At 41.4% G+C, this 141674-nt stretch overlaps 1 protein-coding gene and 7 long non-coding RNA genes across 12 annotated transcripts in view; 7 read left to right on the top strand and 1 right to left on the bottom strand.

Moving 5' to 3' along the window:
- LOC120536545 (zinc finger protein 345-like) overlaps nt 1-1438 on the top strand; it is a 28433-nt gene extending 26995 nt beyond the window's left edge. For all 4 annotated transcript variants that reach the window (XM_039764935.1, XM_039764931.1, XM_039764932.1 and 1 more), the window contains one exon: nt 1-1438. This exon is cut by the window's left edge. The gene's annotated coding sequence lies outside the window, so the exon portion shown is untranslated.
- A 3931-nt stretch (nt 1439-5369) lies between these two features.
- LOC120536548 lies at nt 5370-13413 on the top strand. Its single transcript, XR_005635140.1, has 3 exons — nt 5370-5728; nt 8995-9154; nt 13229-13413. It is a non-coding gene; the product is annotated as an uncharacterized LOC120536548 (long non-coding RNA).
- Nucleotides 13414-24307: 10894 nt separating this feature from the next.
- Nucleotides 24308-25900, bottom strand: LOC120536185. Its single transcript, XR_005635057.1, has 4 exons — nt 25789-25900; nt 25428-25639; nt 24911-25104; nt 24308-24374 (listed from the first exon to the last, which is right to left on the bottom strand). It is a non-coding gene; the product is annotated as an uncharacterized LOC120536185 (long non-coding RNA).
- Nucleotides 25901-27007: 1107 nt separating this feature from the next.
- Nucleotides 27008-40579, top strand: LOC120536549. Its single transcript, XR_005635141.1, has 4 exons — nt 27008-27070; nt 27595-27985; nt 31512-31668; nt 39824-40579. It is a non-coding gene; the product is annotated as an uncharacterized LOC120536549 (long non-coding RNA).
- An 8702-nt stretch (nt 40580-49281) lies between these two features.
- LOC120536550 lies at nt 49282-62882 on the top strand. 2 transcript variants are annotated; one of them, XR_005635143.1, is made up of 4 exons: nt 49282-49387; nt 51087-51264; nt 58317-58457; nt 59432-62882. It is a non-coding gene; the product is annotated as an uncharacterized LOC120536550 (long non-coding RNA). The 2 variants fall into 2 exon arrangements; XR_005635142.1 differs by having other exon boundaries at nt 49283-49387; nt 59429-62882.
- A 7860-nt stretch (nt 62883-70742) lies between these two features.
- On the top strand, nt 70743-74469 carry LOC120536551. Its single transcript, XR_005635144.1, has 2 exons — nt 70743-70817; nt 72983-74469. It is a non-coding gene; the product is annotated as an uncharacterized LOC120536551 (long non-coding RNA).
- Nucleotides 74470-76812: 2343 nt separating this feature from the next.
- On the top strand, nt 76813-88681 carry LOC120536552. Its single transcript, XR_005635145.1, has 4 exons — nt 76813-77027; nt 77527-77736; nt 85041-85181; nt 88341-88681. It is a non-coding gene; the product is annotated as an uncharacterized LOC120536552 (long non-coding RNA).
- Nucleotides 88682-110483: 21802 nt separating this feature from the next.
- On the top strand, nt 110484-113897 carry LOC120536554. Its single transcript, XR_005635147.1, has 2 exons — nt 110484-110885; nt 113604-113897. It is a non-coding gene; the product is annotated as an uncharacterized LOC120536554 (long non-coding RNA).
- The last annotated feature ends 27777 nt before the right edge of the window (nt 113898-141674 follow it).

Raw genomic sequence — 141674 nt, forward strand, 5'->3', positions numbered from 1 at the left:
GTTCTTAACTAAATACCGACTTCTGGGTCGGATTACAGATATACGACAACAAAGGTGGAATAGTTGAGACTTTCTGGAATTATAGAGGAAGTGATGTCACTCTTCATCTTCTGGTTCCTGGTCATGTCTATGGACAAAAAGGGAGAAGAACTCAGTGATTGCGCCCTCTCCTGGTCAGGAGTATCTATGACATTTTCAGCAGAGCCCTTCAAGTACCATAATTGCGCATGCCTGACACAGTTACGTCATGTAATGCTTATCTGTTGGTGTGTTCTGAGGTTTACTCAGGTAAGCAAGAAATGAATTTGAAGGTAAGGCAGCTTAAGTCACTGATCCTGGCACAGCAGATTTGCAGCACACCCCATGGAAGTGGTTGACTTTAACACAACTTCCACAGGCAAACATTAGATGTTCATGCAAACAGTGCCTAAAGATAAAGGTGTTTGCCTGGTCAGGTTTGTGGAAAAAGTGACCAGTTTCCATGGGGTATACTTACTTTTTCACATGACTTCTATATTGATTAGCACATGATAATAAGAATTCCACTGTAGTTGGACAATAAGGAGCCTACAAGCCTATAATGCTGTGAGCAGTCAGGGATGAAGGAGCAATAGAGGGCATCCCAGAAGAGGGGCAAAAAATTAATCTGTCCTGACAGGGAGTCCAAAAGAGGACAAAGTCCTTGCAATAACTTTTCCAGGTGGTATATAATGAGGGGAGGAAGACAGGGAATCTAGGTGAAGGGACCTCACAGTCCCCCTCACATTAAATAACTCTTTATATTAATGCCCCCTGTAGTTCTATTACCTGACCCTTTAGTTATGAATGGTACAAGAGGCTTTGTGAATTCTTCCTTCAGATACTGTAATACAAAAAAACTGAGAGTGATGGACTTCTCTAATTATACTTCTAACAAACATCAAGCACAAGAAATTATTTCAGAAAAAGAAGGCAAACGTTTCAAGGTAAGGTACAACTCAATTACTGTCCACGTTGAGAGAGCATGGAAAATGCTAATAAAAGAAAAATTGAGCGAGATGGCAGTCAAAGGGGCTTCTTCAAAGTATGGAATCAAGGTATGCATCCTTCTACTTGTATGAAAGAGACGTTTGTCTTTTTAATAAATTTGCAAACCTTTCTGAAAACGTTTTCATTTTATCATGATGGGTTATTAAGTGTAGATTGCTGGTCAAAAATGGCAGATTTATCCATTTTAAATTACATCTTCCTCTCAACAGAGGGCGCAGAAAGTGAAGGGGTCGGGTTACTTTCTGAATCCAATGTTTAAAAACAATTCTTTTTTATCATACATTCGATTTACACGTCTCATGAGGTTTAACTACCGCCAGGTGGCAGCAGTGCACGAGCGTCTTCTGGTGCACAAGCGCACTTGCAATTCTTCCCGTTAGTCACCGATAGATAGATAACTAGAAATGAAAGGCACTATATAATAGATAGATAGATAGATAGATAGATAGATAGATAGATAGATAGATAGATAGATAGATAGATAGATAGACAGATAGATAGATAGATTCCAGCTTTATGTTTTTAAATGGAATTGTAATGCAGACCACTCACTACCTTAGAGGGCTAGTCCTTAAGAAAAAAGGGATCAATGCACACAGCAAGCGCAATTTTCCTGATTTTAAAAGGACTTTCGTTGCACACACTCACGCAGGCTCAATACAGGTTTTCTTGATCTCTTCGTGTCTTTACTAGATTTTAAAGATTTCTGTTTCGTCCACATATTAGGAGCCTTTTCAAAGCCGAATGAACCAACTCCATGTGCAAAAAAACCCTTTACGGAACAAAATTCTTTGTCAAGCAGTGACTCTGTGGAGAAGTACGTGTCGTTCCGGTATTTTAAATGTATTTCCTTCTCCTTTTTAGTTAGGCATACTAGACATTTTATTTTTTGTAATACAGAGCTGCATGAACCGTGGCTTCTATTGTGCACTCAGAGAAGATTAGACGCCTCCGAAAATAAAGAAGAGCCTTTCACTAAAACTGCTGTGTGGGATTTTTCTAGAAATGTTCAAGCTGAAAAAAAAAAAAAAAAACATTATGATTTCGTTTACTTTTCTTTTTCTCCCCCGGAGCACTTCAAGAACTTTTTTAATTTTCTGTCCTTGGAACTTTCGTATTTGATTGCCGACTATCTTTGTACCCCACCCAAGGTAAAACGATCTTTTTGTATCTGTTCGTACACTTAATTATTTAAGCTTTATTCATAGCCTTGGTTATTCATTCTTAAATTCCGGCAGAAATTAATCAATGCTTTTATGTGACGCTTGCATTGACGTTTTCACAGTCCCGACGCCCACATCTGGTGGCTTTTGATAAGGCAATATATTCAACGGGAATTCCAGCTGCGGTGTGTAGCGGGTACAAAACTGGCCCAAATACATAAATAATTATAGCGGTTAGCATTTTTACAATTATACACTTAAAATTAACAGCACTTTAGTGCTTTTTTATGTCCTTCTCAGAGTCATTGCTTGTCAAAGAACCATTTAATTCAGGTAAGAGCTCTTTGCATATGAAGCTGGCACGTTGGACTTTTGAAGAGGACGGTGGTGAGGAATGGAGAGATCTTTAATGTCTAGTAGGCCATCTTATTAGATACAACAGATCAAGAAAACCTGTCTGAGCCCACTGGAATTTCAAAATCTGTTATCATCTGTTCATGGCTAGTTATAGAACCTGTTACAAATCTAAATAAATGAACGGTTCTTTCTGGAACTTTCCTGTGGAGGCTTAATTTGAAAAAAATAAATAAATAAAACATGGCTCCCATGTGTCATCACTCAGAATAACGTCCTCAGCACCTTTATTTTTTAAGGTGTGGTGTAGTAGACCGTAGGATTTTAGGGACTTTTAAAACTCAACTTGATGCCCATCAGTCTATTCAACCAGCTTATCCAAGGCAATATCAAATATCATGAGACACTAGTTTATGACTATGCCTGTTATGGATCTTAACAAATAAAAGGTTCTTAATGGAACAGAACATGGATTGTCATTTTGGTAATCAAAAATGATTGACCTGTGGCATCTCTGAGGAGCCACTTTGATGATGGTGTCCAGCAAGGGTCAGTGCTTTTTAATAAATATTAACAATATTGACAACATAATCAATAAGCTGGCTACTCTTGCAGATGACACCAAACAGAATGAAAGATCAAATAGTGAAGATTCAGCAAAATTGTTACAGACGGTCTTGGACAAGAACACGGGCTGGGCAGATTTGTGGGTAATGAAATTTAATGTAAGTGTAGTAAATGGAAAGAAATGTCAGATCTGAATACAAAAGGTCTGAAACTGGAAAGTCCACCTTATGAGAAGGATCTGAAAGTCATAGTGGGCTCTCCTCTACCTACATCAAGACAGTGGACAGAAGCAATGAAGAAGGCTAGTAGGATGTCAGGTTGTGCAGCTCCCCAAATGAGTAGGGTGATCCTGACAATATTTTCTAATGGTTTTTTGACTGCCATATTTATTACAGTGCATGGATATCAGGGTATGCTTAAATTAGTTACTACAAAGTTATACCGTAGACCTAAAAATATTGCCACCATCTTTTTTACAGTAAAATTCTGGCAACCACAGCTGCTAGTACTTTACCGTAAGTGCAGCATTATTTTTTTTACAGGGCACAAATGGTTCCCCTATGCCACCACTCTGGCACCTTGATTGTTAAAAGTGCAGACTGATTAGAGGAGTGAGAGGTCTGAGCTATGAGGAGAAATGGAGTCTTTTCAGTTTAAGCAAACAGGCATTAAGAAGTGACATGACAGAAGTGAATAAAATAAAAGAAGGGAATGAGTGCAGTTGAATCCTGTCACTTTAAAATGAATTCTGCAACAAGAACAAGGGGACACATACCGGTGGAAACTTGTTAAGGGCAGATTTTTCACAATGGTTAGAAGATACACGTGGCATAAGTGACCAAGTAGTGGTGGACGGCAGGACTTTACGGATCTTCAAATGTCAACGTGATGTTATTTTGGACAATCAAAGATGGACCAGCTTGTTGGGCTGAATGGCCTGTAATCATCATAGTTGTTCTAATGTTCAAATACTGAGATGCTTTCTTTACAGCCTGTTATGATAAGAACATGCAGGTTAATCAGCCCAGCAAGGCTTGTCAATGCTGTTCATCTTAATTACCCAAATGGACATCAAGTCGAAGTGTAGCACAGTGGTAGTGCAGTAAAGAAACTTTGGTTCGTGTCCCAGCAGTTTCCTGTTTATGGATTCTGCATGTTCTCCCCATGTCTGTGTGGATGGCAGGTAGGTTAGATGTACTGGCAGTGCTAAATTGCCCCCTGATGTGTTTCTACATGTGTGTTCACCCTGTGATGGCCTGGCACCCTGTCTAGGGGTTGTTCCTGCCTTGTTCCCAGATGATTGCTTGGGTAGGTACCAGAAGGACAATGCCTTGGATAAGTCAATCAATCAGTCCTATATCCTAACACAGGGTCACGGGGGTCTACTGGAGCCAATCAGCACAGGGCACAAGGCAGAAACAAATCCTGGGAGGGCACCAGCCCATCGAAGGGCACACACACACACCAAGCATGCTCCAAGGACAATTTAGGATCGCCAACGCACCTAACCTGCATGTTTTGGACTGTGGGAGGAAATCCACGCAGACACGGGGAGAACATGCAAACTCCCACTACCACTGCGCTGCCCCCTTGGATAAGTGGGTGGAGAAAATGATTGGAGTGGGGTGGGACAGCACTTACATGTCATATAAATTAAAGTCATGGATCAGAACACACACACACACACTCACGCATATACAAACACATCAGGTGTCAATTTAACAATGCCAGTTCGTCCTGTCTGCATGGCTTTGGACTGCGGGTAGAAACCATAGCACCCGGTGGAAACCAACGTGGATACGGATAGAACATGCAAACTCCTCTCACAGAGAACAACCAGATTGCGAATGCCCGTCTCCTAATGGCGAGACAGCAGCGCCGAACCGATTAAAAACTGAAACGGGAAGGAGGCCGGGACAGAGCAAATGATTAAAAACAGCTTTCTTTACAACTAAGACCCAAACAGGTTAAAGGGGGATTTTGAAAGAAGGCTTGCGAAACCTTCCCCACCCACACACAGAAACTATGCTGATTCATTTCTCTTTTCGATTTTTTTAAATGCCACATTTGCTTGCTGTGACACCTTTAAATTTTCACATTAATGTTACCTTAAAATAACTCGAGTGTTGTAAGCGTTTCTTTTTTTAAAGCGCTTCTCAAACAAGAAAAACAATCCATTTGCTCGTCTTCCTGTTGATACCTGTCACTACAGGTAAATTCGTTTTGCCTTGCAGGTGCATTTTCTTTCTTTCTTTCTTTCTTTCTTTCTTTCTTTCTTTCTTTCTTTCTGGATGGATGACACTCATATTGCAACGGTCAGACGGGCGGGACCGGATGTCCCCAGGTTTGCATTTTTCAAATTTCAGTTAAGATTCGCGCTATACAAGCCCGGGAAGAAGAGGGCACATTCAAAGGACAGAATGAAAAACACCCGAGTGCCGAAGATAATATTTGCGTCCAAAGACCCTTCTCAAAGATAACGTCTGGTCTTGTTGGTCTTTGGTGGATCGCATAGACGCAGACCGCAACAGTGAGATAGACGATCAGACATTCTGTCCGCGTAACAACACGACGACAGTGGGCAAAACGCGAAAGGTGCACGTATCTCATGAAAAGTACGTATTTGTTATTTTCCTGTAACTCCTAACAGAGAGAAGGTGCTTCTAAAAAAAATCACTGGGGTGTTTACTTTGTTTACCTAATTTTACTTAAAATGATCATGTGTCCTGGTATTATTATCATATTGTTCTGCGTTTCTAGTTATTTTGTTGTACGTATTTCAGATTTCACAATGTTTAAATCAATAGTCTTGTATCACCTTTTAAATGAGTATGTCCATGTTTCCAGCTTAAAATAAACTTCATGTGTGGAGTTTGTATGTTCTCCTCATGTCCGTGTGGGTTATTCGCGCAGTTAGGTGGACTGAATTTGCCCCTCATGTGTATGCTTACCATGTTATGGGCTGGTGCTTTGCTTATTGTCCCTGCATGCCTTGTGCCCGATGGCGGATGAGATAAACCCCTGTAACCCTCTGCGTTTCAGACATAGACGGGTGACTGGATAAGCAAGTGTTATGTACACGACTTTCCTTATAGTTGCATAAAATATGAAAATTTCCATAAAGAGTTCCTTGTGTTAACATCAGGTCGTTCCAAAGAATTCCCGGCGCCCAGCGGCAAAGCCGGCAATCCATAAAAAGTACATTTTACACAATTTTGTAAACCATTACACAGTCTTACATAATATATATACTATATACACACACACATATATATATATATATATATATATATATATATATATATATATATATATATATATATATATATATATATATATATATATATATATATATATATACGGTGGCGCTGCTGCCTCGCAGTTAGGAGATCCGGGTTCGCTTCCCGGGTCCTCCCTGCGTGGAGTTTGCATGTTCTCCCCGTGTTTGCGTGGGTTTCCTCCCACAGTCCAAAGACATGCAGGTTAGGCGGATTGGCAATTCTAAATTGGCCCGGGTGTGTTTGTGTGTGTCCTGCGGTGGGTTGGCACCCTGCCCAGGATTGGTTCCTGCCTTGTGCCCTGTGCTGGCTGGGATTGGCTCCGGCAGACCCCTGTATTCGGATATATCGGGTTAGAAACTGGATGAATATATATGCATATTCCCTTGTGTCGATAAAGGGCAGATGATGACTATTTGAATGTTAGTTACTGCCAATGCACCTTGATACCGTAAAATAACCTTGATGTGCTGACTTTGAGATGACTTTTTCCTTTTTTAACTAAAGTCATTAAAGTTTTGATTAATAATTTCAACCCAATTAAAATAATAATGTAAATTACACACAAAATGTTTCTAGTATGATGCACTTAATTCAGATATCAAAATTAAATGAATTATACCCAAAATATTTATTTATTTAAGATTAACATAAAACAGGTGAACAATTACAAAAGCGGATTATCCATCCATCCATTGTCCAACCCGCTGTATCCTAACTACAGGGTCACGGGGGTCTACTGGAGCCAATCCCAGCCAACACAGGGCGCAAGGCAGGAAACAAACCCCCGGGCGAAAACGGATTATGCATCTGTTTAAAAGACAATAATCTGACGGGTTAAATCATTTTAACGTCGCTGAATTTGGTTAAAGTGACATTTAAGCAATATGTGATCATTTTCAGTTAAATTATTTTAAATTCGATGTACAAAGTATAAATCTCCGGCGAGTTTACTTTCGAGTGGACGGCCGTCGCGCTTCTCAAGATGCGGAGTGGCGCTTTGACTTCGTTAATTAAAGAAACGTGCCTGGGCTGTTGGAAGTGCGCCCCCTGCAGTCTTGATGTCTTTGTATTCGCATCAACACGATATTATTTCATTCTGGGATGCGTTCTTTGTGCTTTGAAGAAAAAAATAAAATAAAATAAAATAAAAAATAATCAGGACACGAACGGAATAAGAGAGAAAGAAAACCAGGACTAAGTCGATGTTAGCGAGAGTACTTTTAACTCAGGACTCATTGGCATTTTACAAATCCATTATCTCTTCACAGTTATTTAATGTATGGGCCCAGTTACAAATCTAAATAAACTAAATGATCCTTCTGGACCCTTCACGTGGATGGGTATTTTAGGGAAACAAAAGCGGTTCCCCTGCGGCAGCACTCTGAAGAACCGCTCTGGCACCTTCATTTCTAGGAGTCTACAGATGGGGGCCGTTTTGGCTTTACAGGATAAAGGCCTGCTTTATAAAGAGGCATTTTTCAGCTTTAGTTGTGGCTAAAAGGTGCTATATACAGTAAACTTACAGTAAGTGATTTAAGATAAGAAGTTATTTCAGTAAGAAGACTGAGGTTTTTAGGTAGTAACTCACTAAACATGGTGCCGGAGAGTGGCGACGTTTTGAATATTGATTACCACGTGCAAAGAAATTCAGTGGATTCTGTACAGTGAAAAAAACGACTGTGAATTGACTTAGTAAATTATTGGCTAATTGCATTGCTTTCGTATTCTTTTACTGTATCTTATAACTAAATATTACAACAAAGTGCATTACAGGGGCTTCACAGTAAACTGGGCCACGACATAAATGTGATGAAGCAGTTCACTGTTGTTGAACTGCAGGAATTTCGTGAATTTTGACATTAACTGTAATCGTAATGCAATTCAGTAGACAATAATTTAAAGCAAATTTACTAATACAAAACGGTTGCCCACCGTTTTGAGTCGCTGATTCACTTGTCTTCGAGATGTGGAAAAACTCTGAAAATGTCTGCTGGTTTCTGGTCATTCATTGTCCACTAGGTGGCACACAAGCTGCAGATAAATGACGTTTACATTCTCCAGCTTAATTCAATTCAGGGTGACGGAGATGCAACAGTAAGTAGTCCCTGGACCAGTGCCTGTCCATCACAAGGCCCACTCACACAGTTTGGGTTTGCCAGTTAGCCTAGTGTGTATAGGTCTTTGGAAATGTCTGAGGAAAACCCATGTAGAAATGAAATAAACATGCAGACTCCACGCAGACAACACCTCGATGTGGGATTAAAACCAGATCTGTGAGGTGATGGTGCTAGTCAGATAGTCAGACCAATTTATTCCAGCGCAGGTTTTAAGGGGGGTTATGTTGGAAGCACTGGGCACATGACAGCGATCATTTCTTCATCACCAGTTGACTGCAGATCTCCCTCAGACACGCAGCCATAACCCACTTTCTCCACCTTTCTGTCTGGGGTTTCCCTCCTGGTGCTCCAGTTTTCCTCACAAACACCCAAAGATGTGCAAGTCAGGTGAGCTGCTGACTCCAAATTGTCCTTTTTGTGGGTGAAAGAGTAGTTAAGCAATCTGTTAAATTAATTCTGTTTTGCTTCTCTTTGGAAAAGCAGAGGGCTTCACATTTTGTGACTAGAAACTCATCAACATGCGTGACAGAACATCATCTAAAAGGCCGCCTGCAGCCTTGAAGCGAAGGAACAGCATCGACGGACACTGGGTCTGCTTCAAGTGCCCACACAACCAGCCGTTGGTTACGCCAGCATCTGCACAGTAAGTTTTAGTCCTGTTGGCGGGGTGGCAGTTGGGTTTCTCTTCTTCAGTATGCAGATGGCTTTGGACATCGTCATCTTATAAATAAACAATTGGCATGCCTGTGATCAGCCATAGTAGGAGTGACCTCCTCACTAACACTCATGTAGTGTGTTGTACGCTCTTAAAAATGATGGTTCTTTAATGGGTTGTGTGGTTACCTTAAGCACCAGTCATTCTGGATGGGTTCTTTGCATATGAAGTTGGTTCTTTGTACTTTGAAAAACTTTCTAATATGTAGAAAAAAATGTAAACCTTTAATGTATGGTGGGCTACCTAGCAGGACCCTAACAGGTTAAGAAAACTTGAACTTAGCCTGTGCTCTTGTATGCTGTGAGAGTCTTTTTAAAACCACAAGCCATTTGGTATTTCACAAATCTGTTACCATCTACTGCGGTGGGCTGACACCCTGCCCGGGTTTATTCCTGCCTTGTGCCCTGTGCTGGCTGGGATTGGCTCCAGCAGACCCCCATGACCCTGTAGTTAGGATACAGCAAGTTGGGAAATGACTGACTGTTACCAGCTAGCCACTGTTATTGACTGCATGGAGTCTGCTATAAATGTAAATATGGCGGAACCTTGGTTCACGAGTATAATTCGTTCCGGAAACGTGCTCACAGTCCAAAGCACTAGTATATCAAAGTGAATTTCCCCATAAGAAATAATGGAAACTCAGATGATTCATTCCACAACCTAAAACTATTCATATAAAATGTTTAATACAAAATATAAGGTAAAAATTCATAAAACAAATTAACCTGCACTTTACCTTTGAAAAGAATCATGGCTGGTGTGAGCGAGTTTCTAAACTCTTTTGGAATTCCACCCAACGGGACGACATGCGGAATATCGTCCCGAAGCAACCGCAGGCTGCCAAGCGCTGTAGCAGTTCGCCGTAAAAGCGAATCCGAAAAAGATTGTGGTCATGCTATAAGTGCCTGCCGTTAATGAGTGATACAAGGAAAATTATAAATGCAGGGCACACAAAGTGTTACTTGGCCACCAATCTGGCCCCGACCTTGCCTGACTGCTGTGTCTGTGTGTGAGTAGAGTGGCAGATCCCACTGCAATAAATAACAGTGCTATTCCTGTTTCAAGCTAAATAAAGCTGGCGTCGTTAAAGTACTGAGTGTTTTGGGGTGCAAGACAGACACTCAACACATTACAACACACACAGACGTAGTCACAAAGCTATAGTAGACAGTATACACTCGTACAGATGTTGACTATATGAGTGAGGCACGCCGACTGAGCCCGAGAATGGGAAACGATTACCCACAATCCCACAGCAAGAGAGAGAGAAAAACCATCGGCTCAGTTGTGATCATGTGACTCTCGGCAGACAAGGCGTATACACACTACTCGTATTGCAAGACCTCGCTCATTTATCAAGTCAAAATTTATTACAAATTTTAGCTCGTCTTGAAAAGTTACTCACAATCCAAGGTTCCACTGTAATTCAAATCTCTTTCTGGAACTTTCTTGTGGATGGGTCTTTTGGAAACCTAAAATAGTTCCCCTATAGCATCTCTCTGAAGGACTCCGGCACTTTGATTTTTAAGAGTGATAGATCAAGGAATTCATGGAGCATCATTAACAGTATGGATCAATACAAGGTTAGCAGAATTATAATGCAATATCTAGTTTATCAAAAGAGCTGCACCACATAAGAAGACCACAAACTGGCACACACCAGGAGGACTTTAGAAGTCTACCAGAAACATTTATAATCATCAGGTATCAAGAGAAGCGGCACCTATAGTGAAAAAGCGTAGAGTGGGCTACATAGGCATTTCAGACCCCCAAACCCCAGACAGACTCGTGGTGACACAAGTCTCAGGCTCAATACTCTTATAATAATTTAACTCTTTTGTTTTCTTTTCCTCTGGTGGATTTTGATGAATCCTGTAAGTGTGGTGTTTCCTTTTGAGTTTTTGATCTGATTCGTGGATATTCTAGTGGGTTTCGATTTGGGACTCCTTTGCTTGATTTCCCTGTCAGGCAAGTATTTTTATTTTTTGATTATTTTTCACTTTTATGAACATTTTCTGTATTTTTCCCACCTTGTATATAAGTACTGCATTGCCTTTTTCTATTCAATCCAGGGTTTGATGGTAATCCTTTCCCCTTGTTGGGCATTTTGAGTGTATTATGGGACTTTGCTGAAAACATTTTTTGAACTTTGATAGTGAAGTGCATTTTGACTCTGAGTAGGCTGGCGCCAGCCCCTCAACCTTTTGGTGTCGACTGGTGGGCTTCTGGCCTCCTTCCCTGGGTGGAGATCATTTACAACACCAGGGAATACTCCTGGGTCAGGAAAAACTTCTACTAAACAGGGGAGCCTCTTGTCAGGAGCTCCACCTGGTGGCACCCAAGTACCCCAAATGGGGCACCCACTAGGACTAAACTTCCCATTCTGCCCTTTGAGTGTACAGAGGGATGCTGCCACCATCCATAGGGGATGTAGACATAGCCTAGAGAGGCACCCTCTCACAGTTTGAATATATTGGCCTCTCAACATGGTAAGGGAACAACATTCAGCGTGGCCTGGACATCCATCCATTCATGAGGGCCTCTCAGCTGGGTAAGCTAACTTCCATACCAGTCAGGTTTCAAATCCATCCCTGCCTTCCATCATAAGTGACAGACAAGGTAAGTGGAGGGCATCTACATTTTAAGCTCAGCTGCAGAATGAACCTAAAAAGAAGGATGGAAAAAATAGAAAAGGGGGCACTGAGAAAGTCTTAGGATGGCTTGATGGCACAGTGGTAGAGCTGTTGCCTTTCAGCTGCATGTCTTAGGCTCTCCGTGCATGTTCTCTCAATGTCCAGGCGGGTTTCCTCCCACAGTCCAACAAATGTGCAGGTGAAATAAATTGGCATTGGTACCTTGGCCCCTGATTTGTGTGCTTTTGTATTCGCTGCGTGATTGACTGGCACCCTGTCCAGGGGTGTTCCTGCTTTATGCCCAGTGCTTGTAGAAATAGCCTTCAGTTTCCCTGCAACCCTGCTCGGGATAAGTGGACCTGAAAATGGATGAATGGTCAACCCATGAGGTGTGTGCTCCCTGCCTTTCCGTTACGTCCATGCTATGGGACACCAACAGACTTCAGAGTGCGTGGATTGGTAGCATGACATCCTCCACACTGACCCGCAATACGGGACTCCTCAGGGATGTGCACTGAGATCTCTACTATGACTGTGTGTCCATGCACAGCAACAGCTCCAGATGTGCTGATGACAACACCGCCATGGGCCTGATCACCAACAATAATGAAACGACTTTCAGAGGAAAGGTGTACCTGCTGATTCAGTGGTGGTAGGACAGGAATCTGACCCTCAGTGTCAATAAAAGAATGGAGCCAGTCAGAGACTTGAGGGAGAGGGCAGACCACACTTCTATCTGTAACAGAGGGGATGCTTAGGAGAGGGTGAACAGCTTTAAATTTCTTGGAGTGACCATCATGGACAAACTGAGGTGCGCACAACATATTTCGGCTCTTATTCAAGATTGTTACTTGCACCTTTACTTTAAACATTTGAGGGAAGCTACATTTCTTCATTCTCATGAAATTCTAGAGGTAAACGCGTCCATCCTCACATGGCTCCATCAATCACATCTTGGTATGGCACCTGCTTGGCTCACTGCGGAGGGTGGTAAGGGGGGCACAGAATATTACTGTCACTCAGCCTCCTTCTGCTTGGGACATATGACACATGCCAGTGTAACCTGCTATGTACAAATTCTCTGTGTGTCTTTTGTTGGTATTGTAATATTGTTGTCTGTTCTGAGCAGATAAGCAAATATGAATTTTGTTGTCCTGAATACTCATGACAGTAAACCTAAACTGGAATTGACATGATTAGCCCGTGACAAAGTTTTGAGATGATCCAGTTCTTTGACCGGAGTGTAGATGAACCAAATGAGGGGGGCACTTGGACACAGTAATCTACAAGAATTTAATGAGTGGTATTAAGTTAAGTTTCATTATTTTCTCTCTCTGATCTTTTAATTTCGATGTTGTTTACTTTACAGAGTGATATCAGGCTATGGCATCCCTTCAGGACTTGTCTGCACCACTGAAGATGCATTATGGGTCCATCAAAAAATATGATGGCACCATCCTTGGTACTGAAAATACAAAGAATGCAGAGAGAAAGTGAATAGGAAAAAAAAGTGTAATTGCACATCAACAGAGTCATTAAAGAATTCACACAGAAGGCCATGTCTGCAGATGACTGATTCCAGAAATCATGGAAACTAAAGGGAGATTCATTAAAGTCCTAACTGAGGTCTCTTCAGATTACATGGGAATATTTAGCTGTGGTAAAGAGCAGCATTGTTTCGGTCATAGAAATTGTGGAGGGGCCTTCCCAGAATTCATCTTTATGTGTGCTGACTTCTCTAACATTTTAGTTAACTTACCTAACTAATAATATTGGCCCCTCGTTTGCTAATGACTAGTGAAACACACAGGTTCTTGTGACTTTCACTTTGAAAATAATCAACCAAAAACTGAAATGCTGGTGCCTGCTTTGTCGACTTGTAACTGATTATATATATACCAGTAACGGCACACTGGACGATAACGCACAGTGAATCCACCTGACTTGAGCATTCCTAGTTTTCCTAGTTTCTCCACTCTAGCCGCCCGCTTCTTCTCTTCTTTCTTCTCTGTCTTTTCGCATTAAAACTGATTAAGTCAGTGTTTGTGTTGCAATTACTTAGTACGTTTTTCTTAATTTTTCACTTAAGCTGGCTCTTCAGTTTGCCTCAAGAATGATTTAAGATATGAAGAGGTAGGGGAAGTGACGGCGAAGATGGTAGGGATGAGAACGGCACCCGTATGCATGCGCTGCCCTGCTGGCCACTGCCAAGAGTTGATTCTACAATAATCTATACTAATAAAAGGCAAAGCCCTCACTGACTGACTGACTGACTCATTCACTAACTCTCCAACTTCCCGTTTAGGCAGAAGGCTGAAATTTCGCAGGCTCATTCCTTACAGCTTACTTACAAAAGTTAGGCAGGTTTCATTTCGTAATTCTATGTGTAACGGTCATAACTGGAACCTACTATCGACCATATGTACAGCCATAGCCTGCAGCTCGGTCGCTATTTGAGGCGGAGTTGCGTCCCTCATCGTCACGCCTCCCACGTAATCACGTGAACTGACTGTGAACACAATACGCAGAGAACAAGGAAGAGCTCCAAAGAGTGCTGAAGAAAAAATGCATTACACAATTGAGAAGGCATCAAAAGAATATCAAGCGAGTGACACATACAAGCATATTCATAAGTGCAGCTACTGCGGAAACATATATATATATATATATATATATATATATATATATATATATATATATATATATATATATATATATATATATATATATATATATATATATATACTCAGCAAAAAGAAACGTCCTCTGACTTTCAACTGTTTTTACTTTCAGTAAACTTAATGTAATGTAAATATTTGTATGAACACTCAAAGAGTCAACACCATAAGACATAAACTCAAAATGTCTCACAATGTGTCCCTGAATGAAGGGAGGCTCAAAATCAAAAGTACCAGTCAGTATGTGGTGTGGCCACCAGCTGCTTGAAGTACTGCAGTGCATCTCCTCCTCATGGACTGGACCAGATTTGTCAGTTCTTGCTGTGAGATGTTACCCCACTCTTTCACCAAGGCACCTGCAAGTTTCTGGACATTTCTGGGGGAATGGCCCTAGCCCTCACCCTGCGATCCAACAGGTCCCAGATGTGCTCAATTCCTTCGACGATAAACACGAATCCGTCCATCACCCCTGGTGAGACAAAACCGTGACTCATCAGTGAAGAGCACTTTTGCCACTCCTGTCTGGTCCAGCGAAGGTGGGTTTGTGCCCATAGGCGGCGTTGTTGCTGGTGATGTCTGGTAAGGACCTGCCTTACAACAGGCCTACAAGCCCTCAGTCCAGCCTCTCTCAGCCTATTGCGGACAGTCTGAGCATTGATGGAGGGATAGTGTGTTCCTGGTGTGACTCGGGCAGTTGTTGTGGCCATCCTGTACCTGTCACGCAGGTGTGATATTCGGAGGTACCGATCCTGTGCAGGTGTTGTTACACGTGGTCTTCCACTGCGAGGATGATCAGCTGTCCTTCCTGTCTCCCTGTAGCGCTGTCTTAGGCGTCTCACAGTGCGGACATGGCAATTTATTCAGCAGTCCTCATGCCTCCCTGCAGCAGGCCTAATGCACGTTCACGCAGATGAGCAGGGACCCTGGGCATCTTTCACAGTCGGTAGACAAGTCTCTTTAGTGTCCTGCGTTTTTACAACTGTGACCTTACATGTCTACTTTCTGTAAGCTGTTAAGGTCTTAACGACCATTCCACAGGTGCATGTTAATTAATTGATTATGGTTAATTGAACATGCATGGAAAACATTGTTTAAACCTTTTACAATGAAGATCTGTAAAGTTATTTGGGTTTTTAAAACATTATTGTTGAAATACACAGTCCTGAAAAAGGGACGTTTCTTTTTTTGCTGAGTATATATATATACTAGCAAAATACCAGCAGCATGCAAGTACTGCCTTAAAATTTTTATTAAGAAGAAAATTTAACCTTTTTAAACTGAGGGAAAATATACCAATAATTATTTGTTAAGGATCTCTTTGTATGCCACGTTGTCAGTTCGGCCCTCTGGTTGTAATTTGACCAAGCTATGCGCTGAGCTTACTCTGAGCATGTAACGTACAGTTGGCCATGTGAACAGTAATCTTGTTTCAAATCTCACAGCTTGGATTGCTGCTCTCATAATCGGTTTGAGTTTCATGGTTTGTTTCAATGACGACAGTATTTGTAGGACTCGTGTTGAAGTGACATTCGGCATCTGTCAAGCGTTGTAAGTACACAATCGGTTTCATCGATAACTTCACATCCAGCTTTTGAGAGTTTAAACATTCATAAACATCAAAGTGTCCACTACTGAAATCGTCACCTGTCAATCTAAGATGTTTAAGAGGCATTGGCGGTTGTCGAAAGGTGTAAAATATTTGGCCATTTTGGTGCACTTGAAAGCGACAACCGAACAATTCAGCGGCAGCCATCAACTCACATGCAGATCCATAGGTGAAGGGCTTAAGCATTTCACTCTTCTAGTGCTCCTGTGTAGTTTAATTATCTCCTGTACCGTCATCAGTCCACACCTTGAACCTGTCCCAGTCATTCAATACATAAGACACAATGGATATCAAGAGTGAGCCTGATATGGCCGTGCAATATGTAACAAAGAGAATGGAAAAGGTAGGTGGTATCTCCGGGCATGGAAACCACTCGGTAAGTAATAGTTCTTTGATCGATGGTGATCACCTCGATAGACATGTTAATGGGGGTACGGTTGGAATGATAAAGGAAATGGGTACCTGAACAATGTAAAGTAAGTCTAAAATACCTACACAATAACTATAATTGTAATAAACAAACAATAAAACAGCGAAGAAGCCGTGGATTAAACAAAAAGGCTGTAGTTATCAGTAGGGAGACGTGAATCCCGTGGCAAAGCAAGGAAGGGAATGTAGAGACCAGAGTGACGGACGGTCTTATATAGGCAGGCAGCCAACAACGTGGGAGGCGTTAGGATGGGGGACCCAACCCCACCTCACACGGTGACCAAGGTGCAGGCTATGGACATATATATGTACGTAAGTAGGATTCAGTTAGCGTTGGGAACCCGTGTACCAAATTTCTTGAAGATGGGCCCATAAGTAACAAAGACTGTTGAAAAGTTCAATATGGCGGCCGACAGTGGCATCATACCACGGAAATAAGTACGTGCATTGGTTTCAGTTAGTGCAGGGAAGCCGCCTACCAAATTTCGAGAAGATGGGGCCATAAATAAGAAAGTTCAACATGGCGGACTTTGTTGACCATTATGACCGTTACGCGTAGAATTTCAAAATGAAACCTGCTTAATTGTTGTAAGTAAGCTGTAAGGAATGAGCCTTCCAAATTTCAGCCTTCTACCTAAACGGGAAGTTGGAGAATTAGTGACTTTGGAAAGTTCAATATGGCGGCCGACAGTGGTGTCATACCAACGAAATAAGTACGGACATCGGTTTCCATTAAAAGTTCAATATGGCGGCCGACAGTGGCATCATACCACCGAAATAAGCACCAAATTTCAGCCTTCTACCTACACGGGAAGTTGGAGAATTAGTGACGTTGGAAAGTTCAATATGCCAGCTGACAGTGGCGTCATACCACCGAAATAAGTACGTACATTGGTTTCGGTTAGCGTAGGGAAGCTGCTTACCAAATTTCGTGAAGATGGGGCCATGAATAAGAAAGTTCAATATGGCGGACGTTGTTGACCGTTATTACCGTTACGCATAGAATTTCGAAATGAAACCTGCTTAACTTTTGTAAGTAAGCTGTAAGGAATGGGCCTGTCAAATTTAAGCCTTCTACCTACACGGGAAGTTGGAGAATTAGTGACGTTTGTAAAATTCAATATGGCGGCCGACAGTGGCGTCATAGCACCGAAATAAGTACGTACATCGGTTTTAGTTAGCGCAGGGAAGCCACCTACCAAATTTCGTGAAGATGGGGTCAGCCTTCTACCTACACGGGAAGTTTGAAAATTGGTGACGTTGGAAAGTTCAATATGGCGGCCGACAGTGGCGTCCTACCATCGAAATAAGTAAGTACATCGGTTTCGGTTAGCGCAGGGAAGCCACCTACCAAATTTCGTGAAGATGGGGCCATAAATAAGAAAGTTGAACATGGCGGACGTTGTCGACTGTTATCAACCGTTATGACCGTTACGTGTAGAATTTCGAAATGAAACCTGCTTATCTTTTGTAAGTAAGCTGTAAGGAATAAGCCTGCCAAATTTCAGCCTTCTACCTACATGGGAAGTTGGAGAATTAGTGATGAGTCAGTGAGTGAGTGAGTGAGTGAGTGAGTGAGTGAGTGAGTGAGTGAGGGCTTTGCCTTTTATTATTATAGATATATATATATATATATATATATATATATATATATATATATATATATATATATATATATATATATATATATATATATATATATGTATGTATGTATGTGTATATATATATGTTGACATGTGTATATGCACTCACCTAAAGGATTATTAGGACCACCTGTTCAATTTCTCATTAATGCAATTATCTAATCAACCAATCACATGGCAGTTGCTTCAATGCATTTAGGGGTGTGGTCCTGGTCAAGACAATCTCCTGAACTCCAAACTGAATGTCAGAATGGCAAAGAAAGGTGATTTAAGCAATTTTGACCGTGGCATGGTTGTTGGTGCCAGACGGGCCGGTCTGAGTATTTCACAATCTGCTCAGTTACTGGGATTTTCACGCACAACCATTTCTAGGGTTTACAAAGACTGGTGTGAAAAGGGAAGAACATCCAGTATGCGGCAGTCCTATAGGCGAAAATGCCTTGTTGATGCTACAGGTCAGAGGAGAATGAATGGGCCAACTGATTCAAGCTGATAGAAGAGCAACTTTGACTGAAATAACCACTCGTTACAACCGAGGTATGCAGCAAAGCATTTGTGAAGCCACAACACGCACAACCTTGAGGCGGATGGGCTACAACAGCAGAAGACCCCACCAGGTACCACTCATCTCCACTACAAATAGGAAAAAGAGGCTACAATTTGCACGAGCTCACCAAAATCGGACAGTTGAAGACTGGAAAAATGTTGCCTGGTCTGATGAGTCTCGATTTCTGTTGAGACATTCAAATGGTAGAGTCAGAATTTGGCGTAAACACAATGAGAACATGGATCCATCATGCCTTGTTACCACTGTGCAGGCTGGTGGTGGTGGTGTAATGGTGTGGGGGATGTTTTCTTGGCACACTTTAGGCCCCTTAGTGCCAATTGGGCATCGGCTACCTGAGCATTGTTTCTGACCATGTCCATCCCTTCATGACCACCATGTACCCATCCTCTGATGGCTACTTCCGGCAGGATAATGCACCATGTCACAAAGCTTGAATCATTTCAAATTGGTTTCTTGAACATGACAATGAGTTCACTGTACTAAAATGGCCCCCACAGTCACCAGATCTCAACCCAATAGAGCATCTTTGGGATGTGGTGGAACGGAGCTTCGTGCCCTGGATGTGCATCCCACAAATCTCCATCAACTGCAAGATGCTATCCTATCAATATGGGCCAACATTTCTAAAGAATGCTTTCAGCACCTTGTTGAATCAATGCCACATAGAATTAAGGCAGTTCTGAAGGCGAAAGGGGGTCAAACACCGGATTAGTATGGTGGTCCTAATAATCCTTTAGGTGAGTGTATATATGTATATATATGTAGATGTGTATATGTATATATATATGTATATATGTATGTATATATATATGTGAGTATATGTAGATATGTATGTATATGTATATATGTATATGTATATATATGTTTATATGTGTGTGTGTATATATATATATATATATATATATATATATATATATATATAAATATATATGACAGCAACACATAACAGTGACAAATCAATTACATTGACAATCATGTTACGTTATTTTTAAAATGTTTCCTTTTATTTTTCATAACTTCTTTAACACACTACTTCTCTGCTGCGAAGTGCGGGTATTTTGCTAGTATAAAATAAAAATAAAAAGAGTAATAAAAATCATCACCCCGAAAGCAGATAGTAGACGTCATGTAGTATATGTGTACCATATTTCAGGTCAATAGTTCAAACGGTTGGCGAGCTACAGGTGATTTAAAATCCTAGACAGACAAACGAACAGCCACGGTAACGTATTATAGAAGAAGATAATGGTGCTGGTGCCATTTTCATTTCATGCTCCTTCTTAAGATACTTTTGCTTATACTTTAGCAGACACTGCCACCCTTGCTTCAGAGGATATGGCAGCTCTTCTGTTCTGTCCATACGACTTTCTCCTTGAAACAAGAAAACTATAGTCCAATAAAATGCTGATTTCGTGAGATGTTTCATGGCAGATGAAACAGAAGCAAATGAAAGTTTGAAAGGAGAAGAAGAAAAGTCAAAATGAAATATTCTAACTTGCTCAACATAGGTGTGTGCACTCTTAAGAACTGTGGTTCTTTAATGCCACTATATAGCTCTTTACTGCAGGACATAGGTTGGGTTGCATGTGCTGATACAGGGTGGACATGACAGATTAAGTAAACCTAAGCCTGAGCCTGTGATATTGTATGCGGTAAGAGTCCATTTAAAAATCTGGATCCACTGGTAAGCATCTCTTCATTGTAATTTATGAAGTCTGTTCTGGATCTTAATAAATATTCACCTTGTACTTTCACGTGTATTGGCCAAAAATGGTTCCCTTATGGCATTACCCTAAAAAACTTCAGTCCAGCTAATTCAGACTAGGACAGGTGGATTAATTAATTTTGTTCAGGACCCCATACTCCAGGCGGCACATTGGCGCAGTGGTAACACTGCTGCCTCGCACTAAGCAAACCTAGGTTCGCTTCCTGGGTCCTCCTTGCATGGAGTTTGCATGTTCTCCCTGTGTCTGCATGGGTTTCCTCCCACAGTCTAAAGACATGCAGGTGAGGTGGATTGGCGATCCAAAATTGTCCCTGGTGTGTGTGTGCATGTGTGCCCTGTGGTGGGCTGGCGCCCTGCCCGGGATTTGTTCCTGCCTTGTGCCCTGCGCTGGCTAGGATTGGCTCCAGCAGACCCCCGTGACCCTGTGTTAGGATATAACGGGCTGGATAATGACTGACTGACTGACCCCATACTCCAGGAGTTAGTAATCGGTAATTAATCTGTGTTTCAGAAAGTAATTTTAAAACCGTGTTTTACTATTCAAGATTAAGGTCTTCTCCTGGCTGATGTCTCCTGTTTGCCCCCTAGCATTTAGAGGTAGCGCTACAGAGCATCTCGTATATCAAATCCGTCTAATTGTATCTGGCTGCAGGTCGCAGGCTCGGCCTTCCATGCCCCCAGCCTTCCACGCCCCCAGCCTTCCACACCACGACCCCAGCATTCACATCCGTCCTCTGTCACATTGCTTTCATTGAAAAACTAGTAACGCTGATTTACCCTGTAACCCTGTAAGACGATATGACTATACCTTCCTTCAATCACGAGGCAAGAGTCCGAGTTTCTCTTTATGGTATTACTGTCGTATTTGCTTTTAGAGACAAAAAAACAGTTTTATAATTTATGAGTCAGCATTTGATATAATTAAAAGAAAGAGTGGGACATAACATATTTTTAGATTAAGGAAACACCATACTAAATATGAATGTGGTTGCTCTAACTGCTATTATAGTGAATTCTATCGTTCAAAATATTTGAAATTATTTTTACAGTACTTGTGTACTAAATGGCATGTCTGACATTATTTCTGGAACCTTGTTGAATAAAGAAAAATTTCATTAATAACATTAATTTATTATGTTACAAAATAAATGATGATCAATAACACAGCATAACAATCAACAGGCATGAAAATGAAGGTCTAAACTTTCAAGTTCTCAGTAAAAGAAACTAACTTATTAAACTTTCAAACATTTACCAGGTTTTTAATTTTAATGCAGAATTTTTCTCCCTGGGACCCTAACATTTAAGTATGTACTTATCAAAAGAAGTGAAGCAAATCTCTTAAATTGCTTAATGGATATTATATTGTTTGTTTTTCTAAAGGAATGTAAAAATTAGCATTATTGAAAGATGCACTTCCATAAACTGTCTTTTTTATTTATTTTGGAACTGAAGTAACAGATTTTAAACTTAACTTTAAACATGTTTTGTTGGGTAGATGCAATAATTACAAATCAGTTTTTTAGTTATTTTAAATCCTTTAATGTATTAGGAATGTGTCATTTGTCACATACCCCAACTTACTCTCCAAACGGAGATGTACTTTTTTGTAAATAAGATTACTGTTATTAGGTCATCGGTCTCACTGCCTGATCAGCTGTCTTTGACCACTTTGAGCCTGCGTGTGTCATCGTTTCTGTTGTCTGATTTGGTGCAACGCCTGAATCCTACAAATTGCCCTCTGGACAGCAGTGGCCCCTCTCGATTAGTTCAGGGTTTTTTGATTCTGTCAGACCAAGTATTGTTACCTTAATAAATGGTAGCTTGATTTCTGGTTGTGTTCCTGCTGCCTTGAAACAGGCTGTGGTGCAGAAATGTATTAAAAAAACAAAATAAGGACCCTCTAATGTGTGAAATTTCAAGCCAATTTCTAAACTGCCTTTTTATCTAAAGTCTTATTAAAAGTTGTCCTAACTCAAACATTACTGGATGAAAATAGTATTCTGGAAAAATTCCAATCCAGATACAGATATTCTTACAGCAGTGAAAGAGCCTTGTTAAAGGTTAACAGTGACCTCCTCTTCTGAACTACTAATGCTGGTGATTCTGCCATTCTTGTACTGCTAGATCTTACCTCAGATTTTGATATTGTGGATCTTACGATTCTTATATCTTGCCTTGAACAATATGTAGGCATCCAAGGTAATGCCCTGAAATGGTTTAAATCTATTTTTTGGGTGAGTTCTCATCCTCTGTAGCTCCTCTTACTTGTGCTGTTCCATCCTTGCACCAGTTCTCTTTTTGATATGCATGTTACCTTTAGGCTCCATTGTTAACAAGTATGGCTTCTCTGTGCTGATGATACTCAAATATATTTGCCACTAAAATCAAAGCAAGAAAATATAGACCCTGCCATGTGTGCTTGAATGATATTAAAACCTGGATGGCAATGCATCTTCTTAAACTAAATGATAATAAAACTGTGATCATGGTGTCCATAACTTAAGAAAGTTTGAGTGTCTCTGACGTTGTTGCTCTTGGACCCCTTGCCATATACGTATCATAAAGCTTCAGTTAGGAGCCCAGGCGTGATCTTCGACAGCTCATTCAAACTCGACAAACAGATAAATTGTGAGACTAAATGAAGCTTTTCCAGCTGAGACTTTAAGGTAAAGGCTTTTCTTTCTTTCAGTGATCTTGAAAAGGCCATCCAAGCTTTTCTAACATCTCATTTAGACTATTGCAGTTGTTTGTATGTAGATGTTGGTCAGGCCCTGTTACGACACCTACAACTATTCCACAACTTTGCTGTTTGCTTATTGAAGGCTCTTGTAAGTGTGGCCATATTTCACCACTACTGACCTCGCTTAATTGGCTTCTGGTCCGTTTCAGAGTTAATTTTAAAATTTATTTCTTGTTTTCAAATGTTTGAGTGGATCAGCCCCATCTTGCCTCTCAGAACTTCTTCACTTGTATGTGCCAACAAGAGCCCTGCGGTCAACTAGCCTGATGCTCTTAGTTGTGCCGAGGTCGAGGCTGAAGTAAAGGAGGAATCGGGTGTTTGCTGTGGCTGCTCCTTTTCTCTGGAATGGCTCCCCTTATTATGTTAGGTCTGCTCCAGCACAGGCCATTTTTAAGTCATCATTAAAGTCTTATTTCTTCTTGTTGCCATTTGACCCTGCAAGAGGTTGACATTGTGTGTATATGTTGGGTCACATACATTCATGATTAGAAATATGTATGGATGTGTATTTTGAGTTTATCTTTTATGTAATTGTTGGTTTTGCTTGCAGTTTTGTGATCTGTACATACAGTATATTTGAACTCCTTCTTTACCCTTTCTCGTATAGCACTTCAGTTCAGATTTGGCTGCTGTTGTAAATGTGGTTTATTAATAAATATTGCCTTGCCCTGCTTTATAAAACATTATTTTAATACATAACACTCAGAAGTGCAGATCTGAGACAATAAACTGTAAAGAGGAAGTTGGTTTGCAACATTTATTACAAAAAAGTCAAAGAATATACAAAATAAAGAACAAGAATTGTAGGTTGTAACTGAACAATGAGGGACATGTATGTTTGTTACATTTTCTCACAAAACAGTCATTTTCCTTTTTCTCTCATGTTGTCCAAAAACAAATGCATGTCTTCCATATGTGAAAAAAAGGATGATGAAGGGTCTAAAGACATATTCCCTCTCGTCCTCTTCTGGAAACTCAGATAGCAAATTTCTGAAGGGCCACCTCAATGTCGTCTTTGTCCATTGACAGTAATGAAGGGAGTGAGACTCGTCCCCTGAACACAGAAATGTTCACCACACACCACTTCTCTGCCTCTGTGAGATGCTGGAGGATTCTGTGTTGCTGTAATATGTTTAATTAAAAAGAAAGAAAGAAAGAAAGAAAGAAAGAAAGAAAATTCATTAAATGGTCATTATAAAACTATATAAGACTTTTCCTCCACATTTACAAGGAATGTACGGAAAGTAAAAAAATAATGTACAGTACATTTAATTTGTTATACATTATTAACATTGCTGCTTTTGACCGCATATTCTACAAGTCTTCAATGTTTCTTACTATACACTATTATTAACACAGCACACAATGCATTTCAAATGTTTTAAGGCCGTTAAGAGTTGTACTAGCACTCCATTTTGTCAGAAGATATAAAACAGGCTTTTAGTCTCTTGTTTTAAAATGTTCTATATAAATAAATGTTGTTGTTGTTGTTGTTTTGGGCTTTGACTCCTACTGCTTAACAATTAACAGTCAGCATCTGAGACAAGCATGAAGTCTTTTTATACATTTTATTCACTAAACCATAGGCATTGTAAGACAGCATCAAGAAAATGTGATTCATCTTTCTTATGGAAGTTTATAAAATGAGGTGTCTGTACCTGCTCATCTGTGCCCTGTGCTGGATGTTGGAGAAGGGAGGCTGACGTTTCTTCTTAAAAGTAAAGACCTGAAACCCGCAGAACGCAGCGCTATGGAACAGAATAGCAAGACTTTTTTTTTTTTCGTTTCAGATGTAGTGTCAAGTCTTTACTCATCTTCTGTCTTCTCATTAATGGCTCAATAAAGTCTAAACCTGAAAACAGAGAAAATAATATGTACCTAAGGAAATGTGAAGAAAGAACCAAAGGAATAAGCAGAATAAATGACCCTGTCCTGGCTGTCCATTATTTCTGTACCTTCTAATTTTTTGTTTGGTTCTTGGCCTTCATTTAGAAAGGCGTTTGCTCGCTCAGTCCGATGTGAGCAGTTACTTCAGTGATTTCAAAAAGAAGCACTAAGTTTATAATGGTAAGCATTTTGACTATTTGTCTTTGATTTACATTATGGCTAAGTATATTTGCCACATTGCTGCAGAACTAAATTAAAGTTATTAAAGGAAATTTAAATGTCATTTACCCCCTGGGGCTGGAGTTCTCAGGTAACATTCTACACCAGCACTTCCTCAAAGCTGGCCTGTCATTCCGAAGAGGACTGAGCAGAGTCACGTTGTTGAAAGGAGTTTAAGGTTACAAAAATATTTATGCAAACCATCATAAACATTCATTTAAAATATCTGGATTTTGAAAGGTAGGCGTTTCTGGAACTTCAAAACCACTAAGGACAGTATGCTGAAATAAAAAAAAATACAAATATAATGAAATAAAATAAACATAACACAAATTATAGAAGGTGACAAAAATGGGAACCAACAACCAGATATAATCCTCCCTCCGCAAATACTACAATGAAAGAAGAGAGGACTAAAGTTGAGACACACCTCGTTAAAACTGAAGGGGCACTCGAGGATGAAATACACAGACACCATTAAATGGTCCTTTGGAAACCTGGACACAACATTAAATACAGACATACACAAAAAAGACAGTTACAATATGAAATGGTCATCCCATCAACATGGAAATTCCACAGTCGTGGCTATTCATCTGACTAAAGGCCCTAATAGAAGGAGTAAAAAAATAATCAAAGACAAATATTAAATATCGACATACAGTAAACTGTTGACAATGACTTATAAACAAAAACAACAATGGAATTGGCCACTTGGGACAAACCCTGTGCTGCATCTATAAACAGTAAAGCCTGCCAAACAACGGAAAATGCAGGATTAGCTCAGCTTTTAAACTCTATTTTAAAAAGTTCCACTTCAGAAATCTAAACGTCAGTATTGTTTGACAATGTGGCCTTCATGACTGTAAAGACGAGGGAGCAGGATGTTGTAGTCTCTTTGTTTTTTTACAAAAAGGGCACTTGGATTCACTTTGATATTTAATCAATGTAATCAAAGTTGTTTTTATATTCTCTGCCTTTATGGAGAAATGTGACTGTGGAAATCAAGACAAAAACAATATGGAATACTAATTTGGTGCTATCATGCTTGTATAAATAGTTAATTACAGAAAAATCAAGTTAAATAAGATATTTAACAAACGTTAATGATGATAATAAACATAAATACCTTTCATATTGTACACTAACACTGCAGACTATCTACATAACATCTCATAAATAAGTGAAAAGGTTAATATTGATGAAATAACATGGCAAATATTAAAAAGAAATAATACAAGAGGTAAAAAATAATTAAAACGATATGCTTAAAAACAGGATATGTCAGTAATGATGATAAACAGAGAACACTTGGATTCGCTATACAGTATATAATTGTACATCTCATTAGTTTAATTTAATGGATCTTGTGCCATTGTTCTGTGTCAGAAAACGTTTTCAGTTCCTTTTCCTTTTTGAATTGGAGAAACTGTACAGCAGCTCTTCTCCTTCTCTTTCTACGGACTGTGGGCGGACTGAGGAAGGCAGGAGGCGTGAGAAGCCCGGGACGTGGAGGGCCAAGTCTTCGACCTGCAACCTGACCCTTCTCAATACGTCGCTAAGTAACACTCACTGCTACATTACAAAGAATGTGCGTTCGAGCAACAAAAGCCTAAGGTAAAGTTTGGCAGAGGATCTTCAGAAACGAAGTTCAACTACGCGTCTTGATCAGTTCACACCTTTACACCAACGTCTGAGAAAGCAAAGCTTTGGTAAGGACAGTAATAATGTTAATAAGTGCCTGCCCAGATTCACTTCCCGGGTCCTCTCTGCGTGAAGTTTGCATGTTCTCCCCATGTCTGTGTGGGTTTCCTCCGGGTGCTCTGGTTTCCTCCCACAGTCTAAAGACATGCAGGTGAGGTGCATTGGTGATTCTAAATTGTCCCTAGTGTTTGCTTGGTGTGTGTGTGCCCTGCGGTTGGCTGGCACTCTGCCCGGGATTTGTTCCTGCCTTAAAATTTGTGATGGTCAATTCTGTTACCTCATCAAACCACACTTGCTTCAAAACAGTCCCCAGTCTGATGTTACTCGATTATGTTGACCTCAAATTGGATAAAAAGTGTCTAACAAACGAGGAAATGTGAAGTAAGTGGAAAACGCTTGATGTCCACCACACTGATGATGATGAACTGAATCAGCTACAGACCCTCAGTATTTTGCAGACAATGTTTTTGCCCAACTGAGTGGCAATGTCTTCATCCACATGTTGACCTGTGTGTTTCTTATCTTATTATAGAACAAAGAAGATCCTAATCCAGAAAAATGGTTCTCACACAGCTTGACCTGCACGTGAAATCTTTTTCAATGGAGTCACTCATCAGCAGGATGAAGCGAGCATTCAGCATGGATGGAAAGTGGATCTCATTTCAGTCTCAATCTACAAAAGCCCCTGGGTAATTCCTTCAGTGATTTCTGCTTTATCTTCCCACTTCATGAGGAAGTCGGTTCAAACCTGACCCTTCTCAATACGTCGCTAAGTAACACTCACTGCTGCATTACAAAGAATGTGCGTTCGAGCAACAAAAGCCTAAGGTAAAGTTTGGCAGAGGATCTTCAGAAACGAAGTTCAACTACGCGTCTTGATCAGTACACACCTTTACACCAACGTCTGAGAAAGCAAAGCTTTGGTAAGGACAGTAATAATGTTAATAAGTGCCTGCGGATAATGTGTGGAAAAATAAAAGGAGCTGACAAGGACGTTTTTTTTAAATAATCAAAAAATAATAATAATTATGATAATGACACACTTTGGTAGTGTAGGGAGACGGAGGGCAGTTGTAATTTGTTTACATTTCTTTCTGTTCCACGAAACTCTTTAATGCAAGTGGATTCAACATGTAAGACTGACTGCCTGCAGGCGTCTTCAATTAAATGGCACAGATTTTCTTTTCTTTTCTTTTACTCTCTCTCTCTCTTTTTTTTTAATTTCCGTATCACAAATGAAGGGTTTAGCCTCAAAGACATGGTGTAGAAGGTTACAATTCACCCCGTAGTCAGGGGTAGTTGTAACGTTAACGCTGGTTTAAACATGACATTATACATTATGTCAACACCGTTAATGCTATTCAAAGCTTTTTCATTCCAAATTTGTATTCAATGAATTTGCTTTGTCTTCAATGGCACTTTATGGTTCTTTTCTGGGTTGTGTGGTTCCAATGCTTGACCACAAACTGTTGCATTTTGGGACGAAACTTGAGTAGAAGGTGTATAGAGGGAAAAAAAAAAGGCTATACTGTACCTACATATCTGTTACCATCACCATATGGAGCTCGTTATGGATCGGAATAAATTAAAGGTTCTTTCTGAAACCTTAATTTAAAATAAATAAATACCTTGTTAGATTGTATTCCATGCTCTTCTTCAAGGACCATCTGGACCTGAGTTTCAGTAAGTATTGCTGATTATTTTTTCTTCCTACTTGTCACTGATTTTTTTTTCTTGGTATAGATTTTGTTTGAGTTATATCTCAAATAATAATAATAATAATAATAATAATAATAATAATAATAATAATAATAATAATGTTCATTTATATAGCACCTGGGCGGCACAGTGGCGCAGTGGTAGCGCTGCTGCCTCGCAGTAAACAGACCCAGATTCACTTCCCGGGTCCTCTCTGCGTGAAGTTTGCATGTTCTCCCCATGTCTGTGTGGGTTTCCTCCGGGTGCTCTGGTTTCCTCCCACAGTCTAAAGACATGCAGGTGAGGTGCATTGGTGATTCTAAATTGTCCCTAGTGTTTGCTTGGTGTGTGTGTGCCCTGCGGTTGGCTGGCACTCTGCCCGGGATTTGTTCCTGCCTTGCACTCTGTGCTCCAGCAGACCCCCATGACCCTCTGTTAAGATATAGCGGGTTGGAGAATTACTGACTGACTGACTTGTATAGCACCTTTCAAATGCTGGTAGATTAAGACCAAGATCACGGTTCTAGCCATGTGGATCAGCTTTTCCTGGGATTTAGAAGTGGTCTTCAGGGTCAGCTGGAAAAGCGGCCTGGGGGGTAAAAGCTGGATCAGTACAATCTAAAAGGTCTCTCCCAGTTCCTCAAATATGTCTGGATTATAAGGCCAGATTCCACTGTGCAGGAATCCACCCTGGGTGTCAGCTTCACAAACCCTTGAATATCTTAGATTGCCATAGTCGTTCCCTAATTTCTTTTTCATGCTGTGTTCACCATCTTATCGAGTGGACCATATACACCTCTGTCAAGGGGCAGAAGGTTGTGTTTCCAATGCTGGGGGAATGTTAACATCACAACTCCATAAAATATTGTTACCACCATCCTGGAGTGTAGTGGCCATGAATAAGCAGCTAACAGCAACAACATTAGCACTTGCAGTTTCCATAAAAGATATTTAAAAAAACTGCGGTGGGCTGGCACCCTGCCCGGGGTTTGTTTCCTTCCTTGTGCCCTGTGTAGGCTGGGATTGGCTCCAGCAGACCCCCGTGACCCTGTAGTTAGGATATAGCGGGTTGGATAATGAATGGATGGATATTTAAAAAGATACATAACCTCAAAATTCTTTTATTCCTTATAATTCTGTGTGAGGTTTCTACTGGATGCTCCTTCCTCACATGTGAAATAAGGGCTGAACTGAGCACTTCCTCAAAGAATTTACTGTAAAAAATCCCAGCTCACTCTGCTGACATTGGTGCTACCTGAAATTCATGCTTATCTGGTTGTAAGCTTTAGATTAAGAGCAGATCAAGGTTCTAGCCCTGATAGTCTTTAAGTAATCATGTGAAAGACAGGCAGATTATAGCGCTTTTTTATATGGTGGAAGGACCTGACTGGGATGGAAGGCGGATCCTTGTTGTGACCTCCAGGGGGCACCACCGTGACCCCAAACCCCAGACACAACAACACCAGGACAGTTCTGGGTGCAAACAAATATTTTTTTTATTTACAAATACCTTTTTCAAAGTCCTCACCACACTCTTCATTCCACAGTAGATCATTCTACTCCTTTAGGTGAGCTTCACCTTCTGCCTCCCAACTCTGACTCAACTGAAGTAGGTTGGATGGCTTCCTTTTATTATGTTGGACCTGGGACTACTTCCAGTGTCAGGGCATAGCCTTATGGAAGTGGAAGTCCCCCAGATAACAGGAAGCCCTTTTCCCTACAGCACCCTCTGGCAGCTCCCAAGGACCCCAACAGGGTTGTCCCTCAAGTCAACTCACACTAACACCTGACAAGTCTTTATGCAACCATAGGGTAATGATCGATGACCAGTTGTCCTCCAGTGACCACATTACAACTGTCTCTTGTTCATTCAGATTCACTCTGTATGGCGTGTGCAAGATCAGACCCTCTCTGACAAAGTATGCAGCACAACTTCTAGTTCAGGTATTGGTCCTATCATGTCTGCATCACTGGTACTGTAAGTCTCTACTAGCAGAAGAAGAGTACCTGCATGTACTGCCAAGCCACAGCAGATTATTCAAAATTGTTCAGCTAGCTGAGACGGCACATGTCACTTCTTCTTCCAGGTCACTCCAATAGTTCCCTGTAGCAGAAGGGATGAAGGTCAAATCTTTGGGTTAATCGAAGGTTCAGCACCTCTGTACATGGAGGTACTTGCAAAATCCTCTGCTCCTTCTCGCTCACTCTGGTCTGCTGATGTATGGGGTGTGATGGTGCCACCTCTACAAATCATCAAATCCCAATCCACAGTCTTTTCATGTGTATCTCCTAGATGGTGGAATGAGCTGCCTGCCCCCATTCCAACTGTTGACTCCTTCAGTGTGCTGCTTGAAGGCTCTCTGGTTCAATGACTATCAGCGTAACTGATAATGAGTCTGATGTGAGGTTCTTGGTAGCTACGATTAAGAGTGACAAGTCTTATGTTGTTTTGTTTGTCTTAAAACTCTTAAAATTTGTGATGGTCAATTCTGTTACCTCATCAAACCACACTTGCTTCAAAACAGTCCCCAGTCTGATGTTACTCGATTATGTTGACCTCAAATTGGATAAAAAGTGTCTAACAAACGAGGAAATGTGAAGTAAGTGGAAAACGCTTGATGTCCACCACACTGATGATGATGAACTGAATCAGCTACAGACCCTCAGTATTTTGCAGACAATGTTTTTGCCCAACTGAGTGGCAATGTCTTCATCCACATGTTGACCTGTGTGTTTCTTATCTTATTATAGAACAAAGAAGATCCTAATCCAGAAAAATGGTTCTCACACAGCTTGACCTGCACGTGAAATCTTTTTCAATGGAGTCACTCATCAGCAGGATGAAGCGAGCATTCAGCATGGATGGAAAGTGGATCTCATTTCAGTCTCAATCTACAAAAGCCCCTGGGTAATTCCTTCAGTGATTTCTGCTTTATCTTCCCACTTCATGAGGAAGTCGGTTCAAACTTGTAAACATACAGTATGTTCTTAATGAGATGGGCAAGCGAAGTAGCGGCCACACGAGTGGCTTTTGTGATTCAGTTTAGCTTAATTCATGGCAGGTGTGAATGCTAGGGTTTGCTGTTTCCCATTTAAACCCTACAGACGCTCAGGACACAGGGTAAAAGCACTGAGAAGTATTTTTACTTCTTTTCTTCTCAAAAACAGTGGCCTAAGCATTGTGATGATGCCGGTCCCCTACAGACTACCTCTTCCCACATGGGAATCTGTTGAACCAGCACCGTCGATAGTTATGACCAAGATGAGCTGACAAATGAGGACAAATCTTATTGATGCCAGGGGATGGTGCAAAATGCTCAGATGCTTTTATTAAAAAAAAAAAATCCAAAACAAAAGTAAAACCAAAAATGTCCATTGTCAGTCAGCCAGTCAGTCAGTCATTGTCCAACCACTCCATATCCTAACTACAGGGTCACGGGGGTCTGCTGGAGCCAATCCTAGACAGCACAGGGTGCAAGGCAGGAAACAAACTCTGGGCATGGTGCCAGCCTACCACAGAAAGTCCAATGTGCAGTGTTAAAAAAAATCTATAAATATTCCATAAAAATCAGGTGTAAAGTGGGGGATAAAAAAACACAATCAATAAATCCAATAAAACTAGAGGTTGAAATGCAGTCTCTCTTGAACCGAATCCAGCCCACCACCTTCTGTCTCCCCGGCTCACCCATCACAAGTGTTGTTGGCGGAGCCTCTGCAGCACGAACTCCGTCTTGGCTGACCGTCCGAGGTCGGCTCTCCTCCCATCTTCCTTCGCACTCACGCAGTCGCTCCTCTGATCCATTGGGGGGGTCTTATGTCTCACTCGCCCCACTCTACAAGCTTAGTCAGTGGGGTGCATCAGCCCCTAGAGCGTCTCAGCCTGTGCTTCCTTCTGGAGCCCCAATTCGTGCTGCCTTCTCCAAAAAGGTGGCCAGATTGTCTCCCTCTGACTGCCCTTCACCATCTCTTAACCTTCATCATCCGTCCCGTTCTATCCCTCTCTTTCTTTTACATCTTTTATATCTCCCCTTGTGCCAGCCCGTATATACACACTCACATCTCCGTGGGCTCAGCAGTTTAATCACACGCCGCAGGAAGCCAATGAAGCAATTGAGAGCGATTGCACCCTCACGTACAGGTGCGACTCACCCCAATTACCCCATTAACTCCCTGCGGCTGTGCAATCGCGCCCACGGAGAGTGACACGGCTCTATGGATTTAAAACCTGGCCATGTTTTGTTGTAGCCGTGGACCTGCTATACCATAAGCACCACAGCCACAATAAACAGGCAAGTATAAGTACAATACACAAATCTTCTTTCTCTCTCTATTTCCTCCTCCACATCTCCCAGCCAGCTTTGTCCACCTCCACCCAACTCTGACTCGCTTGCTGGGTTTTCAGCAGTCCTTTATGTAGTTCTTGACCCGGAAGTGCTTCTGCCCTACCGTCCATGTGACTTGTCCGCACTTCTGGGTCAAACAGAGAATTAAAGTTCTGTAATCAGCCTGGAAGTACTTTGGGGCTTCTGTCCTCGTGACTTCCTAGTACGACTCCACAAGTCCTTCCACAGCACCCCCTGGTGGCACCGACAGCACCCAACAGGGCTGAGATAGTGAACTCCAAGTCCATGGATGCCCTGTGGGAATTGGGGGCACCGCTAAACTCCAGGGGAGTTGCCATCTAGTGTCTTGGGGGAGGTAGTGTTATCCTTCCATTCTCAGGGCATCCTGGCCGGGGTGAGCGGCCGGCCGTCCCTTACACAGGATATATTGTGCTCCTCTCAGAATTCATGTTGATCAGGTGTCAAGCGTGATGGGCTGTAACAGGCAGTGTGGCGCATTGGTTAAGGCTTTGGACCTCAAACCCTGAGGTTGTGGGTTCAGATCCTGACACAGAGTGACCCTGAGCAAGTCCCTTCACCTTCCTGTGCTCCAATTAGAAAGAAAAAAGAAATGTAACCAACTGTATCTCTCAAATGTTGTAAGTCACTTTGGATAAAGGCATCCGATAAATAGATATAACATGCCTGTTACCAGAAAATACAACTTTCCTAACTTAAAACTTGAGATTGCAGATCTGGATGAACTCTCTTTTAGCTCTACTGGCCATAGTTTGAGTCCAATCCCAGTTATCTCATGAAGGATGAGCATTGAAAGAAGGCAGTCAACCTGAGAAAAGTCCTGAGCAGGGACAACTGGATTTACTCAAGGGAAGAGCGGGTGTTTTAAAGACAACCTGCTTTGAGAGAAGAGAGTCCCCTCACAGTCAGAGGCCAGGTTGTTTGATCTGGAAGAAGACATCTTTAGCTACACTGGGCGATATCGGACGCTCTGTTGTGCTCAGGTCCTTGTGGAAGATGAGTAGCTGAGATTTCAGGGTCACCCTGAGTGAATTCATCAGCAGATACAACCACAACTACCTCACTGCTCCAACATACTGGGCTCTGCTCCTCAGTTGGTCACTGCATACACATCTTTTGAATGCAACGATTTTGTTATGCAGCTCAAGTTTTCTTGAATCATCCCAAGTTTGGTGAAATTCAAAATTGATCTAATATGAGTGAGTGTGCCTGTGTCGGTAAGTGTGTCCTACTGTGGAGTAGCTGAGGACTCAGATGGGCATTCAAACAAGATGTTGACCACACCGTATGTATAAAACCAACACAAAACTGAAGTGAAGTTCTTAAACAACTCACCCAATGTCCAGAGTAGTCGATACCCATCAGAAAGACAGACTGATGCTCCTTGGTGAAATTTAAAGAGGAGAAACAAAGTCAAGAAGAAGAACTAGCATCAATCTACAAATCTGAATTCACCGAGCTTCTCTAAGTAGAGCTAGAATTCAATAGCTGCTAGGAAGTGTGACAAATTGACTCCAGACAGTCACAAAGGTTAGGGGGCAGCCACCCGTATAATATGACCCTGGCTGCAAAAGGTTTGAAAAAGTGAGTTGTTTGCAAGACAGAGTCCAAAACAGAACTGATTAAGTGGAGGTAAGATGGCGGTTTTAAAGGCTAGAAGAGGAAATGATATCATTCATGCTGGAATCGGAAGTGATGTCTTCGTCGGTGGAAGTGACGTCTTCAAAGGCGCCTGGACCGGAAGTGATGTCATCAGTGGCACTGGAACCTGATGGGATTTCCCAGGGATGGTCTGCAAGAGACTAAGAGTGACACTCCACCAGCACACTCCACCACCCCCTGGTCTGACGTTGTATTACAGTTACTCAAGCTCTTTAGCTGCCTCCTAATCGTACATGTGTGACAGAAGACAACCACAAAGTGTTCCCTTCAAGAGTATGAAAATGTTTAAAGACACAAGGTCCTGGTTTCTCATCAGCCATCAAATTCAGTTCACCAAATAATTCTTTCCCCTTTCAGTTGATGAGTATTTTGTCCTAATGAAGGGTCAAGAACTCATTAAATTGCACTTATGCTGAATGTATCATTAAATTGGGGGTAACCTTAACATAAAGTCCAAAAAAAAAGTCTCATAACTTAAAACCTTTGACTTAAAACAAAAAGGAGCAAACAAAGAATCTCAAAACATAAAAAAGTATTTCCAATAAAAATGTGTGATAGCCCACCTAAGCTCTAACGAGCACAAAAAGCCCCGAAGTGTTTCCTTAACACAACGGAGTGGTGAACAAGTCTCAGAAAGCACCAATCCAAGAAGAAATGGTGAAGCAGAGCAAGAGATGAAAAATCCAGAGAATCAACAATAAACGTAATCCTAATCACAAGAGAACTCACCAAAACCACCAAGCACATTTAAATGAACCGCAAGGGACTGCTTGTTTCTTAAGCCTTTATAACAACAACATTTATTTATATAGTACATTTTCATACAAACAGTAGCTCAAAGTGCTTTACATAATAAAGAATCTATACTAATAAAAGGCAAAGCCCTCACTCCCTCCCTCCCTCACTCACTCACTCACTGACTCATCACTAATTCTCCAACTTCCCGTGTGGGTGGAAGGCTGAAATTTGGCAGGTTGATTCCTTACAGCTTCCTTACAAAAGTTGGGCAGGTTTTATATCGAAATTCTACGCGTAATGGTCATAACTGGAAGCAGTTTTTCTCCATTTACTGTAATGGAGATGAGCTTCAACGCCGTGGGGGCGGAGTTTCGTGTGACATCATCACGCCTCCCACGTAATCACGCAGTACATAGAAAACCAGGAAGACCTGAAAAAAGCGCTGAAGAAAACATGCATTATATAATTGAGAAGGCAGCGAAACAATAAGAAGCGAGCGAGTGACATATACAACCATATTCATGAGTTCTGCTACTTCGGAAACAAAGCACGATGTAAACCTACACTTTAAAGTAAGTTCATAGACAGGCTCCCGCTAGCGTTTGTAATTTAGTGCCTGCCCATATAAGGCCGTCCGTCAGCGGCAATCCAATAGCAAACTGCCACGGGTAAATATTCACGAGTGAAGGACTGTGCTTATGGAGAGGAAGATGAGATGGTCAGGGTGGTGTTTGACACAAACTCAGCGAAACTGCGAGAGAAAGTTTTAAGTGCCAGGACTAAGGTAACATTAAATACAGCCATGGACATAGCAGGAGATGGCACCAGCACAGCTGGGAACCTTCGATGCATGTACACCGAGTGGCTCACGTGAACTGACGCAGTGCACAGATAAAAGGCAACAGTTCCAAAGAGCTGAACAAAACCGAATTACACAATTGAAAAGGCAGCAAAAATATGAAGCGTCTCATACATACAAGCATATTCATAAATCCAACTACTGCGGAAACAAAGCACACGTTGGAAAAAGTCAATGTCCCGCTAAAGGAAGACAGTGTAAAAAAAACCCGTGCATGCAGTGTGTCAGGTCTCAGATAAAGAAGAAGACGAGCTGTTTATTGATGCAGTAAGAAACGAATCGATGAATGAAACCTGTCATCTTTACAACGATTGACAAACACGGAATGTAACTTGAACACAACACATCCTACAAATACGAACCTGATTGAAAGAAATAATGATAATCAAATCCTTGATGACAGCAACACTCAGTAACACTCACAAAACAAATACTGTATATTGACAGTCATGTTACGTTATTTTTAAAATGTTCCCTTTTCTGTTTCTAGCTTTTTTAACACACTACTTCTCCGCTGCGATACGCGGGCACCACCTTAGTTTGAGAAGAAATCTGAAAAAATATGAGGTTAACACACAAAAACATCACCAATTCAAGCTTTATGAATAATCGATTCGCCATCAATAATTGTTTTGGTAAAGCCATCCTCCTTCCATTTTATAATTTTTCCGCCAATAGCCATGATTAAATGAACGGTAAATAAAGTAAGAGCAAAGCGAGGGTGACTTATTTAGGCAGGCATATATATGATAGCAACACTCATGACAATGTCAATCATGTTACGTTATTATTAAAATGTTTCCTTTTCTTTTTCATTACTTCTTTAATACACTACTTCTCCGCTGCGAGGCGCGGGTATTTTGCTATATATATAATATATGAATGACCTCCAAAGAGCGCTGAGACTTTTGATATCATGAACGTGTCTGCAAAAACTGGGGTCTCCTGCCCAGCAAAAGTCGAGCAGCCAGCGCGCGTGCATAGCTGTGCTGGCCTTTGAGACGCTGACTGCGCTTCTGCTTTAAGTCAAAGTGAGCACTTTTAATTTTTTTCATCCTCCCCCTGAGCTATAGCCCAGACAAGTGCCAACACGGGACCCCTTTTCTACACCACGGCAAAATAATATTAAGGCGATTCACACTTTCTTTTGCACGTATACGATTATGAGATCCTCACCTCGGATTATGAAGACACGCACACGAGTGGAGGACTGACAGTGTCATCACAGCTGATTAATGGCAGGGACGTCTCACCAGTCTACACAAGACCCAACGCAACTGTCCCCAAAAGGCGATCAAAACGTCACCGAACACATCTCTCTATACTATATAAAAGAAAAAGGCAACTTTCCTTTCTTTACACCTTTTATCCCAAACCAAAGCCTTTCTCTCTTAACAGTGCAGAGGACACAAAGCTAATTTTCTTTAAATGCCGGTAAGGCACATTACCAGAGGCACAAATTTGAACGTTCACATAGAAAATGTAATTTCTATACCACAGCCGTCGTGTAGCGCCTTTCAAAAGGGATTTACTACCGAGAGATGATCCATATACATTTTAGCTGCTGTTAGTTACTTACCTGTTGTGTTACACAGTCTTTAAAATGTAGTTTACCTGAAACCACTCCAGTAGTGCTCAATGTACCTGTACTTCTTAAAACGTTAATGTTTTACTGTTTAATAACTTATAGACTATATTTTATTATTTTTCCCTTGCACTCAGTGACCAAAGCTATACACACACATATAGACACATACAAACATACACACAAGTATATCTATATGTGTATATATATGTATGTATGTGTATATATATATATATATATAAACACACACACACCCCCTATCTACCCCCTATCTACATTATATATATATATATATATATATATATATATATATATATATATATATATATATATATATATATATATATATATATATATATATATATATACACACACACACACACATACATACATACATACATACATACACACATATATATAATTTGTGTGTGTGTATGTATGTATGTGTGTGTATATATGATGTAGAAGGGTATGTATATATATATATGTGTGTATACTGTATGTAGATATGTATATAGATATGTAGATATGAAGATATGTATGTGTATATATATGTATGTATGTGTGTGTGTGTGTGTGTGTGTGTGTGTGTGTGTGTGTGTGTGTATATATATGACAGCAGCAATCCAAGCTGTGAGAAAACAGTAAAAAGGAGGCATGTCAGACGTCGTGGTACATTTTCTGATGCAGCTAGACGAAAAAAACTTTGTGACGCTGCCGCCAAATACACAAAACAATTACTTTGACAATCATGTTACATTATTTTTAAAATGTTTCCTTTTCTTTTCATAACTTCTTTAACACATGACATCGCTGCGAAGCGCGGGTATTTTGCTATATATATATATATATCACAGCGACACTCATAACAGTGACAAAACAATTACATTGACAATCATGTTATGTTATTTTCAAAATGTTTCCTTTTCTTTCTCTTTCCTTCTTTAACACACTACTTCTCCGCTGCCAAGCGCGGGTATATATATATAGATAGATAGATAGATAGATAGATAGATAGATAGATAGATAGATAGATAGATATGAGAACAACACTCATATCAATGACAAAACAATTACATTAACAATCAAGTTACGTTATTTTTCAAATTTTTCCTTTTCTTTTTCGTACCTTCTTTAACACACTACTTCTCCGCTGCGAAGCGCGGGTATTCTGCTAGTAGAAAAATAAAAGACACAGTAAGAAAATAAAATAAATCAACATTAATTAACATCGAATAAGAGTAAGGTCCAATGGCCAGGGGGACAGAAAAAACAAAACAAAAAAAACTCCAGATGGCTGGAGAAAAAAATAAAATCTGTAGGGATTATAGGGCTGAGCGCAGTCAAATGACAGAAATGGACAGATTTCCCCCCCAAACCACTCATAAAATACAAGGAACATGGAAATGAGGATTAGCATTATACCAAAAACTAAGAAAAAAAATTAAAAAATAAATAACAATGTGCAATATTAGCATAGACAAAAGAATAAAAAAATGATCAAAAAAGACAGAAAACTAGAATTTGAACAACAGCCAGTGGAGGAACCCTGGCTCAAACATAACAGTATGCTAAGGAATTCAAGTTTGACTAAGAACGACTCGTTGATCAGAAAGTTATTACTAACCTTTCTGGTTGTTTTTGAAGGTATCCGTGTTTTCCAACAGGAGGATTCATAGCACCCTTTGGTGGGCGCAAGATGATTACTGGATCCAAAGAGGTTCTGGACCTTCTCAGTTGTACCGAAGCACTCCCCACTATACAAAGAGCAGCAAGAAGACCACAGGTGTCATTACTATAAGAATGTGAATTCAATGAAAGGGGAAATTAAATATCTGTATATTTTTAATTCTTTCAGATCTTCAGAGAATGAGATAAAATCTGGCACTGACGCCATGCCTGCATCAGCAATCTGCTTCACAGTCAGACCACCAGCATGACTGTCAATTGAAGCAGAGCCACCAGCAAGTTGGCACTTTATGATAGTGACGTGTGTTTGGTACAGGGATGGAAGGAATGGAAACACATTCGATCATCGCATGCTTGTCATGGACTCAGTGCTGTTCCAGAATGGGAGCACAGTAGTCATGTGGAACCTGAGAAGGCTGCTGAAAAGATAGAGCCGGAGTGAACACGGACAAGTTCAAGATGGTAGATGAGAAGAAGTGGGCACACAGCAGCCCTACTGGCTGGCAAAGTGTGTGTATTGAGCTCAAATTAATATAGGACTAACTGGGTTTGAGAATGTTATATCATGTTATGTTTTAGAAAATAAAGTTTATTGATTCAGACCTTACATTTAGTACTTGTATGTGGTTAGTTTAGGAATTTCCATCAAAGCCATTGCTTCCCTGATAAAACAGCAGCACAGCCATGATTGAATGTTCCAGAAGATATAGCATCTGTATGACTTCACGCCATTACGTGTGGCTCCTGCTTGAACCATTAACTCTATTAGCGTATATTCCTCATCTGTCTCATTATTGCAAAATATGTTACTTGCTAGAGAAAACAGTTTCTGAAAAGAGTGCCAAACTACAATTCCATTGGTCCAACACCATGTTGAGAAAAACATCTTTGTGATCTTTAACTGACGTATAAAAGTAAAAAACTATTGAAAGTGTGTCTTGAAAAATTGGACATAATTCATTGAATAAATCATGTAATACATTTTTGGGTGCTGGGGAGTAATGATTTCTTGCATGTTGGCTGCACATTCAATCAAGAATTTCACTGTTCTCCACACGTGTGACAACATGACGACTATTATTCAGAATTGTGTGGATTTATATTTTAGGCCAAAGAGAACTTTGCTTAAATGGAGCAAGACAAAAGTAGTAACATGGCAACAAGACATATGATAAAAAATAAGAGACGTCATGCTGATATGCCAAGTCCAAATAATTAAAACACTGGCATTTCTAGGGCAGTAAGTGTTGGACCATCCAGAAAAAAAGGGAGAGAGAAATTCAATGATTGTGAACGGTGGTGCAGGAGAGGATTGGGCACCTCAAGGGTCCAATTCTCTCTTTAGGAAAGTTCTATCTATATTATATATACATTACACTCACCTAAAGGATTATTAGGACCACCATACTAATCCGGTGTTTGACCCCCTTTCGCCTTCAGAACTGCCTTCATTCTACGTGGCATTGATTCAACAAGGTGCTGAAAGCATTCTTTACAAATGTTGGCCCATATTGATAGGATAGCATCTTGCAGTTGATGGAGATTTGTGGGATGCACATCCAGGGCACGAAGCTCCCGTTCCACCACATCCCAAAGATGCTCTATTGGGTTGAGATCTGGTGACTGTGGGGGCCATTTTAGTACAGTGAACTCATTGTCATGTTCAAGAAACCAGTTTGAAATGATTCGAGCTTTGTGACATGGTGCATTATCCTGCTGGAAGTAGCCATCAGAGGATGGGTACATGGTGGTCATGAAGGGATGGACATGGTCAGAAACAATGCTCGGGTAGCCTGTGGCATTTAAACAATGCCCAATTGGCACTAAGTGGCCTAAAGTGTGCCAAGAAAACGTCCCCCACACCATTACACCACCACCAGCAGCCTGCACAGTGGTAACAAGGCATGATGGATCCATGTTCTCATTCTGTTTACGCCAAATTCTGACTCTACCATTTGAATGTCTCAACAGAAATCGAGACTCATCAGACCAGGCAACATTTTTCCAGTCTTCAACTGTCCAATTTTGGTGAGTTCGTGCAAATTGTAGCCTCTTTTTCCTATTTGTAGTGGAGATGAGTGGTACCCGGTGGGGTCTTCTGCTGTTGTAGCCCATCCGCCTCGAGGTTGTGCGTGTTGTGGCTTCACAAATGCTTTGCTGCATACCTCGGTTGTAACGAGTGGTCATTTCAGTCAAAGTTGCTCTTCTATCAGCTTGAATCAGTCGGCCCATTCTCCTCTGACCTCTAGCATCAACAAGGCATTTTCGCCCACAGGACTGCCGCATACTGGATGTTTTTCCCTTTTCACACCAGTCTTTGTAAACCCTAGAAATGGTTGTGTGTGAAAATCCCAGTAACTGAGCAGATTGTGAAATACTCAGACCAGCCCGTCTGGCACCAACAACCATGCCACGCTCAAAATTGCTTAAATCACCTTTCTTTGCCATTCTGACATTCAGTTTGGAGTTCAGGAGATTGTCTTGACCAGGACCACACCCCTAAATGCATTGAAGCAACTGCCATGTGATTGGTTGATTAGATAATTGCATTAATGAGAAATTGAACAGGTGTTCCTAATAATCCTTTGGTGAGTGTGTATATATATAAATATATTTATTTTTTTTTTTTTGAGACTTACCCGGACACCACCAGCCACAAACCACATCTTTATAAAACACACTTATTTATTTTGCATCAATAAACACAGGTTGTCAGTCCCAAACACTACACAATGCACTCAGCAAATAAATCACCACAATAATCCCTTCTCTTCCCCAGTCTCTGGCCGCCTATCTCCTCCTGGGAGCTTCGTCCTACTTCCACTCCCAACTCTGGCTCCTCGAGTGTAAGAGGGCAGTCCCTTTTATTCCCACCCGGATGTGCTTCAGGTGGCTGATGATAGCCTTCTGGCGGCACTTCCTGGTGTGGTGGAAGTGCTGCCCTTTGCACCGGAAGCACTCCGGGCGTCCATGGCAAGCTCATCCGCCATCTTGTGTGGTGTGGCGGAAGTGACAGTTCTCCGGGTTCCATGAGTCTTAAAGCGCCCCCTGGCAGTGGCTACGGGACCCAATGAGGTAAATCCTTTTTCCTCTTTTCCCGTAGTCTTTTTATTGTCCAGGGCGGTTGCCCTTTTCGTGTCCTGGAAGCTTTTAATGTCCACTTCCGGTCCTTCCAGGCATCCCGGCCAGGTAAGGACCCCAGCAATCTGCCAATATATATATATATTCCAGCCTTCCATAGTATAGTATTATTATATTATTGTATATAGTATATTTATATACTGTATTTATACTGTATTTATATATATATATATACCTCATAACTCCCTAAATAGTTTGTAGTAGGCAAAAAAATTTTAATGTGATAAGATTTGGTGGTGGGTTGTTGGTGGGTGAGGTGAGGTTGAGGGTGCCCATAACTCTTTTTTTCTTATATCTTAATAAGAGGTAAATACAGCCATAAAAATGAGACACAGAAATTAGAAATGTGTCTTTTAGTAGCTTCACTTTGAACACAGCACTGGTGACACATCAAGTGGGTTCCATTCAGTCAAAGACGTGCTTGCTTGGGGCCTCCTCTTCATCATTCTTTGTCTCGCAAGTTTTCACAGCAGGTGCTATGACCAGACGATTGACTGACTGTCTGTTTTCTGCACTTGTGACAATATGACGACCACACCTTTTAGTAAGAATTGTGTGGAGTTATATTGCAGGCCCCAACAAAGCTTCACTTAAGTGGAGCCTGACTAGAATAGTAACATGGCTTTCAGTGATGTGACAACAAGACACATCATAAAAAATAGGGAAGTCTTGCTGATATGTCAAGTCCAAATAATTGAAACACTAACATATCTATCTATCTATCTATCTATCTATCTATCTATCTATCTATCTATCTATCTATCTATCTATCTATCTATCTATCTATCTATCTATCTATCTATCTATCTATCTATCCATTATATAGTGCCTTTCACATCTATCTATCTATCTATCTATCTATCTATCTATCTATCTATCTATCTATACTAATAAAAGGCAAAGCCCTCACTCACTCACTCACTCACTCACTCACTGACTCACTCACTCACTCACTGACTCATCACTAATTCTCCAACTTCCCGTGTGGGTGGAAGGCTGAAATTTGGCAGGTTGATTCCTTACAGCTTCCTTACAAAAGTTGGACAGGTTTTATATCGAAATTCTACGCGTAATGGTCATAACTGGAAGCAGTTTTCTCCATTTACTGTAATGGAGATGAGCTTCAACGCCGTGGGGGCGGAGTTTCGTGTGACATCATCACGCCTACCAAGTAATCACGCAGTACATAGAAAACCAGAAAGACCTCAAAAAAGCGCTCAAGAAAACATGCATTATGTAATTGAGAAGGCAGCGAAACAATAAGAAGCGAGTTCTGCTACTTCGGAAACAAAGCACGATGTAAACCTACACTTTAAATTAAGTTCATAGACAGGCTGCGCTGGCGTTTGTAATTTAGTGCCTGCCCATATAAGGCCATCCGTCAGCGGCAATCCAATAGCAAACTGCCACGGGTAAATATTCACGGGTGAAGGACTGTGCTTATGGAGAGGAAGATGAGATGGTCAGGGTGGTGTTTGACACAAACTCAGCGAAACTGCCAGAGAAAGTTTTAAGTGCCAGGACTAAGGTAACATTAAATAAAGCTATGGACATAGCACGAGATGGCACCAGCACAGCTGGGAACCTTCGATGCAAGTACACCGAGTGGCTCACGTGAACTGACACAGTGCACAGATAAAAAGCAACAGTTCCAAAGAGCTGAACAAAACCGAATTACACAATTGAAAAGGCAGCAAAAATATGAAGCGCCTGATAAGCATATTCATAAATGCAGCTACTGTGGAAACAAAGCACACGGTGGAAAAAGTCAATGTCCCGCTAAAGGAAGACAGCGTAAAAAAAAAACCCGTGCATGCAGTTTGTCACATCACAGATAAAAAGGAAGACGAGCTGTTTATTGATGCAGTAAGGAACTAATCGATGAATGAAACCTCTTATCTTTACAACGATTGACAAACACGGAATGTAACTTGAACACATCGTACAAATACGAGCCTGATTGAAAGAAATAATGATAATCAAATCCTTGATGACAGCAACATTCAATAACACTCACAAAACAATTACTGTATATTGACAATCATGTTACGTTATTTTTAAAATGTTCCCTTTTCTTTTCATAACTTCTACTTCTCCACTCGATACACGGGTATATATATATAAATGTATATCTATAGCCCGATCTACAATACATACTTTAGCATAGACAAGCGGTGGCGCAATTGTAGAGTCTTCGCCTCTAACGCGACATTCGAGGTTCGATTCCCGAGAGGAGGTGTACTGACTATGTACGCGCTACCCGATTCATTTTACCTTCCCATCTCCTTGGTTTGGGACGTATGAAAAATATTAGGTTAACGCAGAATCATGTTACGTTATTTTTAAAATTTTCCCTTTCTTAGCACAAGCACAGTTGAGAAGCTTCGATGCATGTACTCCATAACGCGTTAAAAAATAACGCATTTAATCACACTTTCAATTCCAAGCAAACGGGAACTTTTGTCAATGCATGATTTCCTGGTACATCCATTACACTGATGCACACATCACAGCTACAAAAATGTTAGAGTCGGAATAAAGCGCGTTCCTACGACTGATCATTTCGACTACCCGCGAAGCCTTGATAAAAGCATGGTTTTGTGCACACTGAAAAGCAAGCAAAATTAGATGCATTACAGAAAGCGGACTTTGTGGCTCTTACTGGGGATCATTGGACTTCCGTGACCGTTAGTAATTCTAAATACATCTAATTACAAAATGTTCAATGATCACACTGTTTTAGCCTAATGTACAAAATAATTTTGGCTAATGTTACTCAGAGTTTAAAGAGTAAGCTGGTCAAATTACCTTTTATGTTTCTGACTTATTTTTTAAGAAGAAAACTGCACTTTATGTTGAAATTTTGGTTATTATTATTTAAAGACAATACTATTCTGAAAATGTACTTAAAGTACTTAAACTACCACTTTATTTTTAAGTCTGCCCAATTTTAACCAGGGATGATATTTTTGTTTCTGTTTTGAATTCAAATGCAGTTTAAAAGCTTTTTTTTCAGAAATTAAAACAGCTTCAGTTTACAATATTCATGTCCATGTCTATTATTTGATTCTGTCGCCCACTAAAACCGTTTTAAATAAAAAAAAAAACATTTGCGATTTGGGGCAAATTACGTGCGATTACATACGATTAATCAAGATTAATTCTTACACAGCCTCTAATTAATTGGATTAATTTTTTAATCGAGTCCCACCTAATATATATATATGTAGATATATATATGTAGATTTGTATATATATGTGTATATACAGTATATATGTAGATATGTATATGTTGTATATACAGTATGTATATATATGTGTGTGTGTATATGTGTATATATATATAACTGTATATATATGTGTATAGATGTGTATATATATATATATATGTTTATATGTATATATATGTTTATATATGTGTCTGTGTGTGTGTGTGTATATATATATATTTATATATATATGCCAGCAACACTCATGACAATTACAAAACAATTACATTGTCAATCATGTTACGTTATTATTAAAATGTTTCCTTTTCTTTTTACTTCTCCGCTGCCAATCGCAGCTATTTTATATATATATATATATATATATATATATATATATATATATATATATATATATATATATATATAAATAGATAGATATGACAACAACACTCATATCAATGACAAAACAATTACATTAACAATCATCTTACGTTATTTTTAAAATGTTTGCTTTTCTTTTTCATAACTTCTTTAACACACTACTTCTCCGCTGCGAAGCGCGGGTATTCTGCTAGTCTATCTATACTATACAGTGCCTTTCACATCTATCTATCTATCTATCTATCTATCTATCTATCTATCTATCTATCTATCTATCTATCTATCTATCTATCTATTTTTAGAATTTTAGAAAATATGTGAAGACCGCAGGCCATTCAGCCCCACAAGCTTGTCCCTCCCATTCACCAGATTGTCCAAAATAACATCTCAAAGAAATTTGAAGGACCTTAAAGTCCTGCTGTCTACCACAATACCTGGTCACTTGTTGTATGTGCCAATGGTACTTTCTATTTGAAGAAAAACATTTGTGAGAAATCTGCCTTCAACAAGCCAGTCACCACCATGATCTGCCCTCCACCCCATAAATACAGAGGATGTCCCACAGTTTCTGGTGATTCATTTTGAATGCACTCTGGGAGCTTTGGTGAGTTGTTGTGTTTTTTTCTGTGAATGTGTTTCTTGATTTCTTTGCCTTAGGGTTCTGTATTGGGATTATGTTGGCTTTGGGTTTCTTCATGTTTTTAGATAAATCCATTTTGCCTTTTTGCTCCATTGAGTTTTATTTTATGACAAAACATTTTTTTGTGAAGAATAAAACCTTCTTATTTTTGTAATGTTTCTGTGTTTGCCCATTTATCTTGCCAGGGTTTGGCGGTGTATCCCCCTCTATTGTTGGAAGTGCTTTTTGAGACGTACTGTATGTGCCTTAGGAGATCTAGCTCACATCAATAACCCACTGATATTTAACAAATCTGTTACCTTCTCTCTGTTGTTATTCATTATATGGGCCCTGTTATGGATCTAATTAAACTGAGGTTCTTTCTGGAACCTTCATGTGGTGGGTCTTTTGGGTACCAAAACATTTCCTCTATAGCAATGCTCTGAAGAACTGCTCTGGTACCTTCATTTTTAAGAGTGTATGTCAAGCTGGTTGACAACAAAATTATGAATGAGAACATGGAACTAAAGATTAATTTTTTTGCCTTCACACTTGGACTTCATCCCTGCAGTCTTGGTGACAAACATGGTAAAAGGTTTCACCAGGACATTCCTATGATTAAAGAGCGGTGTCAACACAAGTGAAATTCCTCAATGCTGACTGATTATTGTTGAACACCAAAAAGAGAAGCATCAAATGGTGAGGACAAACAAAAATCATCAGCAAAAACATTTGGGGCTCAGTTGAACCTGTGCTATGCGTCAGCATCAGGAAGCAATTCAGTTTCTTCTGTGCCTTCTTCAAGCCAAAAGGTGGCAACCATAGCGTTTACTTTCCCCTTATCTTCAACCCTGTAAATTCAGCAGACTTTTCTGCAGAATTCAATATGATACAGACATTCTGAAATGATGTTTGTGTTCACCTTTAATTTATTTATTGTAATAACCAAATAACCAAAAAAAATGGAGGCGGAGAAACCTTTGAAAAATAGTATATATTATTAATATATGCAGCTTTGGTGTGAAACCATGAGTAGAACCAAAAAAATAAAAATAAACAAGTACATACTGTGGATGCTAGAGGACCACACATTTAAAAGCACCAAGCTAATTTTTTAATTATTTTCTTCAATAAAGTGTAAAGCACCACAATCCACAATTCTCAATAATCAATAAGCACAACAATCCAATCCTTTTCTCCCAGCAGCTCCGTCACACTCCCTCCCAACTTCCGCTCATCTGCTGGGTCTCGACCAGTCTTTTATCTATTCCTTGACCCGAAAGTGTTCCTCCTCTTCTTCTGGGTCAAATGACACATCATCCGTTTTTAAGCAGCCTGGAAGTAGCCTGTGGGCTTCCGTCCTCCTGACTCCGAAGTACTTCCGGGTTGTAGGAAAAGTAGGAGTACCCCGGTCCTTTATGAGCTTCCCCTGGCGGTACCCACGGCACCCAACAGGGCTGAGGAAACGGACTCCATGTCCCAGGATGCCCGCCCGACTCTGACTCACTTGCTGGGTTTTCAGCAGTCCTTTATGTAGTTCTTGACCTGGAAGTGCTTCTGCTCTATCATCCATGTGACTTGTCAGTACTTCTAGGTCAAACAGACAATTAAAGTTCTTTAATCAGCCTGGAAGTACTTTAGGGCTTCTGTCCTCGTGACTTCCAGGCTATAAGGGAAGCACGACTCCCCCAGGTCCTTCCCATGGCACCCAACAGGGCTGAGATAGCGAAAGTATCTATCTATCTATCTATCTATCTATCTATCTATCTATCTATCTATCTATCTATCTATCTATCTATCTATCTATCTATCTAACTCCATGTCCCAGGATGCCCTGAGGGTATCCGGGGTACAGCTACTGTCCAGGGGAGCTGCCACCTAGTGTTCTGGGGGAGGCAGTGTCCTGAAAATTCTGCCTTCCTCCATTCTTTCATTTCAGGGACGTCCCGGCCGGATTGAGCTGCCAGCCGTTTATCACAATACAAACGCTAATCAGAAAGTGACAGGGGCTGAATTTGAGCCTGGGTGCCCTTAACTATGAGGCAACAGCACCAACCCACCCACCCATCCATCCAAGCATGCATCGTCTAAACCAGCTTTATCCTGAGCAGGTAGGTGTGCAGGGAGGCTGAAACCTAAGCCAGCAATCATCAGGCACGAGGCAGGAACTGGACGCCCGGTTTAAATAAACTCTCATTGCACCTGTTCGTACAGTTTTCCAGGTGCTCCTGCATAATGTTATGCATATTCATATGAAACGGGCAGCCAATGACTGCAGCTGTAGGCAAACCCTGTAAGTACGGAATAAGCGCGCAGGCACCAGGCAGGCATAACATGCAGTGTCGTACGGGTATGAGAAGCGTGGTGGCTGTCCTGGACAAAAGTAAGTTTTGAATAATCGTTACATGTTTCTTGTAACGTTGCTTGTCGTGTACATAAGTTGACGTTTCAGTTTGCAAGTAGTTTGTAGCTCATGGTTCATGGCTCATTTATTTTATCCAGAATGAAAGTACAGTCCGTGTGTCATGACTATTTAAAAGGTCCATCTTTGCATGGAGTCGTCACTTTTCTTTTCAAAGATAAAAGCTGCGATTCTCAAACTGGGGTGGGGGTGAAGCTGTACAAGGGGGGCGTCGAATAAATGAACAAGGCATCAAAATAAATTTTTTACATTTTTATTTCAAATTTAAATTTGCAAGCATTTAATCACATTATAACTAAAATTAAAATTAAACATTTCTAAGGTTATAGATCTAATGAGTAATATTTGCCTGCTTTAAAGTATACAGCCTGTCCAGGTTTGGTTTGATATTCGAGAGACACTCTGAACTCCTTTTCTAGTTGAAGTTTATTTCTATGATGAGCGGCGCCGCTGCTGCTGTTTTTATAGTCGCGTATTTTCAATCCAGAAAGTTCCAGACGTGTCGGTATCTGTCGCGAACATCGGGTAACAGTAGATCAGGTGATAATGCGGCGCGACTGCACCACATTGGCAGCGTAGCCAATATTGCCAAACTGAGTTAAATAATTTACTGCGTATTGGGTTATTCTCATGATACAACTAACAGCTGAGCCGTATAATATTTGTCGATCGAAATACGTTTGTCTGGCGCAGATTGACTTCATCGGTGTCCTCGTTTACGAGATTTTTAAAAATTAAAACATAGTTAATCGTTTCTTTACATAAAAAAAATAAATAAGAATAAATAATTTATTCTTTGTTTTTGGGATTAGAATTACTACCAAAAACACACAAGGCATTTTAACAGTTATTAAAGCACTTTAAAAGAATACATTGCAAATATTTAATCGAAGTTAGCCGAACACATGCACATCTTATGGAAGTAAAAATGATAGGATACAGCGACACCGCTCGAGTATCATACATTTGTTAGTTGTATCAGGGGTTATTCTCAGCTATTTATATTATACAGGGGGCGCAGAAATATTCCAGGTAGAAAAGGGGTAGCGAAATACGAAAGTTTGAGAACCGCTGGAGAAAAGTAAAAATCAGGACGGAGAAGAAAATTTAAAGAGACCTCTGTTGTGTTTTACAGTAAAGTAACTCAGCACACTAAAATAAATTTTCCTTATGGGACATTCAAAAAGTTTCCGCATTTTTAACTCTATTTATTAAGAATTTCAAATTTTTTATCTTAAATTTGCGATGCAATTTTCCCAGCGTCGTACTGACTTTTTAATGCCCAATTACTACTGCTTCTGCCTTCACCGTTTCAAACGAAAATATAAAAGTGCGGAAACGTTTTGTACGTCCCTCGTAGCCTATATACTGCCCTGCTGCTTGTACTCCTGCACTTAATAACCAATACTTAGATAGCGTACATAACAAAATGCGTGTGGCGGATCGCGTTGTCGAAAAGAACTGTGAAAGTCAGGCTGTGATGTTGTATTTATTAATTATTTTTAACGCCATTTGTACGAATCATAAAGCCTCATATTTTGTTCGTGAATAGTATCACACCATAGCAGAACTGACCATTGCTGTCGCCGGACTGCGGGTATAAATATTTTTAATCTGTGTATTTATTTTTTAACATTTGTATCAATTCCCCGTGTTTTAGGTTAAACGCACAAAGTAACGCTTCCCGACATCAGCAGCCATTTGCAAGCTGGCGAAACTACTGCAACTCCTTAACATCGATTCTCGGGACCTTCTTCATCCGTGCGAAACTATCCAGGCGGCACCAGACGACAAGCAGGCAGGAACCCACCTTGGAAGGGACGCCAGCAGAACTAAAGGTAAAGACAGGCGCAGGCTCGCCGAAATACTTGTGCTGATTTATTGATTAATTAATTAGAAAAAAAATATCTCAGGTGTAATGATGTATTCAAATATTCAATTCATATATTCACGGAATGATTAAAAACGAGAAGTAAGGCATTTCACTTCTGGACTTATAAACGGATCTCCGCGCACTGGGGTCGTGCTAGCTAAAGGATCTTTTACAAATGCGGAAAGAAAGAAAGAAAGAAAGAAAGAAAGAAAGAAAGAAAGAAAGAAAAAGAAAGAAAGAAAGAAAGAAAGAAAGAAAGAAAGCGATGTGCTGTTCGGTATCCATGTCTACTCCGCACTCTTTAACCATTCTTTAATGGCAATGGTACTTTAAGGGGTTGTGTGGTTCTTCATAGAGCCGTCCCTTGACCAAGCGCCATTTCATTCTGCACTGACGGGTTCTTTACATATGCCATCGTTCTTTGTGCTTTGAACAACTTCCTTATATTTAGAAAAAAGAACATATTTAATGTATGCTCTGCCATAGCAGTACAATAACAGAATAACAAAACCTGAGTATAGCACTTTGAAAATCACGATCCATCATCCATTTTCTAACCCGCTATATCCTAACTACAGGGTCACGGGGTCTGCTGGAGCCAATCCCAGCCAACACAGAGCGCACGATCCATTAGTATTTCTCAAATCTGTTACTATCTATCCGGTCATCTCGCCTGTTAACTAAAGAAATAAAATTAAGCTTCTTTCAGGAAAATTCACGAGGATGGGTCTTTTGGGAACCAAAAGCGTTTTCCATCTGTGGCATCACTCTGAATAACCGACCTGGCAGTTTGAATTTTAAGCGTGAATTTCGATCGTCATCAATGTGAACCTGCCCAGTCAAACTACAAAGATTTAGAAACAAAAATACGCGGGGGTACAGGACGATAACGATACTTTTAGGTTATCGGACATTTGAGGTGATCCGGTGCCGTGAAAGAGAAAGTGGACCACCATTTAATACCAGAGCCGCAAGGAGCTGCGAAAGGAAAACAAAAATGAAGAGTGAGAAGCAAAAGAAAACAATACGCATAACGTGGCATTTTTGAAATGCGAGTTTTTGCTAGTTATTGAGTTATTACAGCACACGAAGTGTTACTTGATGAATTTTTGGAATTTTATCACACCGTGGGAACTCCTCAGTATTTCTGATGCCTCTTACAGTGCTGGCCTGGAGCGGGGCTTTCCATTGTGTAGAACAAAAATGGCTGTAACCAGGAAACAATGTAGAAATCAGCGTTGCAGGAAGACATCACAAAAAATAAAAAGAAATGTAAAATAAAAAAAACCCAACAAACATTATTAATATAATTGATGCTTTAAAAAAGTTACAGCAAAAAAAATTGATATACTGTAGTTGTTTATCTCTTTTTTTCCTGTGTAGACGTTGTAAACGTGAACTCCTATTTTTATCATCAATGAAAACAGCCAAACGTTTGTCACAGGTACCGTCGTTTGAGTCCCTCCACAGACGCGCTCCTACTTTACACCCTTAAAAATGAAGGTGCCGGGACGGTTCTTCAGAGCGATGCTGCAGGAGTAACCATTTTTGTTTCCCAGAAGGTCCAGGAAGAAATTTTTTATTTATTTAGATCTGTAGGCTCCAGATAGTAAATAACCATGAAAAAGATGGTGACAGATTTGTGAAATACTAAAGGGTGGGTAGTCCTAATTTTAAAATGACTATTTCTGAATACAACAAAACAGGCCAAGTCCAGTTTTCTTAATCTGTTAATGTTCTGCACATACAGCAAAGATTTCAAGTTTCTTTTGTACATATTTGGAAATTATTTACAGCACAAAACACCAGCTTCATATGCAAACAAACCTGCTGCAGCATGAAATGGCGCTTTGATAAGAAATGAACATTAGAACAACGTGGTCGAGAACGGACCATTGAGCCCAACAAAGCTCGCCAGTCCTCTCCACTTATTTCTTCCAAAAAAACATCAAGTCGAGTTTTGAAAGTCCCTAAAGTCTTACCGTCCACCACACTACTTGGTCGCTTATTCCAAGTTTCTGTCGTTCTTTGTGTAACGAAAAACTTCCCAATATTTATGGGACATGTACCCTTAACAAGTTCCCAACTGTGTCCCCGTGTTCTTGATGAACTCATTTTAAAGTCACCGTCTTGATCCACTGGACTGATTCCCTTCATAATTTTAAACACTTCACTCAGGTCTCCTCTTCATCTTCTGTAAAGGCTCAGCTCTTTTAATCTTTCCTCATCACCCATCCCCTGTAGGCCTCAATCAGCCCAGTCGCTCTTCTCTGGACCTTCTCTTGTGCTGTTATGTCACTTTTGTATTCTGGAGACAAAAACTACACACAGAACTCCAGATGAGGCCTCACCAGTGTGTTATAAAGGTTGAGCAGAACCTCCTGTGACTTGGACTCCACACGTCAAGGCGCTATATAACCTGACAGTCTGTTAGCTTTCATGATGGCTTCTGTCTGGCAGCTGATTGTGTCGAGTCCACTATGACTTCTAAATTCTTCTCATAAGGTGGACTCTCGATTTTCAGACCTCCCTTTGTGTATTCAGACCTCACATTTTTACTTCCTATGTGTAATTTGTTACATTTGCTGACATTAAATTTCTCCATCCACAAATCTGCCCAAGCCTGTCTGCTATCCAAGTCCTTCTGTGACAATATAACAGATTCCAAATTATCTGCTAATCCACCTATCTTGGTATCATCTGTAAACTTCACCAGCTATATTCCTATCTAAATGATTTATATATATTAAAAATAGTGATGGCCCAGGCACTGCCCCCTGCTGGTCACCACTCTTAACATCGGCCAGTTCTGAGGAGGTTCCTCGCACCATCACCCTGAACTCCCACTTCTGTTAGTCTGATGCCCATCCTCTCATGTGGCACCTCATCAAATGCTTTCTGAAAGTCCACATCAATAATCTCATCGGCTCCACTCTGATCATCTGCTTTTGTTGATTCCTCATAGAATTCCAGCCTGTTAGTAAAACACGACCTCCCTCTTCTGACGCCACGCTGACTGTCCCGTCCTTGCCATGTGTTGCTCAATCTTATCCTTAGTAATTCCTTCCATTAATTTTCCTGTGATGCATGTTAAGCCTACTGGCCTGTAGTTGTTCAGATCTGCCCTGTCACCCTTTTTATATAATGGGATGATATTTGCCATTTTCCAGTGCTTTGGAATCTCTCCTAAATGGAAGCACAAAACCCACTAAAGAAACATAAGGTGCCATTGAAGAACCAGCAATTTTAAGGTTGCTCTTCTGTCATAAAACTACCATTGCCTTTATTTTTTCCATGCATTGCAGGCGCCAATCAATCGATCAGACTTCATTTATTGACCTTCAAACATCTCAAATACAATTCAAAGTGCTGTACAAATGTAACATTGGTTATTAAAAACACATTTATAAGCTGAATTTATGCATAACAAAAGAAATTATAATAACATGATAATTGAATAATGAAAAATATTAAAATAAGGTTCGATCCCAAAACCATAAGATTGTAAAACATTACATACAAAGCCTGAGTAAATAGCTGGGTTTTTAGTATTTTTGTATGAAAATATCAATGTTTTCAGCTTCTCTTACAAGACAAAGGAGGCTCAAGGTTGTTAACAGCTAACACTTTGTACAAGGAAGGAAAAAAAGTTTTACTAAATAAATCTGAGAAACGCCTGAAGACAAGTGTGGTGGCTCCTCGCCGTTCCTTCACTGCCTCCCCCTGCCACTTTTTCACCCTGAAGGCTGTTGTTTTCTGAGCCCGCCCTCCCTCTGGGTTCTGTGACTTCACGCCCTTCTCTTGTTAATTGTATCCTCCCCACCCACTTTCTGAATGCAAAAGCTTTCCTGATGGTCCCTTTTTAAGATCTTGCAGGTGTCTTTGAACTTTGTTTTGTCTTTCTGTTTTTAGAATTCCACTTGCAATAAAGTTCACTGTGAATGAAGACAGAGAGGGAACATTGTGAAAAGTGTCTAGTCATTGCTGTTCTCTTTGAGGAACTTTCATTTTTGTGCCGCTCAGTCTTCCAGTCTCCAGAGCATGAAGAAACACACCCAGCTTACACATTTTCTGCATTGTCACGGCCTCTTCTTGAAGGCTCTATTTAATTTCTATGAGTTTTCCCCCCAATTGTCATTTCTGGGGTCTGACACTGATAAGGCATTGTGATTCCAATACCAATGGGTACCAATAAATCACACACACACCTCCATTATGCTCAGATGGAGGCCAGTCGGGCTGATTCATAACCCTACTAGGAGGCACAAACAACATCTTATGCAACCCAAGACTTTCAAAGCTACTCATTGGTGGTTGTCAGGTTTAAAACTTTATACATCATTAGAATAAATGCAAACATTGATGCAATAAAAGATGAGATCTTGGTAGACGGCTAGAACTACACAGCTCTGGTCCCTACACCTCTCCCTGAGGCTCCCCAGCCATTTCTTAAACTCTTTCAGCATCAAACGTAATTCACACGTATGAGAAGTGAACAGCCAAACCAGGTCTACTGGTGTAGTATAACAAGTCAATGGGAGTACTGCGTGGGCGCCACTCATACCGGGGGGGGCATAAGAACAAGTGAGGAGATGGCTGACGTGGTACACTCTGTCAGATGTATATTGAGATTTTTCTACCTGTATTATCATTAAAGTTCACCAGTTTGTTATTTTGATTTACCTGCACAACATAATATAGCTACTGTAACTACGTGTGCGTTTTTGCATGTGTGAATCTAAGGCATGTCTGCTTTATAGCGTCCCACGTGCACAGCTTAGTCCATACATGGATGGCTTCCTTAAGCAAGATGAGGCTTACATATTGCTCTTCTACTGTGCCTCACATGAGAGTTTTAATCCATATGTGGACTGTTGAATTGACCAAAATGAAACACAGCTTTTTTATAGTGCCACTTGCGTTTGGCTTTATTTGCATGTGGACAGCTGTCTTAAGTAATTTGAGACTTATATGGGTGGCACGATGGAGCAGTGGGTAGTGCTGCTGCCTCGCAGTTAGGAGACCCGGGTTTGCTTTCCAGGTCCACCCTGCATGGAGTCTGCATGTTCTCTCTGTGTCTGCCTGGGTTTCCTCCCACAGTCCAAAGACATGCAGGTTAGGTGCATTGGTGATCCTAAATTGTCCCTGGTGTGTGTGTGTGCCCTGCGGTGGGCTGGCACCCTGCCTGTGGTTTGTTTTCTGCCTTACGCCCTGTGTTGGCTGGGATTGGCTCCAGCAGACCCCCATGACCCTGTAGTTATGATATAGCAGGTTGGATAATGGATGGATATATATACTGTATATATAAATATATAAAGCTCCCTTATAGCACCCTATGGATACACATTTAACCATAAATGGACAGCAACCTTAAGTAAAATGAGATTTAGATATGGCTCCTATATTGTTCCTTATGTGTATGTTTTTAGACATATTTGGTTTGATGCCCTGTGGAAGGCTGGCGCCCTGCCCAGGGTTTGTTTCCTGCCTTGTGCCCTGTGTTAGCTGGGATTGACTCCAGCAGACCCCCGTGACCCTGTAGTTAGGATATGGCGGGATGGATAATGGATGGATGGTTTGATGCCTTAAACAAAATAAGGCTTATTTATAGCTTCACCCACTCAGAGCCAATGAAGTAGCTTGGGGCGGGCACAGGGGGCAGTCCACCTCCGGCGGCACATTTTTTGAGGGGGAGGTGGGTATTATTGGCCAAAATTCTCAGTACAATTCGTGTGCCAGCAGCAGGGTTTGGAAAAATATCAGTCATGAATGAAAAAAGGCAAAATCTCTGATTTTTATCCACCAATGCTTCAAAAATAATTTTCAGACTGTCCTTCTGTGACGGCATCAGACATGGCAGTTGAAATGTATGAGGCAATAACAAAAATAAACTTAAACATGACACCGATAATAATTTCTAGGAAGATAAATGACTCATTTACAATTAATAATTTTGTTTTGTTATCAATCCGAATGCGTTCTTGCTCATCCCCACCTATCACTTGTACACCATACTGGTTCTGGTTTTTGCAGCGTAATTATATTAAATTAACAATCAGAACACGGCATATCAGTGTATCTCTACTATTTTATTGTGTAGTTGATGCATATAAAAAATTATATGTGAAAAATTATTGCTGTTTCTCAATATTTGAATAAATCTATGCAAAATGTATCTTAATTTTTCTCTATATGTCATCTTAATTTTTGATTTAAATAGGTTAACATATTCAGATATCTTGGAGGGCAGAAAATTGAAACACAAGTGGCACGAACTCAAGCCACGCCACTGATCAGGGCCTCAGAGGCAGTGCTATGTCAGCACCCATTCCAGCCTCTATCCATAGGACCATTATCACTTTCGGTTTATCCTCGACATCACCCTTTCCTACTGATCACATTTTATTGCAAAGCTAACAAAATGCTTTTGTGTGCTGTGACATTTAAATCAATAATAAAGACTCAAATGTATGTGAGAACACGATATTTTGGCCTTTCCACAGCGAGGGCAAATTTAAAGTGTTTTATTTATCATTAAAGTTTTACACATTTGTGCATAATTCACTTTTTGAATCTCCTGTTTCCACTGCATTCTAGCAAGCAGCCCAAGTCCACCTAGCAAGAACTGTCAATGGATGGGCCAGCGAAGTCCACTCAAGTACACAATTGGACTGCAGTCCAGTTTAGAATTATCAATAAATCTGACCTGTTTGAATTTAAGATTTGAAAGAAAACCAGAGTGTTAGAGGAATGAGAGTCATGAATTTGTCAAAGACTGCTTGAATTTGATTCAAAAATTCAAATCCAGAAATACTAACCACTGCACCTTTGTGTCTCTCACAATTCTAGTTATATTTACATATATACGCCCTTATCAATAGTGAGAGTTCACTCGAGGAGAGGATGCCAAAACATAGTGCTCATGCAGTACCAACTGGCATACGGTTTCCAAACTGTTTTAATGAAAACAGGACTCTGGTCCATACTTTATTGAACTTGCTCTGATTATTCTTTCAGACCCGTCTCAAATACAGTTGTGTAGACCATGCCTGCCATGATGATATTCCCCCCAATCCATAAGAGAGCAAATAGCCTGGAATGGTTCCTGAAGTTCAGAGAAGACCACCACGTCTGCTCATCCACCTTGTGTGCACCACGGTGAGAATTAACAGGCTGACTGCTCTTCCTGTTTGTTTTGTTGGCATTTTGCTATTCTCCCTGACCTTCCTGTGTTTTGTTTATATATATATATATATATATATATATATATATATTACAAACTGATTAGGAGTTATGAGGTATATATATATATATATATATATGTATATGTATATGTATATGTATATATATATATATATATATACCTCATAACTCCCTAATCAGTTTGTACTACGCAAACAATTTTTAATGTGATAAGATTTGGTGGTGGGTTGTTGGTGGGTGAGGTGAGGTTGAGGGTGCCCATAAATCTTTTTTTCTTATATCTTAATAAGAGGTAAATACAGCCATAAAAATGAGACACAGAAATTAGAAATGTGTCTTTTAGTAGCTTCACTTTGAACACAGCACTGGTGACACATCAAGTGGGTTCCATTCAGTCAAAGACGTGCTTGCTTGGGGCCTCCTCTTCATCATTCTTTGTCTCGCAAGTTTTCACAGCTGGTGCTATGACCAGACGATTGACTGACTGTCTGTTCTCTGCACTTGTGACAATATGACGACCACACCTTTTAGTAAGAATTGTGTGGAGTTATATTGAAGGCCCCAACAAAGCTTCACTTAAGTGGAGCCTGACTAGAATAGTAACATGGCTTTAAGTGATGTGACAACAAGACACATAAAAAATGGAGAAGTCTTGCTGATATGTCAAGTCCAAATAATTGAAACACTAGCATATCTATCTATCTATCTATCTATCTATCTATCTATCTATCTATCTATCTATCTATCTATCTATCTATCTATCTATCTATCTATCTATCTATCTATCTATCTATCTATCTATCTATCTATCATATAGTGCCTTCCACTTAAATCTATCTATCTAATAAATGGTTGGGGTGACTTGATTAATAAACTCCAACCAATCAGTTCCTTATCTCCACTCTCTTTGTTTTTCTTCTCATTAGCAGAATAAAAGCAGATCCAGTTGGTCTCCTGAATACGCCAACCAGATGCCACTTTCCATGGAGGCTGATGTCCAGCAGCAGGCAAATGTGACTAAGACAGAAGGGATGGTTAAAGGATGCCAATCTCTTTGCAATTTTCCTTTTTGTTTTATAACCTATCTAAGTTACCTCCCAACTGAGGATTCCTGATAAACTTTCTTTTTTGAAGGTTTAAATCAACAGAACTTCTGCCCCTATCGTTCTGCATTTGCTTTAACTTGTTTAACAAGCTTCCTTTCCTTAAAAACACAGATTCTGGTAAAGTGAGCCTCCTGATATGACCAAAGGTGAGCTAATTATCCAGATGATTCATTTATTCTTTTCAGACCTGCCAATTGCATTGCTGCAACATAAATTTTCCTAATGCTGTCATTTTTACTAAAGGGTGGCAATCCAGAAGGTGTCATTGAGAATGATTCTCAGGTTGTCAAACACTGGGTAATAATAAGAAAGAAATAAACAGGTCTACTAGCCGCTGTATTCCATCACGTTCAGGGACGGTTGCTCTGCAGATCACCTCAGATTTCAAAACACCGGTGGTGTGTGGATCCGGGGATAGGTCTGATATCAGAAAGATTTTTTTTTTTCTAAAAGAATTTTATTTCCCATTTCAGTACAGACAATACATTTCAGTCAATTAGATTTAAAGTGGACACCACAAAGTAGGAATTGCATGAATGTGAACTCCTTGTTGTCCTGTTGTTATTCCTGAAGATTCATGCAACTCCTTAAAGGAATCCGCTCCCCAGAAATGATACCATTTATTGGTTGCTTACCCCATGTGTTTTGTAATAATGAGTTAAAACTTTAACAAATGTTTAAAAAGTGAGGTAGAGTAGTGACCAACAGCAAACAATATAAAAAAAAATCAAATTCCCATTTCCTGTATTGCGTAATCCACGTGTCAGCTATCCAGGACTCATAGCATGCAGAACACGTGCATTTTATGCTAAAATACCATTCAGTGTTTATATAATACTATATTGTCTGGTCAAGAGTCCTGTCTTCATTTGTAAAGCACAGTATTGTGAGAAAGTGTTTCTCATTCATGATGTGTGCTGATTTTTCCAGAATTGTCTATTTTTTGAGCATAAAATCCACGCGTCTTGCATGTGGTGAGCAAACAATTGGATACGTGACCCGAGTAACACGAGATTTCGTTTTCTTTTATTCCCATCGTTTGCCGTTGTATAACCTTAGTCTCAATTTAATATCAAAAACGTTTTATTGTTGTTGTCCTGAAAACATGGGATTTCATTTTTTCTTTCTTGGTCCTCATTGCACAACACATATAAAAAAAATGTTAAGTAGATGTTTTAAAGATGATTTTAAAATAATGAGAAATGGTGTGCCTGGTGGAAAGTTTCATTTTTGGAAGTGAATGAGTGTCTTGAAACTTTAAAGAGCTGGTGTGATTCCTGGCACAAGGAAACCCCAATGGGGGCATCAAAACGCACTATGGTTTTATGTTTGAAATGGTTTTATCTGGACGTTATTTTTATTTGCCATTACCATGTACTTGCAGTCTACAAGGTAACTTCGCAGAGCAAAGTCTGGACCTGGCCTGACACATTACCCGACTAACGCATGTCCTCTTCATATCCAGATGGGTTTCTGCAGAGACATGCAGGTTACTTGGATGTGTGTGTGTGTGTGTGTGTGTGTGTGTGTGTGTTCACCCTGGCATCCTGTCCAGGTATTGTTCCTGCCTTGTGCCCTTAGCTTGCTGGGTTGGGCTTCAGCTTCCCAGTGATCCTGCTTGGGATTAAACAGGTTTAGAAAATGGATGGATGGATTTATTGCCAGAATATGTGCATGATGTTATTGTGTTCACAATAATGATTGCTTAAATGATACCTTATTGGCATGACATCATCATCCTCATCGTTATTCAAATCAGAGTTGCCCGGGGTGTTGCCTACCCCATGGGCATTAGACACATGGCAGGAAACAGCGCCAGACAGGATGCCGCTTCATTATGAGCGGGTAACATCAGATTTACACTGTAGTGACATCAAAATGAGGAAGAGGAAGCTTTTGCGTGTTTCGTTTCTTTTTATGTTGCAGCAATGCAAAGCAAAATCATAATAATTGTTAGGGAAATGGGGGCACACACTTTCGCCTCAGGAATTCATATGAGTGAACCGCTTTTGCAGCTTAGGTTTGTATTTTTTACAGACTGTAGTGCCTTTTAATGGAGGCAAATCATATGCAAATGGTTTTATGTTTATTGTTCACATTGTGAATGAATGCATTTGTGAAAATTATGGTTTACAAGTTTACAATTCATTTGTATTAGTATTATTATGATGTGTATGAGATGTTCTTCATTTCAAGCGTTGCATACTCTATTTGTATTTATTTGTGTGGTGTAATGACATTTGTTCATTTTAAGTATTAATAATGAGTATGTAAATGCAGTCACTAGCAGTAGGACATTATGTGTTTAGTTAATTAAGCTCAGCACATCAATGGTGTAATTGATGAGCTGTTGAGCAGTAAATGCATGTGACATGCGTATTGTACGGTTTGATGTTAAGTATGTAGTTGATGTCTGTTGACGCTCTGCATACACTTGTGTCCATACTGTGTATTGGTAATAAATGGAGTGCCAAAGCGCACTCCTTGCACTGCAAACGGATTACTGTTTACAGCCCAAAGTGCCCTTATTGTGCATAGTAAAGCAATATTGTGCATATATGGTGCCACTGAAAGGGCCAAATTCAAATGGAGAGCTGGGTCTTGGAAATCTTTTCCTGGGATCCTTTGCTGCCATCCAGAGATCTTCATACGTCTTATGAAATTAGCCTCTTGCTTTGGTGCCACCTGGAATGTTTTGTGTCCCCTCTGGTGGCCACTGCTTTCCCACACTGAGCCTTGAATTGGTTCTCCAGACGCCCGCGTTGGCTTGTTTCATAAGTAGCCCACCCGGCTGGTAACTTCTGTCAGTTGGGGAAGCTGTCACGGTGGATACCCTGTGGCTAACAGGTCACAGCTAACTGTGGATTGAGGGTGGAGTACTAAGTCGAGATCAGTCCATTCTGCCTTGTCCCGTGAGAGTGTACATCCCGATTGTACTTGTTTGGTGTTATTCGATTGTCATTTTTCACTTGTTGACTCTTCTCTGTTTCTGTGTTTGAATTGTCTCCCTCATGAAGAAACGGTGTAATGAGCAGTTCTTTTTTTTTTCCATGACTGCTCACTAGAGGATCCATCCTCATAATGTTCTGGCCTTTTCTCACACTACGACTGTCCCAATTTACTTCCTCAATACTGTAGAAGGCACCTTGAATTTGTTTTTCTTGTTTTTCTCATATTTGTTTTCAAATCCATTTTGTTTTGTTCCCTTTACTTTACCTTCGCTGTTTCATTTGTCTGTTGACTCTTCAATAAACTGTAAAACTTAACTGTAAAACCGATGAATGTCTTCTTTGTTCTGTGTTTTTTGATTCATAAAGAACTTATTTATTTATTTATAAAGCAATTTAAAAACAACATCACGGCTGACCAAAGTGCTGTACGATAAAAACCCAGCATATCAGACACACAAAACCAAAGGGTAAATGAAACAGAAACACATAAACACATAAGAACTGAGGAGATTCTTAATAAAAAGTATACAGTTAGCCAACATCCCACACTCAGTTAAAAGCCAGAGAGTAAAAATGTGTTTTTAAAAATGATTTAAAGGCAGCTAGCGAAGGAGCCTGCCTAACGTGGAACAGCAAATCGTTCAGAGTTTTGGGGCTGCAACTAAAAAAGCTCGATCACCTCGGAGTTGGCATCGTGTCTTGGGAACACGTAAAAGCATCTGGTCTGTTGACCTGAGAGAGCGAGACAGACGGTACATAAGGAGTTCCGACAAATAAAGAGGGGCACAACCATTAAAGGATTTAAAAACAAATACAAGGATCTTAAAATGAATTGGAAAACGAATTGGAAGCCAGTGAAGGGAAGCCAAAATCGGGGTAACATGCTCATCCTTTCTTGTGCCAGTTCAAAATCGAGCAGCAGCGTTTTGCACCAGCTGTAGGCGAGCAATGGAGGCCTGGCTAATTCCATAAAGAAGCGCACTGCAGTAATCTAGACGAGAGGTTATAAAAGCGTGGATCACTGTTTCAAGGTTGCGCTTAGACAAGACAGGTTTGATTTTTGACGGCCACCTCAACTGGAAAAAGCGAGATTATACCACTGCGTTCACGTGGCTATCGAGTTTTAAAGTGGGATCCATTTTCACACCTAAATTTGTGATCGTGGATTTCTCAAATTGAGCCACAGTGAAAAGGTCAATGCAGAAGGTCCCGCTGGTGCTATTGGGTCTAAATAGCATGACTTCTGTTTTGTTCTCATTAAAATTTAGAAAATTTAATGCCATCCAACTCCTTATGTCAATAAGGCAATTAAGCAGGGGCTGGACAGAACATGGACCAGGGCGCTTCAGAGGGAAATAAACCTTCATCATGATATTCTCCGTAAGAATAAGGTTCATTTCTAAGGACGGCAATTGATCCAGTTGTCCAACCCTTTCTTCAGATTTCATGCCGCCTGCCACGTCGAATTCTTGAAGCCCACAGAGCCGATCCATGGTGTGCAGTTTTTCAGTCGATATTAATTGTGATTGCAGCAGCACACAGATGGCAAAAAAAAGGTGAGGCCTTCGAAAAGAGCCACAGAAAAACCAGACCAGAATCCTAACTGTCCTGTCCCAAAATAGGCCTCACTCCAGTAGATCCTGAGCCTACCCATTGTAAAAATGTATTACTCAAAGGCTGATCTTCGATGGCTTATGGCACTTGAAAGAAATTTTTGATTTAAAATATACTTTGTTAATCCCCAGGGGGAAACTGTGCTTTCACATGGCCTTTGGCAGTCAGAGCACAGGGTCAGCCATTGTACAACACCACTGATTCTCATTTATGTTTCATTTAAGAATCAACTTGTCTTAAAATGTCAGGAGAAGTCACAAAGTGACACCAGATAAACCTGACGTCAATGGAGTCAAAATCAAAAATTTAGTTTGAAAAAGCATGTCATATTTTGTAAGACGTCTTTCTTTTCTTAATCTCTTTCAAGGCCTCATATTTTATTTCTACTTATAAACTAGGGGGTTCTGCCCTCTGTTCGCTTTGCTCGCCCACCCCCAGGGTTTATATCTGGTTAACCAGATATAAAATTTGAAGAGATTGTTATTTTCATGAATGAGAGAATGGTGACTCTTCCTATGAAGTCATAGACGGATTGGGAGAGCATGAGGGGGTCATGAGGTCGCTGGAAAGGGGTGTGTGGCGCTCCCGATATCTCTGCAAAAGGACGAAGGTCCAAGTCTTTAGAGTCCTGGTGCTTCCTGTCTTGCTATATGGTTGCGAGACATGGACGCTATCCAGTGGCCTGAGATGAAGACCGGACTCCATCATGTGTGTCTCTCCGGAAAATACTTGGGTACCGTTGGTTTGACTTTGTGTTGCTCATGGAGTCCCGAATGAGGCACATGACCTGCATTGTGGAGGAGCGTCAGTTACGGCACTACGGCCATGTGGCGCATTTCCTCAAGGGTGATCCGGCTTGTAAGATCCTCATTGTTGGGGACCTGAGTGGCTGGACCAGGCGAAGGGGTCACCCACGTAACACCTGGATAGAGGGTCATTTCTGGAGGGTGGGATTAGACCACATGTCTGCCTGGGGGATTGCAAACTGGGATCCCGAGTTGTTTTGTCGTGTAGTGTATGCGGCAACGTGCTGTATCAGTGCCTGCTCCCCAACTTGACTTGTTATTTTCATGGGAATTGTTACATACTCATTCAATTCTATGTGGCATCACTTCTCCGTGATTATAAATATATAACCTGACCGAATTGTGGTTTCTTCGAAATTAAACTTGTCGTAGTTTTAATTGTTGCGGGACCACAGATTCTCGTAGCGTATGGTCCTGAATCATGTAAATCTACATTTTGAGCATTGATTGATGCAAACACGAACAGATTATTATAGACTCGGATATTTTGCCTGTAGTGTTTGTGGCTTTCACTTTCACCAAACAACAAATCTTTTATTTCTCGTGGATACGCCTCTTCATTGGGAAGAAACACTAACTTTTCCCAGATGGCAACACAAATTCGACGATCTACAAGTCTCCGACTTAAAGTTTAAAGCCAAACAATATCTACATGTTTCTGTCATATCACCGATGTCCATGTATTCAATGTCTTTTCGCTTTTACCTTTTCGTCAATATTGCATTGAATTTTGATTCCGTGTTTGGAATTACATTATGACAATGCAGCGTCCAACTGCACGTAAGTGAATATCATTTCTTTCTCTCTACATGAACTGTGTCTGACAATAGCATTCACACAAATGAGAAATGATTGACCCATGTGCATGGTTGTAAATGTTTTAGATGTGGGCGGGACTTTTTCAAATCTCTTTGCATAAGGAGTTGTCTCGCTGGGCTTAAAATTTTCTTTCGCGGGATTTCACTTTCACCAAACAACAAATCTTTTAATTCTCGTGGATACGCCTCTTCATTGGAAAGAAACACGACTTTTCCCTGATGGTAACACGAATTAGACGATCTACAACTCTCCGACTTAAACTTTAAAGCCTTACAGTATCTATATACTTCTGACATATCACCTATGTCCATATATTCGATCTCTTTTTGCTGTTCCATTATTTCACTGAGTAATAATCTCTGTTTGTTTGTGCTAATGCGATCTTTACTCTCTTTTTTTTTACTACTTTCAAATTCTTTAACTTGCTCTGCATGTGTGTTGTGCCAACGTTTTTTAACGTCTTTATGAAGTCTTTTATTTCTGACCCCAATCGGACCTACAAGGTTTTCAATTCCACTTGGTCCAGGTTGATTATTAATTTCCTCATTTTCAGAATTTGCACATAGATTGTTATTATTGTTCTTCTTTGACTTCTTTTCTCTCCAACTCTTTTGGGTCTCTTTTCGACGCGCTGCTCTTTCTTCTTTGCTAAGTTGTTGACGTGCCATCTAAAATGTATGAAATTTCTAAGAGCTGAGAGCACATGAAGTGTGTCTGCCAAAAGTATTCCAACAACTGTAAAGTTAGATGTCCATGTATTGTACATATGATTGGACTAATGCCTTTATCCAAATTGTCTTACAACATTCGAGCTATGATCAGTTAGAATTCTTTTATATTTTAAATTGGAGCACAGACAGATGAAGTGACTTTCTTTTGGTCATATGGTGTCAGTAGTGGGATCTGAACACTACAGTTTGAAGTCTTAACCTCATATTCCACACTACCTACCTTCTCTTCATGAATTAGTGTGACCTAACTGGAGCACAGCAATATAAGTTTGAGCAACTAATAGTATTATTCAAAAGTAAAGACTACAGTTTTGTAATCGTAGTAAAGTGTTTTATTGCCACAAACATCTGTCCATACATGTTAAATATTACTGTGCACCCAATGCAAATACTTTCAAACTGCAAAAAAAAAAAAAATGTCAAGACACTACCTGGAAAATCTGAGCCTTTGCTAAGATGTCTGGTGAAACTCGAGAGATATTTGCACGACTACTGGGATATTTTTTTTTTTCTCAGGAGAAAAATCAGAGACAGGAGACAAAAGAAAATGCCTCCATTTGATTTCTCTCTGATCTCCTTGTTCTCTAGGAGACGCCAAAAATACATTAAGGTTGTTTCTTATTGGATTTTTCATTCCTGTGGATAGGAAAAACGGGAGGCTTTTAAAGGTCAAACGTCACAGAAAAGCCTCAAAACAGGGAGAACGGTGAAACTGTAAAACTCCAGCTTGACAAGTCTCACCAGAATCTTCCTAAAAAGAGGACATTTTTAACAAAACTGAAACAATAACAAATGGCTTTAAAAAGGAGGCAATGGGATTTGCCTAAAAGGAAATAAACAGCAAACATGCCCAGTCCAAAATCCTACAGCTGTAATCTCAGAAACGAGACCAACTAAATTACAAACCAGAGGACTAGAAAAACAAATAGCAATTATAACTCGCCCACCTCCAATGAACCGCCTGGACTTCAATTCCCAGCATGCCTTTATAAGGCTGAGCTGGCCCCTAAACTATGATGGATGGGTGGCCCACCTCTTGGGGATTTAATTTCAAAACACAAGGAACATAGGAGACTCTGGAATTTGTTACCTACTGAGCTTAGAAATATCAAATCATATTCATCCTTCAAATGTAAACTTAAAACGCATCTGTTTAAAATGGCCTTTTCTTTATGATTACAGTGCTTACGTTTGGTTTTAATTTTGATATTTTCTGATGTTTTTAGTTGTTTATAATTGTGTCTTTTATTTATTTATTTATTGTTTGATGTCCTTGAGTTCTCAGAAAGGCGTCGTGTATAAATAAAATGTATTATTACTAGCAAGACACATATAGCTACTAAGTAACTAGATAAAATAAAATAACACATAAATATTTATTTAATAAAATAAAAGAACAACAGTATAAAAAAACTCTGAAAAACAATGAATAATAATGGAAAATGAACAAACAAAACAGAAAGAAGAACATAAGCCATTGGACGAACCCTAACCCTGACCATCAGAGATACCAGAATGGCTAGTAGATGGTAACTCTTCCAATGGCCACCTTCTGTTGCAAGCTTCTTTGAGTAGAGCGGCTCATTAGGTAGAAACATCAGCTTTAGTGTCCTGAACCTGCTCTTCTTGGTCATTGAAGTGAGTGCACTCTGCAAATGGGTGACACGAGCCGCTCCTCTCAGGGTCACTCCAGTGGGTTAAGGTTGGGAGCAAACAGCACAGCACCCTTAGTGAAGTGCTTTTCTCTCTCTCGGTCACAGGTCTGGCGTGCCAGTTTTAACAATAACTCAAGGTTTGGTAAACTTGTTTGCTGTATTATTATTTTCAGAACTCTTACAAACTGGCAGACAAGCTCAGAAAATACAATGAGAAAGAAAGACGTATGTTAACAATTGTTAATGTACAAAATACCTTAAAAAAACAAAACACCTGAACCCACGGCAGTTTGCTTATCAGACAAAGATGGGAGTGGAGGGTGAAATGATCTTTCTGCTCCACAAGGCTTAGTCTCACCGGGAGAAAGCTGGAAGCACTGTGAGGATTCTGCTTTTTGATGCCTTCATTGTCTTTAATACCATCCAGCCATTCCTGTTAGGGGTCAGCTCACAGATATGCAGATGGGTGAGCCTGTGGTGTCCTGAGGTCAGGCAGATCACCAGTTTGTGAGGCTCAAGGACTGTGTGAGCCAACACTGGAGTACCACAGGGGACAGGCCCAGCTGCTTTCCTCTTCACTCTGCGCACCTCCAACTGTAAATGTCACTTGCAGAAATTCTCTGATGCCTCTCCATTATGGGGTACAGTAAATTGATAAGGGGGATGAAACAAAGGAGAGGAATCAGGGGGTGAACTTTGTTTCTTGGTGCATAAAGAATTTAGCATCAGCAAAACCAAGGAACTGGTGTTTGACTTTTCCCTCACCAAAGAGCCTCTTTGCCTGGTCAGTGTTCATTGAGTGGATATGGAGGTAGTGCACTGCTACAGGTACTTGTGGGTCCACATCAATCACAGGTTGGACTGGTCTGGTAACACAGAAGAACTACATAAAAAGAGGGAGAACAGACTGTTTTTCTCTCAGGGCTGACTGCGTTCTTTTAATGTAGGAAATGAAATCCTTCACATCATCTAGAACTCAGTGATGACCAGTGTGGTGTGCTGGGCTGGTAACATCACTTCAAGAGAGACCCACTGAATCAACATCTAATTAAAAGGTCAAGCTCAGTTATGAAACTCAATCTGGACCCCCTGAGGTCGTAGAAGAGGAGAGAATGAAAACAAAACTTGGTGCCATTATGAACAATGCTGTGCATCCTCTCTGTGACACACCAACACTGAGGAATTTCATACAATGAATTATACAGAAGAAGCGGGTCAAGAAAGGTGTGAACCCTACTTCATTGGGCTTCCGCCTCACCTGAAAATGCTTCTGAACCATGCTTACAGGACACCATAAAAGAAGCTGGCTGACTCATCTCCATGGGCCAGAGTCAGGAAGGACGGGGACATAGCTTGTATTACCAGTGGAGGAGGCAGGAAGAGACGAAGAGAAGACAAAGACAAGGAGAATCACAGTGTGCTGCTTCTACTTTGTACTGTGCATTTGGTGGTGTGGGAAATGCTTACAGGAAGAGTTTCACACCAGTAAATCCTCTTGTTGAACTGGGACTTGTGTCCAGAGCCTGGCTGTTTTGGGTATTTGGGGAGCCAGAGAGCGCCTTACAGGTCACAACAGCATCTGTTATATAAGCTGATTTTATTTATGTATTTATTTGTTTTATTTTTGCTACTTATTCATTATTATAGTTACCTATTTTTATTTGTTTTTCTTTGCTTGTAACTTCCTCTTTGATATCTTGTAAAAACACTTTGTGCTCTAGAAATAAACGTTCTTGTTGTTTTTGAATCCCTTTTATTTTTTTCATTTGACATTCAATGACAGCAGAGAGTCACCTTAACTCGAGGCACATCGACACTTCACATCAACAACAGTCAACTAAAAAATCATGCGGTTGTTGCAAGAAGGTTATTGTGTGCCAGTATAGTTTGTGAAATGTATTTCAAAACCACACAATTTGGCTGAAATAGAGAGAGACTGGCAGAGAAATGGACAGAAAACATGTGAAGGACACACAAGCAGGCAGTTTTAAAAAGTGCCGATGTCTGCTTAACCAATATGGCTGAAAAACCACAGTCTGTCTGTCCTAAATGATGAGAACAGGTGAAGATGTCATTTTGGCACACAGCCCTTCTGATAGTTGCCCCTGTCTGACAAGAATTCTATGAATTTATAAATATGTGAGTATTTATAATGATGAGGATCCAGCACCAAGTCAGAAACGCCTTCTCATGCCATCAACATTCTGCCAGATGGGATAGCTGGTGGTCAGCGTTCCCCCACTTGGCTTCTCTCCGGCCTGAATATGCATGTATAGCTGATTATACATTGTGTCATTGGGAATGAATGGTATCTTTTAAAGTAAGTTAAATCCATATATCTCTTTTTGCACCATGTTACTTGCTTGTCATTATTTCTGCCATGTTTACAAAAGGGATGCCATTGTCTCTAGTCAGTTCTGCATCAAGAAACACAACCCAGGGGAGAAAGAGCACCCCCTGCTGGAGACAGTGGTAACATATGATTTAGACATGTCTTGGCACACCACATACAAGAGCTTTGGACATAATAGAGGTCACGTGACACCCGCGGGCATGAATGCCAACATTCCAACATACCTCACATTCTTCTCTACACTAAAGAGCACATTTTGGTTTCGGAGCTCGGCTCAAAGGTAATGAACTTTTTGTTGCTTTATTTGTAGTTTGTGTTTTTACTTATTTAACACCGACTTTCATTTCTAATACCAAAAAAGAGTGTGTGCTTTAAACTGTATTACGTTGTTTTTAAATGAAGACCAAATAGATTGTGCTTTCATACTGTAAGAGTCAATCTTAGAAAGTTGAAGTTTTGAGTTAAACTCATATTAATGTTTGCTTAATTTGAATAGAATATAAATTTCTTTCATAGTCATAACTTATGGTATAGTCTCTTGCCCCTATAAGTTAGCAAGAGAGAGAACCTTCTTACTGTAACTGAGACACAGTGTGCTAATAAGCTCAGTTGTGGTAAGAACTGGTCCCAGTTCATAGGGACTTAAAAGACTCATTTTAAACTTAGAAATGGGATAAGCATACAGTTTTCTGACCATTCAGAAATGGTACAGAAATGTTAAGTAAATAGTAACAATTTGAGATTTAACAAGATTTAAGCTTTGAACTGAATATTAATTTTTCCTTTTTTTTGTTATTTTAATTTTCTCTTTTGTGTGAACTGTTTTACTTTGAAACTTAACTAAACTTTTAAAAACAAAGACATTTTGTCTGTGGAATCATTTCTGCACGTCAGGCTTTTGTTGAATCCCATTTTTTGAGTTGAAGCTGCTGAACTTTGATAACTTTGGGAAAACGCAGCTACACATACCATAATATACATTACGTTAGGTGATTTTAATAAAACCCACATCCACGTTACAACGTACCTGCCTGGTTTGACATTCTAGAATTTGGTTAACTGTAAAAGGGGCATTTTGACTTTTATTTTATTTCTTCGACAAGAAAGGAGATCTTTGTTATTTAATATTTTTGTTTCATTGAGTCAATTGCAAAATTAACAATGAAAACAGGATTCAATTACCATCATACGTGCAATAATTCTGTTGATTGCATTTTTGCAAACTATGCAGTTATTGAAACAAAGTCTTGCAGTGGCTGGGTAGCTTTCATACCCAGCAGATTACACCTCAGGTGATGTAAAAACGGCATCGACGCATGTGCTCTTGTAGGATGTGGAGGGTCTGTGAGAAATGAGAGCTCGGATCTCTTAAACCTAACATACGTACCTGGAGAAGAAGGTGGCAGAGGAGATGAAAAACATGTGCATGTGAAGCATCTGTGGATCCAATTCAATTCTAAAGTTAGCTGCGTTCTCACAGTTTATTTTCTACATCTTGCCTGAAGAAAGGGCCTGAGTTGTCCCAAACGCTTGCATATTGTAATCTTTGTAGTCAGCCAATAAATGGGGTCATTTTGGTTGACTTCTCATTGCCTCCATAATGCCTAACCACAGTTGCACCCTAGTACTTGCAACCTTTAACAGCAGTTGGATATTATCCTTCAGGCAGAACAACAAGTTTATTATTTTTCTTTCCTAATTCTGCCAACACTTTGGTTAACCTCCGGTGCTATGTGTGTATTTGACAAACTGTGAATGAAGATCAGATAAGACTTACAGGTTTTTTGATATTTCAGTGTCCAGGTTGGGATCAGGCGCTGATTGAGTGATAATAAAATGTTAATGTGAAAAGAACACGTTGATGAAAACGAAAATGGCATTCGCAGATGTATCTGTGTTAGGCTCAGCCTTAATGTGTCCATAGTTTGCTATCCTGCATGTTCTTCCTTTGTTTTGAACAAATAAATCAACTTGAATTGGTGTCGTTTGGGAATGCTGGCTTATGAGATTCAACCAAAATGGAAGTTAGTTCTTTTACAGGTCAGTTAACACAGAGCTGTCTGAACAACATCATAGCCCCCCGGGCAGAGCAGTGTGCTGGGGCTCCTGTTTTGATAGCAAACCAGAAACCTAAATAAGCAGCAGAAATACTGTGGACCCCCGGCCAGTGCCCATTGTGCCCATACGTTAAGAGGGGTCTGAGTTAACCTGACTGTCCCATCAGCACAGCTTGAGCGGCACACAAATGCTTTGAATTTTTAAGTCGGTTTGCTGTCAGCTCTCTCACCCTCAACACTCAGGACTATCAGGATCCATAATACAGGATGAAATTAGGACTTCTTGTTGCTTTTGGGAATGCCTTCCAATGCCAGGAAAGAACACAGAGAAGGGAGAAAGATTCCCCTGAGTGGCCACTTTTTTACTGTTTTGTCTTTTCTTTTTAAGGCCAGTGCTGCTGTAGTCTGACTAAGGCCCCCAAATGAAACTCCGTCATGTCATCAGGTACCATGAATCAAAAACTACAAGTACAACTCAAAAGAACAAATAGCATCGACGGACACTGGGTCACCTTCCAGAGGCAGCAAGTCTGGCCCGTCCAGTCATCCAACAGAGTTCCTTTAAGAAGAAGCCTTCCTGACTCTCACCCTCCTCCTCCTCCACTTGGTTGCAGTCCTTAGTCCTCACATGTCCACTTCTTTTTCTTTTTACAATCCACCACAAAACACAAGCCCAGCATTAAGCTTTAGAGCACTGGACTAGACTATCCATCACAGAAGTTGAATCACACACATCAAGACAAGCTTTTGATTCTGACTGTCACGTCCAGATGTGTCTCCTGTGTGACCGGACAGCTGCCTCATACATGGATACCGACTAAGGATTCAGTTCCTCCTGTCCTTCATAGCTTGAATTCTGATCTCTGCACCACTCGCATATCCACCCTCAGCCTCTGCCATGGTCATCCTGGACAAGTTAATGGATCCCACTAGATCAAAAACTCAGCACAAGGAATGGAAGAGGAAATTTATAGCTTTGAGTGGAGGGCAAACGGGGGACAACATAACGACAAGCACTCTGGGGAAGTGGACAAAGTCAGCAATGGAGAAAATAACTAAGGGTGTACCGCTGCCGCCCTGGGAGAACAACTAAACCCTGGGATGCTGCACGGTCAGAAAACCATTAGGGAAAAGCAGTTTGCTATTAAAAATCTTTTGGGGTAACGTGACCAACGCTCATCCTTATATTTGAGCCCTTACCACATGCCCCAGAACAGCATCAGACAATAAGCAATACCATGATGAAGAAGACAAAAAATATATACATATAGACAGAAAAATAAAACAAGTACCTAACAAGAATCAAAAACAACCTTCCACAGATTAGGGGGCGAGATGTTCTCACCTAAGATAAACCGGATTCCCCAATTTGGTTTTCTGTCCTTACAGTTCCTGAGCAAGATGGAAAGTGGAAGCCTCAAGAAGTAAACCAGCCGCCGAGCCAATAAGAAAAAAGGTTCTGTCCTACCGAACCCAAAGAGTCGAATGCCCTGGAGAAACCAAAAAAGTTCATAGACGCGTCACCCTTGTATCACCGAGTGAGAAAAAAAACTTCTTCCAGCAGGTGGATTCTTGGCGCTGACTCGTTGCTTCTCCTTGCCCCACCACACGATGTCTCCCTCTCTCTCTCCTCCTTCTTTTCCGGTTAGAAGTCCTCAGCACCAATCGTCCTATCCGTGTTGTGACCTCCTCCCATAAAGGTGTATTATCAGTAACCCATTTCTTAAAGTGCACCCTAAGGAGCTGCAAACTGACAACGGGACAATAGCACATGTGGCACCCACTACAAGGGTCCAGAGGGTTCTGGTTGTGAATACTTTATCTTTGCTTTCTTGTATGTCTTCAGCAAAAATAAAAACAAGAGATTATGCAGATTACTTTGTGTATTCAGCTTTACTCCGACTCTTCAAGATGCAGTTGCTTCCTACATGTCCAAGGGTGGACCCATGGGTCCAAGTGCTTTTGAACTTTCCTGCCCAACTCACACGTCTCCATGCAAACATGCAACCTCATATCATTTCAATGCACCATACTGTTCAACTGATCCAATGCAACGGAGGTACAAAGGTCAACATTGTGTATTCAAATGTAACATTTTTACTTCCCACGTGTAATTCTTTACATTCACTTACATTAAAATTCATCTGCCCCAGATGTGCCCAAGCCTGCATGCTGTCCACGTCCCTCTGTAACAACATCCATCCATCCATTATCCAACCCGCTATATCCTAACTACAGGGTCACGGGGGTCTACTGGAGCCAATCATTTTCGTTTTTTCGTTTTTGCTTCTAAAATGAAATTTCAAATACTAAATAGTACGCGGACCAGAAACAAACTGAAAACACAAAAATAAATTGGAAACACAACAACAAATCAGAAAACAGAAAAGCAAATTAATAAGGCAAAAACAACTCAGAGAACAGAAAAATAAACTGGAAATGCAAAAACAAATTATTAAACACACAATAAAACACTAAATACAAATACACACAAAAATCAGAGAAAACAAAATAAATACAAAAACAAAACACAACAACAAATTGAAAGAGCAACTAGAAATCAGACACGTGAAATGCAGAAGGGCGCAGCATGCAAACAAATAATGGCAGTTTGTGGCAAAAAAAGAGAGAGGAAGAGCTGCAAGTACGTGACGATTTAGATGCAGCATTTCATGGGGACGAGCATGTCAAAAGATGAAGGAGCATCTCTTATCGTTTTTTAAGTATTTTTGGTACGTACTTTGACAGGAGACGTAATGTTTGCTTCACTTTCAGCAGGGCAATGGCAGAGCTGACTGGCGTTTCACCTGTAAATGGGTTTGCATCCAGAAAAAATCTGGCACATCAACCACAAGCAGGGGATTTGTTTTTGTGTTCTCTGATTTGATTCTGCATGTTCTGGTATACTGCGGTGGGTTGGCACCCTGCCCGGGACTGGTTCCTGCCTTGTGCCCTGTGTTGGCTGGGATTGGCTCCAGCAGACCCCTGTGACCCTGTGTTCGGATTCAGAGGGTTGGGAAATGGATGGATGTTCTGGTATATATGTTTTGTATTTTCCCGTTTGTTTTTGTGTATTCAGATTTATTTTTGCGGTGTTTAATTTGTTTTTGCACACTGCACTTCAGGGCCAATGCAGTATGCAGAAAACTGAGGCACGTAAACCACCTGTCGACCCAACAGACATATTTTTGCTTCCTTTGAACCTTCAACTGTTGAATAATTTTGTGTCAGTGATGAACAAGGAAAAGGAAAGATTTTGAAATTGGGGATCAATGTTTCCACACATAGTTAATGCCAGGATGAAGGAAGGCATTTTAGTTGGTCCATGCAAGTAAGACACATAAGCGGTATAAAAATCTGCTTGTGGGGGCGAAAGAAAAGGAAAGCCATGAAGGATGTTACAACTGCAGACTGCCTTACTGTTGGTGACAAACTGGCATTACAACGATGGAAAGGTGGCATCAGGCCCAGTGGAATCCAAGAATGCTGCCAGTCCGTTCTTGGACACTGAAACGATGCTGAGGACAAACAAAAGTCAGCAGCACAACATCTTCAGCTTAATTGAACTGCATTATGAAACGATCCTTCTTTCTATGTGCTTTGTTCGATTCAAAGGTTGGTAACCACACACCTCCGCACCTCCTTATCTTCAACACGCTAAATGTAATGAAAAGTTAATTTCATGTTTCTTGAAATTCCTATGTGATACACTCAATCTGAAACTACATTGTGAAGGTATGAACCACGAAATTGTGAGACAGTAAATCTGAAACTACATTTCTGAGTGTATGAATTATTTTGTGTTCAGCTTGAAGAGCTTTATCGACATCACCAAAACTTTTTCTGGAGGCAAAACTTTGGGAAAAAAAAACCTGAGGCCAAGCGTACGCTTAATATGCGCATCTTTGGTGTATAAGCAGTTGTACCAGCAACAAATAAAAAGCCTAAATGCGTACACGTGAAGTATATTTAACGTTATAGTCAGAACGTGATCAGAGCTAAAAATGAACTTGGCGCTTAGCTGTGAGGCAACGACACGAACCACTGCGGCCAGCCGTGTTCTTAACCCACGTATCCAGCGCAGGCTCGCGGGGATGCTGCACGTTAACCCAGCAAGGATCGGGCGCAAGGCAGGAATAAGAACCCCCGGCCAGGGCGCCAGTGCCATCTCTTCGCAGATGCGTTGTGTTGCATTTTACGGAGCCCGGTAGGTGTCAGGAAGAGACGATAAAAATAATTGGTCCGGAAGGATTTCTTTTCCTGATACATACGGGGCTCTGTGGTGCGTAGTGTGTGCATTTATAAATATTAATATGAAACGAGCAGCCATTGGCTGAGCCATCCAGTTCTTCTTTAAGGACCTTTGCTGTCTGAGGGCACTGGTGGCGCAGCAGTCCTATTGATCTGACATCTGTAGGCTTCTCTCCATAAAGGTAACTTATGCTTAGCGGTTTAACTTCATTTGCCTGCAGAAACCACGTACGGCGTTTCAGTCTGCAGCAGTTTGTGACTCACGACGAGATTTTTTTTTTAACCAGACTGCTAAACAATAATGACATGGAAGTGCAGTCACCTGTCGTTGTTGTGAAATGTCGTCTTGAGGGCGCGGGCTCTTTGCATTGCTTCTTTCTCAAAAGATAAATTAAAAATCGCGTGCGAAGACAGCAAATTGACCACTCGGGATCCCAATTAAAGGGGACTTATTTGAGCAGATTGTGTTGTCGACATGGAAAGTGAAAGTCAGAGGCTGTGCCGTTGTTTTTATTATTTGTCCTCGACGCCATGTTTACAAATTCGAAATATTTTTTGCTCGTGAGTTGCATCGCAGCACAGCGGAACAGACCATTGTTGTCGCCGGATTACGGATCTAACTATTGATTCTTTATATGTGTATTTATTTTTTAACGTTTGTGTCAACTCGCCTTGTTTTAGGTTAAACGCACAAAGTGGTCCGTTGCAGTCAGCTGTAACCCCTCAGTTTATCGGAACATCACCAGCTGTTTTCAAGCTGGCGAAAGTACTTCTGCAACTCTTTAACATCGAAGTCCCGGGACCCTCTTCATCCGTGCGAAACCATCCAGGCGGCACCAGGCGACAAGCAGGCAGGAACCCACCTTGGAAGGGACGCCAGTAGAACTGAAGGTAACGACGCGCAGGCCCGCCGATCTGCACTTAAATACGCGTGCCGATTAATGGATTAAAGAAAAAGGTAAAAAGCTGGGGTGTAAAGATATATTCATATATTCATGAAAATGATCAAGGTATGCATAAAGGTCACCGAGGCATTTCATCTCTGGCTAAGTTAATACATAACTCAAATAAATTAAATAAATAAATGCGACATAGTGCTGCTGCCTTGCAACAAGAAGTCCCTCTGTGGAGTTTGCATGTTCTTCCCTTGTCCTCATTGGTGCTTTGAGTTCCTCTGCCAGTCCAAAAACTCGCAGGTAAGCCGGACTGGTGATGTTGAATTGGCCCTGATGTGTGTGTGTGTGTGTGTGTGTGTGTTCACCCTGTGGCACACTGTCCCTGGGTTGGCTCAAGCTTCCCTGTGACCCTGCTCAGGATGCAAAGGTGATGGGCACATAAATAAATACATAAATACATACATACATACATGGAGCACACTGCACTCTTAAAAATGAAGGTGCCAGAGTGTTTTTGTACAGTGATGCCATAGAAGAACCAGTTATGGTTCCCAATCGAGCCATTCACATTCCAGACAGAACCTCAATTTATTTAGCTCCTTAACATTACGTTAACAAACATTGATAGCTGATACAAATATCAATGACTTTATGACTTTAAAAGAACTCGCACTGCGTACAGTAACACAAGCTACGTTCCTAAGTTCAGGTTTTCTTGACCTGCTAGTCAGAATCCTGCTAGGTGGACTGCAATCTTAAAATTGAAGGTCCCAGAGGACTTTAGAGCGACGCTGTAGGTGAACCTATTTTTGTTTCCCAAAAGACCCAACCACATGAAGGTTCAAGGATAGAATGGCGCTTTGTCAAACAGTGGAACCACACAACCCAGTAAAGAACCAGGATTTACTGTCAAGGCTTCTATTTTGTCCACATATAAGGAACATTTTTAATGCCTAAAGAACCAATTTAACGCGAATGGATCCCCTTCACAGAGTGAAATGGTGCCTTGTGAAGCAATGGGTGTACAAGGAGCCTCACAATCTAGTGACATTTTTTAAGAGTGTAAATGCACTGCCATTTTGAGTCTAAGCAGACATTAATAAAGCATTTGTATGTAAAAATGAACTTGCAAGGATTCTGTAGATGTTATATAGCATATTCATTTCAAAAAAACAGCTGCTCTGAGAAATGTAACAAAAGATTTCCAGCATCTCTAACACGGTGGCATCTATAAGATAAACAGGATGGCACTGTTGGAGAAATGAATTATAATAAATATAAAATAAATATATATAGGGCAGCACAGTAAGGAGACCCTTAAGGGTTCGCATCCCGGGTCCTCCCTGCGTGGAGTTTGCGTGTTCTCTCCGTGTTCTCTCCGTGTCTGCGTGGGTTTCCTCCCACAGTCCAAAGACCTGCAGGTTAGGTGGACTGGCGATCCTAAATTGTCCCTAGTGTGTGCTTGGTGTGTGTGGCTGGCGTCCTGCCTGGGGTTTGTTTCCTGCCTTGTGCCCTGTGCTGGCTGGGATTGGCTCCAGCAGACCCCTGTGACCCTGTATTAGGATACAGCAGGTTGGAAAATGACTGACTGACTGACTATATATATCTATAATATACATGATGATTACATCTTACCTGAAGAAGGGGCCCGAGTTGCCTTGAAAGCCTGCATATTGTAATCTTTTTAGTTAGCCAATAAAAGGGGTCATTTTGCTTGACTTTCCATTACATATATATAATACAAATGCAAAATTTAAATATTTAACTATTAGATTCCTTGGCCTCAGAAACCACACATACCAGGTTCAAATACATGTCATGTGGCCAAGAGTTGGAAAAACATAAATATATAATTAAGATGATGACAAACCGAATGATTAGAGTCTAACAGTTAAATCGTTCAAAATAACTGGCACAGAATTTTCTATCCATTGCAAAAATGACTTGATGTCGAGTATTGAGTTTCTTAAACATTACAGAGTTTTACACACACGAGTAGTAATTTGTATTCCACCTGATGTTCTAACACGATTCACGTTATCTGGGCACAACAGTTTATGTTCATGTTTATGACGTTTTTCACTCTACGTGTACACAGTGGATTTAGAAAGTCTTCAGACCCCTTCACTTATTTTATATTTTGCTATGCTGCAGCTGTATGCTGAAAACATTTAAATTAAATTAATTTTTTTCCCTTCATCAAGCAACACACATGCAGTACCCCAGGATGACAAAGTGGCCTCGGGATTTAAGAGATTTAAATAAACAAACGGAGCTCACGTCTGTCGTGTGCTCCAGACACCTGCAAGCGTACCCTGCTGCATCCACTCTACTAACCCCAGATAAAATGTGGAGGAACCAACTCGACCACGGCTCTGAGCAACACTATCTGCGATATAGAAAGCCATTTGTCCCTAATAACTTGCAAGCTCTGCTCCTAGGCAATGGCAATATCATGTGGCATGGATGTGTAGGCATTAAATATAAAATGAACAAATATTATACTACTGATGTGTCACCTCCACTGCCTGACAACAGTGACAATAGCAGCGACACGGAGTCAAATGCTACCACCAGTTCTAGAGGTAACACCGGCCTAAGTCGTGCAGTTTCACCCACTTCCTCTTTACGAACTGACATCTAAACTTGTGTATCTTGTATTTCTTGTTACTCTTGTACGTGTGTCACGAGCTTATAATGCTTTGTTACCATTAATAACCATCTTAATGTATTCATACCACTGGCTTTTAGGCTTAACCTGGACGGTTGTCAATGTCAAAGTAAGATTTGTGGTTAGTTATCCCCCACCGCTGCTCGTCCGTCTTCCTCATATATGAAGTAAACAAGCCTGCTCTATAAAGGAGCAAGTTCTGCTTAGCTTCTGAGAACTTCTCCAGCACCAGAACAGATTGTATGGGCTTCATGCTCTAGATCTACTAGACCTGGAAAGGATAACTCTTAATATGATTGCTCACCTTAGATGTTGCTATAATGTTTTTGATTATTGAATTGCTTAATTATTTCTTCTGATAGATAGATAGATAGATAGATACTTTATTAATCACAAGGGGAAATTCACATAATCCAGCAGCAGCATACTGATACAAAGAAACAATATTAAATAAATAGTAATAAAAATGAAAAAAATAAAAAAACAGACAATAACTTTGAGTAATGTTAGCATTTACTCCCCCGGGTGGAATTGAAGAGTCACATAGTGTGGGGTCTCCTCAGTCTGTCACTGAAGCTGCTCCTCTGTCTGGAGATGACACTGTTCAGTGAATTCTTCATGATTGGCAGGAGTTTGCTTAGTGCCCGTCGCTCTGCCACAGATGTCAAACTGTCCAACTTTAATCCTACAATAGAGCCTGCCTTCCTCACCAGTTTGTCCAGGCGTGAGGTGTCTCTCTTCTTTATGCTGCCTCCCCAGCACACCACCGTGTAGAAGAGGGCACTCGTCTCAACCGTCTGGTAGAACATCTGCAGCATTTTATTGCAGATGTTGAAGGATGCCAACCTTCTCAGAAAGTATAGTCGGCTCTGTCCTCTCTTGCACAGATCATCAGTGTTGGCAGTCCAGTCCAATTTATCATCCAGCTGCACTCCCAGGTATTTATAGGTCTGCACCCTCTGCACAGTCACCTCTGATGATCACGGGGTCCATGAGGGGCCTGGGCCTCCTAAAATCCATCACCAGCTCCTTGGTTTTGCTGGTGTTCAGGTGTAAGTGGTTTGAGTCGCACCATTTAACAAAGTCCTTGATTAGCTTCCTGTACTCCTCCTCCTGCCCACTCCTGATGCAGCCCACCATAGCTGTGTCATCAGCAAACTTTTGTAATATATTGTATAATATTATCGCATATAATTATAAAGATTCTTTTATGAATTTAAAACATATCTAGTGTCTTACTCACTTCTCACATTTACTGATCTAAGAATAGACAAAGACAAAATGGTACTTATAATAGGTCTATAGAAGGATATTGTAATCTTCAACCCTTTGATTAATAAAGGACAGTAACTTCAAATCACGACACATCGACACACGTATTCATTCTGCTTTGGCTCAGGTGCCCCGATTTTATGATGTCTGGTGTCTGTCGGCGGTCATAACAGTTGATTGGACTGATTAGTAAAGACACACAGCTGTCTGATGAAGGTCCCCCCAGGCGAGTGAAAACCAAACTAGGAGGTCGAAGGAATTGCCGGCTGGGCTGATGCTGCATTCTGTTTACCTCAGAAGTTGGATGTCATGGTGAAAATGAACTTCTTTTTTCATCATCACTGAGAACAGAGCAAAAAATATGACAGTAGTGTCATCATTTGAATCTTTACCGTTCTTTTTTTTTTGGAGTAAGGGACCCCCCAAATTCATTGTCGTTCGATTGTTTCTTCATTAAACCGTCAGTTGCCGTATGCTCCATTTTTGCTTACTATGCTGGCTTTCCTTTATGTTTTCCTTATTTTACCACAAGTACCAGCCAAGACATGAGAGTCTCACATTTGTTAATATTTAAGACTTTGAATAAAGCAGAAAAAAAAATGTTAAATATCTCCCCGCTCTGTGATTTTCTTAACTGCTTCCTCTTGCAGTTTGTTGCATCAGACTCTTGTTTCCTGAACTCTCCCTCCCTCTGAAGTCTGTGACATCACGCTGTTCTTTTGTCGAGCAACCCCCCTCCCCATCCGTTCACTGTTGTTAGATAGATAGATAGATAGATAGATACTTTATTAATCCCAAGGGGAAATTCACATAATTAGTCCCTCTCATTGTCCCTTTTCCAGTCTCACTGCTGTCCTTTCACTGGATTACAAGTCAAATTGTTAACAAGAAAAACAAAGCGAGGTACGTATGGACGTTAGGGAGACAAAAGTAAGGTCCCCAGGCGAATGAGAGAAAATGACAAAAGTCTCAAGTCATTGTTGTTCTCCTTCAAGAAGTTTCATTTTCGCTTCTTAATTTGTGCTTCATAGTCTTCCAAAATAGAAAGTTATGAAACACGCCCAGCACTGACAACTGAAAGCAACCAAAACCAAAGGGAGAAGACAAATCAAAGCAGTAAGATACGCAGATTTCCAAACCAGAATTTATTTAGGATCATTTGCAAAGCTTTTCCTTAACTTTCCACAAAGTTGGACAGTGCTTCCTTCAAAATGGAGATTTTTTATATTGTCACAGGCATGACGACATTGCTTTCAACTTCAGAGGAAATGCCCCTAGAAACCTCACGCCATACGTAGCACCGGTGTCACCAAATGGCTTTACAGCAAAATGTTAGATAGCAAAATTTTTAAGGCAGGCACCCTGGCAAGTATCAAATCTCCAATAAACTCAGTCAGTCAGTCATTTTCTAACCTGCTTTCTTCCAAACAGAATCGTGGGGGTCTGCTGGAGCCAATCCCAGCTAGCATAGGGCTCAAGGCAGGAAACAAACAGGGCACCAGCCCATCGCAGGATCCCATAAAGTCTCCACAATAAATAATATACCTTAGAGAATGATATTTCTCTAAGAAAAATGTGTTCTTCACAAGAAAAATGTAAGGTTTCGGAAAATCCAGTAAAGGGCAACCAGAAAATGTAAGATGTAACCTTTCTTACATTTGACCTCGATATGATAGATGCCACACACTTCCAGTTAACCTTACCTAGCAATAGGATAGCAACAGTCAACACATTTTCACAAAATGGAGATGTCCATAAGAACAACAAAATAACGCTGAGGGAGAGCACTAATTATTTTCATCATCAATAAAAATGTATCAAGCACAAAGATTACTCATCCTCCAAAACCCCTAAAACAAGATCAGAATCATTTTTAGGGGTCAAGGAAATGTTATAATGTACACCTTCTAGCTATGATCATCTGCTTGCTACCCAGGAAGCACGTTTGTGTTAGCACCCATTCGCCCAACTCTCAAGCTCTCTCCATTGAACCAGTAGCTGTTACTTTTCCTCCCACCCTAGTCTATTGGACACATTATACATAAATCTAAAAACATGTCTTTGTGAGCTCAACATTTCAAACTAACAATGAATGAAATCCAAAGGAGGAGAAGAACATTTTTTTTGTAGCACTTTTCCAAAATGAACGGATATCTAATGCACTGTATTTGTTTATTAAAATTCCTTGCTTTTCAATCTTCTAGAGTTAAAGATGCTAAGATTTGCATTGGGTGTGATGAGGATGGACAGGATTAGAAATGAGGACATTAGAGTGTCAGCTCAGGGTGGGAGACAAAGTCAGAGAGGTGAGATTGCATTGGTTTGGACATGTGCAGATGAGAGATGCTGGGAATACTGGGAGAAGGATGCTAAGGATAGAGCTGTGAGATAAGAGGAGAAGAAGAAGGCCTAAGAGAAGGTTTATGGATGTGGTGAGAGAGGACATGCAGGTGACAGGTGTGACAGAACAAGATGAGGAGGACAGAAAGATACGGAGAAAGATGATCCACTGTGGCAACCCCTAATGGGAGCAGCCGAAAGAAGACGAAGAGGAAGAAGCTTTTCAATCTTCTGGATGTTTCCATTCCAGCTCAAGTCTACCTGGTAATAGATGGGTTACACTCAAATGCAAATGCAGACTCATTCATTGCAGTCCAATTTAGATTAGAAAAATATGTAACCTGTTCAAATTTAAAATGTGAAACAAAAGCAGAGCACCAGTAGAAAATGCGAGGTTGTTTATATAAAGTTAAATTTAAAAAAAACAAAAAACGGTGCCTTCATTTGAACACGCGTGTGTGTAGTACTAGGGTGTTGTACCGTGATCGCCATTATGGATGTAGTGAGAGGTCAAGCAAAATGACACCTTTTATTGGCTAATGAAAAAGATTGCAATATGTACACTTCTGAGGCAGGCAAGATGAAGAAGGGACCTGAGATGCCTCGAAAGTTTGCGTATTGTAGTCTTTCTGGTTAGCCTATAAAAGGGGTCATTTTGCGTGACTTCTCACTACAACACACTTGTGAGAACGTCTGAGGCAGCAATAACAACCACTGCAGCCTGGTGCCTCCTTCAATTCTTGTAATCGACAGTGAGAGATCACTCGAGGAGAGGATACCAAAACATCCAACCATCCATTATCCAATCCGCTATATCCTAACTACAGGGTCATGGGGTCTGCTAGAGCCAATCCCAGCCAACACAGGGCGCAAGGCAGGAAACAAACCCTGGGCAGGGCGCCAGCCCACCCCAGGGATACCAAAACGGAGTGGTCAGTTCAATTCAGAAGATGTTTTAATGAAAACAGACCTGTGGTCCATCCTGTAACTGACCATACTCTCATTTATGCTTTCAGGCCTAGCACCAGCACAGTTGCATAGATCTTACCTGCCATGACAAAATTCCCGCCATACGGATGGAGAAGAAATAGCCTGGAACGGGACCTGAACTTCAGAGAAAGCCACCAGTTCCGACCATCTACATTGAACTCATCACGGTGAGATTTATTCAGGTTGACTGCTCTTCACATTTTGCTGTTGTTATCGTCCTTGACCTTCATGTGCTAAAAGGAACCTCCGCTGATCACCCAGGCTGCCTCCCCAATGCAAGTCAGTTCTGATTTTGAATTTGATCCGACCTTTTCAGATGAGAGGGGAATGAAAAAGAAAAAAAAACAAAACAAAAGGAGATGCAATTTTTCAAACTGGCTTAAGACCACCTGTGTATGTGGTAATAAATCTGATTAGGGTGCATTCGACTTGGATGTGACCACAGTTTAATGATTTAATGTGAAAACTGGCAGTCCCACACTGGACATCCCAAATGTCATCTCCTTGAGGAGGCCTGTTGTAGCAGACATCACGACATGGCACAGGGGGTCTTCTTAAAGAACCATTGTTGCCTTCCTAAACCCAAAGAGGGTGGAAACTGTGAGAAGTTCACCAACCAAAACAGGCATTCCACAGAAATGATGGGCTTCAATCACATATTTTTATAAGAGAGTGTTTCAAAAAGAGGTTGTCATAAGAATATAAGAAAATTTGACAAACGAGAAGAGACCATTTAGCCCAACAAGCGTGTTTATTTAGCTTATAACTAAGCTGTCCCCGTATCTCATTCAGTTCCTTCTTAAAGGCCATCAAGGTGTCTGCTTGACTCAGTAGTTTGTTCCAGATTCCCACATCTCTTTGTGTAAAGAAGTCCATCCAGGCTTCAATTCTAAATGCACTTCCCTTTCACTTCCACCTGCACCCTCATGCACACCATTCATTATTTCATCAAAGTAATTATTCAAAACTTCACCCATGACATTCTGAAATTGTCAGACCTCAGTTTGGCATCAAAACCCTCACCATCTCACTGTTCCCAACCTTGGCTCTTCTGTTGTGCCCACATATGCACAGATAATTACACTTAAAACAGCAGTTGAGGTTTTTAATTTTCTATTTGTCCTCCTTACCATCTTGTGCTGACACATTTGCAGATGTCCAGCACTGAAGACAATGGGAGGTTGTGCAACAACCAGCGAGCCGTTGGGGTTCATGGAGGTCCATCAGGTTACTTCTGTGTGACAAATTTGTTTTTATTTTTTTACTAAGTAAATGTGGGGCACATTCAGGACAGAAAGTTTTATATCCTGGTGTCAGACTTGCAGAATTCAATTCAGTTCCATTTATTTATGCATGGCATCCTGCACTGAAGCCCCTTTCACCCTACCAGGCTTTGTCACTGATAGCAGTCTTAGCTTTCATTACACACATACACCAGGTGAGTTCAGCTTCTTGGGGCATTTATTAAGTCAGTCAGTCAGTCATTTTCCAACCCGCTCTATCCTAACACAGGGTCACGGGGGGGGGTCTGCTGGAGCCAATCCCAGACCACCACAGGGCACACACACACACCAAGCACACACCAGGGACATTTAGGATCGCCAATGCCCCTAACCTGCATGTCCTTGGACTGTGGGAGGAAACCCATGCAGACACGGGGAGAACATGCAAACTCCATGCAGGGAGGACCCGGGAAGCAAACCCTGGTCTCCTTACTGCGAGGCAGCAGCGCTACCCACTGCACCATCGTGCCACCCCGTGATTTATTAATTTGGCACAAAATTGTGATAAAGTTGCAGATTCACTACTTGCACAAATGGGAGATGTTCCGATTCAAACCCAATGGTTTATGGGCTTCCGACTTTTTTTTTTTTTGACATGCTAAAAAGATTTGAGTACCAGTGGGGGGAGGTGAGCAGATGTGAAAGGCGATGCCAGCTAATCCTGTGTTTCAGTTCCCATTGCCCAGTTAGGAATTACTCCATCGGTGTGCGTCTGCAGGCATGGCTGCAAAACATTTGTGGATTCATGAGACTGAGGATGAATAGATGGAGTTGTGGCAAGAGAACCATCTACTGTAGAACATTTCTTTCCAAGGAAGACCCAATCATGACCAAGAAATACTGAGGAACATTGGCCAGCAGCTCTAAATTTCATTCAGCATTGTAAGGTTGTGCTTTTATCAGATTAGCATATGTAAAGCATTGTATGCAATGCAATTTTGGCTCATTAGTTGTTATCTCACACACACACACACACACAGTGACCTGCCCCCCAATGACTCGCTTGATAGTGTGACGTCACACTACATGACAGGTGATAAAGGTCACTCACAGCAACCTGCTAGAGTCAGCAGCAAACGCACAGAACTTCTAGTCGGAGGTTATGTCAAAGCTGACAAGTGCATTGCATCCTTAAAGACAGATTACCCAACTAGGAGCTGAAGGACATGATGGATTCCTTCACAGGCTGCCAACACGGTTTCAGACTTGTAAAATGTCAGGCGTTCACCACATTTTGGCTGCCAATTAGTTGGCTGTATGAAGGCTGTCCAGGTCTGGTGAGTTCAGTTGAAATCTCGGCCCTTTGATTTTCGTTTTTTCAATTCTGTCAAACACGACATACCAGAAGATGAGCCTCTTTTGGGTTTTTATGGTCCAACGCACTGACATGCCACCTTTTCTGGCAGCATTGTACTTCTGGCACACACACAAAAGCCTCTCCTGCAACTTAAAGACAAAATCAAACCCGTGCAGTTCTGTCGGTGTGAGTCACAGACCGGTCTGACTGGGGATTTCAAAACCACATGACTGGTGGTTATGGCAGCACACTGTGGCTGCCCCGGGCTAGCTAAATAAATGTAAATGAAGTTAGCGATTGAAAACTGCTGACAAAGTTGTGTTCCGTGACATTGACTTAATGAGCTGAACTGCCAAATCTTCTTCTTCTTTCGGCTACTCCTGTTAGGGGTCACCACACCAGATGCCCTTCCTGACGTAACCCTCCCCATTTATCCAGGCTTGGGACCGGCACGAAGAAACACACTGGTTTGTGCATCCCCAAATATTAAAATAAAAATGGATATGAGCCCACAATTAGAGATGAAGCTTTTCTTAGCTGCAGTGTGACCACAGCGCTACTCACACGTCAAGTGGGCTTCTCGCAGTACTCCTCTTAATCACTCTTTCTTTGGTTCTTTGGCGTGTTTCATATACTGGAATATTTTTATAGAGAGAACTGGACTGCTGAGTTTGGGCGACTGGATTCTTAAACTTCACCCAATCAGTTCTTTAACTCCACTCCCTTTCTCTTTTTATCATTAACAGAATAAAGATGGATCCATTTGGTCTCCTGAATATGCTAAGAAGACGTTGGAGTGACCGGACATGGAGGTTGGGGTCCAACACCCAGCAAAGCTGACCCAAAAAGCAAGAGCTGGGGAGAGGATGCCAATCTGTTGGCAGTCGCCTCACTTAAATGTAGAAGAGTTCTTTTTTTTTTTTTTTAAATAGCAACTCTAAGCTAGCTTGAGTAGGGGATGATGGGTAAACGGTCAGTTGTGTAGGTTGAAGTCAACTGAACCCGCTGCCTGTGCGGTTCTGCATTATCTGAAAGTCATTTGATGAGCTCCTGGGAAAAATATGAAGTGTGAGCCTCCCGATAATAGCAAAGATAAGCTAAAAAACGGGATGTAAACGAATGCATTGCTGCAATTTAAAATCGGCAGGCCTCGCCTTCTGAGTTTTCCTAATTCTGCCATTTTTACCAGTTCAGAAGCGAGTCATTGGAAATGAACCTCAGGTTCTCAAATGGGTGTTAATTTAAAAAGAAGATCCTAATTTTCTAACCATACAGACCTGCTACCTGTGCCATATCCCGTCAGAACTCGCTGTTGCGTTTTAGTGACCGTCGAAGGGCTCTAGCAGCGCATCTCTCACTGTGAACGACCTCACGTTTAAAAGCGCTTTAGTCGGGAAATGCCTCCGATTTCAGCAAAATTCGATTTAAACTTATCATGAAGCAGGACCTGCTTAAGAAAAGCCATACGAAATCTCCAATTCTGAATTTATTCACAAAAACGCCCACACAATCAGGGAGGCAAATAAATCCGCTCAGGTAGTAATCCCACATGGGCACCAAATGTCCCGTCATATGGGTGGCATATATTGGACCCATCAAACTGTGCACCCAAGGATCGTATGGGACGACGGTTCTCAACCTGGGGGACGTGAAGATGTGAAAAAAAGAAAATCAGAATCGAAAATATGAAAAATACATCTGTTGAAACCAAAAACAAATTAACTTAAACTACATTCTGATACAGAAAAATAAATATAGAGTTAGATAAATGTCGATAAAAGTTAAGTAGGTATAATAAAACTTGTAGCGGTGTATCGGCAGCAAAAAATATAGGAATACATTTTATTAGGGTTTCAAAAAAACGTTAGGGTGGCGCGATTAAAACGGTTATGAAAACTCGGGTTGCAAATACGTAAAGGTTGGGAAACACTGGTATGGGGGTCATTTGTGTTAGTATCCTGGTAAAGGGGCACTGGGAACAAGCGACAACTTGGACAGTTTGGGGGTCCCTGAGGACTAGGTTGGGAACCCCTATTGTAGATTAAATGTACCTAAGCTTGAAGCAGTCCTTTAAAACAATGAGAGATATTTTATTAACGTACCTTTGCTTACTTGACTGATGCCTCTTTACAAGACGGTTTATAACTTTTGAGATGTCTTGGACCATTTGGGGCACATTTCTTGCCCATATATGAGTGTTACCCTTGAATGACATCATTTTAATTTAATTAGAAAATAGAATTTTTAACTCTTATGAAATAATGGTAAACCATGAAAGAAGATGAATTTTGAATGCCGGTCAAAAGAGAACATTGACATGATTTCTGGGTCAGCAAAAACCCGACATTATAAAGCAGGAGTGTCAAAAGGAGTGTGGCTTTGTGTATCGCCATTGCCACAGACTGGAGTTGTGACACTTCACTCCAGCTAAGATGACACCTGAGAGCGAAAGTCTCAAATGATCACCAACAGGCTTGACACGTTAACTAAAGAACCAAATATCGGGTTATCCAGATTAATAATTCTTGCTATATATAAAAAATAATGATTCTTCAAATTAAAGTTCATTGGCATAGCACCAGCATTCCCATTAAGCCCTGTCTATCTAAATCTGAGTCCCATTAGCACTAGACACTTGGCAGGAAACATTTTACATTTACTTGTTTGGCTGGCACTTTTACCCAAAGCAACTTATAACATTTGAGAAACTCCATTTCTGTTTTGTCAGTTGTAGCCCAGGCAGCTGACGTGGCCTGCAGTGGGTCACTCACTGGTGTCAGCAGTGGGATTTGAATCCACAACTTCAGGGGTTGAGGTAGAAAGGCCCAACAACCTCATGGCCTGCTAAACAGCCCTGGGCAGGACACCAGCTTATGGCAGGGGTAGCATCGGTTGTATGGAATCAGATGGTTGAGAAGTCTTAGATTTTATATTGCAGCAACATGCAACAAAAATAAATATTGAGAATAATCATCCTTAGGAAAATGGAGGTTTAAAGCATTAAGTGGATGGGGACCAGTTGAACCCCACAAATTCATATGCTACGTTAGCATGAACCATTTTGCAGACCTTGTGCGGAAATCGCACAGGCTGTAGTGCATTTCACTGGATACTTGGTACACCAGCCCAGTATCCACAGCATGAAGAAATGCATTTTTTTTTTGCATTAAACATGCGTTAAAGTGTTATTTGCACTGTGTGTATGACACATTTTGTATACTAAACATTGTCTGACTGGTATGAGTGGTATGGCCAAGCACATTAAGTGTATATCTGCAGTGTTTTTATCTGCCTTGTAGATAAATATTTGCACATATATGTGCAGCCTTCATACTAACAGTTAGCAATACGTATGCAGTAAGACAAATGTCTCATTATACTGAATGCACTCCACGAGATGCTGAGCGTGAAGATCCTTTTACCAGGCATGCATACATGTGTATACTATGTACTGGTTGCAATGGGCGCACCTCGCACCGTAGACAAACGTATTGTTGTTAATGGCCTAAAGTGCACATATCAAACAGAACTGACCTTAAATATTACAGGCTACTTGCTTATATTGTGACACTAAAATGGCCAAACACAGATGGAAAGCAGGGACTCGGAATTTCTTTCCTGAGATTCTCTACTGCCATCTAGTGGTCTTGGGGAGATTTGGCTCGTTTGATGCTAATTTCCCCTTTGGGGCCGCCTAGGGAGGTTGGTGCTCCCCCTGGTGGCAGCTGCTTACGCCACGGAGTCTGGAATTGTTTAGTCAGACACCAGTGTTGGCTTGCTATGTAAGCAGCACCCCAGCCCCGGTTGATCCTTCAGTCAGCCGGGTGAGCTGACACAGTGGACACACTGTGACTGATGGTTCAACGCTAACTGAGAAAGCATACCCTGAGTTGGGGTGGAGCTCAAAGTTGAGATGAGTTCATCCAGATTGTCCTTGTGTGGTACTTCAGTCATTACTTGATGTCTCGTCTCTGTCATTGAATCTGGATTGTCTCTCTCTCTCTCTCTCTGTCTCTTGCATGGAGAAATGCTGTAATGAACTGAACAGTCATTTTTTTCCATAACTGCTCACTACAGGTTCCATTCCCGGAATGTTCTGGCCTTTCCTCACACTAGGATTGTCCCAGTTTAGTTTGTCAATATGTTTTTTTTTTCTTGTTTTTTCTCATGTTTTTGTTTTTTGTTTCCTTTTCTTTAACTCGCTGATTCATTTGTCTATGGACTCTTCAATAAATTCTGAAATTTCATTATCAAGTTGATGAATGTCTTCTTTGCTCTGTGGTTTGTTAACGCACCCCACTTGTGCTCTTCAGTCTGTTAATTTAAGGTTGGGTTCAGAAGACTGCAATGGGCACAGCTGCCTAACACTTTCCACAGATTCCCTCTCTGTAGTTTGGTGGGACTGCTTCTTCTGTCTGCTGCTGCCTCAAAATGTCTTGTACTTCAGTTGAAAGATCCTCTGCTATGAATTCCTGAAGCCCACAGAGCCGACCCACGGTGTGCAGTTTTTCAGTCGACATTAATTGTGATTGCAGCAACGCACAGATGACAAAAATGGTGAGGCCTTCGAAAAGACCCACAAAAAAACAGATCAGGGTCCTAACTGGCTTGTCCCAAAGTACGTCTCAATCCAGTGGAGGCTGACTGTAGGATACTGAGAGGCTTTTAATGGTCAACATTCACAAAAGAGTCTCAAACATCTCAAAATATCTCACCAACTATAGAAAAACCTCGTATGTCACATCTAACAAATTTTAGAGCAAATTGAGACAATGATGTCACCCAAAGTACGTCTCAATCCAGTGGAGGCTGACTGTAGGAAACTGAGAGGCTTTTAATGGTCAACATTCACGAAAGAGTAGATAGATAGATAGATAGAGTGAAAGGCACTATAAGATAGATAGATAGTGTGAATGATAGGGGGCGCTCTCGCTCCCTTGAACCCCTGTCCACGACTCCAGACACCAGGTAAAAGTCCAAATGTTGACTTTATGTTTCTCCCACAGTGCACAAAGCACACTCTTCTCCACAATACTCATATAATTCACAAATACTCAATAATAAACAATAAACCAATCCTCCAGCTCCCAGACGCGTTGCCACGCTTCCACCCCGCTCAGCTCATTGTCTGTGAGTTCCCATAGTTCTTTTATACCTCCTGACCCGGAAGTGTTTCTGCCCAATAGTCCACAAGTCCTTATTCCTTCCGTGTCAGGGTAAATAGTCCCTTTCTTCAACCCGGAAGTCCGTCGCTCTTCCTGTGACGAACCTCCGGGTCACAGGGCACAAAGAAGCCCTCGGTCCTCCCTGCAGCTCCCTCCTGTGGCCCCCACGGCATCCAGCAGGGCTTTGCATAAAAACTCCAATGTCCATGATGCCCTGCTGGTCTTCTGGGGACCTCCACGCTGCAAGGAGGGCTCCACCTGGCAGCTTGGGGGTATTGGCCGGGATAAATGGCCGTCCATCCATCACAATAGATAGATAGATAGATAGATAGAGTGAAAGGCACTATAAGATAGATAGATAGATAGATAGATAGATAGATAGATGAAAGGCGCTATATAATAGATAGATAGATAGATAGATACTTTATTAATCCCAGGGGGAAATATACAAAAAGTAGTAAAAAGTGTCCAGGGAATGAGTCCACATAAAGAAAGTGATAGGAGTGATCAGTGAAATAGAGAAAAATAGAGAAAAAAGGTAAAAAGATAAAGTCATACACAGAGCTGCTGGAATGGCTGCCACTCGCGGCAGCGCCGGATGAATGATTGAGTCTCAAAATATCTCACCAACTATAAAAAAAACCTCGTATGTCACATCTAACAAGTTTTCGAGCAAATTGAGACAATGATGCCACCCCTATAATTAACGATCTCGAGATTTCATTTTTCCTGAGCTTCACATACACAATATTGTTTTTTTTATTTCCACGAATCAACACCGCCTGCCATTTAAATCACATGATTGTAATCCGATGTTTTCATTGGTAGGCGGTCTTTCCTCATTGGTCAGTGGAGTTGCTAGGTCTTTGTCTTGCAGTGTGTAAAATACGGTGTCCATACGAGCTTCGTCCATCGTGCTATGACCGGAATGAAGACTTATTTGGCCATCACCACCAACTTATAACATCAGGAAAAGCAGAGTAACTCCAAAAACTAAAAAAAAAAAAACTCAATATTGAAAAATTGGCAGTTATGAGGTTTTTGTGTATGTGAGAAATGTCTCCCAAGAACGAGAAGTGTGAAACTCCGGCTTGTACATTGTGTGACCAGTAGTGGGTGGGTTGCAGCACCCCAAACTCCAGACACAAGCCCCGATATAAATAAATGGTTAATCACCAAGTACTTTGTACAAAGGTTTCAAAAGTATCATAAACCAAATATCATTGTTCTTTCACTTTTTTCTTCTCTCCTTCCACACTCCAAGTAGACTTCGTCCTCTTCCAGCTGACTTTGACTTGCCCAGGTGCAGTTGAGTGGTCTCTTTTATCTCAATCCCAATAGTACTGTTTAGCACTAGGGTGTAGTATTTCCTAGTCAGTTGGTGTATTATTGTGGAATTTTACCTTAATATGGCTGCTTTGTAGCGGCCCACATATACAGACTTACCTGTACTTGGACAGCGGCTTTAAGCAAAGAGACTTACTAACTTAGCATAAGGAGACCAAATGGTGGTCTTCAGACCTGAGCTACGCCTGTGAGAATCACTGAAAGTACAGTAGATGTCTGCTCACCACACTGCTTGTTAATGAAGACGTCTCTTCTCAGCTGCTGAACCCCGTGGGTCACCCACACCAGGTGTTCTTATCACTTTATCTTGAATATATAAATATAAAGATTCTTGTGTTTCTTATTTTGGTCTGCCTATGTTATAGTTACTATAGTGTTTACATGATTATGAGGTATCTGCTTAATAGCACTCCACCTGTACAGATTTACCTGCACGTGGACAGCTGCCTCAAGCAAAGAGACTTACCAGCTGTGCACAAGCAGACCAGATGGTGGTCCTCAGACCTGAGCTACACCTGCTTTCTACTGAGGACGTCTCCTCTCAGCTGCTAACCGCTGTGGGAATATGGCAGCCACCTACACCACATGCTCTCTTCTCATTTCTTTTCTGTCTCCTGCTCTGCTCTGCCTGTTGTCCTCCTGATCCGCCCAGCATGCAACGCCAAACTTAAAGGCCCAACTTCACCTCAAATTAACAAGGACTTCAAGAATAATCAATCAATGTTTGCCTTTCTGAGGTTGTTTGTCCATTCTGATCCTAATTACCGCAGGGTTAAGTAAACTATTTGTTTAAGATTCTAAAAGAAGACTAGAGAAAAGCCAAGCAAGATTACATCTCGCCTGAAGAAGGGGCCCGAGTTGCCTCGAAAGCTGGCATATTGTAATCTTTTTAGTTAGCCAATAAAAGGTGTCATTTTGCTTGGCTTTTCTCCACATTCATAATGGCTCACACCCTAGTACTACTAAAAGAAGAATATAAAAGATAGGAAGTTCAAGTCAGTAAAGATACAGAATTTAAACTCAATCCATAGCATATAATAGCATATACACAGAGTGCGTGTTGAACATGGGATTAAAGAGCACAGAATTAAAAAGTCCAAGGAGACTCCGTTGAAGTGAAGTCCAAATGCTCAGGTTTTCTAATGTCTGACTGTTCACTCAGGTGCCCTTATTGTTGGCAGCAGGTATTATGGGGCCCTAGGCGAAAGGGGGGTCCATGGGCCCCCTGGAAGCTCTGCGAAATGCGTGAAAATTAGACCAAGGAGACGTTTTCTTGTAACGTTATGAGGTCATCACCCTGCGTCCCTTTTTCGCCCGGAGTAGTTAGCTGCTACAATTTAGCCAGTTTGAACTGTTTCCATTGGGCACCACGTGGCGGTATGTAGCTAAGCCCAGCTTAGTTTTTTTGTATTTAGAGATCTTGACTCAAACCGCTCCATTTTTATAGACAGCCGCCCACACGGACACGCCCCCGCTGGCCCACGTGATTTAAACATGCAAGGGGAGGAGCGGGCCGGGGGCCTGGCCGCCGTCGATCCGGGGCCTTAGGCGGTCGCCTACTTAGCCTATGCCTAAGGCCGGGCCTGTTGGCAGTTTAGCCTACACAGTTCCCATTCTGAGTTATTATTTTCAGTCCATTTTCTTATTTTATAGATTGACTGAAGAAGAGTTCGGTATTGTGAGTTTTGACCATTAAAATTGGTGATTTTTATAATAATTTAATCAGAAATCCCAAAACTAGGCATTGTGAATCCAATCAGCAACCCCTGGAAGGACCCCGTGGAACCCAACAGGGCTGCCCCGTGGGACTACAGGTCCCAGCATGCTCTGCAGGTGTCCACATGGGAATCCTAACCCAGGGAGGTTGCCATGTAGCATATTGGGGGATTCTCATCTCGCCTGATCTTTCCATTGTACTGGCTTCCCGGCCCTGTAAACGTCCTTGTTCAGTCCCAGCCAGGACGCCAGTCCCTACATGTCATCCATTACAAAAGATAAGTCCCACTGGATTCTTTATAGAAGGAGGACTTATGAGCAAAATAGCAAAAATGACAAAATACTCAAAAAAAGGAGGCAAAGGGATTTGCCTGAAAGGTAATCCACGGTAAACAAGTCCAATCCAAAATCCTCAAATAGAAATCCAAGAAACAACAGCACAATTAAATCACAAACCAGGGAACCAGGCAAAGAAAAAGTAATGAGAACTCATTGTCTTGTATGATGGTTCCATTCGATAACCTAACTTGACTGTGTCTGAGCCGGTAAACGTAATTCTGAGCCTACCATTACAGCAGCAGATGCCAGGAAGAAACAGCCTTAGACAAGATACCAGTCCATCTCTGGCCTTATCCACAAGCAGGCTTGCATTCTCATTCCCACAGATATTTGTTTCTAAATATCATAAATTCCACACACACACTCAAATATTTACATTAAATTCTATTTCAGAATGTCTTAAACGATGAATGAGTTCATACTGTATATACTCAGCCACATTGAACAAAGTTAATTGAAGGACACAAACTCTTGTGAGTGATAATTGGGACAGACGATCACTGCTTCCCTCTAGTGGCCACCGGCTTCCATCTCAGTTTGTACTTTCATATGTGCTTGTGATCTGCAATGGAACTGAAGTCCTGCTAATCAGCCTTAAAGTTCAGCTTAAGAAAAGGCACTTCGTTTCATTCACTCTTGGTGATGATATCTTCAGACCTTCTTCTTGTGCTAGGGATTCCTGGGGTAATTTTTTGAGTTCTCCCTTTATTATTTTACTCACATAAACATTAAGAAACCTTTTTTTACTGTGACCTCCATAACATATCCTGTGTTTGCTTATTTTTGTCCTTTTCTGATTTTATGAAACCCCACATTGACTTCTGCCCCTCCATAATGCCCATCCTAATCTTATATCACAGCTTCAGCTGATTCAGAGCTCTGCTTTAAGAGTCCTTACACAGACCAGCAACGGCGAGCACATCATAGCCATCCTGCTGCACCTTCACTGCTTTCTGTGACTTACAGGATTGAATACAAAATTCTATTAATAATCTACAAAGCTGTCAATAACCTCGGACCGGACTAAATCAGTGAAGTCTTCTGTCACTCTGCTCCTCCTTGCCCCTCGATTTTGGCCATCTTGTTATGCTCCTAACTAATACCAGTAGCAAGACAAGTTGTAGCGGGGCTACATAATAGTATATTCTATGTTTGTGCCGAGTGCGTTTTGTTTTCATCGTCCCGTTTACTGTCCGTTATGTGTGCGTCAGTGAATGTTGTCCCTGTAAGTGCAGAGGGGAAGGATGATGGAGAGAGACCGCAGCCCCAAGACGGAAATCACCTGTCGACGCACCAGATACATCCGGGACATTTTACATTTAAAAAAGAGGAGCGAAGGCGAAACAGGAAGCGCGAGAGAGAGAGATAGAGAGAATATTAATTAATTTACCACCCATCTACAAACTCATCACTGCTATTTATTGGTTAATTCCACTGCCTGCTTTTTCAACTACCGATCCTTCATCACGACAGCCGGAGCTGAGGAACCCTGGGGTTTAAATTGCCAGGACGTTTACGGTGAGGTTGTTTTGTTGTCGGGAGGAAGTACAATATCACCACCGCCAGTTTCAATACCGCTGGACTTTATTTTGGGACTCATTTTTCACCACCTTTTCAACTGCCGTGTTTTTCAGATTTGTGTTGTGTGCTTTTGTTTCTTGTTTTAGGGCCAAGGGAAGGTTTAATGTAAATATTTGTACTCTCATATATAGTAATTAGTCACTGGTGTTTTTGGGATAAGTGGTGGTTTGTGCGCACATATATATAAACACGGATATATTGGAAAAATGGTAAGACAGACAAATATTCAATAAGAATATTTGTCTGTCTTTTCATTTTTCCAGTATATCAGTGTTTAATTTTACATATCTGTTCATTGTTTCTGGTTATTTCGTCGTGTTGGGAAAAATAAGACAACTTGTAAGGAGTATCTATGGCTTGTTATTAGAGCAAGAAACCTCAGGTAATCCAAGGAATAAGTCTTGGTAGTGTAGTGGCCGGTCTGGGTAAGGGGTCGGCCGTTACAAAGTAATAATAAATAACTACTGTACATTAATAATAACACTTAGGCTTGTGAGCAGAAAAAAGTTATTATATCTTTGTCTACAAGTGACTGGAAATTGGTCTGGTGATTTTTTTTACATTTTTTTATTAGAGATTGTTATTTAAATACAAAATGGCAGGAAGATGCGTGCATGAAGACTCTTCCAGAAGGGGACCAAATGTCTTTCTGCTCGAGTCAATGGCACTAATTTTGCTGAAATTGAAATACCATTTATTTCACAAAACATTTTTTCTAAGCCTTAAGTTTCGGCACAAATTTAGTTGTATGTAAATCATTTTGCTCATCACTGCCCTTAACCAATGAATGAAGAGGAAAGCAGGTCTTCAATTTAAAGATTTAATCTCATTTAAACTGTATTACCTTGTTTTTAAATGAAGACCAAATAGATTTCAAACCATAATATACATTACGTTAGGTGATTTTAATTAAACTCACATCCACATTACAACATGGCTGCATGTTTTGACATTCTGGGATTTTGTTAGCTGTAAAGGGACATTTTTTTTTTCTTCGACAAAGACTGATTATTTTTTTTTTTTATTAAATATTTTTGTTTCAATGAGTCAAGTTCAAAATTAACAACGATACCAGGATGCAATTGCCATTATACATACAATTTTTTTTTTTATAGCGTTTCACAAACTATGCAGTTATTGAAATTAAGTTTTGCAGTGGCTGGGTAGCATTCATACACAGCAGATTACACCTCAGGTGATATAAAAACGGCATCGACGGATGTGCTGTTATAGGATGTGGAGGGTCTGCGAGGAATAAGAGCTCAGATCTCATAAACCTAACATACGTACCTGGAGAAGAAGGTGGCAGACGAGATGTGTATTAATGTGGTAATTCCATCTACTAGAGGTAACTGTGCTCATCAGATTTGTTACTGGGTTGGTCTGCTGTTGCACCTTAAGAGTAACACACATACATAGCTAGACACATACACACAGAAACTCAGCAGTGCCCTATTAATGACACACACAGCTGGTTAACCTCTAGCACTTTAACCCTCACAAGTGCCTTGGGTATAACACAGCCTGTCACTCTCTCAGCACTTCAAGAGACTTATTTATTATTGACACAAACAACATATGATGTTTTAATGATATCTCAGACCTAATTATTACTTTTGGTCTACAAGAATACATTTAAACATTCAAAGGCTTAGCATCCTTGACTATTGCCCATTTATTAGCCAAGAATACCTTACTTGACGTCCTGTTCCCTACTATTGAGTGGAGCTCTCACCCTCAGCCTTAATAAACCTGGCAGCACAGAGTGTATGGCAAATCTCTGGCTGCACCAGGTGGTCAAATAAACCTACCTTATTACTTCAATCACTCTATAGACATTAAGACAAAACACAGAAAGCTAAAAGCAGCATGGTATTTATTACAGGAATACTAATAATAATACCACTGGAACAAAGAATAATAGAAAATAGGACTGATAGCAAAGTCTGGATGTATATAGTCTTTAGAAAATGCTTACGAAAAAGTAAAGATGTCAAGGATGAATATCGCAGGTGGCTTGTGATCTCCCACTCGTCGTTGTTCATGAGATGCTTTTCTGACGATCAGATGGAAACAGCCGCACATTGCCAGCACCCTCTTCTGATGTCGCTCTGTTCCCTTCTCCTGACGTCTTCATCCCTTCTTCTTCCTCCTTCCTCTGTTGCTCCTCAGACGAGGCATACTTATGATAACATTTAGATAGATAGATAGATAGATAGATAGATAGATAGATAGATAGATAGATAGATAGATAGATAGATAGATAGATAGATAGATAGATAGATAGATAGATAGATAGATAGATAGATAGATACTTTATTAATCCCAAGGGGAAATTCACAAATTTTTACCCGGGGGTTTTGCAAGATGTGACTGTTAGATATTCTGATTGGCTGGCTGTCAATTTGATGAATGCATTCACTGTCCGCTTTCCCAAACAGTTAAACTTTTTTGATGTTGCTTGAGGTGTCGCCATGTCTTCCTTTCCCAGGCTGTAAACCAATTTATCTACTTGTTGTCCCAGATGCCCAGGTTATAAACTAATCAATAGTCTTAAACACCAGGATGTCTTCCTTTCTTTGTTTTAAAAGTGAGATACAACTAGGGAGAGGATATGCTTTGATGTGTCCTGAATGTAGTTCACCTGTTGTTGTTTTGAGCAAAATTTAACGAAAATAGAGAACAAAGTTTATAGGTTTTGTACCCCACAACAAGGTGAAAAACATGTGCATGTGAAGCATCTGTGGATTCAATTCAATTCTAAAGTTTGCTGCGTTCACACAGTTTATTTTCTACATCTTGCCTGAAGAAGGGGCCTGAGTTGTCCTGAACGCTTGCATATTGTAATCTTTGTAGTCAGCCAATAAAAGGGGGTCATTTTGGTTGACTTCTCATTGCCTCCATAATGCCTAACCACAGCACAACACCCTAGTACTTACAACCTTTAACAGCAGTTGGATATTACCCTCCAGGCAGAACAACAAGTTTATTATTTTTCTTTCCTAATTCTGCCAACACTTTGGTTAACCTCCGGTGCTATGTGTGTATTTGACAAGCTGTGAATGCCTGACAGATAAGACTTACAGGTTTTTTGATATTTCAGTGTCCAGGTTGGGAGCAGGCACTGACTGAGTGATAATAAAATGTTAATGTGAAAAGAACACATTGATGAAAACGAAAATGGCATTCGCAGATGTATCTGTGTTAGGCTCAGCCTTAATTTGTCTATAGTTTGCTATCCTGCATGTGGTTCCCTGTTTCGAACAAATAAATCTACTTGAATTGGTGCAGTTTGGAAATACTGGCTTATGAGATTCAACCAAAATGGAAGTTAGTTCTTTTACAGGTCAGTTAACACAGAGCTGTCTGAACAACATCATAGCCCCCCGGGCAGAGCAGTGTGCTGGGGCCCCTGTTTTGATAGCAAACCAGAAACCTAAATAAGCAGCAGAAATACTGTGGACCCCCGGCCAGTGCCCATTGTGCCCATACGTTAAGAGGGGTCTGAGTTAACCTGACTGTCCCATCAGCACAGCTTGAGCGGCACACAAATGCTTTGAATTTTTAAGGCGGTTTGCTGTCAGCTCTCTCACCCTCAACACTCAGGACTATCAGGATCCATAATACAGGATGAAATTAGGGCTTCTTGTTTTTTTTGGGAATGTCTTATACGCCAGGAAAGAACACAGAGAAGGGAGAAAGATTCCCCTGAGTGGCCACTTTTTTACTGTTTTGTCTTTTTCTTTTTAAGGCCAGTGCTGCTGCAGTCTGACTAAGCCCCTCAAATGAAACTCCATCGTGCCATCAGGAACCATGAATCAAAAACTACAAGAACAACTCAAAAGAACAAATAATAATAATAATAATAATAATAATAATAATAATAATAATAATAATAATAATAATAATAATTCTTTACATTTATAGAGCGCTTTTCTCACTACTCATAGCGCTCTCCACACAGAGAGGAACCAGAAAGTAACCCATAATCTCCTTACTGCAAAGCAACAGATAGCATGGATGGACACAGGGTCACCTTCCGGAGGCAGCGGGTCTGGACCACCCAGTCATCCAGCAGAAGTCTGGTAAGAAGGACCCTACCTGACTCTCACCCTCCTCCTCCTCCACTTGGTTGCAGTCCTTAGCCCTCACAGATCCACTCATTTTGCTTTTTACAATCCACCACAAAACACAGGCCTAGCGTTAAGCTTTAGAGCACTGGACTAGAGTGCTCTGTAGGAACAGAATTTGAATCATGGACACCAAGACAAGCTTTTAATTCTGGCTGTCACATCCAGGTGCAGACCATCTCCTGTGTGACCGGACAGCTTCTTCATGCATGGATACCAATTAAGGATTCAGTACCTCATGTCCTTCATCAGCAGAATTCTGAACTCTGCACCACTCGCATATCCGCCCTCAGCCTTTATCTAAGGTGACTTCCAATATTTGAGCATTACATTTCTTTTATGTTTCTAATTGGAGAACATGCAAATGAAGTGATTTATCTCATGGTCACATGGTGTCGGTAGTGGGATATTAACTCATAACCTCATGGTTCAAGGCCCAAAGCCTTGACCACTATGCCAAGATGCCTATCCTTTCTTTTAGAATGACTGATTACATGTGTTTGCCACTCTGCCATCCTGGGACAGCACTGAGACCACTGGGATTCTATCCAATCTATGACAGGTATTGAATGATCCAGTGTGTCTGCTCCCACCCATGGGACACCCGTCTAATGGTTTGACTGTGAAGCAGATTGCTGTTCTGGGCATGGCTTCAGTGCCACTCTCTGAACATCTGTAGGAATGTAAGAATTTAAGAAGACTTCAATTTTTGATTCTTCGCAGATGAGACATTTGTGCTTTACTTGCTGCTGTTTGCATGGCATGGACTCACCCTCTGGCCACCAGAGGGTGCTATGAACACACTTTGTTGAACAAAGCACAACAAGTGACAGTGACAGTGTGGGAGGACAATGGGATAGTGACGTAGAGTAAGGTGGCTAAAAACACGGAAAGGGAAATCGGGACTGTCTGTTCATTTACTTGGATGTCTCAGTAACGTCTTTATTAATGTAGGACCCCCTTAATACTTGTTTCATTTCTTTTCAAAAGGAATGGAAGGCACAGGTGCAGTTGATTAGCAAAAACAGTCACTTCCCAAATGCAATGCCAGTATGACCACTGTGAACGTTAAAGTTATAGTTAAACAGACAGAAAATCGTTTCTGTACACTCTTAAATATCATGATTCTAAAATGGCTTTTTATTGGGCCCATTTTTTGACAACAAACCATTGCATTGTGTGAAGAGTTCTTTGGTCTTTTGTCTTTGTAAAGGACAGTAAACAGGAATCGTTATTAATGTGTAGTAGGCTACCTAGAAGGATACAACAGATCGAGAGAACCTGAACGTAGCCTGTCTTACAGATCTCTGTCATTTTTTTCTGCCATTTTTTCCCATCATCCTTCTCTTCTGCTATTACCAAGTTTCTTGCAGAATATGATTAGCATCACTTCTGACAATCATGGCTTGTTCTCTGCTTCCGCCTTTCTCCTCATCCCTCCACTGCCTCCAACCTCAGCCTCCTTGACTGTTGATGGCTTCACAACCTTTTCTTCACGTAAACATGGCTGTCATCAACAGTCAATTCTCATCACCTCCTCTGGTCAGTCTGTTCCCTCATGAACAAGCCACAACATTCTCCTCCTTCTCTCCACCACTGATGTCTCCAAACTTCCCTCTAGTCGCCCCACTTGACTCTGTCCCTTCACATCATCTCTCCCTCTGTAGTTTACACAAACGTCATCCACACCTCACATCAGCACCTTCTCTGCGCGTTCAAACAGACGCCAGTAACCCCTCTGCTGTGGAAACAGGACAACTGGTCCGAACTGAAGGAAAGATGGAGGGCACAGAATACTGGACAGTTCTTGAGGAAATCCTGATTCAGTCGGCCAGATGTTTGAGATTGGGACAAAGGCTTACCGTCCAGCAGGACAATGACCACAGACATACTTCTAAAGCAACACTGAGGTGGGTTAAAGAGAAACATGGAAATGTCTTGGAATGGCCTTGGCAAAGCCCAGGCCTCAAACCAACTGAGAATCGGTGGCATGACTTGTACACCAACGCAAACCATCGAACTTGGAGTTGCCACAGTTTGGCCTTAAGGAATGTGTGAAGATCCCAATGGCGAGATGTGCTAATGGAGACATTCGACAAGAGCAGCTGGACTGGCTTCCAAAGAGGCTCCTTTAATACATTGAATACCAAAGAACACTCTGGTAGGCATGTGTAAATAAAATGGTGCCAACCCTGAAAAAATCAACTGTCATCCCAGGTTGTAATGTGAGAAAACAGGACAAACTTTGAGGGGGATGAATACTTTCACCGGGAATGTATTATAGGTCTAAAAATCAAAAACAAAAGAACAGAAGAACAGAAAGGTTTAGAAGCCAGAAAATAGAATGGAAAATAACACAAACAAAAAAGGGCTAACCTAAAGCCTCAGTCGAAAATGAGTTCGGAACAAATGAGTCAGGCGGTTCCCTAGGGTGGCAACATTTTTGGGGGACTGCATTTAGTTAACTGGGTGCACACGTATTGAAGTCTTCAAGGGGGACCACCCATCTTCTCTCTGTATATAAAGTCCATCGTCCGTCTGTCTCTGTCTGTCTACTTTTCACGAGAGAACTACTTCACATATTTAGATTTTTTTTTTCTTATAATTTGCTTGAACATTCCAGGTGATTTTGCGACTTCTCTAATTGCGCTAGAAATCAGAGTTCGCTTGCAGCACCGATTTATTTGCGCAAATCTGAGCGACGGAGGCTGTGGGCTGAGAGGAGGAAGAGGAGAGACCTCAGGAGTGGGTAGCCTGGCGGGGCCCTCCTCAGTCACGCGTCAGCCTCCGTTCGAGTCACTCTACCTGTCGCCATGTGTTGGAGCGTATCTCGGCATCGTTTAGCTAGCAATACCTGTTTGTTCAGCACACATTTTTCATCTACGGATTGTTAAAGAGTAAGACTTGACGTTTTTGAGAGAGAGAGATCTCAGCTTATGTGTGTTTTAGAGCAGGGGTTCCCAAACGTTTGGACGTCAAGTACCACCTGAGGTTAAGTGAGTTGCGTTGCGTACCACCTGCACCTTGTTGAAAGGGAGGGAGAGCTTTAAAGGGGGAAGTTCGGGTCTAAACCGCCCCGAAATCTGAATAAAAGTTAAAGAATTGGAAAAAATTATGCATAAAATTAATGAAAAAAATTGTGCATGTACATAAATCGATCAATTCCGCTCCGAAACTAAATCCTGCCTTCAGCCTGTATGTGACGCAGTTACCGACGCCGAAATGGTATCGGCTTTGTGCTTAGATCTAGTGACTACGATGCGATACATCGGCAGTGTACGTATAACAACAAACGTGAGCGGCTTCTGTGAGGCAGAGTTACCGAAGACTAAATGTAAGTGTCGGCGTTGTGCTTTCATCGAGTGACCAAAAGCTCAAACAGTGAAGAAGTAGAAATTGACTTCCGCAAAACGGAATTATGGTAGCGTTAAATGAACTAAATACTGATTCGAATAATAGGTTTTGTTTATTCAGATGACGAAATTTCACACCGCACTAAATTTGGGGATCCACGTATTATTGTATTTAAACAGTTTCATTGGTTTTTGCTCACAGCAGGCTTGTCATAAAAGGTTTTCCACAGATAAATTAAATTTGCGTACCACCTAAAAAAGGCTCAGAGTACCACCAGTGGTACGCGTACCACAGTTTGGGAACCGCTGTTTTAGAGGGTACCTGCTCACTGCCAGAGATATCACGGCCATGTCCTCTTCTCCCCATGTCGGGCACAGCTGAACACGATCAGATTCAGTGCCAACATTTGACATTGAAGCGTACCCACCAACTGCTTGGCCAGAGGTACCTCACCAGCTTTTTACATTTTTGGCAAAGAGATCACATCTACATTCTCTCCCTGATAGCAAAACCAAAAATATTGTATATTAAGAGCTCTGTGGATATGAAAGCTATCAATATAAGTTCTTGTCAATACAAACTATATTTAAAACATTTTTAATTGATTTATAAAGTTTGTCCTGTTTCACTACTACGCGGGCAGAGCCACTGGGGACAGCTAGTAATTAATAATCACAGGTGACAATGGAAACACATTAGATGGAAAGCTGCTGGCTCCTTTGTCATTTTTTGATGAAAACAGGGAATGCAGCTGATTAAGACTAAAATTAGCAGTTGAGGGCGAGGAATCCTAACAAGCACATGAAAGAGCTGCCAAAGCAAGAATTGACTTCTCGTTAAGAGCAAAACCCGGCAGCCACTGACTTTGTAGACCCCCTGCTGTAGGGTGTTCAGTAACGCACAGCACCTCCTCCCCGCGATGGGCATGTCTTTCAGTTCCATTGTTTACTCGCTTTGTCCATCTGGGCTATCATGATATTTGAGCTGTGCATTTCTGAACCTTGGAAATGTCTATCCATCCTATTTGTCTATTGACGTTCTCCAATACTGGGGCATGGGAACCTTTGAAACAGTGACAATAAAAGACCACATTAAAAAAAAATATATATATATATGGATGTTCTTCATGTTCCACACAGAATTTACAACTCAATTTCTTGGTTAAGGGTTGTGTCAATCGGTCACAACACTGACTGGGAACTCCTGGGGTGATTTGAGCTTGTGGCCTTTGAGTTGCCACAGGCCCTCACTGTGCTTGAAACTCAAGTTTGAAGTCATCCGATTATATTAATCACTTTGGGTCTCGTCTTACACAGGACTTCAGATGACTCCATGGAGTCCAAAACCACACCTGGACTATTGGAGGACTTAACTGGCGTTGACAAAGTCATGATGCGGAGTGTGGATGGAAACCTTGATGCTTAAGCAGTGAAGGGTCACCTCCTGGAATGAAGACAGAGTGATGGAAGCCATTGGGTCGTTACTGAAGGAAAGCTGGGAGAACAGAGCTTTACATTGCATTCAGAAAAATGCAAGTAATTTCAAATTACGTAGGAGAGAAGTCAGGCCATAGGAAGTCCTATCATTACAGTGCTGTGAAACATTATTTGCCCATCCACAATGTCCTCTGTTTGGTGTATTCAACACAATGAGTGGCCCATTCTGTTTCAGCCTCTCGTTCACATCGCTATGCAGGTGCAGTAGGCTTTTTAAAGATGTGACACACTGCATATTCTCCACAAAAACACTTCCTAGAACACACCATCGTGTGCATTACCTCGTAATCTCCATAGGAAATCTCACAACAGATAAGTCTTGCTGTTACCTGGCACACGCCCTCTCCTGTTTTTGGACTTCTGCAGATGAGGTTCACGCAGTGCTGTGGAGCTTTCAGTTTCATTTCTGTCTCTGATGCGTCTTTACCAATGCAAAGCAAATTTGATTTCTAGGCAATGCTTGAAGTGAATATATGTATTAACATGAAGAGCATGGAGCACAGAGTTGTCAGCTTTTAAGTTTTGAGCTCTGCCATTGCAGGGCATCCCCCTTTATATGCATTATGTTAGCTGAAGTTCTGTACATTAAAGAGACAAAAGGCAAGGAAAAGGACAACAAATTAACAAAGGGACACCAACACTGCAGTGATGCGACTTTATTTCTTAGTGCCAGTCAATAATCTCGCCACACCATTCTGTACCAGTTGCCGATGTAACAAACAGGAATGACTGCCATCCATGTACAAAGGATTACAATAATCTAAACGGGGAGATATGAATGCATGGGTCACTGTCTCTGATCAGCAAATGGCCACGTTGGCTTCATCTCAGAGATCATTCTAAGCTGAATTAAGACACCCTTGATGGTCAAATTTACCTGCTTGTCAGATTTGAGATCAAGATTGAAAATCCCCCCAGATTTGTAACCTGCCATTTAATTTATGTTGGCATGTGCTCTGGGCTTTTAGAGAGTCTGCCAGTATTTTTAGGTGGACCAAACAAGATGGCCTCAGTTTTACTTTCATTCAGCAGGAGGAAATTATTTGCCCACCGATCTTTAATTCTCTGCAAGCAGCCAAAACAGTTCTTCAAAGAGCAGTCACTGTTAGATTGAACAGACAAATAAAGTGAAAGTAAATATTGTGTTTCCTAATGATCTGCCCTGAAGGGAGGACAAAACACTGAAGGGAGAACAGGCCTTAAAATGGAGCTCTGTGGGACTTCACATAAGACAACAGCAGATGAGGAGCACTGATCTCCAACACTGACTGAAAAGGTCCTGAGATTAAAGCACAAGACAAACAAGTCCAGGGCTGGACCCTTGATGGCAACCCAGCTTTCAAGGAGGTCCAGGAGGAGAGTATGATTCACCAAATCAATGACAGCAGTGAAATCCTATAAAATGAAAATGGCACAAACACCAGAATCAACACCAGGTAACAATTCACTGATAACTTTTAAAAGAGCAGAGTCAGCGCTGTGAAAAATGATGCACTCTGACTACAATGATTCCAGAATATCATAATGACCAAAGATAACAACTGAGATAACAAAAAACTAACAACATTTTCAAGAACTTTAGAGGGGAACAACAATTTAGGAACAGGACAGAAATCACTAAAGGAACGAGAGTCAAGTCCGTGTTTATGAAGCACAGTCTGGACGTCGGCATGCTTATAAGATGAGGGGACAGTAGCTGTGGTAGGGCAAGTAATAATAATACTTAAAAATTGTGATTGAGATCTTATCATTACAACTGGCTAAGTGGACATCACAATGCGTACTACCAGAACAACAACAACACACGTCTGACAGCTGAACAAAATGTCTGCAAGTGACTGGAAATGAGTCTGGTGATTTTTGTTTTTTCTTTTTTTTCACTTTAGATCGTTATTTAATAATAATAATAATAATAATAATAATAATAATAATAATAATTCTTTATATGTATGCTGTACTTTTCTCACTCCTCAAAGTGCTTCAGTGAGTGAAGAGCCACATCAGCCACCAACAATGTGTAGAACCCACCTGGATGACGTGACGGCAGATATTTTTGCGCCTGTACGCTCACCACACATGAGCTGTTAGATGGTGAAGTGGTGAAAGAGAGTTAGCCAGTTAGATAGAGGGGATGATTTGGGGGGCAGAATGGCAATGCCATGGTGGGCAGTTTAGTCAGAACATCAGGGGTACATTCTGTTCTTTTCAAAGGATGCCCAGAAATCTTTAATGACCACAGAGAGTCAGGAGCTCGATTTTATATTTAATTTGAATAATGCCACCATTTTCACTGCACAGTGTCCCTGTCACTGTCACTGTCACTGGGGCATTGAGATGCACACACAGACCACAGGGTAAGCGCCCCCTGCAGGCCTCACCCACATCTCTTCATTCTCTCATCCAAGTACTGGCCGGGCCTGAACATGCTTAGCTTTGGGTGGATGAGCTGTTCTGACGTACATGGATGGATTAAAAGGCAGAAGTCTACGTGACCATCATCATCTTCAAGTCCTTCCGTGAGAACCCTAACTCCAAAGAGGACTGTTTCATTGATGTGAAGTAGAATGCCCAGAGGGGACTGGGTGGTCTAATGGTCTGGAATCCCTGCAGATTTTATTTTTTTCTCCAGCCGTCTGGAGTTTTTTTTTTCTGTCCCCCCTGGCCATCGGACCTTACTCTTATTCTATGTTAATTAATGTTGACTTATTTTATTTTATTTTATTACTGTGTCTTTTATTTTTCTATTCTTTATTATGTAAAGCACTTTGAGCTACTGTTTGTATGAAAATGTGCGACAGAAATAAATGTTGTTGTTGTTGATGTGCTGTGGCTGCTGGATATTTAAATACCAAATGACAGACAGACGTGCACATGAAGACTCTCCAAGACACAGGAACTTAATGCCTTGTTTTCTTCTGCTTCATCTTCTTCTGCTCATTCTTTCGGCTTCTCCCATTTAGGGGAGCCACAGCAGATCGTGTAATGAGTTCTGCTGAACATTTTGGTTTGTGTCTATCATTTCTTTCATCACTGCTCTTGACTGATGAATGAAGAGAAAGGCTGGTCTCCAGTTTAAAAGCTCAGTCCTATTTAGGGACACTTTAGTCTCATGAACTACTCTGATTTTCCAGATGTTTCATTTAACAATATTTTAGCAAATCTACACACGTGTTTGGGACGTCGGGAGCACATGACTGGACAAGTGACACAAGGATCATGAGGTTTTTTCCATGGACATTTTGATATTGCTTGCTATTTTTCATCATTGCCCCCCAGTGAACCCAGTTATATCAGAAGTTTTGTGATCTTTGTGCATCATCATCATTAAAAATAAGAATTACAACAGCTCTGCGACAGCTGATTTATTTTCCTTCTCTCAAGATGTATGTTGTACCAACCAGTTTAATAAGAAGAATCAGCCATTTCTCCAGTCCTGCTGCCCAGAACCTTTGTGTTTCCATTGCTAGGAAAATAAACTGTTTTATTAGCAGCTGTCCGTGTACAGATAAGGCAGTGCACATGGGGCACTATAAAGCAACCATATCAAAGTTGAGCTAACTCTCAAAGCAGGGCAACAATGAAGAACACTGTAGAAATAACCCCTAAAGCATCACTGTGACTACAACACATTCAGGAAGCAAATGTTCGTAAAGTCGCTGAAGGTCTTTGTTAGGCCAACTCTGCCAAGTAACTATGTACTGTGAAAACAGTGATAATAAAGAGCAGATAGGCGCAGTCGTATGCAGGAACTTCTTTACAGATAACATTTTTAGCCTCCTTAAACTGGTAACAAAGGCGACTTTATTTACTGAAGTGTGTTTGAACTTGTCTTTGGAACTTGAACCGAGGTGTGCCTGCCACAAATCATCCAATGTGCTGTTCATAACCCTGCAAACAGAAAGTAAGATTAAGATCAATACATCAATAAAAACACTGAAAAAGAAATTCTTTTTCCTTAACCTTCCCAGTGCAAGGTCCTTCATGTCCACACTCTATAGTTCTTATCTCTGTTACCACTTATAAATACCGACACTCCTCAGCCTCCGAAAACAGAAGTCCAGCTTGTCTTGGTGTTCACTGACTGTGGAGATCCTGAGTGCTGAGTTCCTCCTGCCTGCCCTGCTGTGTCTCCATTACGGTGAAGCCGTTGCTCTCCATTTCAGGTTGGGCTTTTCTTTATGTCTGAATGATGATTTGTGGACCAGGTGGGCTCTATCCGGGGGGCGTCCAGGTTTATTTAACAAGAAGCTGGACTAACTGGGATATGAATTTTGATTTAAGGATAAAGTTTTATTTCTTTATATGCAGTAACTGCTTAGTATTAAATTCAATAATGAGTCTGCTACTGTCATGTTCATAAATACTAGAAGACACGTTTATCACACAGCCCACCTGCTTAATATTGCACTTTTAATTCTTACTTTAATATCTTTAGTAGCAGTAACTTATAGTGAATTATTTTAATGTTCAGATTCTTCATTTCTTAAAACATCTCAAGTGGGCAGCTGCTTCTCAGCCCACCCATTGCCACCATTATGGATCACGTACCCCTTTTACGATTGCATATTCATAGTAAGGCTGTGCAATAAGTCTGAAGTTCAGGACACTTTAAAGCACATAGCGTCATGTCGGATATTCAGGACTTGATTTGGATTTTTGGTAAAAGATGGGACGCCGTCTGTAATGAAGAAAGTGACGGAAATGAAAATGAGGGCTTCGAGGTGTTTCGTACATTTGGTTTGTGTTGCATCCTGGGTATCATAACTCTTAAAAGTAAGGAATGCTATGTATGCATAAACCTTTCATTTAACAAGAGGTGTCTTTGTGATCTCGTGTCAATGAAAGAACTGAGCAGAAGTTGAGGAGACACAAAGCCTACACTGAAAATGGAAACGAACCCCTCTTAAATATCACAACCTGCGGCTCTAAAACACTGCCCACATCTGACAGCAGGTGGCACCGTTCTGCAGAAATTCAATAAGTTAGATAAGTTAGTTGGCCTCGATAATGTTAAGGGGGCTTTAGAGACCCTAAATTGTGTGGCTGAGGGGTGTGTGCAATGGACTGGCACCCTGTGCACTTGTGCACCTTCTTAGCTGAGACCCCTCTGTTCAGGATTAAGTAGGTTAGAAAAAGACAGACTGACTGTTTAAATGTTTATAGCAAACTCAACTTTGCCATTTTTATCAGATTGTTTATCTTTTCCATGATATGAAGAACATAATTTATTATTGACATTTTGGAGTCTGGGACATTTTCTTACTGCCTGAGTGCTGCTTGCTATTTTCCTGGTGGCCATTAGACAGTTTAGTGTCCCCTTCATATCTTTGCTCAGACGTGTGTAGGTGCAGATTAGTTCTAAAAGCAGAAGCTGTAGACGTCAGAGGTAATCTAAAAAACTGCAGATCAAGTTCTTCAACCATCAGGAGACAACGACTGCAGATGAGAGGTGAATGGAGTCCCTCAGGGTTCTGTCCTTTTTAAATTTAGATTAATGACATTGATTCTGGTATGGTGAGCAAACGTGTGAAATCTGCAGACGACACCAAAATTAGAGCAATGGCAGACAGTGAGGAGGCAGAAAAAGCAACTGAAGAAAGATGAGATGAACACTTGGAAAATGGAGTTTAGTGTGGAAAAGTGCAAAGTGCTACACATGGTCAACGAGAACGTTATTTAGAAATAATAGATGGGAGCCACTGAGCTACAGGAAGACACTTCAGAAGAATTTAGCGGTTGATATTGACGCAACATTTTTATTTTCCAAGCAAGGCGCAGAAGTGATTAAAAAGGTAAATGAAATGTTAGGTTATTTTGAAAAAACTAGTGAATATTAATTAGGAAGTTTTATCATGCGACTATATTACGCAGTAGTAAGACCACATCTCAAGTGTTGTGTGCAGTTCTGGTGTCCTCGCTACAAGAAAGACACAGCAGCACTTGAAGATGTGCAAAAGAGAGCAACCAAGTGCATCATGGGACTGAAGGACGAGTCCTACCATGACAGACTCTGAGAAAGAAACCTGTTTAGTGTTCAGCAGAAGAGACCTCATCCACGGGGCTTTTTCAAAGTCTGGCAGGATCTGATAATAACATTTTAGAATAAGCATTTAAATTAAGGAAGTGGATTCTCTCCTCTCTTTTTCTGTTCTATCATTACTATAATTAAAGTGCTACTCTGCTGATCTGACTCTCTTTCTCATGGGTGGAGGTCAATTTGTATCAAACCAGTTTTGTTAAACTTGACTTCCATGTATGGAATGTTTTTGATTTTAATAAAATAAAAAAGAAAAAGAGAAGAACAGACCTCATCCAGGATTTCAAAATCCTCAAAGGCATCGATAAAGCTGATCCTGCAGTAAATCTGTTAGCTGAACGGTGAAGTACACACTAGAGGACACCAGTGGAGATTAAGGGGAAGAACATTTAGGACTGAAGCCAGAAAGCTCTTGTTTGCTGAAAGAGTTTTAGGAAATCTGAAACAAACGACCGAGACATGAAGTCAACTCGGAAACCCAGATATTGAGACAGCTTAGCCATTAGCTCAACCAACCAGTGACAAATGGACTGAATGGTCTGCTCTCGCTTGTGAAATGTGTTATGTTGTAAAGTTCTTTTCAATTCTGTCCCTGAGATTGAACCTTAAGTCCTTTTTAAGTAGCCCATTTTTTAGACTATTATTATTATTATTATTATTATATTTTTTGGTGATACAATTTACAAGGTATGTGAACTCATATATCTCACTATTTCGGGGTAGTCATCCTCATTATCATGAATCCTGTCAACTTTTAATATTCAGTATAATATAGCACTGCACCCACTGGACTCAAATTGGAAACAAATAATTAATATTGTTTTATAATTTGTCATTGAATAAGGCACTCCAAGTTCATACTGTAAAATGCTGAGGCTCCAACCTTGTCATCCCCGTTTAATTAAGTCAAAATGAAACCAAACAAGGGCTGCTATGTGTGCTCCTAGAAGAAATAACAAAAATCAAAGCAGGTAAGCCAGTTGTTTTTCAATAGACGTTGGGTATTTGGGAGTTTCGCTCTTTAGTTCGGTTGATTCAATGCGGACCACCTTACCAGTGGACCACCAGTGGGTTTTAAAGGTAGGAGACTGGAAGGGGAGGAGTCAATCACCCTCACTGGGTGTTCTCTCGATGCTGTGGAGGAAAAAAAGGAGAAGAAAAGGTTAGTGTGAGCGCCCCCACTCAGCCAGGGGTGGTAATACCTTCATCAGATGAGCCCAGATGGTGATCCACAGACACACAAGTGTGACAATTTATAATTCAGCATTGCCAATTCAATGTTGAGATATCTTTTGGTTCTGTACTCTGGTGATTGCACTGTAAATGTTTATAGATCTTCATTTTTATGGCCTTATTGCTTGCTGGTAGCCTAATATATTGTGAAATGCCACGCCTCCATCTCACTCGCTCACATAAGGTTTAGAAGGAGACATCTCCTTCCTTGGCCATCCACCAACATCACTTCTGCTGCCTCTCTGATTTTCCTCAACTACTTGTATGTGCCTTTAATGATCTTTTCTTTGTCTTCTCCACTGTCTGCTTATTGTTAACGCTGGCAGACCTGACAGGCAACGCCATCGGCACTCAACTTCCCAACTCTGTCAGCTGATCCAAGTTAAGAAGCTTCATGTTACCAACAGTGGCTACCTGTCCATAAGTTCTGCTCTTTAAGAGCTTCATCTGTGCCTTTTCTCTCACACATACACATCCTATTCACAGCCTCCTGGGATGGGTCTACTCCTTCTTCACAGCATCTTACTCAAGGTCCCTAATGCTTCACCAGAACATTTATGTTAAAACCATCAGTGTAATATGCTACAATTTTCACAAAAATGCTAATGGTGCTGTAACACAGGGTCAGCATCTCTAAGACTTTGAATGTTTTCATCTTGCTCATCCTAATAACCTTGTGTCTGTATCTTTACAGAAATTTAGATGTCTGCACTGCTGAGGATGAAGTTGGTGCTATGTAGTCTTCTGGCTTTTTCAGCCATCTTTGTCAGCAACAAAATTAATAGATGAGTAAAGATAGGAATAGTAAAAATGGATGATGTGAATGAAAAGAGAGGATGCCAGCACATCTAGAAAATATGTATTTTAGAATTGCTGGAAACTTGTGGGATATTGCTGGAGCTACATGGAGGTGGTGGAGGGGAAGGGGCTTGTGGTTTTGAGAAGATTCCCAACAGTATAATATGTAGGATTATAGGGAGAGTAAAAGTATCCACATGACAGCTGCAAAAAGTGCAGAGAGTAAAAATCAGACACAAGTAACAATTGAGGAACATGTCCTTCAAAATTAATTAGCAAACATAGGGCTTGACACTGTGACAGTGAGGCTCTTGTCCACCTCTGCAACCCTCAGGTACAACTCCAGACACTGCATAAAAGTCCAAGACTTTTTATTAATTAACAATAATGTGCACAAAACACCCTCCACACTACTCATAAATTAAATAAACACTACAATAATATTCTCTCCTCCTCACCCAGACACTTCGCCCCTCTACCTCCCAGCTCAGCTCAGTGTCAGGGCTTCCCTACAATCATTTTATACACCCTGACCTGGAGGTGTTCCTGCCCAATCAGTCCACAGTTCCATATTCCTTCCGGGTCAGGGTAAACAGTCCTTTTCTTCAACCTGGGAGCACGTCGTTCCTTCCTGTCACATGACCGTGACGTACTCCCGGGTTATAGGGCACACAAGAGCCCACAAGCCCCCCTACAGCGACTCCCGGTGGCCCCCAAGGTATCCAGCAGGGCTGTGTATAAACACTACATAGTCCATGAGGCCCTGCTGGACCTTGGGGCATGATCATGCTGTCGGGAAAACTCCTCCTGGCGACCTGGGGGTGACGACTGAAACAAGAAGCCGGCAATCTTCTACAACACTTACACAGGAGCTTTCATGGCAGCAGTGCTGTGAAGTCTACAACTCACCCTGATGCCTGAGGGGGAGAAGCTTCCAACTCAAGCATGGACATCTTGAGTGAGAGCTAAAGATTTCCAGAGAGTCCTGTGGCCAGCTGGACAGCAATGCCGAACCACCCAGATCAGTAATGCGTGGTTTGTCGCCTGCATTTGTGGTTAAACTGCGCCATCTAGAGGTAAGATTGGAGACTGCACTCTTAGTTTTTTGGCAGGTTATGTTCTGCTGCAGAGTTCCCAACATTTGCCCTGGAGACCCCTGTGGGTGCAAGTTTTTATTCCAACCAATTTCACGGTCAATGGGCCATTCTTATTTTCAATTGATTTTGTTGTTTAGTGAGTGGGATTTCTTATTTTCATTTTCTAATAAATTGTGAACTGTTTAACCCTTTGTTTGCTCCTTGAATTATATCCATGAATTCCATGTCCTATATTTTTGCAGGCCACTACCTTTCAGACTTCTTTACAGGGCGCCATGCCAGGACACTTCACCCCAGATCACCATAGACATTGCCTAAGGCGCAGGGACAGCATTGATGGCAGATGGATAAATTTCTGGCGTCCTGGATTGTCTCCTGGTTCATTGTTTTCCCAGTAAGTCAACCTTGATTCCCTGATGCACCACCGTGCCACCCTTCCTTGTCAATAGCAGGTCTTATTTAGTTTTATGGCTTATCAGTGCTTCATTCTGCCATGTCAGCTCACTCTTATATCATCGATATTTTTCCTATATCGATATCCTCCAAATGATTTGTAGCGTAAAGCGGACAAGTAATTCTCAGTCCTTCACTTTTTCTATTCAGTTTCCCTACAAATGTTTCATTGAACCAGTGCTATATCATATAAACATGTTAACAAAAGGATCTTTTTATATTGGTGGACAAGTTAATACTGGAAATGCCTTAATTATTGGCAGGGAGTTATGTGTACCCAATGCTCAGCTGCACCACATTCTCTCTCAGTGATGGTGAACGGTGGCTACCTCAGCATTAATACCTTAGCAAGGGCCAGAGGTTACTCCACTCACGAGCCACAACCAAACTGCTACATTTTCAAATGACCTTAGCAAAGGCCAAGAGCTGCTTTAAGGGCTGCACCCCTGAATACAAGAATACAAAACACTCCGTCTCCATGATGGGCTTGTCTTTCAAGTCAATTGTTTGTCTATCTGGGGTATCAGGGTAGTGAACTTGTATATTTCTGAGCCACATTTAATGATTTGAACCTTTGAAATGTCTGTCCGTCCAGTTTGTCCATTCACTTTCACCAATGCAGGGTTAAGATGATCTTTGAAGCAGTGGCCAACAAAAGACCATATTTAAAAGAAAACAAATGGATTCATGTTCCTCATGTCCCACACAGAAGCCATTCCCCTGCTTCAGGGTGAACAAACACGTTGTTATGATTTTTAATAACCGGATTGTGACAGTGGGGCACATGGTTGAGTGGGGGTCCTTGATGTGGTTTGATCTTGTGGTCTTTGAGCTACCAATGTTGTCACCTTAGGCCTTCACTGTGCTTGACACTTGAGTTTGAAGTCCACAGATTATTTTAATCATCTTGGGTCTTGTTCCACACAGGACTTCGGATGACTCCATGGAGTGTCCAGTATCTGAAACTGGACTAACGGAAAACCTGAGTGGCATTGACAAGACGTGACTCTGAGTGTTGATGGCATCCTTGATGCATTGCCGGTTACAATCAGCTCCTGGGAGCGAAGACAAACCGATGGTGTCAATCTGTGATGTGATTGGGATGGTCCTGAGAGAAAGTTGGGACCACAGAGCTCTAACGTGTGTTCAGCAAGGTGCCAGATATCTTAAATTGCGTAAGACAGGAGTCAGACCATATGATATCCTAGCATTACTGTCCTGTGGAAAAGTATTTGCCCCTTCTTAATCTTCTCTGCTTGGAATGTTCTACTCAATGAATAGACCTCAGGCCTTTAGACACAATGCCGTATCAGAGAAAGGGAGCCTGGGTGAACACTCAATACAGTTTATTTTCTTTATTCAAGGAGAAAAGTTATCTAACATCTCTACAACCTTTGTGAAAAAGTAACTGCCCCCTTGTTTCAACAGTCATAGCACCTTTAACAGCAATAACCACAAGTAAATAATTCCTTTGATTTGCTCTCAGTCCTTCATTTGGTTGTTGAGAAGTTTCAGCCCACTTTTCTTTGCAGAGTTGTATTTAATTCTGTCACACTGTCACTACTCATTTCAGCATTTCTAGTGGGTTCAGGTCAGCACTTTGACTCGACCACTCCAAAAGCTAAATTGTATTTTTTCTCAGCCATTCAGTTGTAGACTCGGCTTTGTGTTTTTGGTTTATTGTCCTGCTGCATAAGCTGGTGACATTTCAGCTTCAGGTCACAGATGACTTGATATTCTTCTTAAGAATATTCTGGTTAACTGCAGAATTCCTGATTCCTTCAGATCACCCTCACCCCATCAGCCTAGCACTCCTGTGTTTTATTACACTTTGGGTGTTCCTACTATGAATCCCGGCCATATTACTATGCGTCATCCACAGAGTCCTACTGTTGACTCGTCTGCTGTTGTTCCAAAAGGCTGGGGATCATCTATGTGTTTCTCTGCACCGAGTTACTCCAGATAAGCAGAGGTTTCCACTCCCATGAATCCCATTTTTCCTCATTTTTTCAGTCCAGGACATTGACTTTAGCTGAGACTACAAAGGCTTGCAGATCTTTGGAGGTTCTGAGATCCTCTGTGATTTTTTGACTGAGGCATTGCTGTGCCCTTGAGGTCATTATGGCAGACTGGGCTTTCTTGGGAAGTCTCCCAACTCTTCCAGATATTCAGCATTTAGAGATAACGGAGTCCCGAAGGTTTAGAAATGACTTTGTAAGCTTTTCCTGATCGGTTAAACTCCAACCAATTTTCTTCTCATCTCTTCTAAAAATCTCCTCTGATCAAAGCCTATTGTTCACCTCTAAACCTCAGTGGTGATGACTTCACTGTCATGGTGAGGGTCGGCCTCAACAGGACTGGCTGCGTTCAGACCACTAAGTCCCATTCCATTATCACTGAACTTTGGTCAGCTGTCCAGGTGTTTAAAAGTTTTATCACTTAACATGTTAAGTAGCAATTTTGAAATGATGTTCTGTGTATCCTCTGGTTCCTTTTATCTAATATTTCATTTTGTCTAAAGATCCGAAGCCATTCACTTTAACAGACATAGAGGATATCAGGTATGGGGGGCAAATGCTGTGTTTTACAGGTGCACTGGAAGTGATACAAGACTACCAACAGGGGGCATTATGCCCCACCAAACTGTGGAGTTTCTTAGAAGTAATTGGAAGATCAGAGGGAATGACAGGAGATAGGTAAGAGTCCCCCAAGCCACTAGGTGGCAACCGGCAAATTCATGAACTTATATGTGATTCTCTGCTCATATTTTCTGGGGTAGGCCCAGTCCTATAACGTAGGTTTAGGCTTGAGGGTCACCAGGCAAAGCTCTCCAAACACAAGATGCAGAGAAATAATGTATCGACTTTCCCTAAAGGTAGTTTCTTGCTCTAGACCTTCATCCTCAATTTGCAGACAGTCTGCCATTAACGTCTGGCCTCTTCCTATGCGCACACCGCCCAAGTGTTATTGGAGGCCTGCATGATTTATACTCCAGAATGCCCACCTTATCAGTCATGCACTTGGAAAAAAAAAAAAGTGGCTCATCTGGTATGAAGTGTCTGATTAACTATGAAGGAGACGCTCACTCCTGATATTTACTCAAAAATCAGAACGACTAAGAAAGTGTCTTATAAATGTTATGTTACGTGTACTGGGGTGCTTCTTGGAGACGCTGTTAACAATCTACAGTAGTTCTTTAAACATGAATGTTGTGTATTGTTACCATCTTCAAGATGTCATGCTCTGCTAAATGTTCACATCCATACAGTACAGTCTTTTTCATTGCTGCCTGCCTCTGAGCATCTATAAATTCAAATTGTATCAGATGATGATGTGCAGCAAATGAACTTTTATTAGCATGAGATAAATCAAAAAATTAAAGCAGTCTGGTGAAAGTCTGGTCTACTGTCTGCTCTTTCATTCTCCCATCCTGCCCTGCTCTTCGTGTAAATATATTTTTTGAATTTCACGTTCATACCCAGACCAGTGAGCTGCTATTTCCATTTATGTGCTTAGCAGATACTTTTATCCAAAGCAGCTTATAAAAGGGGTCAACATAATCGAGTAAACATCTGGAGGACAGTTTTGGAAACAAGTGTGACTGGACCAGGTTTCAAAACTGATCTCCAGTGAAGAACTCAGAAGCAAACAGTTCCAACTCCTAGGTTAGAAGAACCTATCAAAGTCTTTTTTTCAGAACTTCACCAAACAAGAGTCTTCAGCGGCTTCTTAAACACATTGAGGGAATCAAAATTTTGATGGAGGTGGGCAGCTCATTCCTCCTGTTAGGAGCTGCTCATGAAAAGAGTCTGAATTGAGATTTGATACCAGGCAGAGGGGGACATCACCAGACGCCATTCCATCAGCCAACATGAGTGGTCGAGAAGAAGCAGAGCACCTCAGAAATGTCTCCATGTCTAGAGGTGCTGACCCACTGAGGACTCTAGAGGCAGGTATTAAGGATTTGATCTTAATGTGTGCTGATACAAAAAGCCAATGTAGTGGCCTGATAAGGGGGGAGAGACGTGTCCACCATGGCTGATTCAACACCAGATGTGCCGTTCCAGTGGCTTGGTGACACTTCTGCCAGCTGAGAGTTACAGTAGTCCAGATGCGACAGGACCAAAGCCTGGACCAGGAGTTGTGCTGCATACTCCACCAGACACGGCCTGATCTTATACAGACTGAGAAACCACAGCAACTTGGTCCCTTAAGGACAGCTGGTCATCAATTAAAGCTGCAAGAGTATGTGACAAATGTTATCTTTGTATGTTACAGGAAAGAGGTGACACTACAATTTAACTCTAAAGGTATGTAGTCATATTTCAAAAACCGTGTCAGTTTTAAATTAATACGACTCAATGAACAACATTGGGCTGCATGGCCTGTTGGCTGCATGGCCTGTTTAAGTCGAAATTGAGCAGGTTAGGTGGATTGGCCTCAGTGAATACGTGTATGTGTGTGTGTTCACCGATGATGGAGTGGCGCCCTCTCCAGGGGATGTTCCTGCCTTACACCCTATGCTTGCTATGATAGGCTCCAGCTTCCCCACAACCCTGCTCAGGACAGACTGGGTTTGGAAACGAACAAACAAAATGAATGTTCTAATCAACGTAAATGTCTGAGGTATGGAGTTCTCAAGATTAGGACATTATACTGACAAATCATGGTGCCACATTTCAGGGTGATATATTAACTTGAACTCTATACGGGGGACAATATTGACCTTATAAACAGAAGTTAGTGCCATACCTCACAGATCCACCATCAAAGGCTGAAATTCAACTCCAGGTCACCATTTGAGTGCATGTCCTTCCACGTCCACGAGGCTTTCTCACCAGGAATTTCAGTTCTTCTCCCATGTCTTCAAGATGTGTGTTACTTGGTGATTCTGGTGGGGGTCGGTGGGTGAGTCCAGGGCCCGTTCTCACCTTGATTTGAATGCTGCCAGGGTCGACTCCAGTCCTCTACAACACTGCAGTAGAATAAGTGGGTTTGGAAAATAAAGGAATGAGTTAATTATGGTGGTCCGGTGCTGTGTCCAGGGCTGATTCCTGCTCTGTGCCTGATGATGCTGGCTGGGCTCCACCAACCTGTGACCACAAATTGGTTTATCTGGGTTTTAGCCTGTCATGTTGGGTCATTATGGTTACAATTCTGTTCTGTTATGATGATTACAGTTACATTTTTTTTCATTATGTTATGTATGTTATTACTATTTATGAACAGTAATGGAACAAACACTTAGGGGAGTGTGTGTGTGTGAGATGATGTTGTTTTCTGACGTGTCAACCTCTTTTACTTTTCTTCTGTGAGTGTTATCACATGCATAACATCATATGATCTCCTGCCAGTCTCTTGGTCACTTTTTTGTTATTCTAAGTCCACTGAGAGGATTCTGACCTGCAGCAAGTCTTAATGAGCTTCAGAGTGATGCCATTCAACAATGAAAATGCAACGCTTAAGGACACTGAGGCAAAGCTGAAGAAGAAGAGAAGCTATAAACAGACATTAAATATTGTGATGCACAAATCTAGATATTTCATACCCCAACTCAGATTTAAGGAACATTAAAATTTGGGAATTTTTACATTAGGACCTTAACTGAGACAGACAGTTGAAAAAATTGAAGATTCCAAGATATTAATTTTACCTGATTGACCTTCAAAGCGGTAGCTCCCAGTGGAACAACTTAAGAGAAAACAACCAATATGACGAGTTGTGACGTAGCTTTGAACTTTCGCCTCATTTAATAATACAAAATAACAACAACAATAATAATAATAATAAAATGCTGCTCTGCTACAAATAGCATTTCTGTGGATATATATATTTGGAGCGACCAGACACACACCTGAGACTTTATTCTTTCTTTTTTTAAATTTTTATGAAAAGATTTCAGACCTTATAATTAAATGTATTTTGCTTGGACTGAGTAACAAATCTACGGGGACGCGTGGCTTCTCCCAGAACGCCGATCGGAAATTCACCGACGTAAGAAGATGTGACGTCACAGATGGGATCTCCGTGAATCCCCAAAGCGCGTGCACGCGAATTCATGCTCTTTCCGTAATCCTATGAAATAACAGCGTGCGCACTAAACGCAAAGTGAGTGAAATCTGAGTTTCACTTCCTTAATAATAATGGTAATTCATTACGTTTATCTAGCGCTTTTCTCAGTACTCAAAGCCTATCCACACATGGAGGAACTGGGAAGCCAACCCAAAATCTTCCACAGTCTCCTTACTGCAAAGCAGCAGCACTGCCACTGTTTGAATAAAGTAAAGATAAATAAATATGAACCCAAGACGCTAGAGTTCTGAGACACTTCAACGGGTCTGAAGGCATAACCTATTATTATTATTATTATTATTATTATTATTATTATTATTATTATTATTATTATTATTATTGGCGCTTTGTTCAGTTTTGGTTTTTGCGTTGCAGCTCCTGCTGCCCCAATATCCCAAACTGGATTAAGCTAGTTTTAGAATGTTGCTATTACTATTATTATTGATAATAATAATAATAATAATAATAATAATAATAATAATAACACAGGGAAAGACGAGGGGACTGGTTGCAGATGGACTGTGCGCAGATCCCGTACTTGAGGGTTTTATGAGGATACATTTTGGTAAGTATGAAGAGGAACGCAAGACCCCCCGGTGTTTGTAAAATTGGTGTGGTTTGCTTTGTCATTGGAGCCAATAGTCTTCAGTTAATCGATACTTTGCCCAGGTGCTCCAGGACTTTCCTCCACCAACTCCTTTTGTTCCGGTAAACATTTCACATACCATCCCAATCACCTAAACCGAAAATGGAATTTCTGCCTGCAAACCTAAACATGGCACCACAGCCCTCTATGATGTCATCAATTTTATTTATGACCTAATTCTAACGTTACAAGTGGGAGGGGCCAGCAGTTTGGCACCAGTAGAGATCCTGAACAAGAATGAGAGCAGAAGGTCTCGTCATCTGGATCGGAGTGACTGCTGCGGGTAAATCACACACTTTATAAGATCGCTGTGCCAAACCCCAGATATCCCAATGCTAATGTCCGCGTCTCCTGTGTTTACGTTTTAGTGTTTTCTGCCCGGCCACCCTTTACCTTCAGAGATGTTAAAGTTAAACGACTGCGCACGTTACTGAACAGACCGAACATCGCTGGGCTCCGCCCACTTGAAGGTAACTGCTGTCCTGTGTCCGGTAACATCGGGGACGAATCGGATGTTCCTCTGAGACACTGTAATATCTGTCAAATTATCGAGATATCTTAGCTGAAAGAATTTAGAAAGGACGTCTGCTGATCTGTCAATCGACTTCAACAACGTTATGTCTGTACAGATAATCAGGTCACTGATGGGATAAAACAACGTGACATGCCATAAACGCGTTCTTTAACAAAGCGTCCTCGACCTTTCTCGAAACCTCGCAGCTTTTCAGTTTTTCAAGTTTTTTTTTTTTTTTGGCCATACGATGGCAGCAGAGTCACCCGTGAGTGCCCGCGGTTCAGGTTTCCGGTTTCCACTTTCCAGCCGTAAGCACTTTCGCGTCGCTGCTCTCCATCTTTCACTTCCAGGACCCTCTCTGTCTGCCTGCCTGCACTCACCACAGCCCACCCGGCGTCTCCAGACACTTTCTGATGCCCGTCAAGTGAAGATGTTGTTGTCATTCGATCTCCTCTGCCTTTAAGGCTTTAACGGAGCTGATCAACCCAGAAGATGAGACTGAAGGATAAAGGGTATCACTCAATTTAAAAAGAAAAAAAAAATACCCTAAACACTTAAATGAATAATCCATCCCAAAAGAAAATTTTTATGTGTTACTTACAGTTACAAAGTTTCTTGTGCAGTGAAGGCAAATGGCGACATGCCAATGAAAGACTGGGAGGTGGGACTTCCATTAAAAAGTACGTCCCCATGTGAAGAAACTCCATGCTTGTGGACTACTTTTATTTCCAGAGATATTTATTTAACAATATTTTGTCACAAAAAAACTGCACGTGTTTTGTATGTTCTGAGCATGCGACTGGATGACTTTATCCAAGTTGACTAACATGAGATTGTTTTCATTGACTTTTTATATTGTTTGCTGTTGTTCATTGTAGGTCACCATTGGGTCCTGTCCTATTAGACACTTTGTTAGGTCCTTCCTCCAGGAAGATAAACTGTAACATGGGCAGTATGTTGCCTCATAATAAGGGAACTGGGGTGCAAGGAGACTGGGTGCCTCCTGTGTAGAGTCTGCATGTTCTCCCCGTATCTGCATGGGTTTCCCCCCACAGTCTCAAAGACATGTAGGTTAGATGGACTGGAGTTGCTAAACTGGCATCAGTGTGTGTGTGTTCACCCTGTAATTGGCTGCCACACTCTCCAGGTGTCGCTCCTGCCTTGTGCCTTATGGTGACAGGGTTAGGCTCCAGCTGCACTGTAACCTGGCCCTGGGTAAGTGGGCTAGATGAATGGATGAATGGATAGATAGATAGATAGATAGATAGATAGATAGATAGATAGATAGATAGATAGATAGATAGATAGATAGATAGATAGATGGATGGATGAAAGGTTTTAACATGTAGTTGCATTGGGTTCTTCAATTTTTCATCCTGATCTCAAAGACATTCATGTTGGTTTGGCAAGTGAGTCCATACGGGTGCCTGGGTGTGCTAAATAGACTGGCATCTCACAAAGGTCTTGTTTCTGCCCTGTGCTGCCAGATGCTTTCTGGGAAAGGCTCCAACTACCCCATTACCTGACCCTTGGTAGGCTAAGTAAATGAAGGAAAAGCTGGATGGATGGATTAATAAATGGATGGATGGATGGAGGGATGTTTTTCACACAGAGTCTTATTTGATATTCTGGTTTCCATCCCCAAGTCAAAGGTTATTTTAACCTTTCTGGATGGGTTCCTGGGTGAACCCAGCAGAATGGCTTCCTGTCCTGGTTTAACTTCCCATCTTGCCCCTGAAGCAGCGGGAATAAAGATGAACCCCAGGAATAATAAGAAAATGGTTGAATGTACAGTCTTATTTTGTATCTTACCCAAACATTGATGTCAAAGTGAGTCCCCAGTGTGGATGTATGTGGCACTGAGTGAACACCGCTGTCCTCATGATGTCTGTCTTCTTCAGGACCCGACCCAGTGAATGCCAAAGACAAATGGTGGAAGTGGAGAAAGGTGACGACCACACCTCACTGGTTCGACTATCCCGACAGCGACGCCGAGAAAATTAACAACGTGTACAAATACATCGGGGAGCTGCCGCCTGTCAAGATAGACTGTGAGTTTCGTTGTTTGTGCTTCACTTGATCTGCGACGTCTGTCTGCGTCTCACTGACCCTTCTGTCCATCCATCCATCTCCCTAACCCGCTTATCCAGGGCGGCCTCAGCCTCTCTGAGCCACTGAGCAGGAAAGGCTCTTAGTAACTGATTTAGTTGGACCCTTACTTACTTTGATGTCCAAATGTGTCTTGGTGGTCTATATTGGTGGTCCTGTGATTTCCCCACCCCTGCTGCACTTGTAGAAACAATTTGGCCACAGGAAGTGGATGTCAAAAGCATTGTGTCAAATACACTTTTTTAGTCTGACTTACTTTTCAAAATTTATGAGATTTGAGGGTCTGCATCGTGACCTGCTCCTCGAGGTCAGTGACAGCATTCTTTTTTAGGTCTTAGATGATCGCACAACCTTTGAGGCTAATGTTGGGCTTCACACTCTTTGGCCTTCAGTGGTTTTTGTACGTGTTTGTCACACGCTAGAACCTGCCATGTGACCGGTTGGCGTGACATTGTCCTGACACTTGATGACGTGTGTCGCTTGACCCCCTCATGTGATCATGTGACATTTGAAGTCCGCCTGAGAATCACATGTGGTGTGTGAAGTCTGCCTGAGAATCTTCCCTATTCATGGTCGACCATCAGGGTGACATAAACACACACCCTGGGGACCCTCTTGCATATGTGAGAAAATTTAAAAAAAAGCCCAATAATAAGGAAGGTCCACTTTGATCCTCTGGATCTTAGACTTGTCCGGTCAGATCTTCATCTGCTTTTCTCCCAAAGGCCCAAGACATGGAGCTTAGTTGGACTGGTGTTGCTAAACTGGCCCGTGTGTGTGTTCACCCTGTGATGGCCTGACTCCTGTCCAGGCGTTACTTGTTCATTCTGTACATCATCCACAACATCAGACCACATCTGACAGGATTTACAGCACAGCTCCTGCTCCAGACTTTTCTAATGTCACATCTGGACAAGTGACACTCTCTAATGACAAGACTTCTGGCCACCAAGCCACTGCAGATGATTCAAAACACAGCGGCATGTCTGAAGTTTAACAAGCCGAGGTGGGCACATGTCACACCTCTCTTTGGATCATGACTTTGGGTCCCTTTAGCAGCATGGATTATCTTCAAACCCAAATGCTTGGCTTACAGAGTAGTCAACGGGCCAACTCCTACCTAAATGGAGACACTTCTTAGACCCTGTGCTCCTTCTCGACCACTCAAGTCTGCTGATGAATGGCATCTGGTGTTGCCATCTCTGGTTGGCCTCAAATCTCAATCCAGCCCCGTCCTGGCTGGTGAATTGAGTTGGTTGCCTCCATTGGAAATTCTGATTCCTCAATGTGTTGACCAAGTGTTTGAAGTGTGTCACGTTTGGTGGGTTTCCATCTAACTGGTGATGGCTTTGACAGGTTCTTGTAACCTAGGAATTGTAACTCACCTCCATTTTGTTCTGAGCTCTTCACTTGTGATGATCAATTTTGTCTCCTTGTTGTGTCCCACTTGTACCCAAATAGTCCCCCAGACTGATGTTTACTCCATTATGTTGACCGGTTTTATAAGTTTCTTTGGATAAAAGCATCTGCTAACTAAATAAATGTACACATGTTGTTCCTGCCTTGCACCCAATGACTGCTGGGATAGGCTCCAGCTGCCCCACGTCCTTTTTTTGGGTAGGTGGGCTATGAAAATGGATGGATGGATGGATGAGTCCTGGTTGGATGAAATGGGTGGGTAAGATATCAAGATCAGAGTAGACATCTACTAGGCCACATGCATTTGATAAGTTACTGTGTCACAAAATCATGGGGGTCCATTCGGAATGAGAGCCCAGGTGGGGCAGCAAGAAATTCGAAAACAGAAGCACAGGATGCCATTTTGCTGCAAACTATGGCCTTGTCAAAAAATGAATCAAAACAAGGATCTAAAAAAACTGTAAAGCTTAATATCACAGCTTTGTGCAGTCCAGTCCTGCAGGGTCATCGGTGCAGATGTGGAAAACAATACGGTGGACAACAAGGCCACTGCAGGAGATTAGATTCCCTCAACAATACCAAATCCATTATAGGACCCCCTTTACGGTATTTGGCTTTATTTAGTGCACCCCAAAGTACCAAGCCATGGAGTAGTGGCCTGGGCCTTATTAAGATGCTTACGTGATAATGAGAGGAGACCATTCATTCAATGTCGCTCATTTGCTGAGCTGATAGTTCAGCTCTCCAAATGTCTCATCAGGTCCTCCTTAAAGGTTCTCAAGTTCTCTGCTTCACCAGTAAGGCTCGGTAGTTTGTTCAGGTTCTCACTACTCTATGTGTGAAGAAGATCTTCCTGGCTTCAGAACTTTAATCTCTACTGGTGTCCTCGAGTATGTGATTCACCTTTAGGCTGAAAAAATTCTGCTTGACCTGGATGAGGTCCCCATGCTGTCCCTTCTGCTCGAGACTAAGCTTGTTGAATTCTCGGAGTCTGGCACAGTAGGACGTGTCCCGAAGTCCTGAGATGCTCTTGGAGGCTCTCCCTTCCAGAACTTCAAGTGCCACTCTGTTCTTCTTGCAGTGCGCACAGCACTCCAGATGTTGTCACACTAGTGTTTTACATGTAACATCCCTCAATTTAGACTCAACAGTTTTGACGATGTAACCCAACATTTTATTTGCCTTTTTAATGCATTCTGTGCATTGCTTAGATAGGGCGGCACGGTGGCACAGTGATAGCGCTGCCTCGCACTTAAGAGACCCGGGTTCGCTTCCCGGGTCCTCCCTGCGTGGAGTTTGCATGTTCTCCCCGTGTCTGTGTGGGTTTCCTCTGGGCGCTCCGGTTTCCTCCCACAGTCCAAAGACATGCAGGTTAGGTGGATTGGCGATTCTAAATTGGCCCTACTGTGTGCTTGGTGTGTTTGTGTGTGTCCTGCAGTGGGTTGGCACCCTGCCCAGGATTGGTTCCTGCCTTGTGCCCTGTGTTGGCTGGGATTAGCTCCAGCGTGACCCTGTGTTCGGATTCAGCGGGTTGGAAAATGGATGGATGGCATTGCTTTGATGATGAGAACGTTGTGTCAACGTCAACCTCTAAATTCTTTTCAGGGGTCTCTTCCTTTAGCTCAGCGTCTCCTAACTTGTATCTATAATTGACGTTCCTGTTGCCCACATTGTAGTACTGTTCTACACTGAACTCCATTGTCCAACTGCTCGTCTAGTTCTGAAGCTCCTACAGATCTTTCGTGAACTGATTTTGTTGCCTCCTCGGTGTCTACCATTGCTCCAAATTTAGTATCTTCTGCAAATTTCACAAGTTTACTAACTACCTCAGAATCAGTGCCATTAATATCAATCAGAAAAAGTAACAGACCACGGACAGACCCCTGAGGAGCTCCACTGATGACCTCCCTCCGTTCTCTTTTTCTCTGTACTCTTCGTCTCCTGCCGGTTGAGGTCAGGCGGTGTAAGGACAGACTGGCATTAGTCAGAATTTTGGGGTGCCAACCGGGCCATCCCGTTTTCTCATCACCAGATGACATAAACAAAACAAAAAGGAAAAGAGAAAAAACATGCAAATGCGCCGCTCCCTGGTCCGAAGTTCCTTCTTCCCAGGGGTTAATTTCGTGCTCCTCGGTGCGGTTTACTCAGGTATTCCAGCAAAAGACGGCTCTCTGTAGGCTTTATGGTGAAATGTCTGGAAGGGGTGGGCCTAAGTGCCCTTATTGGGTGGTCTCTCAGAGCTGTGAGGGAAGAAGAGGAACAGGACAAAGTCAGCGGTAGCCCCCCACTCCCTCATTTCGCCGGGTGATTATACACTTTTCCTCAGCCCTCAGGGGAGTCCTTTGATGTCCATGCCTGACACAGTTAACCAACTTGAGGTCCAGTTTTGCAGGTCACTTTTGATGCCTACAGCTTTGAGGATCAGAATTCGTCTTCAGAGTGGGATGAATGAGTTGAAGCCTTTCTGAAAGTCACAGTCAATTCTGTCGAATGCTTTGCTTTCATCAACTACTGCAGTTACCTGTTCAAAGAAATGAGTGATTTGGCGAGATCCTTCTCCCATCATCCCTTGCTGGCTGTTATTTATTGTCTTGTTTTAATTTAGGAATTTTTCTAATGGATGTCTTTTCATAGTTTCAAAATAATTTTGCATGGCACAGAAGTAAGACTTATTGGTCTGTAATTACGGGGCTCCATTTTGTTTCCTTCTTGAAGTTTAATGGATGTTCGTTAACTGCGCCATCGGGAGAGAGTTGATTGCCCGCTGATGTGATGTGGCACTCATTAATCAGTTTGTTATTTTCGTGTAATAAACTAAATGAACCAAAATGGAAGGTGAAGTTGACCTGATTTAATACTTTGGATTTTGTTCTTCTTTAGTCCCGGATCCCAATGTATTTGTGTCATACGTGATGTTCACAGTGCATGAGATATGCAGGCGTCTTTAGTGGAGGAAGTGAGGTGAGGAGAGGGGGGCGGAGTGTTTGAGCTTCGTCACCCTGAGGCCCCTGAGGGTCCTAAATCCAGTCTCGCCCCTAAGTATGCCCAACCATTCTCATATCTGAGTTGAGGATTACAACATCTACACACACAGTGCCAAGCTCTTCTCATTGAAGTTTGTCTTTTCAGATAACTGGGTCAAGTACGTCAAGTACAGCACGTTCATCGCATTGATGATCACCCTGGCTATCATGATGAACAACGCCCTTTGGACCGTGTGAGTATGAGCCCACCAAGTCCACCGAGCACATCTACACTATATGGCCAAACATGTGTGGACGTCCATCTAAAGGACTGAGCTCAGGTGTGTCGTTGTTAGCAGAGAGTCATGCGATCTCCTCTGACACACTGAAGAGCTCAGTGACTTTAAATATGGCCCTGTTGTAGGATGCCACCTTAGCCACGAGTCACTATGTGAAACTTCAGCCTCAGGACACTCTAGGTGTTGTTATAGTGAAGTGGAAGAGGAACTAAAGCTCAGGTGTGAAATGGTGGACCACACAAACTCACAGAATGAGTACGTGAAGTGCGTAGAAACCGATTCCCTGCTTTCTGGAAGTAACATCAGCGTAAGAACTTTGTGTCAAGAGCTTCAGGGAATGGGTTTTCATGGCCGAGCAGCTGCACACAAGCCTAAGATCACTATGGGCGATGCCAAGTGTTGGCTGGGGTGGTTTAAAGGGCACTTGCATTGGACTCTGAGGCAGTGGAGACCTGCAGTGATGACTCACACTTCATTGTCTGCCAGTCTGATGGATGACTCACGGTGTGAACACTACCTTCTGGACTGCATAGCCATGACTATACAGGAGGAATCATGAAGAGCCCCTCTGGTTCCAGAGGAGAGTGCTGCTGATATGACAGCAAACAAAGACATTTAAGACAATTCTATGCTTCTAGTCTGTTGAGGGTCCTTTTCTGTCCCATCAAGACTGCACTCCTACGGTCCATTAAGACATGAGTGACGTTCAGGGACCTGCACAGTCCTACTGAACATGAATTGGAATGCTGATTGTGAGCCGTGTCTTCTGCTCCACCCGACATCAGTATCTGACTTCACAAAGGCTCTTTTGGGCACAAATCCCCACAGACGGACTCCACAAAAGATGAGAGAAGGCTGTTACAGAGTGGGAGGAAAGAGAGTGGGGGGTCAACTCCAAATTAATGGCAACGGGTTTGGAGTGGAATGTCCAATAAGCTCATATCGGTGTGATGGTCAGGTGTCCACAAACTTTTGGTTATATACTGTGTCTTCTCTCCTGATTCTCTCTTTTTGGATTTTTTTTTTCTTCAGGCGTCAATATATCTGAGTCCCAGTGCAGAGCGGGGAAGATACAAGCTAAATGGGAATGTCAATTGGACCTGGAACCAAATGAGGGTCAGTACAATCAGCGGTGCCTTCACCACACACCCTTCATATTTAATGATGTGAGCTGCTGGAAGAACTCAGGGGGTCCAAGGACAACAAAAACGAGCTGCGCCTCTCAAGTGGCCCGAATCTCAGGCCTGGACTGGCCATCGGGCGGCTCGGGTGGAATCCTGGTGGCCTGGCATGTCTTCTTACTGACTTGGCCTGCGCCCCGCGCCCCACACAATCACACATCACCGGATACCAGAGGAGAGCATGCAGGCTCATGAATTGAAAGGACAGGTGATGGAGAGAAAATGGCCAGGAGGGGATGAAAGAGGAAAAAAAAGAAAGAGGAAAGTCCAGAAAAGCAACAAAAATCACAGATTTATTTAAATGTGCGTCGGCGCGAGTGCAGGTGATTGAACTTTCCCGAAAATCAGTGACTTCCACCGGACTACTGCAAGTGATTCCCATACCGCTAATTTACCTTCCTTTCTAATATTTTGGCAATACCAATATTAATAATAATAATAACATTGCCACTATTGTTTTCTTATTCTTGAAGCCCTTCATTGACGATTCCATCACTGCACGCGCGTCACGTATCTGAAGGCAGTTCTTAATCTTGCTGCACTTTTCACGTCACGCTGGGAGAGAAAACCTCCCTCGAAAAAAAAAATCAGTTCTCGTCAGAGTACACAAAGATTCCTTACACCTCTTTAAAATAACGTCGCACTGTTTGTAACGACTGCAGAAGACACGTCAAGGTAAGTCAGGTGACAGATATTAGAGTTTACTCAAATAAAACAGGGCTGATCACTTTATTTATCTTATTTAAGTTAATATAACCTGAGCTATTACGTAGCTATTTCTAGTTTCACCGACGTTAATTCTCTAACATGACCACAATTAAGTCGTGTTGAAAGAGACCCATTACAGCTGTGCTTGAAAGTTGGTGAACCCTTTAGAACTTTCTGTATTTCTACATACGTATGACCTAAAACATCATCAGATTTTCACTCAAGTCCTAAAAGCAGATAAAAAGAAACCAGTTGAACAAATGAGACAAAAATATTATACTTGGTCATTTATTTATTGAGGAAAATGATTGAATATTCCATATTTGTGAGTGGCAGAAGTATGTGAACCTCACGGATGATCAGTTAGTTTGAAGGTGAAATTCGAGTCAATGGGATGCCAATCAGGTGTGAGTGGGCACCCTGTGTTATTTAAAGAACAGGATCTATCAAAGTCTGCTCTTCACAACACGTGTTTGTGGAAGTGTATCATGGCACCAACAAAGGAGATTTCTGAGGACCTCACAAAAAGAGTTGTTGATGCTCATCAGGCTGGAAAAGGTTACCAAACCATCTCTGAAGAGTTTGGACTCCACCAATCCACAGTCAGACAGATTGTGTACAAATGGAGGAGATTCAAGACCATTGTTACCCTCCCCAGGAGTGGTCGACCAACAAAGATCACTCCAAGAGCAAGGCACACGTGTAATAGTCGGCGAGGTCACAAAGGACCCCAGGGTAACTTCTAAGCAACTGAAGGCCTCTCTCACATTGGCTAATGTTCATGTTCATGAGTCCACCATCAGGAGAACATTGAACAACAATGGTGTGCATGGCAGGGTTGCAAGGAGAAAGCCACTGCTCTCCAAAAAAAACATTGCTGCTTGTCTGCAGTTTGCTAAAGATCATGTGGACAAACCAGAAGGCTATTGGAAGAATGTTTTGTGGACGGATGAGACCAAAATAGAACTTTCTGGTTTCAATGAAAAGCGTTATGTTTGGAGAAAGGAAAACACTACATCCCAGCATAAGAACCTCATCCCATCTGTGAAACATGGTGGTGGTAGTATCACAGTTTGGGCCTGTTGTGCTGCATCTGGGCCAGGACGGCTTGACTTCAGTGATGGAACAATGAATTCTGAATTATATCGGAGAATTGTAAAGGAAAATGTCAGGCCATCTGTCCATGAACTGAATGTCAAGAGAAGGTGGGTCATGCAGCAAGACAACGACCCTCAGCACACAAGTCGTTCTACCAAAGAATCATTAAAGAAGAATAAAGTGAATGTTTTGGAATGGCCAAGTCAAAGTCCTGACCTTAATCCAATGGAAATGTTGTGGAAGGACCTGAAGAGAGCAGTTCATGTGAGGAAACCCACCAACATCCCAGAGTTGAAGCTGTTCTGTACGGAGGAATGGGCAAAAACTCCTCGAAGACGGTGAGCAGGAATGAGCAAAAGTTACTGGAAACGTTTAGTAAGGGGGGTCACAGCAGATACTGAAGGCAAAGGGTCACATACTTCAGCCACTCACTAATATGTAATATTCGATTATTTTCCTTAATAAATAGATGACCAAGTATAATATTTGTGTCTCATTTGTTCAACTGGTTTCTCTTTATCTACTTTTAGGAATTGAGTGAAACTCTGATGATGTTTGAGGTCATATTTATGCAGAAACGTAGAAAATTCTAAAGGGTTCACCAACTTTCAAGCACAACTGTAATATTTTCTTTGAACAGAAGCGTAATCAGCCTCGGGGACTGTTGTCTTTACTCAACTACTTTAAATTAATTTTACTAAACATTCGTACTTCGAGTATGCTCATTTTCACTACGAAGCGTTCAGTTAAGTTGATTTATCTTAAAATAAACACGTTTTATGCACGTGACTATCTTGTATTTGCATAAAGGTCCGCCCCTTTAATTGCATTGTGGTCCAGGGCTCCTCCACAACTTTATAAATCTGGAAAAAAAAAACACTTAATGAATTGATTTTTTTCCCGACTCCCGTAGGGTTGTAAGGTCCTGGAAGCTGATTTATTTTTATTTATTTATTTTTTATTTTTTTTGATAAACCAGCAAATTTGTTGCCCACCCGACATCCCAAAAGCATCTTCTTTTTCTTTGCGTCCTGTACAACAGAATTACTAACGACAAGAATACTCAAAAATGCAGTTATACTAATCATAAAGTACACGTCTTCTGTATTTTTAAGAGTTAATACAGTATACATGACTGTATATTTGATTATTAATTACACCCAATATCTCTGAATAGCTATAAAATAATCTCATTGAATTACAGTGGAAGTTTTTACAGTTACAAAGTCATTTATGTATTATTAATTAACTTCTTCAAGTTAACATAAAATAAATGTACTTAGGCTAACAAAAATAACTTAAATCTAAAAATGGTGTTTGAATTTAGTTCTATATGATTACACTTTATTCTGACATAAAGCCACCTGTATGTTAAATTAACACGATTGATTGAATGGAAATGTGTGACATAATTGACAGAAGTTTATTCATTGATTTATTTCTTTATATTAGCATAACAGCTGTTAGGTCGTTAAGCGAACATACAGAATATACTGTATATACAAACATGATCCTAACTCTATCAAGGTAAGCAGTGCCAGCCCGTGACCAGAGGGGGCGCCATCACTAACACTGTCTTCTTTCCCTCCTGCAGAGACCCCAGGACGACGCCTATAGTGCCCACCTCCATACCCGAGAACGCTCCGCCCCTTCCGGTCTGGACACAATAAAAATGGGCCGTCAGTGGAGGATGGCTGGTCATTCTTGGACCAAATGGCAAAGGAAACAGAGCTCCCCTTAACCCTGCGTTATTTGTTGTTCTCTTACGTTGGCTGATTTGCCTGTCATTTTCCTACTGCCTGTGAGCGCTGAGGTGCTAAACGTCATTTTTGTTTATTTTTCTGTGGCTCAAACGCTGACAATTAAATGAGGTGGCCTGGCAGGTGCCCTAATTATTCTTGATGGCTCTCTCACAGTCTGTCCATCAGTCACTATAATGTACTGTATATTTACAATATAGTATATACAGCCCTGGTGCATTGGGATCCACACACAGACCACAAGGTAAGTGCCCCCTGTTGGCCTCACCGACATCTCTTCCAGCAGCAACCTGAGCTTTTCCTAGATGGTCTCTGTGATGTTGCCACTGCAAAACAGAGAATAATGGCAGTAGCCTTCTCTTTAACAGTGCTGTTGCTCGGCTGAACAGGACCTTGCTTCTCATGTCACTCCATCCTTTAAGTGAACTCGACTCAAAGTGAAGGGGAAAAGTCAGTTGCCTTCATTGGGCATCTTTTTGGAACTGTGGAGGCAGAAACAGGTGTGACAAGGTCAGCGACAGCGCCCCCTCTCATTTCGGCGTGGTTCTTCATACCTCAGCAGAGCCTGGAAGGAGACCCAGCGATGCACATGCACGACACTCCCATGGGCTAAACATGCTTGAGACGTTTGTGGTCATGTCGCTATGGAGGGACATTCTTGGTGGACTTGACTTTGACTGGTATCATTGAGAATTTGGCAAAGACAAGTCCATGGTGTGTCGTGGGCGGGTGTAAGGTTCTCGGCCGGAATTTGAATCCCTTTCTTTCTTTCTTTCTTTCTTTCTTTCTTTCTTTCTTTCTTTCTTTCTTTCTTTCTTTCTTTCTTAAAGAACAAATAAAACATCAAACTCATCCTAGTGCTTGTTCTGAAAGGCACTCCATAAAGATGAATTTCAATAGTTTGTCTCGTTCATTATTTGACGTCACATCTGAACGCAGTGCATTATCGGGGTCGCTACAAACGCGTGTGTGAAACTGACGCATGCGCGCTTTGAATTCGCTCCCGCACGAGCAGAACGCTGTTTAATATGTTGACGATGTTTCTCCGTTTTTAACGGGAGCCTTTCACATTCCTTGGAGATCCGTTTCCTCCAAAGCTGCAATATACTGCCGATTACGATACGGGAAAGTCGAATTTCCAGCTTCAACTTTCACCACATCCTCAATGTATTTGTTTTACTCTGAAATGAAATATCGCAGTGCAGCGTCCAAGGGTTATTAATACCGTTGCACATTTCGGGGTCTCTATTATTTGAACTTGGGGTAGTGGCCTCCATTTGTCAAAAGGCAGGATGATGCTTGACAAGATGGTGAGGCTACGCTGACGACGCTGATTCTCAGACTTTCTTTGAGACTTTCCAATCAGTAGCAGGATGTCCTTAATATGTAAAACACGCGGTCTTCTCTCCACTCGTGTTCACCGTCAGCACGACAAGCGGCTCATCAGCCCTCCAGCTCTTTGTTCTCTCGGTGCCAGCGGGTCTGAGCGCGGCTCTTTACTCCTTTGTTTTAGCGGCCAATCAGAGTACAGAGCGCAAGCACACGGCTCCAATCAGGTGCTCTGGCGCTCCTCGGATGGGATGGGATGGGATGGCAGGACGGGGGGGTCTCTTGACAGCTGGGTCCCCCCGGGGTCCTGGTGACAGAAAAGCTTAGCAGGCAGGCAATGAAAACACAGATGTTGTGTAACCGGATTAGCGGCCCTTGTTCGTTAATGAGGTATGTGCGAATGTGAGTACGCATCAATTGCTTAATCTCGGCGATTCGAGGATTTCCGAATCACGGAGAAAAAAACAACAGAATGTCTTACAAAGATACCCACCCCCTCACCCCCCCAACATTCACACACAAATACACAACGTCAGAAACACCTCCTAGCAGGTACGCCCCTAGCGGTGAAATGAAGTTAAAAATGCGGGTCAGGCACTGCGGGAGATGCACAAGTAGCGCGCTCGGCCACGGCGCGTGGTCGCGAAAACCTTTAAAGCAATTATTGCCTCTGTGGGACAGCATGTGTGTGCGCGCACGGGCTCAGATTTGATTACACACTAGCGTCACACACCCCCACCCACCCTTCCACCTCAAGCGCCACGATCAATAACCCCCCATCCCAAATCCCCCCTTAGGTCCTCTTATTAAAGCTGCCCTCTCATCACCTCGCGCAGCCGGCTTTACAACGTGCTGACGCTCGCTGGGCACTTCCCGTCTCCTCAGCGTAATGTAATCGCTCACATGCTGACCTCTGGATCACAGCTGGACTTGAAGGGCATCAGAGGGTTTAAATAATTTAGTAGAGATGAGCATGCGAATAAAATTGAAAGCGAGACAACACAAGGAGCGCGCGAAAGGAAACGGAGCAAACGAGGATACACTGAGCGCGCGCGGCCGCCAGCCACTCCGGCCGAACAGCGCCGCCTCTCGGCCATGGAGAAAGCGCTCGCCAGCAGCGGAGTCAGTTACTGCCTAATGACTCTCGTATAGGGTGGTCCAAATCTAATTATGCATTTTTCAATGCGCTATAACTTATTAAGTTTATTACATAGAAAATCACCCGAAAAATCCCGGACCATCGAGAAGTGTGCGAACTGATGGCATGAAGAGTCGTCTTCGCGCCTAACTGGAATTGTCCCCGCATCAATCAAAGTCATCCAGACGATCTGGATCTGCATAATTAGATCTGGACCACCATGTATTTGTGTGGGGCAGAACACTTGCTTACTCATCCCTTATTGAAAAATTCTCTCGTTTCTAAAAATGGAAAGAAGCGTCCATGTTATTTTTTTAAATGGTTTCCTGATGGTCTCAAGGAAGAAAAGGGATGAGATGAATTCTGGAACCTGGGGTCATGCTGAAGTTTTCATTCCCCTGGACAGAAGGTGAGGGAGGAGTCTGATTTTAGTGCCCACTGAATTCCTGGAGTTTTGTTGATTGGCATAAGCAGGTGCTGGGTTGATTGTTGCGCCCATTCTTTCTCATGTATGGCATTGAAGGTGCCCTGCAGATGTTCTTCACTATTCATGTACACCAATGGACTCGAAGAGACAGGGGGCATGAAAACCCTGGGGTCCATCTCTTCTTGTTCCTACTCCAGCAGCCATTCTTCACACTGACTGTAACCAACATAATCCTTTACAGCATTTGGAGACAATGGAGCTGAAGACAGACACCACAGTGGAAATGTATATGATATATCTGTAAGCATCATAGATGTGTGAAGAAACAACACTACCTGGAGAAAACCCACACAGGCACAGGGAGAATGTGCTAGCTCCATATAGAAAGTGACTCCAACTGGAGTTGAATTCACATTGTTGGAAAAAGTAAGTATACCCCATGATGTGAGTCTTTTTCTATTTTAACATATACTGTATGTGGACATATCAGGAGTTCTTAATTTAAACAGCATCCTCCTTAAACCAAGGGCGAGTTTCTCTGTGTCTGTGTGTCCGTCCAGGGCTATGTCTCTGTTATATGCCATTTGGTAAGCACTGGCAATCATTGCATTGCACCATCTATAGTAATGAAGAATTCAATGCATTTTAGTACTACAAATGTTTGTGATGCACCATCTGTTGGAAAGATGAATGCAGTGCATTTTATTAATACTAGTGTTTTCAGCCTGGAGCCTCCACTCTGGAACTCCATGTAGGTGCATTTAATTTATTCAACACTGTTTGGCCTTATTTGAGTTGTCTAACCCTCTCACAACTCTAATTTTAATCTTTCTGTAACCGGGCAGAGTTGTGGAGTTTGCAGCTAGTCTTCCATTGGAGGAAACACTACCTACCTGGACCACCCATTTGAGTCATCTCCACCTAATTGGAGCTCCAGAGTGGAGGTGTCAGGCTGCAGAGATATACAGTATAGTTGCAAATGTTTGTGGTGCACCATCTGTTGGAATGAAAAATGTGAAGCATATTATTACTGCAAATGTTTGCGATGCACCATTCGTTGGAATGAAAAATGCGATACAATTTATTACTACATGCATTAAAAATCCACTCCAATAGATGGTACACTGTGAATATTAACACTGAATACAGGAAGGCCTAGGCTGATTACTCACAGTAGATTTCAACACATCTTAAGACTGATATTTAGATTAAGGTGAAGTAATTGAAAAAAAAAATTAAAATGTGACTTTGCAATAATTTATTCGATGAAAAATGAACTGATATGCCATTTCTGCCCCCTCTCGTCTCTAACAGCTGGTGCTGCCACCTCAAGTCATCATTTCTCATAATTGTCCGTCAGTCTCCCCCGCTCCCCCATGTAGGATTCTTTCAGCTGTGTGATGTTTGAGGAGCGTCCTAAATACAAAACTCCCCCCACACTGCAGCTCAATGGGACTCACCCGGCCATTCCAGAACCCTCCATGGTGAGCTTCCCAGGTCCTGAAGCACCAAAGCAGCGCCAAACCTGAACATTTCCACCACTATGCTTTACAGCTGGTATCAGGCTCATCTGGTCAACTGTTGCCTCTTGTTTCTGACAAACATGTCCTCTGGTACTGTGGACAGATACAGTAAGCCTGTCTTTTAGCTTATCTGCCCAGGACACTTTATTCCAGAAGTCCTGCTCTCTGCCTACTCATTCAAACTTTAGTTGTGTCCTGATGTTCTCTCCGGTCTCCTCCTGGCACGTCTCTTATGTAGATCTAATTCGTGTGGCCCCTAACTAATAGAAGACTCATGAACTTTGACCTCAGCAGCAGCAAGAGCTACCTGATGAGATTCTGGGCTTCTTGCAGACTTCCTTTGGCATCTTGCATTCTGCTCTTATATTGAATTTGCTGGGACGTCCTGGCCTGGACAAGATGGTAGCACAGTGAGCATGGGAAAGGAGCTATATAAATAAAATGTATTATTATGATGATGATGATGTTTGAAATCTTTCTCCACTTACTGATATTCTTGCAGACAGTGGAACGGTTGATTTTCAGTTGTTTTGGAGATCTTTTAAAATCCCTTCCCAGACTCATAGACTTCTAGAATCTTCTTTCTGAAGGCCCCAGAGAGCTCTTTAGACCTCAGCATGTTGCTAACACACTCATCTCAAATTAAACTAAATGCCTGAGTTACTTTAAATTCGACAGCTTCAGACAAGATCCTCCCTAATGAGGTTCTAATCACCTGCACCTGCTTCTAATTTGAGGTATCTGAGGTAGTGAGAAATGGAGGGGTGGACTTACTTTTTCCACATAAATTTGCATTTATGTTTATTTAAATTATACCTTTGACTGCAAAATGTAAATGTGGTATAATGTTTATTATATTATATCACATTTAGCTGTAGATGCTGTGTAAATGAAGATCAAATCTTGGTATCTTCACATATGTTAGATGATAAAGAACATTTCATGGGGTGCACTTACTTTTTCACATTCTGTTTTTCTATTTGTTTGTTAATCCGCCCAAACCATATTTATGTTTGTCTCTCTCCTTGTCTGACATCCTGGATTCTTGTGATATCCAGCAGAATTGTTACCCTCTGGTCACCCTGCCACCTAAATCTGAGGATGCCTCCATTTGTTCATCTTCCTTACTGACATACTGCACTGAAGAAGCCTTGAGTGTACCCCACCAGTCAAGACAATGGACCATCCACTCTGTGGTAGAAAATCCAGGACCTGAACTGTGATGTCACATTGGAGCTGTGAGACAACACTGTTATCCTCAAGGCTTCCCCCCAAGAGCTGGGGGATTCATCCATTCATTTCCAAACCTGGGGTCCATAAAAAGCTGGAGCCTATTCAGGCAGCATTAGGGGCCAACCCTAATGTAGTGAAGGTGACACTCACTCACTCACTCACGACCAGTCTGGAGTCACAATGAACCTAAAGTGGATGACTTTGGGGTGTGAAGGGGCAGTAGTGGTAGCCCACCTAGGCAGTGACCATGCCGGGCATTGAACAATATAGTAATACCTTTGATTTATACAGTGCCTTTCACTCTGGAACTATTAGGCAGCAGCACCAAGCTTGGCACTTTCCTCCATACTTGTCATGTTCCTGTTCCCCCAGATCTTCTTTGAATACAAGACTGTGCAGCAGTGAGTGGTCCACAAGGAGATGTCCATTATGAACACTGACAAGGGCTTTAAATTCTCAGGTGCATTCCTGATGTATTGATGACATATGCTGGACCAAAAAAAAAGTCTTGAATATTTGGTTCACTACCTAAGGGTTTGTCTTCTTCATATTGGGAGTTAGGGGAGTTGAGGGTGTGAACCAGCTGCTCCTCAACTCCTTACAGGTTCTTCCTGAAGGATTAAGGTGGCTGAGGTCATCTTTCCAGCGTTCAGTGACTTTTCAATGATTTTCAATGAGTCGAGGTAATGGGCAGGTGCACTGCCATGATGGGAGTCACCAATAGATGATCTAATTGTCCTGCCGGGGTAAAGACAAGTGGGGCTTTCAGGATTTGTCTTCTTCATACTGGGAAAAAAGGTGAGGTGAGGGTGTAAACCAACAGCTCCCCAACTCCTACAGGGGTTTCCTGAAGTGCAGATGGCAGAGGTGCCAAGCTTATCGTGACATCCTTCTCAGTGAGAGAAGACACTGGGA

Source organism: Polypterus senegalus, chromosome 10, assembly GCF_016835505.1.
Source record: "Polypterus senegalus isolate Bchr_013 chromosome 10, ASM1683550v1, whole genome shotgun sequence".
Classification (NCBI taxonomy): Eukaryota; Metazoa; Chordata; class Cladistia; order Polypteriformes; family Polypteridae; genus Polypterus; species Polypterus senegalus.